General features: G+C 51.1%; 4 protein-coding genes, 1 long non-coding RNA gene, 2 other non-coding genes and 1 pseudogene across 12 annotated transcripts; 7 read left to right on the forward strand and 1 right to left on the reverse strand.

The window, feature by feature from the left end:
• The first annotated feature begins 22684 nt into the window (after positions 1-22684).
• LOC140712607 (uncharacterized) lies at positions 22685-28730 on the forward strand. Its single transcript, XR_012094319.1, has 3 exons — positions 22685-27437; positions 27797-27935; positions 28613-28730. It is a non-coding gene; the product is annotated as an uncharacterized lncRNA (long non-coding RNA).
• A 283-nt stretch (positions 28731-29013) lies between these two features.
• On the forward strand, positions 29014-53207 carry PNKD (PNKD metallo-beta-lactamase domain containing). 2 transcript variants are annotated; one of them, XM_073020073.1, is made up of 10 exons: positions 29014-29288; positions 42863-42985; positions 46197-46312; positions 46432-46544; positions 47166-47224; positions 47974-48066; positions 48424-48587; positions 49925-50011; positions 50873-50988; positions 51226-53207. In XM_073020073.1, exons 1-10 carry the CDS (start codon positions 29125-29127, stop codon positions 51397-51399), a joined length of 1209 nt encoding a protein of 402 aa, XP_072876174.1. In that variant the 5' UTR covers positions 29014-29124; the 3' UTR covers positions 51400-53207. The 2 variants fall into 2 exon arrangements, with proteins under 2 accessions (XP_072876174.1, XP_007964443.1); XM_007966252.3 differs by lacking the exon at positions 42863-42985.
• LOC119625564 (small nucleolar RNA U13) lies at positions 34707-34807 on the forward strand. The gene has a single exon (XR_005241754.1). It is a non-coding gene; the product is annotated as a small nucleolar RNA U13 (small nucleolar RNA).
• A 1700-nt stretch (positions 53208-54907) lies between the features above and the next one.
• Positions 54908-70469, forward strand: LOC103218323 (large ribosomal subunit protein eL19-like; annotated as a pseudogene).
• LOC119625481 (U7 small nuclear RNA) lies at positions 61173-61235 on the reverse strand. The gene has a single exon (XR_005241674.1). It is a non-coding gene; the product is annotated as a U7 small nuclear RNA (small nuclear RNA).
• A 2790-nt stretch (positions 70470-73259) lies between the features above and the next one.
• CATIP (ciliogenesis associated TTC17 interacting protein) lies at positions 73260-86336 on the forward strand. The gene is made up of 10 exons (XM_007966264.3): positions 73260-73284; positions 73455-73547; positions 73926-74126; positions 74429-74484; positions 77229-77315; positions 80466-80633; positions 82333-82457; positions 84766-84842; positions 85132-85220; positions 85426-86336. Exons 1-10 carry the CDS (start codon positions 73260-73262, stop codon positions 85666-85668), a joined length of 1164 nt encoding a protein of 387 aa, XP_007964455.1. The 3' UTR covers positions 85669-86336.
• An 11786-nt stretch (positions 86337-98122) lies between these two features.
• Positions 98123-113884, forward strand: SLC11A1 (solute carrier family 11 member 1). Of its 4 annotated transcripts, none has more exons than XM_038001535.2 (15): positions 98337-98498; positions 99074-99207; positions 100824-100946; positions 102022-102141; positions 103496-103602; positions 104024-104094; positions 104421-104488; positions 104656-104811; positions 106744-106950; positions 108705-108794; positions 108905-109024; positions 110522-110671; positions 112220-112293; positions 112736-112889; positions 113029-113884. In XM_038001535.2, the coding sequence occupies exons 1-15, from the start codon at positions 98492-98494 to the stop codon at positions 113137-113139; spliced, it is 1692 nt and encodes a 563-aa protein (XP_037857463.2). In that variant the 5' UTR covers positions 98337-98491; the 3' UTR covers positions 113140-113884. The 4 variants fall into 4 exon arrangements, with proteins under 4 accessions (XP_072876175.1, XP_037857463.2, XP_037857464.2 ...); XM_038001536.2 differs by having other exon boundaries at positions 98341-98498; positions 106744-106902; XM_038001537.2 differs by lacking the exon at positions 104656-104811 and having other exon boundaries at positions 98341-98498.
• Positions 113885-117789: 3905 nt separating this feature from the next.
• Positions 117790-123972, forward strand: CTDSP1 (CTD small phosphatase 1). Of its 2 annotated transcripts, none has more exons than XM_007966259.3 (7): positions 117790-118207; positions 119613-119761; positions 120159-120263; positions 120397-120453; positions 121075-121167; positions 121272-121457; positions 122335-123972. In XM_007966259.3, the coding sequence occupies exons 1-7, from the start codon at positions 118141-118143 to the stop codon at positions 122461-122463; spliced, it is 786 nt and encodes a 261-aa protein (XP_007964450.1). In that variant the 5' UTR covers positions 117790-118140; the 3' UTR covers positions 122464-123972. The 2 variants fall into 2 exon arrangements, with proteins under 2 accessions (XP_007964450.1, XP_007964451.1); XM_007966260.3 differs by having other exon boundaries at positions 117791-118207; positions 120162-120263.
• Positions 123973-124386: the final 414 nt, after the last annotated feature.

The following is a 124386-nucleotide window of genomic DNA, read 5'->3' on the forward strand; positions in this document are numbered from 1 at the left end:
ATTTTTACATTAGAAATAAATCAGTAATTAAAATCCTTGATAATTCTGTGCTTTTGAGATAAATGCACTTTTCGAGTTTAAAACTGCAAACATGCAAACCTAGAGATGGAACTTAGAATCTCTGTTTGGAATTACTCAACCGGGAAAGCAGGTGTTTTCCTGGAGTCAGAATTCAGAAGTCCTGCATTGAGATGTCGATTACTACTGTTAGGTAGGTCTTAACCCTCAACCCAGTGAAGAATGCAGTAGCAAAGGAGGAAACAGTTTCGGGGAAGTTCTGAAATATTACTGGAGCCTGGACATGGTGACTTATGCCTGTGATCCTAGCACTTTTGGGAGGCCAAGGCCAGAGGATGGCTTGAGCCCAGGAGCTGGAGACCCAGCCTTGGCAACATAGAGAGACCTTGTCTCAATTGAAAAAGAAAGAAACAGTACCGAGGCTTGCCTGAGTTTCCGTGGTTCCAAAGTCCATGTTCTTTCCATGACACCAAGCCTGCCGGTAGTTGACCAACTCTGTTTAAAGTGCTTATCTTGTGTTAATAGCTACAGGTCAGCACCACACAACACCACCACTGAATGTCTTTTTTTTCTCAGGCTGGAGTGCAGTAGTGCCATCTCGGCTCACTGCATCCTCCTCCTCCTGGTTTCAAGTGATTCTCCAGCCTCAGCCTCCTGAGTAGCTGGGATTACAAGTGTGTGCCACTACACCCAGCTAATTTTGTTTGTTTTTGTTTGGTTTGTTTTGTAGAGACAGGTTTTCACCATGTTGCCTAGGCTGGTCTCAAACCCCTGAGCTCAAAGCAATCCGCCCACTTCGGCCACCCAAAGTACTGGGATTATAGACAAGAGCCACCAAGTCCAGCCCCAAAACAGAGATTAAAAAAAAAAAAATTTTTTTTAAACTGCCCCCCATATACACACTATGTGTGTTTATTTATGTAAATATAGTTTAAGTAGGAGTTACTTAGGGGGACTAGTGGCCATTATGGTGGGCTAGCTCCCCCAGACACCCCAACCCTTCAATGTAATTCCAATGAGGGCCAAGAACCTCATTTTAGAAAGTCCCCACCCAAGGTGTGATCTCACCAGAGCAAGTACAGTTCTGCTCAGTTTCTGTTTCCCCCTTGTTCAAGGAGTAACGCCACAGGTGAAATGCATGGCCTGTGGAATCTGGCCAGATCCCCGACATTTTTTCATGCTCTCTACACTTGGGCTGTCTTAGTCCATCTGGGCTGCTACAACAAAAATACCTTAGAGTGGGTAATTTAGAAACAGCAGAAATGTATTGCTCACAGTTCTGGAGGGTGGGAAATCCAACATCAAGGCACCAGCAGGTCAGGTGTCTGATGAAGGCTCCCTCTGCTTCACAGATGATGTCGTTTAACTGAGTCTTCATATGGCCAAGGAAGAAACAGACACCCTCCAACCAGCGTGTTTTTTGTTTGTTTGTTTGTTTTTGTTGTTTTTTGTTTTTTTGGTGGGTTTTTTTGTTTTTGTTTTTGTTTTTGAGACAGAATCTCACTCTGTGGTCCAGGCTGGAGTGCAATGGCACAATTATGGCTCACTGCAGCCTTGACCTGCCAGGTACAAGCAATCCTTCCAACTCAACCTCCCGAGTAACTGGGGACTACAGGCATGTACCACCACATCCAGCTAATTTTTGTATTTTTTGTAGAGACAGGGTCTCACTATGTTGCCCAGGCTGGTCTTGAACTCCTGGGCTAAAGCAATTTGCCCTCCTCCACCTCCCAAAGTGCTGGGATCACAGGCATGAGCCACTGCACCTGGCCACCAGCTTCTTTTCTAAGAGCATGAATTCCATTCCAGAGGGCTCCGCCTTCATGACCTAATCACCTCCTAAAGGCCCCACCTTCTAATACTATCACATTGAGGATTAAGTTTCAACAAATGAATGGAGCAGGGACAACAACATTCAGACCATAGCAGGCCCCTTCTCCACAAAACACCCTCCACTTTCTAGAACCACCAGGATGGTGAATATCCAAGGAGATTCCATTTCCAGCCAGCAATCACCAGCGACTCACATCTGCCCGACTGGGGGAGGAGTGGAACATGGGGCACACGAGGCAAGCCCACACAAGCCTTGCTGCGTGCTTTTTCTCCAGAGCCCTTTTTCTGACTATAGGGTCAAAAGTAACACCTGAAGCAGCTGGCCCAGAGCAGCAGTGCTTCGCTGGCAATAGGCATTCAATAAATGATGTTTTTTCTCTTGGGCCTTATCTGCAAAATTATTAAGTAAGCTCTTTTTGTCTGCCAACCAGACAGGAATTTCCGGTTCTAGAAGTGAGAAGTTTGACAAGTGCCGGCAGATAAAGAAATATTCACTTGGTTTCTCCAGATCCCAGAGAAAGCTGCTAACCCAGCGTGGGGAATGGGGTGAGGGTTCTGGAAAGGACTTCAGAGGAGGTGACAACTGAGTAGTGTGTTAGGAGGTGTTAGGAACCAGCCTAGTCGGAGGAGGGGAGAAGGTTCTCCAGGCAGAGGGAAAGGGGCTTAGGGCCAGTTGCCCCAGCAAGCTAGGATGTGGGGTGGAGGGTGCAATACGGTAGAAGGGGTAGGAAAAAGGGCTGGCCAAGGAGGCAGGGGGCCAGGAATTGAGATTTTACCCTGAAAGCAATGGGGAGCCAGAAAATAACCACCTAGAGGGAGTTTGGGAGGGTTGGGGAGGCTCTGGTGGTGCCCCTGGGGTAGGGTTCCAGTTTTAGTAAATAAAGATGCAAGGCAACCAGTTAAAGTTGAACTTCAGATAAACAACAAACTTTTTTTTTTTTCCGAGACAAGGTCTGGCTCTGCACTCCCAGGCTGGAATACAGTAGTGCGATCTTGGCTTGCGGCAACCTCCACCTCCCAGGCTCAAGCCATCCTCCCACCTCAACCTCTCAAGTAGCTGGGACTACAGATGTGAGCACCACCACGCCTGGCTAATTTTTGTATTTTCTGTAGAGACAGGGTTTTGCCATGTTACCCAGGCTGGTCTCAAACTCATGAGCTCAAGCAATCCACCCACCTCGGCCTCCCAAATTGCTGGGACTACAAGCATGAGCCGCCGCACCCAGCCAAACAATTTTTTTTTCATGTAAGCATATCGCACTGCCCCATATAATATTTGGAAATACTTATACTAAAAAGAGTACTCATTGCTTACCTGAAATTCATATTTAACTGGTCGTTTGTGTTTTTCTGGCAACACTACCTGGGAGGAAAGTGGAGTCAAGTCCACGGCTGCCGGAAGAGGGGTGGGGGAGTGAAAGGGATTAGGCTGATGTTTATTTTAGGACTGGAGTAGCTAAAGCTTAGTGATTGGTGGGAGGGGGTGGTGGCAGCCTGGAAGGGGTGGGCCCAGGTGGAACCTGAAGGGCATGGGTAGGGAAAACTTAATTGGAGTGGTGGATCCAGAGAACTTTCTCTGTTGCCACCCTCCAGCCCAGCTCCAGGGCTCTACTGATTGGTCCTCCAAACCCTTCTCATAGCTGTCTGGTTACCTAGCATTTAATGTGTTACTCTGCCCATGCATTGATCACTAACTTTCTGAAAGAAGTTGCCTTTTTTCTGTTTTTCTTTTTCTTTCTTTCTTTTTTTTGGGGGGGTGGAGTCTCACTCACTCTGTCATCCCGGCTGGAGTGCAGTGGCATGATCTCGGCTCCCTGCAACCTCCGCCTCTTGGGTTCAAGTGATTCTCCTGCTCTGCTCGGCCTCCTGAATAGCTAGGATTACAGGCACCCACCACAACCCCCAGCTAATTTTTGTATTTTTAGTAGAAACAGGGTTTTGCCATGTTGGCCAGGCTGGTCTTGAAGTCTTGGCCTCAGGTGATTACAGGCGTGAGCCACTGTGCCAGGCCCAAAGTTGCTTTTTTTCAGAGGACGTATTTACTGAATTGAGGCATTGAACCCAGCCCAAGGTGAAAGTGCCTGTTTCTCCCCACTGGAGGGCAGGGACAATGTCTCGTTCACCCCTAGGCCTGGGCGCGGCCCTGACCCAGCATCTGTTGAATTGAATGCTAATGTTCTAAGGTGGGGTGGAGGGAGCCTCTCAGGCTTGAATGATAGAGACGTTATTGGGGAGGTGGGGGTGGGGTATGGGGGCTCCTCCCCCTTAAAACTGGCCATATTACTCATAAATATTATTTAGCACTTTCCTAAGGAAATAGGGAGTGGAAAGAATGGTGGATTTGGATGTCTCAGAAGTGAGGTTTTGTTCCAGCTTTGGCACTAAAGGCCTGTGAGGCGGGAGGCCCATCTCTCTACTTAGAAATCACGCTGCAGCTGGTCACAGTGGCTCATGCCTATATTCCCAGCACTGTGGAAGGCCAAGGCGGGTGGATCACCTGAGGTTAGGAGTTCGACCCCAGCCTGGCTAACATACAGTGAACCCCTGTCTCTACTAAAAATACAAAAAATTAGCCGAGTGTGGTGGCGCATGCCTGTAGTCCCAGCTACACCAGAGGCTGAGGCAGGAGAATCGCTTGAACCTGGGAGACGGAGGTTGCAGTGAGCCGAGATCACACCACTGCTCTCCAGCCTGGGCAACAGAAAAAAAAAAATCCGTCTCAAAAAAAAAAAAAGAAAAGAAAAGAAATCATACTGCAGTTCTCTACCTCCTGTGACTTCCGGCGCCTTCCTCAGCTGAGGTCATCTAGGTGAAAGGCAGTGAGAAAGGCACATGGCGGATGTTGATGGTGACTGAAACTGCTATAACTGAAAGTGGGTGGTACCATGAGGAAGCTGGGCCACCGAACCAGCCTGGCATCCACGATGCTGCAGGCAGGGCCAGCGAAATGCTTTCCAATCTTCCCTGACCCTCAGAGACACCTGAGCTGCTTGTGAAAACATGCACGTTCCCTTGGGGATACTTCTTTCCAGACCTGTGAATCAGAATCTTCAGTGGAAGCATAAACAAACGCTCCCAGGTAAATCGCCAGCGGCACCAGCAAGCTTTGGTGCTAGACAGACCTGGGTTTGAATCCAAATTCAAATGTCTTTGGTGTCTGTGTGACCTTAGGCATATTACTTAACTGCTGTGAGCCTTGGTGCCGTATCTGTTAAAAGGGTGGTAATAATATAGGGTAGCTGTAAGAATGAAAAATAATAGCAGTCGTCAAATGCTTAGGGCAGAGTTAAAATGTTCATTGTTATTGTTGTTTGTGAGATAGAAGCCCAGTGATTCTCCCAGTGATGAACACAACGTCCTTTCACACTAAGCAGCGCCTGGAGGGATGAACTTGCCTGAGCTGGGAGCTCAGCAGAGCCAGGCTCCAGCTGTGCCCTTACACCCTGCCCTCTCGCCATGGACCTCCACCACCTCTGCCAGTCAGAATACTGGGGGATTCTCAACTTTCGAGCTCCTCTCCTTGTCCATCTTGGGCCTCATTCTCCCACTCTCTTGCCCCCAGTTAGGAAGCTCCTCCTCATAGTCACTTGCTTATGTCTAAACAACTCTACTCCTCAAGAAAAGCCAACAATGATTTCCTCTTATTCCCAACCCAAGATATCCTCCCACCTCAGCCTCCCGAGTAGCTGGGACCACAGGCACACACCACTGCACCTGGCTAATTTTTCTAATTTTTGTAAAGACGGGGTCTCCCTATGTTGCCCAGGCTGGTCTCAAACTCCTGGGCTCAAGTGATCCTCCTGCCTCAGCCTCCCAATGTGCTGGGATTACAGGAGTGAGCCACTCCACCTGACCACCACATCCTCACTTTCCTCCTTGACTAGCTTGGATTCCAATATTATAATTACTCCTTTGCATGCAGTCTCAACTGTACCTTACGGTTCTCAGCAGCAAAATCTCAGCTCTGCACCCACACAGCCGAAAGTGGGGGTAAAAACATGCAATGGTCCTGACTGATCTCTCTTTAAGTTCATGCACACTAACTTGTCTATTCATACTAACACACCCGTCCTAGGCAATTACTCCACACTTTCCACAGTCCCTTCAGAACTCCCACACTCTCTCTGCAGCCTCACTCTCAGCCTCGACTTTGCTTCCTATGTCTCTGAGCAAGCAGAGAATTGCTGCCTATATCACCACTTGGATGTCTAACAGGCAACTGCTTCTCAAACTTTAATGTGCAAATAGATCGCTTGGGGATCATGTTAAAATGCAGATTCTGCTTTGGTAGGTTGAGAGTCCTTCCTTTTCTTTTCTTTTCTTTTCTTTTCTTTTCTTTTCTTTTCTTTTCTTTTCTTTGAGATGGAGTCCCGCTCTATTGCCCAGGCTGGTATGCAATGGCGCAATCTCAGCTCACTGCAACCTCTGTCTCCTGGGTTCAAGAGATTCTCCTGCTTCAGCCTCCCAGGTAGCTGGGATTACAGGCATGCCCCACCACGCCCAGCTAATTTTGTATTTTTAGTAGAGATGGGTTTTCACCATGTTGGTCAGGCTGGTCTTGAACTCCTGACCTCAAATGATCCACCCACCTCTGCCTCCCAAGGTGTTGGGATTATAGGCATGCGCCTCCGTACCCGGCCACAGGTGAATTTTTAATGGAATTTTTAAATGCTAAGTCTTCAAAATCTGGTGTGTATTTAACACTTACCGCATATCTCAATTAGGATGTTACTTTTTCATCAGAAATATCGGATCTGTATTTAGATCAAATCTAAAAACTGTTTGTAAAATATACATACTTGAGTGTTTTCCAATAACTGAAATAAGCATCAAGGTTTATTTTATTATTGTTTTATTTTTAGAGTAAAGCGAAAGCAAGTTTATTAAGGAAGTAGAGGAATAAAGAATGGCTACTCCATAGACAGAGCAGCCAATGTTTAGATTTAAGTTTAAATGAATTAAAATTACATAAAATTAAAAATTCAGTTTTACAGTTTCACTAACCACATTTTATGTGCTCAGTGGCCACAAGTGGCTAGTGGCTACCATATGAAACAGCACAGATCTGGCCAGGTGCGGTGGCTCACGCCTGTAATCCCAACACTTTGGGAGGCCAAGGTGAGCGGATCACCTGAGGTCAGGAGTTTGAGACCAGCCTGACCAACATGGAGAAACGCCATCTCTACTAAAAATACAAAATTAGCCGGGCGTGGTGGCGCATGCCTGTAATCCCAGCTACTCGAGAAGCTGAGACAGAAGAATCGCTTGAACCTGGGAGGCGGAGGTTGCGGTGGGCCGAGATTGTGCCATTGCACTCCAGTCTGGGCAACAAGAGCAAAACTCCATCTCAAAAAGAAAAAAAAGAAAGAAAGAAAAGAAACAGCACAGATCTATATAGCGCTGGTCATTGACTTGAGGGGGAATTCTGGGGGCCAGGGTCTAGGTCATAATTCATCTTGGCCAGATGCCTAGCCCAGGGCCTGCACTCAGTACTTTCTACTGAGTTCCATTTACTTCCAGCAAGTCAAAAACATCTAGGGAGGGGTTGGAACAAGCCACAATCAGTTCCCAGATATGACCACAAGAGGGCAGAATCTGACCAGCACTGTTTGGCTAGAAGACGGGAGCCCTGGCCGGCGCAATGGCTCACACCTGTAATCCTGCATTTTAGCCAAGCCCAGGCCGAAGAATCGCTTGAGCCCAGGAGTTCAAGACTAGCCTGCGCAACATAGTGAGACCCATCTCTTTAAAAAAAATAAAAACATTAGCTGGTCATGCTGGTGCGTGCCTGTAGTCCCAGCTACTTGGAAGGATGAGGTGGAAGGTTGGCTTGACCCCAGGAGGTCAGGGCTGCAGTGAACTGTGATTATGCCACTCCAGCCTGGGCAACAGCCTGAGCTACCATCTATCTCAAACAAACAAAAACGGGAGAAAAGACAGGGGAACCCCTTTTTAATAGCCAGGACTCAACCCCAATACCATTAAGACCAAGCATTATTTAACAAGCATTTATGAGGGGCCTACCGTGTGCCAGACCTGTGGGGATACAGAAGTAAATAAAATGCAGTCCCCGCTCTCTTGGAGTTTACAGTCCAGTGGGGAAGGCAGGACAGATATTAGCAACTCATCTCATAAGCAAAGGTATCTTTACAAACTGATACATGCACTGAAGGAAAGTTGACTCAGTGCCCTAAAAAAGTGGCACCCAAGGCAGGGCGTGGTGGCTCACGCCTGTAATTCCAGCACTTTGGGAGACCGAGGCAGGCAGATCACCAGGTCAGGAGATCGAGACCATCCTGGCTAACACGGTGAAACCCGTCTCTGCTAAAAATACAAAAAAATAGCCAGGCATGGTGGTGCACGCCTATAGTCCCAGCTACTGGGGAGGCTGAGGCAAGAGAATCGCTTGAACCTAGGAGGCAAAGCTTGCAGCGAGCCGAGATCGCGCCACTGCACTCCAACCTGAGCGACAGAGTGAGACTGCGTCTCAGAAAACAAAAACAAAAGAGTGGCACCCAGGCACCTCACTTAGGTTGGCAGAAGGTGGCATGAAAGAGTAGCTACAGAGGGGACAGGCCGTGGGGGGCGGCAGGCAAGGATGCTGTGGCCCTTCTAAGCAGAAGGATCAAGCTATGTGAAGGTGTGGAGACACCCCTGAAGCTGAAAGAGCTTGGAGTGTTCCAGAAACCTCCAGGAGAGCGGTGTGGCTGGAGAGTGGTGGGCACTGGGGCATGGCCCAAGAGGAGACTGGGGAGGTGGCAGGGGCCAGGTCTACAGAGCCTCAGGGCCTCCTTAAGGACTTCAAATTTCACCCTAAAGATGTCAATGAAAACATTCAAACTCTGTAAAATAGTTGAAGAAATTTATTCTGAACCAAATATGAGTGACTGTGGTCCTTGACACAGCCCTCAGGAGACCCTGAGAACACGTGGCCCAAGGTAGTCAGAGTAGGGGGGACAGGGGCACAGAATGTGTGTGTGTGTTGAAGGAAGCTTCCAGGTTATAGGTAGATTTAAAAATTTTCTGATTGGCAATTGATTGAAAGAGTTATTATCTAAAGACTTGGAGGGTTTTTATTTATTTTTTATTTTTTATTTCTTTTATGGAGTCTCACTCTGTTGCTCAGGCTGGAGTACAGTTATGTCATCTTGGCTCACTGCAACTTCTGCCTCCTGGGTTCAAGTGATTCTTCTGCTTCAGCTTCCCAAGTAGCTGGGATTACAGGTGCCCACTACCATGCCTGGCTAATTTTTTTTGTATTTTTAATAGAGGCAGGGTTTCACCATCTTGGCCAGGCTGGTCTTGAACTCCTGGCCTCAAGTGATCTGCTCACCTTGGCCTCCCAAAAGTGTAATCCTTGGGATTACAAGTGTGAGCCACCGGCCCGGCCCTGAAACAGTCTTTCAGGTTAACTTTGGAATGCCCTGGCAGAGGAGGAAGTCCATTCAGATGGTTGGGGGGAGGGGGCATTGAATTTTATTTTTGGTTTACAAAGGAAGCCATTGAGTGATTTTGAGCAGGGCTGGGACATGGGACATGATCTGGGTGGTATTTTAGGAGAATCACCCTGGCTCTGAGTGGTGAATGGGTTGAGGGGCTGGAGCTTGAGAGCAGGAAGTCCTTGAGGAGTCACCTTGGCCACAAGATGAAAGGTGGTGGCACCAGCCTCCACCCTGATGCGTCAACCCTGATGCGTTAATACCCCACCGCCCCCATCCCAGTCCCGCACCTCTTTTTTTTTTTTTTTTTTTTTTTTTTTTGAGACAGAGTCTTGCTCTGTTGCCCAGGCTGGAATGCAGTGGCAGGATCTTGGCTCACTGCAACCTCCACCTCCTGGGTTCAAGCGATTCTCTGCCTCAGCCTCCTGAGTAGCTGGGATTACAGGCGCCTGCCACCATGCCCAGCTAATTTTTGTATTTTTAGTAGAGGTGAGGCTTCACCATCTTGGCCAGGCTAGTATTGAACTCCTGACCTCATGATCCACCCGCCTCGGCCTCCCAAAGTGCTGGGATTACAGGTGTGAGCCACTGCACCCGGCCAGACCCACACTTCTTTGGTCTCATTTGGCTGGTTTCCGTTTGTGCTCCACATCCCCCTCCCTCTTCTCCACCCTGCTTGGAGCTGGTCCTGTGGACACCTCAGTGGCCTCTTGGTCCTCCAGCTATAGCTGAGTTTGGCAGTGGAGCTCTCCGGGAGGAGATGGGAGTGGAGGTGGAGGGTTTGTCTCCTCCCTCCCTCAAGGCTAACCCCAGACCGGCTTATCCCTCAACCAGTGGTCACAGCCCCTATCAGCTGGGCCTGTCCACACAGCTCTGTCTTTGTTTTTTGTTTTTGAGACAGAGTTTCGCTCTTGTTGCCCAGGCTGGAGTGCAGTGGCATGGTCTCAGCTCATTGCAACCTCCCAGTTCAAGCAATTCTCCTACCTCAGCCTCCCAAGTAGCTGGGATTACAGACGCCTGCCACCACGCCTGGCTAATTTTTTGTATTTTTAGCGGAGACGGGGTTTCACCATGTTGACCAGGCTGGTCTGGAACTCCTAACCTCAGGTGATCCGCCTGCCTCGGCCTCCCAAAGTGCTGGGATTACAGGCGTGAGCCACCGCGCCCAACCTGTCTTTATGTTTTATAAGGGCTCCCTTCCTGACCCTTCAGGCCCAGGGTGGCAACAGTGTCTCCAGCCTGAAGAACTGTTTCCAGCACCTGCCAGTAGCCTTGCAGAGCACTAAAACTGAACTTCTGTCAAGCTCTCCTCAGCTTTCCCAGTTTGCCTCTGTCATCTGTTTCAGAGCAGATGCTGACACATACTTTCTACCCAGGCTGGTGATAGAGGATAAGTAGAAACAGCATGGAATTGGGAGTCAAATAAAACCATAATTGAATTTGGGCTTTGTCACCTGTTAGCTCTGTGATGGCATGAGTCATTATTCTCTCCAAGCCTTCGTTTGTTCATCTCTAACGGGGGCGACTGACTGGGCACAGTGGCTCACGCCTATAATCCCAGCACTTTGGGAGGCTGGGGTGGGCGGATCACTTGAGGTCAGGAGTTCGAGACCAGACTGGCCAGCATGGTGAAATCCTGTCTTGGTGAAACACAAAAATTAGCCAGGTGTGGTGGTGGGCACCTGTAGTCCCAGCTACTTAGGAGGCTGAGGCAAGAGAATAACTTGAACCCGGGAGGCAGAGGTTGCAGTGAGCCGAGATCGTGCCACGGCACTCCAGCCTGGGTGACAGAGCAAGACTCCATCTCAAAAATAAATAAATAAATAAAGTGGGGCAACCAACACATTCCTTACAGAGTCGTGACAATGAAATCCCACGTGCAAGGGCCGTGCGCAGGCCTTGCGCTCAGTAGACAGTCTACACTCAGTTGTTCTGTTCTTCCGTCCCACACAACAGAACAAACATCACACTCCATTCGTGCAAGGTGCTGGGGATGCGGGAGAGAAAAACAAGTGGAGGCCGCCATTTTTTGCCTATGGGGAAAGCTCAGTCTTGTTTTTGCTTGTTAGTTAGTTTGTATGTTTGTTTGTTTCTGAGACAAAGTTTTACTCTGTCATTCAGGCTGGAGTGCAGTGGCAAAATCATAGTTCACGCAGCCTCAACCTCTGACCTCAAGCAATCATCTTGCCTCAGCCACTCAAGTAACTGGGACCACAGGTGCATGCCATGTCTGGCCTTTTTTTTTTTTAAATTTTTTGTAGAGGTGGGGTCTCACTGTGTTGCCCAGGCTGGTCTTGAATTTCTAGACAGTTCTCCAATCCATCGTCCTGCCTTGGACTTCCAAAGTGCTGGGATTACAAGCGTGAGCCACCACCCCCAGCCTAGAGATCATAGTCTTGTGAAGGAAAGGCCGTGGCTCCCCCAGGTGTGCCCCCTGGGTGTGCCCCCTCCCGCCCCCACCATAGCCAAACCATTTGTTTCTGTTTGGCTGTGAAATGACATTTTTTCCAGGGTCTGGAGATAGAGTAGTGACCAGGCAATGCAAATAATTGTGGTAATCAGAAAAGTCTTCGAAGAGGAGGTTGAATTTATTTTTAGCCTTAAGGAAACTGTACTCAAAGGAAAGGCATTATCAGCCTCCTTGAAAACCGAACTCACTCTCCTCCCTCCTCCCTCGAGAGCTGCCAGACTCCCCAGATTGAGAATTGGACCTTCATTAGTTATGGTTACTCCTGGGAGGGTATCATATCGCCGGGGGCATGGTAGGGCTGGAAGGTACCTGGTATATTGAGGAAGCTGCCTGAAAGGATTTCTCTGGGTGGCATGGGGCAGAAATCCAGGACAGTGATCGGGGCAGGCTGGCAGACAGGACGCCTGTGGAGGGGAGCAGCAGGAACGCCACACACTAGAGAACTGGGCTGAGACCATGTCGCTAAAACAAGAGATGCAAATTTGATTGTGTAGATACTGGCTTTGAGCAGGGGAACCCCTGCTTGGAACTGATGGCTAGGGGCTGCAGGTACCTGCAATGGGCCAGGCATGAGGACCCAAGGGCCTGATTTGGGATGATGCAATGGGAAATGGAGGCAAAGATCACACCCTCTTATCATTCATTCATAAAATATTTACTTGAGTACCCACCAGGACAGATGCTGATGTTGCAAGAATGAGATCAATAATATCAAGGAACATGTATGGAGTAGCTGAGACGGCCCAGGCAAGGTGTCCTTTCGCTGGGTAATCACGGTTAATCCTCAGAGTAGCTCCGTGCAAATTACCAGTCCCTTGTGGAGAGAAACAGAGTGAGATTTGAGCAGATTAAGAACATGCCCCAAGGTGCAGAGTTCCTAGTGGAGCCAGGGTTCTAAGCTGGTCATTCCAAGTCTAGCACACAACCCCCAACCGCGATTCCACTCCCTCCCCCACAATTCACCCTCCTTACCCATAAGGCACTTGAAGTGTTACAGGGGCTGCCCCAGAAATCACTGCACAGCCTAAGGACTATCACAGAGACATGTGTGCAATGGAGTGGGCAAGTCATTACCTAGGCTTAAGAGATGCCCTCGCCCAGGAACTAGGTCTCAGGATTGGTTCATTTGGTCATTTGACAAACACAGATGCTTCTTAACTTATAGAGGGGTGACATCCCAATAAACTCATCCCACATTGAAAATATCCTAAGTGGAAAATGCATTAAATACACCTAAACCTACCAAACATCATAGCCTAACCTAACCTGTCTTAAACATGCACAGAACAATGACATTCGTTTACAGTTGGGCAAAATCATCTGGCAACACAGATGATGCCATTTGGCAAGTTGGGGGACCTGAAGGAGAGGGTTGGGGTCACATGAGGATGAGGGAGTAGCTTTGGACAAATCAAGTTAAAGATCCAGTGGGGCAGCAGTCCCTAACCTTTTTGGCACAAGAGGACCTGTTTCGTGGAAGACAGTTTTTCCAGGGACTTGGGGAGGGAGGGGATTAGGGGGGTTTGGGATGATTCAAGAGCATTACATTTATTGTGCACTTGATTTCTATTATTACTACATTGTAATATATAATAAAATAATTATACAACTCACCATAATGTACAATCAGGGGGAGCCCTGAGCTTGTTTTCCAGCAGCTAGATGGTCCCATCTGGGGTTGATGGGAGACAGTGACAGATCATCAGGCATTAGATTCTCGTAAGGAGTATGCAACCTACATCCTTCACACGCACAGTTCACGATAGGGCGCGAGCTCCTGTGAGGATCTAATGCTGCTGCTGATCCGACAGGAGGCGGAGCTCAGAGGGTAATGCACGCGATGCAGAGCAGCTGTACATGCAGGTGAAGCTTTGCCCGTCCTCCTGTGGTGTGGCCCAGTTCCTAACAGATCAAGGACTGGTATAGGGTTGGAGGGAAGCAGCTGGGGACCCCTACTGTGGGGCATCCAAGAGAGGCTTTCGTGGACATTTCTCCTTTCAAGTAATGAGTATACAGGTGGTAGCCTGTCAGTGGTGAATTTAGAGCTAGCAGAAGGGGAGCTTGTCAGAGAGGGGAAAGGAGAGCCAGAGAAACTGTGGCAGGAAAGGTAGAGGAAAAAGGCACGCTCCATTGTCATAGCTGCCACGCAGAGGATCAGTGATAAGGGCTGAACAATGACAAATGGGTTTGACTTTCAAGGAGACAGCACCAACTTAGGATGGAGCCGTACAGGCAGGGGCCCAGTTGAGTGGCCTGAGAATGGATGTGAAGTGAAAGGTAGAGACAGCAGAGAGGACTACTTTCTTTGTTTTAATAAAATAACTAATTTAAAAATTAAAATACTAATATGTTTTCATTATAGAAGATGAGAAAATATTTTCAAAGCACACACAAAAAAATAAACAAATGGTACCCCATGAGTCAATCAACCAAAGATTATGACTGGAAGCATTTTAGATTTTTTTTTTTTTTTTTTTTTTTTTTTTTGAGACAGAATCGTGCTCTGTCACCCAGGCTGGAGTGCAGTGGCACGATCTCAGCTCAGCTCACTGAAACCTCTGCCTCTCAGATTCAAGTGATTTTCCTGCCTCAGCCTCCTGAGTAGCTGGGATGATTCAGGCACTTGCCACCACACCCAGCTAATTTCTGTATTTTTAGTAGAGATGGGGTTTCACCATATTGGCCAGGCTGTTCTCAAACTTCTAACCTTGTGATCTGCCCACCTCGGCCTCCCAAAGTGCTGGGATTACAGGCATGAGCCACCACGCCCAGCCTTATATTTTTCTTAATCCATTTTTGTTTACAGAGGTGCAATCATATCAGTTACTCAAAATTTACCCAGTTTTGTGTCCTATTTTTTTCTCCACTACTTTCTTTCTTTCTTTCCTTTTTCTTTTTGAGACAGAGTCTCGCTCTGTCACCCAGGCTGGAGTGCAATGGCACGATCTTGGCTCACTGCAACCTCCGCCTCCTGGGTTCAAGCGATTCTCCTGCCTCAGCCTCGTGAGTAGCTGGGATTACAGGAGCCGCCACCATCCCCAGCTAATTTTTGTATTTTTAGTAGAGACGGGGTTTCACCATGTTGGCCAGGCTGGTCTCAAACTCCTGACCTGAGGGGATCTGCCTGCCTCAACCTCCCAAAGTGCTGGGAATACAGGAATGAGCCACCGTGCCTGGCCTTCTCCACTTCTTTTCTTTTCTTTTTTCTTTTTTTTCTTTTTTTTTTTCTTTCTTTCTCCTTCCTTCCTTCGTTTTTCTGAGACAGAGTACAGTGGCGCAATCATGGCTCACTGCAATCTTGACCTCCAGGATCAAGAGATCATTCGAGATCAGCCTGGGCAATATAGTGAGACCCTGTCTCTATTTAAATAAAAATAAAATAAAATAAAATAATAGATCCTCCCACCACAGCCTCCCAAGTAGCTAGGACTACAGGCATCCACCACCACGTTCAGCTAATTGTCGTATTTTTTGTAGAAATAGGGTTTCACAGCCGGGTGTGGTGGCCAAGACCAGCCCAGCCAACATGATGAAACCTGTTTCTACTAAAAATACAAAAAAAATTAGTCAGGCGTGGTGGTGCATGCCTGTAGTCCCAGCTACTAGGGAGGCTGAGGCAGGAGAATTGCTTGAACCCAGGAGCCAGAGGTTGCAGTGAGCCAAGATCGTGTCACTGCACTCCAGCCTGGGCAACAGAGAGAGGCTGCGTCTCAAAAAAAAAAAAAAAGAAAGAAAGAAAAAAGAAAAAAAGAATGGGGTTTCGCTATGTTGGCCAGGTTGGTCTGGAACTCCTGACCTCAAGTGACCCGCCCCTTTGGCCTCCCAGAGTTACAGGCATGGCCAGCACACCAGCCTCCAGTTTTATGGGAAAATATAAAATTTACCCAAAGTGCTAGTTTGGATGCTCTTGGCTGCAGGTGTCAGAAAACCCAACTGAGGCCAGGCGCAGTGGCTCAGCCTATAATCCCAGCACTTTGGGAGGACAAGGCGGGTGGATCATTTGACATCAGGAGTTTGAGATCAGCCTGGCCAACATGGTGAGACCCCCATCTCTACTAAAAATACAAAAAAATTAGCCGGGCGTGGTGGCGCATGCCTGTAATCCCAGCTACTCAGGAGGCTGGGGCAGGAGAATCGCTTGAACCTGGGAGGCGGAGGTTGTGGTGAGCCAAGGTCGCGACATTGCACTCCAGCCTGGGGACAAAGTGAGACTACATATTAAAAAAAAAAAAAAAAGAAAGAAAGAAAAGTAAAGAAAACCCAACTGAAAGTGGCTTAAATTATAAGTAACAAGAAACCCAGAGCAGAGTAATTCCAGGATTGGCTACTTCAGGGGCTCGGTGAGGTCTCCATCACTTCTGCTGTGCCATCCTCAGGTGCTGGCATATCCTCCTAAACCGCTCCCCAGCAGTCCAAGATGGTGGCTGTGGTTCCAGCATCATAGGCAGGTGACGGCATCTTGAAGCAAGAAAATAGCCCTGTTACAGTCATATGTCACATAACAACATTTTTTGTTGTTTTGTTTTGTTTTTTTGAGACGGAGTCTTGCTCTGTTGCCAGGCTGGAGTGCAGTGGCGGGATCTCAGCTCACTGAAACCTCCACCTCCCGGATTCAAGCAATTCTCCTGCTTCAGCCTCCCAAGTAGCTGGGATTACAGGCATGTGCCACCTGGCTAATTTTTTTGTATGTTTAGTAGAGATGGGGTTTCACCATATTGGCCAGGATGGTCTCAAACTCCTGATCTTGTGGTCCACCTGCCTCGACCTCCCAAAGTGCTGGGGTTACAGGCGTGAGCCACCGCACCCGGCCTACATAACAATGTTTTAATCAGTGGCGGACCACATGTACAACAATGGTCTCATGAGATTATTGCTTTTTTTTTTTTTGATGGGGAGTCTCCCCATGTCGCCCGGGCTGGAGTACAGTGGCGCGATCTCAGCTCAGTGCAACCTCCGCCTCCCGCGTTCAAGCAATCCTCCTGCCTCAGCCTCCTGAGTACCTGGGGTTACAGGTGCGTGCCACCACACCTGGCTAATTTTTGTATTTTTAGTAAAGACGGGGTTTCTCCATGTTGGTCAGGCTGGTCTCCAATTCCTGACCTCAGGTGATCTGCCCGCCTCGGCCTCCCAAAGTGCTGGGATTACAGGCGTGAGCCACCATGTGCCCCATGTTACAGCACCTTTTCTAGATTTAGATGCACAATATTTGCTATTGTGTTATAATTGCCTACAGCATTCAGTACAGTAATGCTGTGCAGGTTTGTGGTCTAGGAGCAACAGGCTAGACAATCAACCTAAGTTTGTGTAAGTACATACTATGATGTTTGCACAACTACAAAATCACCTGACACATTTCTCAGAATGTATCCCTGTCCTTAAGTAACACATGATTGTACATCCCTTTTTAAGAACAAGGAGAACCTTCCTAGAAGGCCTCCAGCCTATTTGCCTCCCCATCTAATCAGCTGTGTGACCTGGAGCCATTGATCTGATCTCGGGACCTCAGGGTTCCTATCTGTGTAATTGAAGGGGACCAGCCCCTCCACACCTGTGGGTATTTCTTGTCAGGTGGGACGAGAGACTGAGAAAAGGAATAAGACACAGAGACAAAGTATGGAGAAAGTACAGTGGGTCCAGGGGACCGGTGCTCAGCATACAGAGGACCCGCACCAGCGCCGGCCTCTGAGTTCCCTCAGTATTTATTGATTATTATTTTTACTATCTTAGCGAGGGGAGTGTAGCAGGCAACAGGTGGGGAAAAGGTCAGCAGGGAAACGTGAGCAAAGGAATCTGTATCATGAGTAAGTTCAAGGAAAGGTACTGCGCCAGGATGTGCATGTAGGCTAGATTTATGTTTCTCTTTACCCAAACTTCTCAGTGTAGCAAAGAGCAACAGAGCAGTATTGCTGCCAGCATATCTCGCCTCTAGCCACAGGGCGGTTTTCTCCTATCTCAGAATAGAACGAATGGGAATGGTCAGTTTTACACCAAGACATTCCATTCCCAAGGACGAGGAGGAGACAGAAACCCTCTTATCTCAACTGCAAAGAGGCCTCCCTCTTTCACTCCTCCTCCTCAGCACAGACCTTAAGGATGTCGTGTTGGGCTGGGAGATTGGGGGATGGTAAGGTCTTTCCTTTCCCATGAGGCCATATCTCAGGCTGTCTGGAGGGGGCGGGGGGAGTGGGGAGGGGGAACCTTGCTTGGACAATACCCAGGCTTTCTTGGGCTGAGGTCCCTGCTTAATCGAGAATGGAGAATGGCGATGACTTTTACCAAGCATACTGCCTGCAAACATGTTGTTAACCAGGCACATCCTGCACAGCCCTAAGTCCATTAAACTTTGATTCATTACAGCACGTTTCTGTGAGCACAGGGTTGGAGCTAAAGTTACAGGTTAACAGAATCTCAAAGCAGAAACAATTTTTCTTAGTACAGATCAAAATGGAGTTTCTTATGTCTTCCTTTTCTACATAGACACAGTAACAATCTGATCTCTCTTTCTTTTTCCCACATGTAATGGCAAATATAATTGCATTTGTTGTGAGAGCTGAGGGTTAATCTATGTAAAGCACTTAGAACAGTGCCTTGCCTGTGATTTGTACTATATAAATATTTGCTATTACTGTCTGATAGCAAGAATTACATTATATTCCTGGGTCTAACTAATAGCTTGGCTGCCAATGTGTGGCATGGACCAAGCAAGATCCACCCATCAGGGCTGGAGAGGAACTCACTTGAAAGCTATGGCTGTTCAGAGGAGAGTGGGCAAAATAGGGGTTAACAAGGAAAAAAGGTGGAGAATGGGTATTGACCAACAGGATCTGCCACACCCATGTTGTTTGGATTAAAAAAAAAAAAAAAAAAAAAAAAACCTGGGCTGGGAGAGATGGTTCACGCCTATAATCCCAGCACTCTGGGAGGCCAAGGTGGGTGGATCACCTGAGCTCAGAAGTTCGAGACCAGCCTTGCCAACATGGTGAAATCTCATCCCTACTAAAATTACAAAAATTAGCCGGGTATGGGGGTGTGCACCTGTAGTCCCAGCTACTTGGGAGGCTGAGGCACAAGAATTGCTTGAACCCGGGAGGCAGAAGTTGTAGTGAGCCTAGATCTTACCACTGCACTCCAGCCTGGGTGACAGAGTGAGACTCCACCTTAAAAAAAACAAACAAAAAAAACAACAACAAAAACCCCCTATCAATGTATAAGCATTATTCTCTTCGTGTGTGTTCCATTTTTTTTTAACTTTTTTTTTAGGTAATTTCAGATTTACAAAGTATTTGTGAAAATGTATAAAGAGATCTCATACCTGCCCCCTAGCTTCCCCAAATATCAGCTACCAGGAAATTAACCTTGATACAAATGTTCACATATTACTTAACTACCAGGAAATTAACCTTCATACAATTTTTTTTTTTTTTTTTTGAGACAGAGTTTCACTCTGTCGCCCAGGCTGCAGGCTGGAGTGCAGTGGCGTGATCTTGGCTCACTGCAACCTCCATCTCCCAGGTTCAAGTAACTCTCCTGTCTCAGCCTCCCAAGTAGCTGGGACTACAGGTGCACACCACCACGCCCGGCTAATTTTTGTATTTTTAGTAGAGACGTGGTTTCACCATATCGGTCAGGCTTGTCTCAGGTGATCCAACTGCCTCAGCCTCCCAAAGTACTGGGAGTACAGGCGTGAGCCACCGAGCCCAGCGTTGATGCAATTCTAATAACTAATAACCTACTTATAGTCTTTATTGATATTGATATTGACAGTTGTTCCCCAGTGTCTTTTTTTCTAGTCCAGGATCCAATTCAGGATCACGCACTGCATTGATATCTAATTTAAACACCATTTAAAAGGAACACCGAGTTCCACAGAACCTAACTTTTGTTGCAGGACTTCTAGGTTGTTTGTAGAGTTGCATCATTACCAGTAACCCTGGAGTACATTTCAGATTCTATCTTTTGGGCTGATTCCTAGAACAGAATTACTAAGTAAACAGATATGAACATTTTTAAGGCCTTGATGCATATTGGTAATTGCTTTCCAGAAAATTATACAAATTTGATGCCCCCACAAACAATGTATGAATACTCACCTTCCCATATTCTTAGAACTTCAGGATTTTATTCTTGTTTTTAATATTGGCGTTTTGGTTAAGTGAAAATCAAATCTCATTGTTTAACTGCAGTTTCTTTTTTTTTTTTTTGAGATGGAGTTTCACTCTCGTTGCTGGAGTTTTGCTCTTGAGACTGGGGTGCAATGGCGCAATCTCAGCTCACCGCAACCTCCACCTCCCGGGTTCAAGCGATTCTCCTACCTCAGCCTCCTGAGTAGCTGGGATTACAGTCATGTGCCACCACGCCCGGCTAATTTTTTGTATTTTTAGTAGAGACAGAGTTTCTCCATGTTCGTCAGGCTGGTCTCAAACTCCCAACCTCAGGTGATCCTCCTACCTCTGCCTCCCAAAGTGCTGGGATTATAGGCATGAGTCACAGCGCCCAGCTTTTTTTTTTTTTTTTTTTTGAGACAGAGTCTCTGTCTCCCAGGCTGGAGTGCAGTGGCATGATCACAGCTTGCTGCAGCCTGTACCTACCAGGCCCAAGAGATCTTCCTACCTCAGCCTCCTGAGCAGCTGGAAGCACAGGCGTGTACCACCAAGCCTGGCTGATTTTTTAATTTTTTGTAGAGATGAGGTCTCCCTATGTTGCCCAAGCTGGTCTGGAACTCCTGGGCTCAAGCGATCCTCCCACCTCAGCCTCCCAAAGTGCTGGGGTTACTTGTACTTTGGGTGCAAGTTAGCCACCATGCCTGGCTATACTTGGATTATCTTGATTCTTTTGAGTTTTCACATTTTTTCATATTTATTAGCCATTTATCCATTTATTAATTGAGGTCATTGTGTTTGTCACATTTATTTAAGGTCTGTAATCACTCCTTGGCCTTTTGGCTAAGATCAAGTATATTTAAGTTCCTTTTTTTTTTTCTTTTTGAGAGAGTCTCACTCTGTCGCCCAGGCTGGAGTGCTACAGGGTGATCTTGGCTCACTGGAACCTCTACCTCCTGGGTTCAAGCGATTCTTGTGCCTCAGTGCCTGAGTAGCTAGGATTACAGACGCCTGCCACCATGCCCAGTTGATTTTTGTATTTTTAGTAGAGACGGGATTTCACCACTTTGGACAGGCTGGCCTTGAACTCCTGGCCTCAAGTGATCCACCTGCCTCAGCCTCCCAGAGTGCTGGGATTCCAGGCATGAGCCACTATGCCCAGCCAAGGTTTTCTTTCTTTTTTTTTTTTTTTTTTTTTTTTTTTTGAGATGATGTCTGACTCTGTCATCAGGCTGGAGTGCAGTGGCATGATCTCAGCTCACTGCGACTTCTGCCTCCTGGGTTCAAGCAATTCTCCTGCCCCAGCCAGCTAATTTTTGTATTTTTATTAGAGACGGGGTTTCACCATGTTGGCCAGGATTGTCTCGATCTCTGACCTCAGGTGATCTGCCCGCCTCGACCTCCCAAAGTGCTGGGATTCCAGGCGTGAGCCACAGTGCCCGGCCAAGGTTTTTGATTTCAAGTAACTAAAACAGTAATTATTTCCCTTGTTAGGTCTTCTGTTGCTTTTTTCTGAATAATGTATGCCCTTAAGGAATAATAGGAATAATAATGCCTTTAAGAATAATATATGCCTATTAAGGAAAATTAGATGATGCGTTTGCTATTTTTAGCTTTAGAAAATCCTCTGCGATCCAGATTGAACATGTCTTTCATTTTCTTCTAATTTTCTGTGGTTTAATTTTATATCCTTAACCCTTTAATTCAGGTAGAATTTATTTTGGTAGATTCCGTGAGGCACAAGTATAAATTGCTCTTTTGTAAATAGTTAATCACTCATCCATCATGTCTTTCCAGCATCATTAATATTCTGTTTCCCTCTGTCACTGTTAACTATTATTGCACTAATGCTGCATAAGAAGCCAATTCAAAACTGAGAAGCCTACAACCATAAGCATGTATCTTGCTCATGCATCTGTGGGCAGGCTGAGCTTCAGCTGATCTAGCTTGGGCTCTGCTGGGCTGGGTTGACTTCCAAGCTGTGAGTGGGATCCAGGTGGCTCCACGTGCCTTTCATCTCCCTTAGACCAGCAACATCAGTGGCGTGGGAAAATATACCTCGCCTCCATTGAAGTGGTGCACAGTCACGGGGTGAACGGTGTATTTATAGCAAGAGATGAAGAACTCAAAACTGAAATGCCGTCTACCACACCTTTGGAGACAGCCTTTCAGGAAACTGGATTGTGTTGAGATAAAGGCAGAACGGAGTCTAGAAAATGGTACAAGGTCAAGGGAAGTTTTTTTCTTGTTTTTTTTCTTTTTCTTTTCTTTTTTTTTTTTTTTTTTTTTGAGACAGAGTCTCGCTCTGTCACCCAGGCTGGAGTGCAGTGGCACAATCTCGGCTCACTGCAACCTCCGCCTCCCAGGTTCAAGCGATTCTCCTGCCTCAGCTTCCCGAGTAGCTGGGATTACAGGTGCCCGCCACCACACCCAGCTAATTTTTTGTATTTTTAGTAGAGACAGGGTTTCACCTTGTTGCCCAGGCTGGTTTCGAACTCCTAAGCTCAGGCAATCCGCCTGCCTTGGCCTCCCAAAGTGCTGGGATTACAGGCGTGAGCCACTGTGCCCGGCCGGGAAGTTTTTAAGGCAAGGAGATACTGGAATTTGCTCTTAGGCTGAGGAAAATTGCAAAATTTGTAGAGGGGTAGGTAGTCACAGAAATTGTTTTCTCTAAGAAGGATATTTGCTGAAAGTAAAGGAAATGACGCTGGGGCTTGAGGTTTGGAATAACAACTGCAGATGAGATGCGGCCTCAGCAAAATAGAACTGCCAAGCATTGGTGTCAGGGGCTTGGGATGGCCTGAACCATAGCAGCCCTGAGCCATGTGGTACAGCAGCTTTCTTCAGCCCTGTCCGTGAGGTAGGAGACTGTCAGGTTGGTTCAGGTAGGTCTGAAGGTTGGTAGGCTAAGGCTGGGGGGGCAAGGGGGTCAGAGGGTCAGGAAGCTGACAGGTGGTAAGTAGTTCAAGGGATTGAGCCTAAGTTCAAATATGGGTGCAAGAGGAGCTGAAGGGCTGGAAGAAAACAAACTGCCTGAGGGGCTGGAACTGGAGGCCCATGTGTACTGGGGATGAGAGGGGATCGGGGGAAAAGGACATTGGAATTTAGGTTCTCAGAGGCAGAGAAGTTCCAGGTGAGTGCAGGGTGTGGCCATGTGAGCAAGCTGCTGAATTATGTTGAAGGCATTGGAATTGAAGTCAGGAACTGAGGTCAAGGCAGAGTTCAGAATCACCCATGCGAAATGCACACTCTTGGGCCCCAGCCAAACCTACTAAGTCGGAATCTCTGGGGGAGGGACCCAGCATTCTGTACTTTGACGAGCTCCCTTAGTGGTTCTTAGGCTCCCTAACACTTGAAAACTGCCGCGCTATGATGTTGAGTGAGCCATGCTTGTTGGAATTACCTGATGGCAGGAATTAGGCAGGAAAACTAAAAACAGGTGTTGAAATCCTTAGAGAGCCTGGGCGGGATCAGTGTATGGGACTGATGAGGAGGGGTGGAAATAAGTTTGTACATGAGTCAGGGAGAGCAATGGTCTTGGCCTGGACTATTACTAGTGCATCCCTTTCCAACCTGGTGACAATGTGAGACTAAAGGTTTCCACTGCAGAAGGCAGGGCAGTTAGAGAGAAGGGAGGGAATAGAAGACAGGGATCATATTCAGTCCAGACAGGCTAGGAGCTCTGTGAGAAGGCAGAGGACGTTGGGGGAGGATTTGTTTCCCAACAAACCAGAGTTCCGCAGAGTACAGCAGAATGGTTCAGAGGGGAGTCCATGAGAAAATGGTACACAAGGGAAACTGAGCTTTGGTTGGGGATAACAGATGAGGGAATGGACTGGGCTAAGCAGAGAGGCCAGATTATCCCAGTCACCACTTCTGCTTTGGGTTCACTTTTCTAAACTGAACTAATTTCTCCACCCAGGTCCAACAAGACGTCTATTTTCTCTAACATTTAAGCAGCTCCAACCATCTCAGCATCTTCATGATTGTTTCGTCATCATCACCGTCGTCGTTGTCATCATCATCATCATCATCATCAGTGATTTCCTGAATGCCAGCCAAGCACCAGTCATCAAGCTTGAGCCACGGTGCAAAGATGGAGGCAGGCTGTCCATTCTAAGGGAACTTCCCAGGCCAGTAGGGAAGGCAAGATTCAGACACCAGGGACAGGCAGCCCCGGATGACAGGTGGAACAAGGAGGAGAATAAGAACCCCCACCCCAACCCAGGAACCCACATCACAGGCCAGACCTGCATGACTGCCAGGCACCCGACTCGGGTTATGAAGGTGTCTCTCCTAAGAGAGTGGCAGAGGCAAACTTTAGCCTCGGCAGTGTCCCCCAAGCTGCTCAGGGGAGGGGTCACAGCCCAAGCCCTGGAGTGCATGGGTTCTTCAGCCGTGGCTCTCCTGCAGCTTCCTCTAATATTATGAAGAGCCTGCCACCACCGGGCTTGTTCTGACTCCTTTACATGATCCACCCTTCTGAGTGGGGTTTGGCTTCTGTACAGCTCTCCTGTGGGCCCTGAGCACACTAGTCAGAACAAGAGGGCTCCAGTCTCCTGACAGTCACAGTGCTTGGTGGCAAAACATGAATTGTCATTCATCCATGCCTTGTTTCTATCATTCACTCATTCATTCAGCAGATACTTAACTGAACACCTGCTCTGGGCCAGGTATTATTCACACCACTGGGAATACAGTGATGCCAACACAGGTCCCTCCATGGGGCTTCATGGGGCTAACATTCCAGTGGGAGTAACAGAACAGATCCACAAAATAACATCACATTGTGAAAAGTGCTATGAAAGTGAAGGAGGTAAGCACAGTAATATTAGTAATAGAGTAGAGGGTGAGGAGGTGGTTAGCAAAGGCCTCAGAGAGGGGGTAACATTTTTTCTTTCATTTGATTAACTTGATGTATAACTTATACATGGTAAAGTGCACAGATTTTTTTTTTTTTTTTTTTTGAGACAGAGTCTCGCTCTGTCACCCAGGCTGGAGTGCAATGGTGCGATCTTGGTTCACTGCAACCTCCACCTCCCGGGTTCAAATGACTCTTCTGCCTCAGCCTCCCGAGTAGCTGAGACAACAGGCATGTGCCACCACACTCGGCTAATTTTTGTATTTTCAGTAGAGACGGGGTTTCACTATGTTGGTCAGGCTAGTTTCAAACTCCTGACCTTGTCATCTGCCCTCCTCAGCCTTCCAAAGTGTTGGGATTACAGGCGTGAGCCACTGTGCCCAGCCGTGCACAAATCTTTAATGTACAACTTGGTGACTTTTTCAATTTGTGTATGTCAGAGTTTCTCAACCTCTGTACTGCAGACATTGGGGCCATTTGTCCTGGGGACTGTCTTGTTTTTTTTTTTTTTTTTGAGTCGGAATCTCATTCTGTCATCCAGGCTGGAGTACAGTGACATGATCTTGGCTCACTGCAACCTCTGCCTCCTAGGTTCAAGCGGTTCTCCTGCCTCAGCCTCCTGAGTATCTGCGATTACAGGAACCTGCCCACACCTGGCTCATTTTTGTATTTTTAGTAGAGACAGGGTTTCACTATGTTGGTCAGGCTGGTCTCGAACTCCTGACCTTGTGATCCGCCCACCTCGGCCTCCCAAAGTACTGGGATTACAGGCGTGAGCTATCGTGCCTGGCCCTATCTTGTATATTATAGGATGTTTAGCAGCATCCCTGGCCTCTACCCACTAAATGTCAGTAACACTCCTCCCCACTCAGTTGTGACCATCAAAAATGTTCCCAGACATTGCCATATATCTTCTGGGAGGCAAAATCGCCCCTGTTGAAAGCCACTGTCATAGGCCATGTAGCCAGCACTCAGCTCAAGATACAGTTATTTCCACATGGAGGGGTTGGCGTTTGTGCTGACACCCAACAGCTAAGAAGCTGCCTCCAATTCAGAGAACTGGGGAAGGAGTGTTCTAAGGGGAGGGAGCATGGGCAAAGGCCCTGAGGTGGGAATGACAGTGGCACATTTGAGGAAGTGTGACTGGTCCGTGGTGACAAGGGAAAGGCATCTGAGGAGGTTGAAGAGACAGGCTGGGCCCTATCAAGCAGAGGCTTTGTGGGATATGGTTAGGAGTTTTACATTTTCAAAGAACGTTTGTGAGTATTTAATATGTACCTGGCACCATGCCAGACACTGGAAAGTAATAAATTAAATCCTTGGCCCTACTCTTTTTTGCTTTTATTACTATTTTTAATTGACGCATAATAGTTGTACGTATTTATGGAGCACAGTGTGATAGTTTGATACATGTATATAATGCATAATGATCAAATCAAGGTAATTAGCATATCCATCACCCCAAACATTGATCATTTCTTTGTGCTGGGAACATTCAAAGTCTGCTCTTCTAGTTATTTGAAAATATACAGGCCAGTGCCCCTGGCTCATGCCTGGTGTTCCAACTACCCAGGAGGCTGAAGCGGTAGGATTGTTTGAGCCCTGGAGTTTGAGGCTGCAGTGAGCTATGATCGTGCCACTGCACTCCAGCCTGAGTGACAGAGTGAGACCCTGTCTCTATTTTTTTAAAAATGTATGAATATGACCCAGAGTTGGCACAAAAGGGGACATGCTTAAGCCCATGAAGGAGCTAGGAGGGTTCAAGAAGAGATTTCTTGGAGAGACCACACCCAATCCGAGTCTTTGGGGAACAAAGGATAAATGGCACTCCACGCAGAAGGCACGGCATGTGCAAAGGCATGGGGGTGTGAAACAATATGGTAGGTCCAGGCAACTACAAGTAGTTAGGTATTCTAGGGTATAAAGTGCAGGAGAGGGGTAATAATAAGGCATTAGCCTGGATGGGATAGAAGATTCTTATGGCAGAGGAGGTGAAACTAAAGCCAACTTGCAGCAGACATTGGAAGTCTTCCAGAACAGTCTAATGGTGGGGTTATGGCTCCCTGGGCCTGCATGAGTCCCCTAAAACACACACCCTCACTCCTTATCCCAGTCCCGCCTTGACTCCATATACTTCATCAAACGTATCTTGGATTTATTGTCTATAATCTTGTTAATTGTGTGGCTTGAGATTTAGAATTTGGTCATCTCTCTGTTCTCTGCAAGCTCATGCTTGAGCATGCATTTCCTGTTTCAGATTACAGGACTGCATTTTAATTTCTCGACAGAATACCTGGCACAGCCTTACTTGGCACAGCCTTACCTGCAGAAAGGTGTGTGCACAATCACGTTTGATGATGCCCCATGATCCTTCACTTTGCATGTACAGACACAGACTTGGTGACGCAAACTCCTGCATCTTACAAGGGCCATCTGCAAATTGGCTTATCAGTTTTCTCTCTCCTCTGCCTCCTCTGCGGTACCAGCCCTTTATATGCCAGGCACTGAGAAGCAGCCTAATTACAGGCAAGGAGACAGGGAGGGAGCAGGCCGTAGGCTCTGTCCCTCAAGATGTACCCACTTAGGAGAAACTCCATGTCTGACTGGGTTTTCTGGATTAAACCTAGATTCAGGTGTTGGAATTACAATTCACTTTGAAGATAATTTAACATATTCCTCACCAATCTCCCTCCAAGCACCTCCCAGCAGCATCAGAGGTAAGCTTGACTTGTTTTGTTTGTTTGTTTGTTTTTGAGCCGGGTCTCGCCCCGTCACCTAGGCTGGAGTGCAGTGGCACTATCTTGGCTTACTGCAACCTCCGCCTCCCAGGTTCAAGCGATTCTCCTGCCTCAGCCTCCCAAGTAGCTGGGACTACAGGCGCCCGCCACCATGCCAGGCTAATTTTTTGTATTTTTAGTAGAGACAGGGTTTCACCGTGTTAGCCAGGATGGTCTCAATCTCCTGACCTAGCGAAACGCCTGCCTCAGCCTCCCAAAGTGCTGGCATTAAAGGCGTGAGCCACCACTCCCGGCCGACCTTGACTCTTTTTTTTTATTTTTATTTTTTTTTGAGCCAGAGTCTTGCTCTTGTTGCCCAGGCTAGAGTGCCATGTCACGATCTCGACTCACTGCAACTTCTGCCTCCTGGGTTCAAGCGATTCTCCTGCCTCAGCCTCCCGAGTAGCTAGGATTACAGGCAAGCACCACCATGCCCAGGTAATTTTGTATTTTTAGTAAAGACGGGGTTTCTCCATGTTGGTCAAGCTGGTCTCGAACTCCCGACCTCAGGTGATCCGCACCCCCACCCTTGGCCTCCCAAAGTGCTGGGATTACAGGCGTGAGCCACCGAGCCTGGCTGAGCTTGACTCTTTAGAGCATTTCCTTCCCTTCCTGTCCTGGGACAGAGCTAGAGCTGGAGCCAAAACGAGCCCAGCCCTGGCTCCTGTGCCTAAATTTGTAGATTTCACCACCACCACGCATGCCCTCACACCTACTTGCATTCCAGGGACCTTAACAACTTCTAGAATCCATCAGGAGGGCAGCAGTGAGGGAGCTGGGCACGGTGATGTGGAAATCGCCCTGGGTTTGGGAGTGGGAATGCCCCAGCCCTAGGCCCCCCTGTGCCACCCATGGCTACATATCCTAGGTCATGTTGCTCCCCCAGAGCTTGTGTGGCCTCTTCCTATCCTTCAGGGCAGGACTTAAATGTCATCTGCCGGGGAGGCCCTCCCCATCTAAGCTGGCCCTCTCTGTGCTCCATATCATTGCCCCCTCCTTGACTTCCTTTCACAATTTATCACGCGCATATGTATGTATGTGCATAAACAGATAAAATTTTGTTTGCTTGCTTATTTGGTTCGTCTCCTCACTGGATTCCGGACTGTGGGCTCCAGGAATGCAGACGCTGTGCCTTTGACCCTTGCATCCTCCTCAGAGTCTGGCAGAGTGCCAAGTACATAGGAGAAGCTAGAAAAGTAATTCGGCGAATGAATAAAACCATGAATGGCAGCTGACCCAGATGATCTCTCAGGTTTCTGCCAGCTGAGAAACTGTAGCAGTGCCCTGGACGGGGAGGCGGGCGGGGCGAACTACGAGCTCCGACCCCCTCCCAGGGTTCAGGCGACTGGGGACCCCGATCAGCGCAGGCTCGCGACCCGCTGTGGCCCCGCCTCCTGGCCGCCAGCCGGGGGAGGAGCCAGGCCGCCCCCCAAGCCGGTGGCCTTCGGGGTTCTCGCCGCGCTGGAGGTGGTGAGGGGGCGGGTCCAAAGCAGAGGTCAATGGGCGGGGCGGGGCCACAACGCCCCCACGCCCCCAGCCTGCCGGCAGGTTCCCCGCGGGGGGCCGGGGCCGGGCCGTTGGCTAGCAACGCCCAGCCCCGCCCGGCTGGCGCGCGCCTGCCCCCAGCATGGCTTGGCAGGGCTGGCCCGCGCCGTGGCAGTGGGTCGCCGGCTGCTGGCTCCTCCTCGTCCTTGTCCTCGTCCTACTTGTGAGCCCCCGCGGCTGCCGAGTGCGGCGGGGCCTCCGCGGCCTGCTCATGGCGCACAGCCAGCGGCTGCTCTTCCGAATCGGGTTAGTGCCCGGGGTCCGAAGCGTGCGGGCTCGGGAGGCGGGTGCGCTGGGAGAGGGGACTGGGAGGCGCGGGCCGGAGCTGGGGGTGGGCGTGGCGGTTTGGAAGGGGCTTGGTCTGAGGGAAGAGGGATCGAGGAGACGGATTGGAGATGCCACTGAGTTGGGGGGTCTGAGGGAGTTGGGGGGCTGGAGAATTGGGATAAGCTGGGGAAGGAGGATCGGAGAGGCGGGCCAGGGTGGCCACGTAAGGAGGCGTGAGAGAACATCTGGAAAAAGTGCCACAGAAGGGGCTGGAGACCAGGAAGCTGGACAGGAGGATAGTGCAGTAGCCAGGGCTGGGAAGACCGTCCCTGTCCAGGGGTAAGGTCAGCAGATGCCCGGGCTCCGATGGCAAGTGCCGGAGAGAAGGAATGCTTCCCACCGTCTGACATTTAAAACCGCCAACTCCTTCCGTATGTCCTTGTCCCACTCCCCAGCACCCAACTTCTCACCAGTCAAGTTAGGTTCTTCTGTCCCAAGCAAGGGTCTCAACCCTGTTGGATTCCAGCATGTCCCTTTCCTTCTAACCACAGCCTGGCCCTAGTGGAAGCCCCAGGCTGTGAAATCTGACCCAACTGACTCTGCCCACTTTTCCAGTGATTTGTCTCCATGGACCCTCCCCCACTCACTCTGCCCTCCTGCCTCCCTCTACCCCTTCCTTCCTGGCCCCAGGGGAGGGTGGTGATAGCAAGCACTGTTCAGACCCAGGGTCACTGAGAGGCAGGGGAGAAGGCAGGGGAGAAGGGCCCCTGTCCCCTTCCTACTACCAGCCTGGCCATGGGTCAGGACCTCAAGTCCCAGTTTAGGGACAGTAATGTTGGGGATGGGAATTGTGAGAGCCCTGGCCACAGGCCAGGTTGTGGGGAGAGCCTAAGCCTGGGAATTTCCTGAGCTTCCGAGCAGACATTGTGCAACTCACCCTCTCCTCCCCAGACCACCCACACACCCAGAAGCTTTAGGCCCAGGATTCCACTCACAGTCTAAGAAGTGGAGATATAAAGGCTTCAGTGGACGGGAAAACTGGAAAAACATGGTGCTGGAGGGTGGGGTGGGGATCTTGTGTTTGTGCCTTTTGGAGCATTCACATCTCTAATATCCTAAACTTTGGTCACCATTTAGATAATGCGCCAAGTAAGTTACCATTGCTCTGCATATTGCATTAAAATAATGAGACTGAAAAATATCTAGGCCAGCCGTGGTGGCTCACGCCTGTAATCCCAACACTTTGGGAGGCTGAGGTGGGTGGCTGGCTCACCTGAGGTCAGGAGTTCGAGACCAGCCTGGCCAACATGGTGAAACCCCATCTCTACTAAAAATACAAACATTATCTGGGCATGGTGGTGAGCACCTGTAATCCCAGCTACTCAGGAGGCTGAGGCAGAAGAATCGCTTAAAGCTGGGAGGCAGAGGTTGCAGTGAGCCAAGATCGTGCCATTTCACTCAGACCCGGGCAACAGAGCGAGACTCCGTCTCCAAAAAAAAAAAAAAGAAAAAGAAAAAGAAAATCCCCAAATATGAAGGTATCTAAATAATCTTCTTTTTTTTCTTTTTTTGAGATGGAGTTTCACTCTGTTGCCCAGGCTGGAATGCAATGGCGTGATCTTGGCATGGTGAAACGGGGTTTCACCATGTTGGTCAGGCTGGTTGCGAACTCCTGACCTCATGATCTGCCCGCCTCGGCCTCCCAAAGTGCTGGGATTACAGGCATGAGCCACCACACCTGGTCTTTTTTTTTTTTTTTTTTTGAGACGGACTCTTGCTCTGTACCCTAGGCTGGAGTGGTGTAGTGGCACAATCTCAGCTCCCCGCAACCTCCACCTCCCGGGTTCAAGCAATTCTCCTGCCTCAGCCTACTGAGTAGCTGGGACTACAGGCACTCGCCACCACACCTGGCTAATTTTTGTATTTTCGGTAGAGATGCGGTTTCACCATGTTGGTCAGGCTGGTCTTGAACTCCCGACCTCATGATCTGCCCACCTCGGCCTCCCAAAGTGCTGGGATTACAGGCAGGAGCCACTTTACCTAGCCCATATTTGGGATTTTTAATGGAAACATTTTCTCCCCATAAAATTTCTGGGAATTTTACAGTCTTATCTGGGGAAAGATATTTAAATCTACTTCTAGCTTTCAAAATTAGTAAGTTTGAGGTCATACAAATGGCCTGAGGAAGTGGAAAATAGAAGTTTCCATAAGGAACTGGAATCAGAATTCCTGAGATCAGAATGCCAGAATCACTATCTCAGAATCTTGAGGGTATGGGTATGCCTGGAAATTGGGACTTGGGATTTTACAGATCTCCAAAACTAGAATCATTGGAGAGCTTCTTCAAAATGCAGTATTTCTACAGGCTTTTCTGTGTCTGGATTTCAAGGTTGCTTTGGAATCCACTCCTCAAATTTACAGATTTGAAGGGTGTGCCTGGAGTCGGATTTCCAGACCCTGCTTCTCATAGTCTGGGAAACAATCAGTCCAGTCCCCAGGGGGAGAGGCTGCTGGCTGCTGGGAGGGAAAGGGGATATTTGCAGGAAACTCTAGGGTAGAAATGGGCAGGTGTTGGTGCTAGGGGTGTCTCCAGGAAGGATGGGGAGGGAGGGGGAACGGGATGGGAGAGGACATGGTGGGGAGGGGGAGGGCACATACGCTTCCAACCTGAAGGTGTGGCTGGGAGGATCACAAATAGAGGATTCTACTGGGGGTGGAAAGGAAATGATGGAAACACCAGGCTCACCGGGAGGAGAGCTGTTGGCCATATTATCATTAATAATCAGCATCCCTGGTGTCTGGCAATTTTATAAAAGGCTTTCCTTAACCATAACTACAATTGTGTTAGGATGAGGATAACTGAGCACAGTGGCCACAGGCGAACCTGATGTGAGACACATGCATTTGGGGCTCTGTGGCGCCTGGGAGACAGTGTGGATAGTAGCTAAGCACATAGCATGTGGGGTCGAACAAATCTGCTTTTGCATCCTATCTTTGTTGCTTAGTAGCCATGTGACCTTGGACAAGTAACTTCTCTGTGCCTTGGTTGTCTGCATCTATAAAATGGGGTTGGGGATGCCTACCTCATAGGGCTCCTATGCGGATCAAATGAAACCGCACCTAAAATACACAGGGCCTGGCTCAAAGAGAGTGTTCAGGAAATGTTAGCAAGTGTTCCTGCTGTGACCTGGAGTTGGGTGGGAGAGGATCCATGGCCCTGTGTCCTTCCGGAGCTTCCTTACATAACTCCACCCCTGTCTTCCAAGCCTGTCCTAGTCACCACCCAGCAGGAAACTCCACATCCCTTCATTCAGCCAGGGAACACCCAGCTGCCCTGGGTAAGGACTGTGGGGTCCCAGATATGAACAGGTTCTGATCACTGTTCTGCAGGGAAGGAGAAAGCACATGCGAACACATATAAACAAGGGCCCGGCCAGGTGCAGTGACTCAAGCCTGTAATTCCAGCACTTTGGGAGGCCAAGGTGGGTGGATCACGAGGTCAGGAGGTCTCCCCGTCTCTACTAAAAATACAGAAAATTAGCCGGTCCTGGTGGCAGGCACCTGTAGTCCCAGCTACTTGGGAGGCTGAGGCAGGAGAATGGTGTGAACCTGGAAGGCGGAGCTTGCAGTGAGCTGAGATTGCACCACTGCACTCCAGCCCGGGCGACAGAGCAAGACTCCATCTCAAAAAAAAAAAAAAAAAAAGGAGGGGCCCAAACCCAGGAGGAGGCAGGGCACGGCAAGCTCCCCAGAAGCAGCACGATACACCTGGGGAGTCGGATCAGGAATGTGGGACTCGCCCGTGTGTGCCCCCTGCTTCATGCCTCAGTTGTCCTTTTGCCTTCTTAGGGGTAGTTGTGGGGATTTTGCAGAACAGAGTCTTGAGGAAAGCCTCTGTCTGCAGAGGGGAGACGGATAGGACACAAGCAGGTCTGCGAGTGTCTTGCAGAGCCAAGGAGGTGGGTAGCAGCTGGCCTGTGGGGAAAGCCAGTCCTAGTGACAGCCTTCCCTCCTAGACCAAGCCCCCCTCCATTCCGAGGCGTAGAAGGTCCTTCCTGACCCTTGCAACCCTCCCTGGGATGGACCCAGCTTGCTCTGCTTCTGCAAGAGGAAAGCCCTTATCTGGGGCCAATGAGTCCCACTGGCTTGATTTCAAGAGTGGCAGGAGCCTGATGGGAGGGACCTTGAGTGAATCCTCCCAGCTGCCGAATGAGGCCAGGTAGATGAGCTGGGCTATCCACGTCGCAGCCTGGCAGGAGGGGAGCAGGATCCTTTTCTCTTCTGGGGCCTGTGGGACCTTGGAGAGCTATGGCCAGAGCACCCACAGCAGCCTCATGCCTCCGTGCTGCTCTCTGCTCTCCCCACTGACACAGCTTCCCCCTGCTGCCTGGTTAGTTTTCAGAGTGTGGCTCTGAGCAAGTGTCCACTTCTGCAAGCCACATTGCCAACATAATGGAGCCACACCCCTCACCCAGGCCTTTGCAGCCCTCCCACACTCCCTACAGACTTGCCCAGTTTCATCTCCCCCAGGCCTGAGCTGTTCCTGCACTTCCGTCTGACCTGTTCTGCCTTCCTTCCTCCCTACGTCTCTACTGTCAAATTCTGTTGCATCTTCAAAACTCACCTTCAAAGGTACCCAGAATCTGAACACTTCTCCCTGCCTCCACTGCCACCACCCTGGGCCAGCCAGGAGAATCGCTTGAATGAACCCAGGAGGCAGAGGCTGCAGTGACCCGAGATTGCACTATTGCACTCCAGCCTGGGTGATAAGAGTGAAACTCCATCTCAAAAAAAAAAAAAAGAAACTGTTATTTAAGTCAGGAATGGATTACTTCTCTGCTCAAACTCCTCCAGCGATTTCCCATCTCTCTCATGAGGTCCAAGTCTGTTCGAAGAATGGCTTCAAGGCCCTCTGTGACCTGCCCATCCCTACCACATCTTTTAGCGCCCTTCAGCCTGCTCCTCTGCCTCAGCCACAGCTGGTGGCCTCTCCACGGTGCTTCAGTCCTAGTGGAGAGGTCTGGGCTAATTCTGTCTCTGCCTGTTGTAATCCCAGGCCTCAAATACACCAAGACACCCCTCCATTCAGGCCTTTCTGTGACTCCGCATGGCTTGCTGCCTCACTTCCTTCAGTTCTCTGCTCAAATTTTGCCTTATATGAGAGCCCTGCCCTGACCACCCCACATAAAAATAGCACCACCCCCACCCCTGCACCCTGTCCCCTCTCTGGCTTTACGTTCCCCTAGTTCACATCACCATGGGACACACTACCTGTGTCCTTCTTCTCCCCCAACCAGAATGTGACTACACAGGGGGAGAAGCTTTGTTCAAGACTGTATCCCAGATTCCAGAACAGTGCCTGGCACCTAGGTGGCCCTTACTAAATGCCTCTGAATGATCCTTTTTTAATTCCTAAGTATGATTGGGTTTTCACACGCATAGGTAACATGCGCATCCCTCAAACCTTGTGGTGATGTCAGCACGGTATCCGTCTGATGTGAAAGAAAAAAAAGTTTCTGAATGAATGCATGCATGTATGAATAAATGAATGAAAAGCTTGGCTCAGGTGCCCTTTTCTCCATGAAGCCTTCCCAGCCTCCTCAGTCAAAATGAACCTCTTGTCTCCAGACTGCCCCCGGCACTATCTTCCTTCTTCGAGCTTCCCGTGCGCATTCTTGCTTGTACTGGAGTTAGGTGTTCATGGATCGGACTTCCTGGCTGCTTTCTGTGTTCCTAAGGGGCCTTGGGGCCGGGTGTAGTGGCTCACGCCTGTAATCCCAGCACTTTGGCAGGCCAAGGCGAGCGGATTCTTGAGGCCAAGAGTTTGAGACCAGACTGGCCAACATGGCAAAACCCCATCTCTACTAAAAGATATAAAAATTAACTGGGCATAGTCGCGCACCCCTGTAATCCCAGCTACTCGGGAGGCTGAGGCAGGAGAATCACTTCAACCCGGGAGGCGGAGCTTGCAGTGAGCGGAGATCACACCACTGCACTCCATCCTGGATGACAGAGCGAGACTCTGTGTCAAAACAATCAAACAAAAACTAAGGGGCCTTGGAGCAGACCCCGGCTCCACTAGAACCCTGTGTCCTTGGTGGCCCTCTGGGACCCTCAGGCCTAGCCCAGGGAGCAGGATTGAATCAGGAAAGCCTGGGATTGGGATGAGTGAGGAGAGAAGGAGAAAGTCACAAGAAACAAACCAAAACTAAACAAAGCCCAGAGCCCTTGGTGGGCAGGTGGCCTGGGATTACACCCATGGAGAGAGAACTAGCTAAGGCCTCGCAGCCAGGGCTGAGACACCATGGAGGGGCCACCAGCTCTTACTGTGCTTCTGGTTCTAGCCAAGAGCCCCTTTCATCAGTGACAGATGGGTGTCCTCTGGAGAGGGCTGTGAAGTCTGGGGAAGAACCCATCCAGGGATGGGTAGGACAATGGCAGACCCTGACCCGGGGATCTCCTGTTTTGACCGCAGAGCAGCCCTGTCCCTCTCCTGGGCGTGAGGAAGTCCCCCCGCCCCCAGGCATGCTGGCAGCTTCAGGAAACCGTCACCCTCAAGGGCCTTTTAGCTGTCTCGTTATCTTCTTCCGTTTCCTCAGTTTTGAGAATGCACAAAACATGGAGTTGCTCTCTGCATTCCTGAGGGGCCTTGCACAGACCTTGGGTCCCATAGAACCCTGTGTCCTGGTGGCCCTCCAGGTCCCTCAGCTCTCAGACAGGCACTTTCAGTTCCGTTTCATTAGGAGTGCCCTGTCGGTGGTAAGATGCAGAGCCTGGGCAGTCTGGGTCCTGAGGACACGAAGGGAGAAGCCAGAACAGTCCCCAGCCAGAGGCCCCACCAGCCTGAGCTTGTCCTTTGGGTCCCAGTGGAGTCTGGGGCCCTGTGGGATCGGGGTGCCATTTAGCAGATACAGGAGGAAGGGAGGAGCCAAGGCAGGTGACCCTGGCAATAAGGGCCTTCCAGGTCATTCTGTGGGAGGCAGAGCCCCCTTTATGCTGCTCCCCTGCCCTCCACCCTCCCTCCTACTCCCCCTGGCCTGAGGCCAGCCCTAGGCCCAGCTGGGACAGAGGCTTGAAAACCTCAGGATTCTCTCAGGGCTGCCCAGGATGGTGAAATGGCCCTATGGAGGAGAGAAGAAGAGCTTCATTGTGTGTTTTCCACTGTGTGTCAGAGGGAGGGGCATCTGGGGGGGGCAGTGGCTCACTGTCCCCAGCTGTCACACATGGCCTCCCATGGGGCTGGAGGCTCACATTCAGATACCAGAGACACCAACTGCTGGCTCACTGAGGCAAGGAGTGGAAGGTGCACTTTGACCCTACACTGGAGGTGCTGGCACTGTCTGTAGCTGTAACCCCACAAGGAGGGTCCCTCGGGGCAGCTGCCACTTACCCAGGCTGGCTGCTCCCCACCTTGCAGAATGGCTTTTCTGCCTCCCACCTAAGTCCTAGAGGACCAATTAGGAAACTTTATCTTCTTTTTGGTGAGGTGATGATGGGTAGTTCCTGGCCCCAGAACTGCTGAATCAAAATCTAGGAAGAGGGAGGGAGAGAAGAGGTCAGAATCTTCTTGTTTAACCAGCACCCCTAGGTCATTCTAATATAGATGGGCCAAGGCCCATCTTAGAGAAGCACTGTCCTAGATCCCAGCTTGCTGACCGTGCCTGGGAACGCCATGCAGAGAGTGTGTACCCACATCTGGGCCTGGGGCATCAGTATTTTCTTGTGAGTCACATAAACTTACTGGTCCAGGCTGCAGGGGAGCACTCAATTTTACAGAAAGGGAAACTGAGGTTAGGGGAGTGAGTTCCTGCTTCTTGCCTCCAGCAAAAGAAGAAGCCGTATCTCTGGTAATGGCTTAGGAAACCGGGGGCCATAACATGGGGCAGTGACATCCTGGGAAGGTGGAGCAGGGGATAGAAGACAGAAGGGCACAGGTTCTGGCTGGGCATGGTGGCTCATGCCTGTAAGCTCAGCACTTTGGGAGGCCGAGGTGGGTGGATCACTTGAGGTCATGAGTTCGAGACTAGACTGGCCAACATAGTGAAACCCGTCTCTACTAAAAATACAAAAAAATCAGCTGGGTATGGTGGCAGGCACTTGTAATCCCAGTTACTTTGGGAGGCTGAGGCAGGAGAATCACTTGAACCCAGGAGGCACAGGTTGCAGTGAACCGAGATCGTGCCATTGCACTCCAGCCTGGGCAACAAGAGCGAAGCTCTGTCTCAAAAAAAAAAAAAAAAAAACCCAAAAAATATACATGATTGATTTGCATGCTTTTTTTTTTTTTTTTTTTTGAGGGAGTCTCACTCTGTCACCCGGGCTGGAGTGCAGTGGCACGATCTTGGCTCACTGCAACCTCTGCCTGCCAGGTTCACGCAGTTCTCCTGCCTCAGCCTCTGAAGTAGCTGGAATTACAGGCATGCGCCACCATGCCCGGCTAATTTTTGTGTTTTTACTAGAGACGGGATTTCACCATATTAGTCAGGCTGGTCTCCAGCTCCTGACCTCAGGTGATCCACTTGCCTCGGCCTCCCAAAGCGCTGGGATTACGGGTGTGAGCCACCGCACCCAGCCATGCTTTTGTATTTTTAATGAATATTGTCATATTGTTTTCTCTGCAGTATGTCTCAGCATAACAATGCGTGCTAGAGCTTTGTGAATGTTGAAACCTGTTGCTCTAGATCATGTGTTTCCCTTGCTGTGCAGTTTTCCAAGGTCTGAATATGCTGGAATTTATTTGTACATTTCGCTGGTGGCAGTCATTTAGGGGGTTTCTGTCCTTTCATTCTTGGGAGCACGGGATTATCCTTGGGCAGTACAGGAAGGGAGGGGGCAACGACTCCCGTGGTCTCAGTTTCCAGAAGGCCTGACTGGAAGTTGGACATTTGTTCATAAGAGTGAGGAGCCACCGAAGACTTTCGAGCAGGTGCAAGCCTCAGCAAAATGCTGCGCTTTAGGAACTTCTTTTTGCCTGTGGTTTGCAGTTTGGGTCGGAGGTAGAGAGACCCTAGGTGAGTTTCCAGGGCCTCTTCCCACAGGTGAGGCTGCGATGGGGGGCAGTGGATAGCAAAATTGAGAGGGATCCTGTTTTGGTTACATATGCCAGGGAGAGGGCTAAATGCAACTGCAAGGACAGGGGCCCTTTCCCAAAAAGAGAAGGAGCAGGATGGGGAGCTGACCGTGGGGATTGTCACTCGCCAACTCTGCAGGCAGATGGAGGACGAGCCTGAGCTAAGTGGCTTAGAGAGTCCTGTGGAAGCCCTTGGCAGGGCGGGGCACAGGGCTGGGGAGAGCCACTAGGTCCTCAGGCTGTTCTCCCCTTCCCTTCCTCCTTCCCCACCTCAGCCCTGCCTTCTCCTGCTTTGCCCAAAGATCAAGACCTCAGGCCAGCAAGGACTGCAACCTGTCCCTAGCCCACATCCAAGCCAGGCACAGATCTCCCATCCCTCTGCCACCCTACCCTCTCCACCTCCAGCACCCTCTCTAGTCCAGACCCCTGTCTCTCTCCCACCTGGATGACTCGGTACCTCCTGCCCCTTTTCTCCACCCAGCAGCCCAGTGAGCTCTCAGAAAGGGAGTCTGATCCTGTGCACCCTGTTCTAACGCCCACCAGCCATTTTCCACTCTCTTCACAGCCTGGCTCCTGCCCACCTCACTGACCCCTTCTCCAGCACTGTTGGTCCCTCCAGCCCTGCCTAGAGACTCCGAGGCCTCCTGGCAATTCCTAAAATTCCACACTCCTCCTGCCTTGGTGCCACATCACCCAGAACCGTCCATGCCGCTGGCTCGGTCTTGCAGTTTCCAGCACGAATGTCACCCTCTGGGGACGAGGCCTTCCCTGGGCACCCTGTCTACAGTAGGGCCTCTTCCCTTCCGGCCACTCTTTTCCACCCCCAGCCATAGTTAACTGGCAGTTTGCTGACTAATCCAGTTTCTGGTTTAATGTCTGTTGGCCCTCCCTTTCCCCACGTTACAAGCTCCCCGAAGGCAGGGCCCCTTCTGCCGTGTTTCTGCTGTCTCCACTGTGTCCATCTTGCACAGTATTTGCCAAATACAGTGAGTGACAGGGAGGGGCCTTGTTTACTGCAGCTTCTTGGTGCACAGTCCCTGCCCCCACAGATCTTGTCCTTTGTTAGGGACAGAACCTGGGCACATGTAGTCAGCATTTAGTAAGCGGAGGTGGGGAGCTTATCACCCCTCCCAGATGTGCATGACCCTGCTTCAGCAGCTGGGAGGACTGCCTGGCTGAATTTGGGAAGGAAACAATTGCTAAACATCTTCCACCCGCGAGGCTCTCGGCTGAGTGCTTTACATTAGTTTTCTTATTTTAGGCACTTAATCTTCGCACAGTCCTTCAGGGGTAAGTCACAGCATTGCCATGTTATCGATGAGGAACCTCATCTGTGAAACTCATGACTTGCCCAAAGTCACAGAGTCAACAGGGGCCAGGCTATGATGGGAGCCCGGATCTTTCTGTTGCCAGAGCCTCTGCTCTTTCTATAAGCCCATGTAGCGAGAAATAAAGACAGGAACGGGACTCAGGCATTGGTGCAAGGTAGTGTCTGTCAGAGGAAAGGGTGATTTTATTTAATTTTATTTTTTAACTTTTCATTTTGGGCCAGGCACTGTGGCTCACACCAATAATCCCTACACTTTGGGAGGCCAAGGCAAGAGGATCACCAGCCTGGCCAACATGGTGAAACCCTGTCTCTACTAAAAATATAAAAATTAGCTGGCCATGGTGGCAGGCACCTGTAATCCCAGCTTCTAGGGAGGCTGAGGCAGGAGAATTGCTTAAACCTGGGAGATGGAGGTTGCAGTGAGCCAAGATCATGCCACTGCATTCCCCCGCCCGGGTGACAGAGCAAGATTCAGTTTAAAAACAAACAAACACAACTTTTCATTTTGAAATGATTTCAGACTTGTCAAAATACTACATAGCATTCCCATTTGCCTCTCGCCCCTGAATACTACCATCTTTCATAATCGCACTATAGTCATCAAAACCAAGAAATTAACATAAATACTAGCCTATGAACTACTCTCAGAGCTTACTCAAATCCACCATTTTTCCCTGCTGTTGCCCTTTCTCTGATCTGCAATCCAGTCCAGGATCCCACTTTGCATTTATCTCCTGGTCTCCTCCAGTCTGGGACAGATTCTCAGTCTATCTTTTTTCTTGTCCATACATTTGAAGAGTAGAGCCTGGGCAACATAGTGAGACCTCATCTCTACTAAAAATGTAAAAAATTAACTGGCACGCACCTGTAGTCCCAACTACTCAGGAGGCTGAGGTGGGAGGATTGCTTGAGCCCAGGAGATTAAGGCTGCAGTGAGCTATGGATCATAACACCGCACTCTGACTTGGGCGACAGAGCAAGTCCCAAAAAAGAATTAGAGATTTGCATTTTTGGCACAAATACCACAGAAGTGATCTTGTGCCCTCCTTGGTACATCATACCAAGAGGCAAATGATGTCTATATATTGTTACTGGTGAGATTAACTTTGATCACTGGCTTAAGGTGGAGTCAGCCAGGTTTCTATGGTCTTTATAATTAGTGGTTATTTTGTGAAGCAGATACTTTGAGATTATGCAAATATCCTCTTTCACTCTTTCTCATCGTACTTGGGTGATTTGACTAGGGTCTCCAGGTGTTAGAACGTGCTCTTGTGTATTAGAAACTCTCAGTGTTAGCCTGGAAGCGAATCAAGACATCTTCTCTTCAAAAAAAAATAATAAAAATAATTAGCTGGGTATGTCTGCTCATGCCTGTAGTCCCAGCTACTCGGGATACTGAGGTGGAAGAATCACTTGAACCCCAGCATTTCAACCTTCAGTGAGCTGTGACTGAGCCACCACACTCCAGCCTGGCTGACAGAGCAAGATCCCATCTCTTTAAAAAAAAAAAAAAAAAGGCTGGACGCAGTGGCTTATGCCAGTAATCCCAGCACTTTGGGAGGCCAAGGCAGGCGGATCACCTGAGGTTGGGAGCTCGAGACCAGCCTGATCAACATGAAGAAACCCCATCTCTACTAAAAATACAAAAATAGCCAGGTATGCTGTCGCATGCCTGTAATCCCAGCTACTTGGGAGGCTGAGGCAGGAGAATTGCTTGAACCTGGGAGGCGGAGGTTGCGGTGAGCCAAGATCACGCCATTGCACTCCAGCCTGGGCAACAAGAGTGAAGCTCCATTTGAAAAAAAAAAAAAAAAAAAATGTTAATCGTGCTGTCTGTCCTACTAGATAGAATCTTCACAAAGACAGTGAGTTTGCCTTGCTCAGTGTGTGTTCAGTGCCTGGCCGATAGCAAGGATTCAGTAAATATTGTTGAAGAAATAAAAGTGTAACTTGGCCAAATCTAATTTAGAAATAAAACCAAAAAAAAGAAGGCCTATGAAAAAGGAACATAAAGACAAATAAAGGTTGGCAAAGCCTTTCAATCATGTGCCCAGACTGCCAGTCAATATAAACCCATGGGTACATAGAGCAGACAGTGCAGTGATTAAACTTTACCTAAATCATTTCTACAAATTGCCATGGAAACCTGCTTGGTTTTCACCCAACTGCTTGCGGAAATCAGCTAGCTCTTCCCTAAGGGGTCTGAAGAGCGGCTGCACCTGCTCCCACATACACAGTCAATCCTTGTAGAGACTTAGGGTCAGCCGGGCGCAATGGCTCACGCCTGTAATCCCAGCACTTTTGAGGCCAAGGCGGGTGGATCACGAGGTCAAGAGATCGAGACCATCCTGGCCAACATGGTGAAACTCTGTCTCTACTTAAAAAAAAAAAAAAAGCCAAGCGTGGTGGCAGGTGCCTGTAGTCCCAGCTACTCGGGAGGCTGAGGCAGGAGAATGGCATGAACCTGGGAGGCAGCGCTTGCAGTGAGCCAAGATCGCACCACCACACTCCAGCCTGGGCAACAGAGTGAAACTCTGTCTCAAAAAAAAAAAAAAAAAAAAAAAAAAGTTGGGAAAAAATAGTCATTAAAAATACTAAAATATGAAGCTTTTTTTCTTCTACAATCTGTTTTGACCTGTTATGTTTTTAATTTGCTATTGAATGTAATTCTAAGTAAGAAGCATTTAAATTATTAGCAGGAATTTTACCATTTGCTTAATACTGTGCAATGCTTGTTTTAAATACAAATATAAGAACATTTAACTCCTGTAGAATCACAGAAACTACATAATTAATATTTCTTAGCTTATACATGGATATATATATTTAGTTCTTACCAGGACAGGGTCTCCTCTGTCACTCAGAGTGGAGTGAAGTGGTACAAACATGGCTCACTGCAGCCTTGACCTCCTGGGCTCAAGTGATCCTCCCACCTAAGCCTCCCAAGTAGCTAGGACCACAGGTGCGTGCCACCATGCCTGGTTAATTTTTGCATTTGTAGTAGAGATGGGGTCTCACCATGTTGCCCAGTCTGGTCTCAAACTCCTGGGCTCAAGCACTTCTCCTGTCACCGCCTCCCAAAGTGCTGGGATTACAGGTGTGAGTCACCACACCTGGCCTTCAGTTCGTTGTTTTTTGTTTTTTTTTTTTCAGATGGAGTTTCACTGTTGTTGCCCAGGCTGGAGTGCAATGGCGTGATCTTGGCTCACCGCAACCTCCACCTCCCAGGTTCAAACGATTCTCCTGCCTCAGCCTCCTGAGTAGCTGGGATTACAGGTGCCCACTACCACTCCCTGTTAATTTTTGTACTTTTAATAGAGATGGGGTTTCACCATGTTGGCCAGGCTGGTCTCCAATTCCTGACCTCAAGTAATCTACCAGCCTCTGCCTTCCAAAGAGCTGGGATTACAGGCATGTGCCACTGCGCCCGGCCTTCAATTCTTTTTTTTTTTTTTTTGAGATGGAGTCTCACTCTGTCACCCAGACTGGAGTGCAGTGGCGCAATCTCGGCTCACTGCAACCTCAGCCTCCCGAGTAGCTAGGATCACAGGTACCTGCCACCACGCCCAACTAATTTTTGTAGTTTTAGTTGAGATGGGGTTTCACCATCTTGGCCAGGCTGGTCTTGAACTCCTGACCTCGTGATCCACCTGCCTCGGCCTCCCAAAGTTCTGAGATTACAGGCATGAGCCACCGCGCCTGGCTTTCAATTCTTAATATGTGCACATTCTGCCAGCACTGTTGGCTTGCCAGTTAATAAGGAAGGATGGAAAGGAAAAGGATGGATTGGTTACCCTATCTTCCCCTTCCTTTCTGTATCGCTATTTGCAGCATAAGTGTGTGGATAACACAAAAGCAAGAAAGGACGCAGCAGAATTCCTTGGTCATTTGTGTTTCTTAGAACACTTCTGTCTTCTTTGTGCACTTGAAGCACATTCTAGTTTGAACTGAAAGCTTGGCCTCTTGGATCAGTCATAGGTGTGCACTCACCTTGTACTCGCTTTGAGTCTTGTTGAACTCCCATGCATTGTGGGTCCCCCAGATCTGTGTGCTCACAGGCATTGCAGACTCTGTACAGGTATGGTAAGCGAGGAAGGGAGCACACTCACTGTATGTGTCTCCTGCTCCCTGCATGTCACACTGTCCTATCAGGCTCCACTTACAAGACACAAGGTCAGACCCGGCGCGGTGGCTCAAGCCTGTAATCCCAGCACTTTGGGAGGCCGAGACAGGCGGATCACGAGGTCAGGAGGTCGAGACCATCCTGGCTAACACAGTGAAACCCCGTCTCTACTAAAAAATACAAAAAACTAGCCGGGCGAGGTGGCGGGCGCCTGTAGTCCCAGCTACTCGGGAGGCTGAGGCAGGAGAATGGTGTGAACCCAGGAGGCGGAGCTTGCAGTGAGCTGAGATCTGGCCACTGCACTCCAGCCTGGGCAAGAGAGTGAGACTCAGCCTCAAAAAAAAAACAAGACACAAGGTCAAAGATAAAATCATTAAGAATTTCAAGGTCTGGCCGGGTGCGGTGGCTCAAGCCTGTAATCTCAGCACTTTGGGAGGCTGAGACGGTGGATCACGAGGTCAGGAGACCGAGACTATCCTGGCTAACAGGGTGAAACCCTGTCTCTACTAAAAAATACAAAAAACTAGCCGGGCGTAGTGATGGGCGCCTGTAGTCCCAGCTACTCGGGAGGCTGAGGCAGGAGAATGGCGTGAACCCAGAAGGCGGAGCTTGCAGTGAGGTGAGATCCGGCCACTGCACTCCGGCCTGGGCGACAGAGTGAGACTCCCTCTCAAAAAAAAAAAAAAAAAAAAAAAAAAAAAAGAATTTCAGGCTCAGCCAGGCGCAGTGGCTTACACCTGTAATCCCAGCACTTTGAGAGGCCGAGGCAGGTGGATCACCCAAGGTCAGGAGTTCGAGACCAGCCTGGCCAACATGGCAAAACCCTGTCTCTACTAAAAATACAAAAAATTAGCCGGGCATGGTGGTGTGCGCCTGTAATCCCAGCTACTCGGGAGGCTGAGGCAGGAAAATCGCTTGAACCTGGGAGGCAGAGGTTGCAGTGAGCCGAGACTGTGCCATTGCACTCCAGTCTGGGCAACAGAGTGAGACTCTGTCTCAAAAAAAAAAAAAAGAGAATTTCGGGCTGGACATGGTGGCTCACACCTGTGATCCCAACACTTTGGAAGGCCAAGGCAAGGGGATTAGTTGAGCCCAGGAGTTTGAGACCAGCCTAGGCAACAAATTGAGACCCCATCTGTACATCTACAAAAAAGATAATTGGGATTACAGGCATGCACCACCATCACACCCAGCTAATTTTTGTATTTTTAGTACAGATGGGGTTTCACCATGTTGGTCAGGCTGGTCTCGAACTCCTGACCTCAGGTGATCCGCCTGCCTCGGCCACACAAAGTGCTGGGATTACAGGCGTGAGATACTGCACCCAGCCTCAGATGATTTTTTTTTTTTTTTTTTTTTTTTTTGAGATGGGATCTTGTTTTGTCACCCAGGCTAGAATGCAGTGGTGCAATCATGGCTTACTGCAGGTTCGACTTCCTGGGCTCAAGCAATCCTCCTGCTTCAGCTACCTGAGTAGCTGGGACCACAGGCATGTGCTACCACACCCAGCTATTCTTTTTTTTTTTTGTAGAGACCCTATAGGGTACAATGTTGCCCAGGCTGGTCTCGAACTTCTGGGCTCAAGTGATCCTCTCTCCTTCCCTCCCAAGGTGCTGGAATTACAGGCGTGAGCCACTTCAGCCAACCTTCCTCAGATGATTAGGATGCATGCTAAAGTTTGACCACCACTGCTCTTTCTGAAATATTTTTCCTACCTCATTTCAGCCTCCTAATTCCTACTCCCTCTTCCCTGCAAAGGTTACTTCATCAGAGGTGCTAGACCCTGGGCTACATTAAAAAAGACATAACAAAGAGATCCAAGTCTCTCTTTTTTTTAGATGGAGTCTCGCTCTTCACCCGCTGGAGTGCAGTGATGTGATCTTGGCTCACTGCAACCTCTGCCTCTGAGGTTCAGCAATTCTCCTGCCTCAGACTCCTGAGTAGCTAGGACTACAGGTGTGCGCCACCACAGCCGGCTACTTTTTATATTTTTAGTAGAGATGGAGTTTTCCCATGTTGGCCAGGCTGATCTCAAACTCCTGACCTCAGGTGATCCACCCTCCTCGGCCTCCCAAAGTGCTGGGATTACAGCTGTGAGCCACCGTGCCCAGCCTTTCCAATTCTCTTCTGTGAGTTCCTCAGTTCACATCTCCCTGATAGATTGCAAGTTCTAGGTGTGTCCGTCTCATTCTCCATCTTGTCATGAGTGCTAAGCAGGGCAAACAGTAGGCACATAATAAGTGAGGGTGGAATTGCATTGGCTTACGGGGTGAGGAATGGAGATGTGGGGCCTGCAGGCATCACGAAGGGGTCTAGAGGAGCTAGGGAGAAAGGCTAACCATAGGCCACCCACTCACTCTCTAGGTACAGCCTGTACACCCGCACCTGGCTCGGGTACCTCTTCTACCGACAGCAGCTGCGCAGGGCTCGGAATCGCTACCCTAAAGGCCACTCGAAAACCCAGCCCCGCCTCTTCAATGGTGAGCTCTGATTGCCCCTGGCCAGCATCCCCCATTCTGTGCCCCCACCCTCCTACTCCCCTTCACATACCCTGGGCTCCCTGCCTATTACCCTGCCCACAGCCCATCTCTGTCCCCAGGAGTGAAGGTGCTTCCCATCCCTGTCCTCTCGGACAACTACAGCTACCTCATCATCGACACCCAGGCCCAGCTGGCTGTGGCTGTGGACCCTTCAGACCCTCGCGCTGTGCAGGTGAGGGGAGGGCAGGGAGCAGGGGGTGCCTGGGGTCACCTTGGGGACTGGCAGTTTCCCCTTGCTAGAGAGGGCTGACCCTTGTCTGTCTGCCTGTGAGATATATCCCATATGCTCCATGTTCACACGTGCACATGCACACACATGGCCTGGGGGAGGGAGGTACAGGGCATGGCTGGGCAGAAGGGGAGAGCAGCAGTGGGGGATGCAAGGCCAGAGGACTGGGTGTGTTGGCCCAGGACTGTGGGTCTAGTGAGTTTCCAGGCTGGCTTTCACTCCCTTTGGGCCCCTTCAGACCCCCTTTATTTCTGTTACCTCTGTCTGTCAGTATCTGGGTCTCTCTGTCTTTCCCTCCCATTCCTTATTTCTCTGTGTCTGTCCCTCTGCCTCCATGTGCCCCGCGCTTCACACTCCCGGATCTCTCCCCTCCAGCCCCATCCCCTCCCTCCGCTTCATCTCTCCATCCTCTCCTCTCCTCTCCTCTCCTTTCCTCTCCTCTCCTCTCCTCTCCTCTCCTCTCCTCTCCTCTCCTCTCCACCAGCACCCACACTCCTGGCTCCTGCTGCTTTAAGTGTCCCTTGCATCCTGCTCCCCAGTCTCCAAACCTCCTCTCTCCCGCAGGCTTCCATTGAAAAGGAAGGGGTCACCTTGGTCGCCATTCTCTGTACTCACAAGCACTGGTAAGGGGCTCCCGTCTTCCCTGGCCCACCCTTGTCCAGCTGGGCTTGCCAGGACTGGGCCCAGTGAGGACGGCCAGGGCCGGAAGTCAAGAAGTCAGTACAGGCCGGCACCCACCTTCCTCGTGAAGTCACCTGGACAGCAGCGGGGAGGGAGGAAAAGGGACAGTCTCCCACCACTCCATTCATTGAGCTTCTGAAGCCCCAGAGGAGGGCAGGGCAGTCATTTCTCTTTCATTTCATGGGCATGTATTAGATACCTACTGCACACTGGGCATGGGCAAAAGTTATGACTCTTTCATCAAGGAAATTCTGAGACCAATAGGGGAGATAGCCCTGTATCAAAGTACGTAACAGCGGAGGCAAGAGGGTTGGGAGTTCAAGCCCAACCTGGGCAACATAGTGAGACTTTGTCTTCACAAAAGAAGTATGTAATATTCAGGTAGCAGTTGGCAACAGGGTACAGGGATGGGAGGCCCAGGTACAATGTGATCAGATCCACTTGGAGAATTGAAAGATGATGACCTGAGCTGAGAGTCCAGGAAGATCAGCTGGCATTGGCCAGCTTGAGTTGTTGGGGGCGATGTTCTGAGCAAGGGAACAACTTGAACAAAGGCCTAGAGGTGTGGACAACTTGCTCAGTCCAGAAGCCACAGCCCCAGCACTTAAAGGCCTGGAGATGCTGTGGGAAAGAGGGGGGCTTAGGTACAGTTGCCCCTTGAAGCCCCCTGCCTGTCTCTGCCATCCTGCAGGGACCACAGTGGAGGGAACCGTGACCTCAGCCGGCGGCACCGGGACTGTCGGGTGTACGGGAGCCCTCAGGACGGCATCCCCTACCTCACCCAGTAAGTCCCTGACCTAGGCAAGGTCCTAGGCCCCTTCCATGGGCCCTTTCCCCCACCCCCAGCCTTCAGTGAAGTGTTTCAGGGGTATCAACAGGTGGATCTTTGCCAGTGCCCTTCCTGGCCCAATCCCTGCCTATCTGAAGACTGGCACTGCCCATCCTCCAATTGATCCAGGCTTAGTCCCCAAAAGAGGAAAGGGGGAGCGTTCGGACCTGAGACCCTGGGCATTGGGGTATCTGCTTTTGTATGGGAGCCCACCCTCTTGTGAATCACCCAGCCCCTTGGGCCTGGGATGGGGGCAGGGATCAGCATGGCACAGATCCAGTACCTTCTCTCCCCTACTCCCTTGTTCCCCAGTCCCCTGTGTCATCAAGATGTGGTCAGCGTGGGACGGCTTCAGATCCGGGCCCTGGCTACGCCTGGCCACACACAAGGCCATCTGGTCTACCTACTGGATGGGGAGCCCTACAAGGGTCCCTCCTGCCTCTTCTCAGGGGACCTTCTCTTCCTCTCTGGCTGTGGTGAGTCCCCCTGAAAGAGAGAGGAACTGGGAGAGGAGGGAGAGACAGAAGCCAGGGCAGCCACAGTCCCATGGAGAGCACTGAAGCCTTAGTTTTAGCACAGATGTTGCCGTGGCAGTTACTTCCATCTGTGTTACTCAGACTGGTTTTAATCCTTGAGACTTCCCTTGGGGTGCCTTGGGAGGCTGAGGCAGGAGGATCACTTGAGGCCAGGAGTTGGAGACCAGACTGGGCAAAATAGCAAGACTGTCTCTACAAAAAAATTTTAAAATAGGCCAGGCACAGTGGCTCATGCCTGTAATCCCAGCACTTTGGGAAGCTGAGGTGGGAGGATCACCTGAGGTCAGGAGTTCAAAACCAGCCTGGTCAACATGGTGAAACACCGTCTCTACTAAAAATACAAAAATTAGCCAGGCATGGTGGTACGTGCCTGTAATCCCAGCTACTAGGGAGGCTGAGGGCAGGAGAACTGCTTGAACCTGGGAGGTAGAGGTTGCAGTGAGTTGAGATCGCGCCACTGCACTCCAATCTGGAAGACAGAGCAAGACTCTGTCACCAAAAAAAAAAAAAAAAAAATTAAATAGTATAAATACTATAGGCCAGGAGCAGTGACTCAGGCCTGTAATCTCAGAACTCTGGGAGGCCAAAGCAGGTGGATTGCTTGAGCCCAGGAGTTCAAGACCAGCTTGGGCAATGAGGTGAAACCCTGTCTCTACAAAAAATACAAAAATTAGCCAGGTTTGGTGGTGAGCCCAGGAATTTAAGGTTGCAGCGAACTGTGATTGTGCCACTGCACTGCAGCCTGGGCAACCATGAGACTCTGTCTCAAAAATAAAAAAGACTGCTCCAGCTGTTGGACAGAATGAGAGAATGCAGGGAATTGGTTTCCCGTGGGTGAAGCCTGGTTCTCTGATACAGTGACTGGCAGGACTAGGTTATGAAAAGTTTAGAACCGCTAGGTGAGGGGGTGGGTGAGGATCACAAGTCCCAGGCTGCATGGAATGCCAAAGGGCAGCCTAGGTGAAGAAGTGTTCTGCAGGAAAGCAGCCCTGCGTCTCCCAAGCCTGGGGCCTGCAACCTGAAGGTTCTGCAACCCCTCCCTTCAGGTGTCACTGTGTGCAACGGAGGCCTCAGATGGGCTTGGTTAGGGGTGACCAGTTGGGCCCAGTTCCCAGTGAGAAGGAAGGAATAGATGCCTGGGGTGGGCCTGGCAAGGGCACGGTCAGGGCTGGTGGCCAACCAGAGCATTACAAGCTGGTTCCCACCTGTCTGGGTGTGCCTTATGCCATATCGTGTTATCCTGGCGCCTTGTGACATACCCTCCAACCTCCACCCAGGACGGACCTTTGAGGGCAACGCAGAGACCATGCTGAGCTCACTGGACACTGTGCTGGGGCTAGGGGATGACACCCTGCTGTGGCCTGGTGAGACACCCCTTTACTACTCCCTATCCCAAGGGTCTTCCCAGCCCCTCACTCCCCTAGAAAGCAGGCCAGCCCAGTTCCTGGCCCAGAAGCGACATAGCTCCACCTGCAGGGGTAGGGGCAGAGTTCTGGCCTCCCTTCCTCCTGGAGTGCTGGCTCCATAACACCTCTGCTTCTCACACTACCTTCCCCTGCCAGCCAGCCTTCAGCCTCTTGGGAGCCCTGCAGGCCCCAGGGCATTCCAGAGAGATGTCTAATTGTTCACAGCCCAAGCCCAGAACAGAAAATAGCCTTTTTTTAATCTGGGGAGAAGTCAGTAAATGCACTCTGCATGTAACCATTGCCTTGTAGTACATGAAAACATTCACAGATATCTGTTAATCCTCAGAACATATATTCATTCATTCATTCATTCATTCATTCATACATTCAACAAGTGCTTTCTGTGCACCTAACACATACCACGCTCTGTTCTAGGCACCAGGAACACAGCAGGTACATCTGTGTCTGGTGGCACCAGTGTTCTCTCCACTTGCCAAATGAGAAAATGGTGCCTCAGAGAGGTGCCATGACTAGACCGAGGTCACACACTAGGCAGTGGCAGAGTCAGGGCGAGATGCAGGCCTGCCAGCTCCAGGTCTAGTGGTTTTTCCCCCAGAACCGTTGCCACTTTTCCACCCGTGGCTGACTTGTGCCCACAGTTAGAGAAGCAGCTCCTGGAGATTGGGGTTTTCTTGGAAGTGCTGCCCTTGTCCCTGGTGGTCGGGTACCCATCGGCCTGGACCTGGGGCAGGGAAGACTGTTCTGACCGTCCCACCAATCTCTCTCTGCTCTGCGTCTCACCCCCGTGGCTGTCGGTAGGTCATGAGTATGCGGAGGAGAACCTGGGCTTTGCAGGCGTGGTGGAGCCCGAGAACCTGGCCCGGGAGAGGAAGATGCAGTGGGTGCAGCGGCAGCGGCTGGAGCGCAAGGGCACGGTGAGGGACTCGGGGTCCAGGAGGAGCTGTGTGGGCAGGCACTCAGCCCCAACGGGAACCCATCCATGCTGACCCCAGGCCTGCGAGCACCTCCCCAAAGCTCTGACCTGTTTGGTCCATGGGCCCTCAAGTCAGAACTCCTGAACTCCAGGATGGGGCAGGGGTCGGGTCAGGCTTCTCTGTACTGGGTCCGTTTCCCAGCTTCTCTCCACCAAACCTGGTTCCTCTCACCCACAGTGCCCGTCTACCCTGGGAGAGGAGCGCTCCTACAACCCATTCCTGAGGACCCACTGCCTGGCACTACAGGAGGCTCTGGGGCCAGGGCCGGGCCCCACTGGGGATGATGACTGCTCCCGGGCCCAGCTGCTGGAAGAGCTCCGCCGGCTGAAGGACATGCACAAGAGCAAGTGATGCCCCCAGCACCTCCAGCCCAGCCACCCACACCTCACCATCCTTCTCATCGCTAACAACCACCACCTCCATCAGCGCCCAAGTGGGCATCATCCCCCACACTGCTCAGGGGAGGGGAGGCACCAGGCGATGAGACTGTGAAGCCGAGAGAAGGGGGCCGGTCGGAGGCTGGGAACCCCGCAGCACGAGGCTGCCTCATCAACGGCAAGAGGAAAGGAGGGGTCTCGGGACATCTCCAGACCCTACCAACTGGGAGGGTCCCCTCCTTCCCTACTCCTGGGATGGCAGCAAGGACGTGGGGGCTACTGTTAGCTTCTCCGTTGGGAGGCCTCATCTCACTGTAGCCCTGGAACCCAGGGCAGAGGCCCCACACAGGTTGAGTCCATCTTGCCCTTCCCCAATCCAGGGTTGGGAAAGAAGCTCAGCCCCTCACAGTGGCCTCAAGTGTGATGCCTTGCAAAAGCACCACTCAGAGGGGCAGCTGGACTCTGGTGTCCTGAGACTCTGCCCTCCTCCCACAGCCTCCCTGCCCCACTCATCCCTGCAAAGTCATTTTTCAGACAGAACCATTCCTGAGAACACTGAAGGACTGGAAGGCTGGCTGGCCACTCTCTGCCTCAGTGGCCTCCCTACAGCCTGGAAGAAGGAGGGTCCTGGTTGCCAAGGAAACCTCCTCATTGAGCTAAGAAGACACTGGAGTCTGGAGTGTGGAGCTCCACAGTCTTGCAGGTCACACGCTCTCCTTGCACATCTGGCCTGGTCATTCCCGCTGGCCTCTGCCCCTGCCCTGGGCCAAAAGGGCCCCTCCTTGCCAGGGGAGAGACAGCCACGGTCCTCTTTGGCAGCTGTGGTTTTCTCACTTTGGCCCATGTTCTTAGGCGCGTCTGCCTGCCTTCCTCCATCTAACTAATCTCTCCTGCTTTATCCGCAGCCGTTTTCTTCTTTGAGTTAGTAAAGATCTATTCTGTAACCTGACGCTCATCTGGCCCTTTGCGGTTTGCCGGCCACATTCCCATGTGATTTCCCACTGGCCCCCACCCGGCTGGGAGGAGGGGGCTCTGACGTGCAGATTGGAAATCAGAAGGCTGTGAGCAGAGCACGGGAGTGCATGGCAGCTCTGGGCCCCAGGCCTGGCCCGGCCCCTCTGCTTACTCCACCTCCAGCTCTGCTATTCCTCTACTCTTAGGTCCAGATCCCTTTGGAGCCACAGCGAGGAACCCTGTGGTCCTCAGGCAGGTGTACCTTGGGTCAGCCAGGAGTCCTCTTTTCCTGTTTTAAAGCCTGCTCTTGGGCTCTGCTCACCTCTGGTGACCCTCCAAGATGCCCCTGCCCTCAGTTTCCCCTCATGATCCAGCCTCTGCCCGCCTCTCCAGCCGCAGCCTCTAGTGCACTTTAGCAATACCACCAGACTAGTTAGAGTTCCCCATTCACCAAGCAAGACATGCAGTTTCATGCCTCTGTGCCTTCGCTCATGCTGTTTGTTCCGACTGGAATGCCTTCCCCTGCTCCTCCTGCCTTGTCTGCCTGGCAAGTACCTGTTCATCTCTCATGATCCCCTCAAAGGCCCCCTCCTCCAGGAAGGCAACCCCTGTGCCCCTCCCCTCCAGGCTACCTCTGCACTTTGTCAATGCTTCTCCTGTGGCACTTATCACACTGTATTTTACTTGTTTACATGTTTGTCTCCCCTTCTAGACTGTGAATCCTTAAGGGCATGGACTGTATCTTATGCATCTCTGTATTTCTGCGCCTAGCACGGTGCATAGCACACAGTAGGCGCTCAATAAATGTTGAATGAGTGAATGATTTAACCAAGACTTGATCATCCAACAGCTTGTCTTTGTGGCTACATGAGTGAAAACAGCAGAGAACTTTCTCGCAGTTTTCCCATCTCAGCCCCAGGCCTGCTAACTTGCAGTTAGGCATTTCAAGAGTTTTGTGGCTGGGCGCGGTGGCTCAAGCCTGTAATCCCAGCACTTTGGGAGGCCGAGACGGGCGGATCACGAGGTCAGGAGATCGAGACCATCCTGGCTAACACGGTGAAACCCCGTCTTTACTAAAAAAAATACAAAAAACTAGCCGGGCGAGGTGGCGGGCGCCTGTAGTCCCAGCTACTCGGGAGGCTGAGGCAGGAGAATGGCGTAAACCTGGGAGGCGGAGCTTGCAGTGAGCTGAGATCCAGCCACCGCACTCCAGTCTGGGCGACAGAGCAAGACTCCGTCTCAAAAAAAAAAAAAAAAAAGAGTTTTGTTCAGAAATGATGCCCAAAGGCTGGGCGTGGGGGCTCACGCCTGTAATCCCAGCTGTTTGGGAGGCCGAGGTGGGCGGATCACAAGGTCAGGAGTTAGAGACCAGTCTGGCCAAAATAGTGAAACCCTATCTCTACTAAAAATACAAAAAAGTAGCCAGGCGTGGTGGCGGGAGCCTATAATCCCAGCTACTCAAGAGGCTGAGGCAGCAGAATGGCGTGAACCCAGGAGGTGGAGGTTGCAGTGAGTCGAGATCGCGCCACTGCACTCCAGCCTGGGCAACAGGGTGAGACTCTGTCTCAAAAAAAAAAAAAAGAAAACAACTTAAAAAAAAGAAAAGAGAAATTACGCCTAAAATATGTCCCTCCCAAGGCCCATGGGCATTTGTTCAGAGTTTACAATTGGCTTATCTCAGTGTTTCTCAAAGCTTGAGATACACAAGTATACCACTGGCTGAAGTAGGGTGGCTGTACGTGGCCACAGCACAGCAATCAATCAGACTTCAAGGACACGGCCTTGGCACTAGTGTGTCTTTAATGCCTTTGGAAAGAAAGACCCGGGATCCAGATTCATACTTTAGTTGGGCAGGTGTCTCTAGTTAAGCTTTAACAACATTTTGTTTTCATTGTATTTATCTTTGGGGTCAGTATTTATTTTTGACAAGTGACACTGGTTTTCAGTTCATAAAAATGATTAAAAGGGCGGGCGTGGTGACTTATGCCTGTAATCCCAGCACTTTGGGAGGCCGAGGCAGGCAAATCACAAGGTCAGGAGATTGAGACCATCCTGGCCAACATGGTGAAACCCCATCTCTACTAAAAATATAAAAATTAGCCGGGCAGGGTAGCATGTGCCTGTAGTCCCAACTACTCAGGAGGCTGAGGCAAGAGAATCGCTTGAATTTGGGAGGCAGAGGCTGCAGTGAGCTGAGATTGCGCCAGTGCACTCCAGCCTGGGCGACAGAGTGAGACTCTGTCTCAAAAAAAAAAAGAAAGATTAAAGATATTTATTGAAATAGAAGAATAAGATTCTCCTATTTCACTTGGCTATAGCAAAGCTCCTGAAGGTAGCCTTGGAATGGCTGATGACCAGGAAGCGCTGGCTCAGCTCCACACTTCCTTGGGGCCAGCCAAAGGCACAGAGGTCCCACCCTGGCCACAGTTCAGCCTCCCCGCTTAGGTGCCCTTCACCCCAGGCCAACAACCTTGGCACTGGGCCCAGCTGTCTTGGATTGGGGCTGCACCTGAACTGGGGTTGGAGCCATGGACTGTGTCTTCACCTTCCTGAAGAAGGTGGTTCTATGTGCTCTGATGTGTTTGAGTCACTGCTATATTGGGCAGACAAACCACAGGGCCAGGCCCTGGAGTATGCAGGTCACTCTGGGTATGCCCAGCTTTGAGGGGCACCTGCTGATGGTTCTCTGGGGCTGGGGGCATCCTCCCGCTGGGCCATCTGTACTGAATGATGGGCACCTGCCTCTCCTGGAGTGGCACTGAGCAGTAACAACCAGACCACATGCTTCTTGCCAAACAGCAGGTGTCACTGGCCTTACAGACCTGGACTCCAGTTCCAGCTCTGTCATTCAGTAGCCAAGTGACCTTGAGAAAGTCATTTCCCTGACCTCAGTTTCTTCACCTTCCAATGGAGAGGACAATGAGGCAGAACCTTTTAGGTGCAAGAGATGAATACTCAAAACAAAGTAGCTGAAACCAAAAGGAGAATTTACCAGCTCATGAAATTAAGAAGTGTGGGATGATGTCGTGGTGGCGTCAGGCATGGCTGAATCCAGGGACTCAATGGGAATATCTGTTCAGCTCTGCTTTCTTCAGCATTGGTATCATTCTCTGTCAGGCTTTCTCCCTGAAGTAGAAAGATGGTCTCTAGAAGTTCCAGCTTTCTAGGTTGCAACTTCATCAAAACTAGTGGAGCCTCCAATAGTTCTAAGACTTGAGTTTCACTGATCCAGCTGGGGTCGTGTGCCCAACCCTGAACCAGTCCTAGGAGTTAGGGGAATGGGCTTCTCTGACTGGCCAGGCTAGGTCTCATTTGACCACACTCAGAAGGCAAGTGTCAGATCCAGCTGAACTATGGTGGACCGAAAGTGGGGAGGGAGAGGTCAGGCGTGGTGGCTCACACCTGTAATCCCAATACTTTGAGAGGCCAAGGTGGTCGGATCACTTTCAGGTCAAGAGTCTGAGACCAGTCTGGCCAACGTGGGGAAATCCCGTCTCTACTACAAATACAAAAATTAGCTGGGTGTGGTGGTGCACACCTGTAATCTCAGCTACTCAGGAAGCTGAGACAGGAGAATCACTTGAACTCAGGAGGCAGAGGTTGCAGTGAGCTGAGATGGCACCACTGCACACACCAGCCTGGGTGACAGAGTGAGACCCTGTCTCAAAAAGAAAAAAAAAGGGGGCCAGGCGTGGTGGCTCACACCGGTAATCCCAGCACTTTGGGAGTCCGAGGTGGGCAGATCACAAGGTCAGGAGTTTGAGACCAGCCTAGCCAACATGGTGAAACCCCATCTCTACTAAAAGTACAAAAATTAGCTGGGCATGGTGGTGCGCGCCTGTAATCCCAGCTACTCAGGAGGCTGAGGCAGGAGAATTGCTCGAACCCGGGAGGCAGAGGTTGCAGTGAGCCAAGACCGTACCATTGCACTCCAGTCTGGTGGCAGAGCGAAACTCCATCTCAAAAAAAAAAAAAAAAAAAAAAAATTATGTGTCAGGTTTCCAGCTCTATGATTAATTACAGAGGGAAATGGAGGTAGACACATGACCTCAAAGGTGTTTGAATAATATGTAGTTTTAAAAATAACCAGCAAGTAGTTCGTTTGTAAATTTTTTTTTCCTGGATCCCAGACTAGCTCTCTTTGCTAGAAGAAAAGGAGAAAGAGGGGGGATAACTGGCCAGGCTTAGGTGGTCCAGGGAAGAAGTTGAAGAAACGAACGTGAAAACCCTGTGTGTGCATGAACATGTGTGTGTCGGGGGGCGGTTTTACTCCTCCAAAGCCCTGCCCACAGGTGGAGCCTTTGAAAAAAGTGGGAACCTCACACCAGTGGTCCATAAACACTAGGCTTGGGCCAAATGCTGGACAAGGTGGTAGAAACAGAGCACTTGAAATTGGACTGATCAAGATACAAACACAGGTTCTGCTCTAATTGGCTGTGTGTAACACTGGACGGGTGACTCAGGATCACTGAGCCTCCTTGTAGAGAACTAAATGAGATGCACAGAGGTGTTAACAGCAGCCTCTCCTTCTTTTTACTGTTATCGATAAACTTAGGGTTAGTCTGCCAGGAGCAGTTGAATAAACAGATTAAGAACCTGTACTCTTGGCCAGGCGCGGTGGCTCACACCTGTAATCCCAGCACTTTGGGAGGCCGAAGTGGGTGGATCACAAGGTCAGGAGATCGAGACCATCCTGGTCAACATGGTGAAACACCGTCTCTACTAAAAATTAGCTGGGCATGGTGGTGCATGCCTATAATCCCAGCTACTTGGGAAGCTGAGGCAGGAGAATCGCTTGAACCGGGGAGTTGGAGGCTGCAGTGAGCTGAGATCACACCACTGCACTCCGGCCTGGCAACAGCGTGAGACTTCGTCTGAAAAAAACAAAACAAAACAAAACAAAACATGGACTCTGGAGGCAGCCCATCTGGTTTGAAGTCCACACTTGCCATGAATAACTTGGGCAAGTTACTTAACCGTTCTGTGCCTTGGTTTCTCATCTGTCAAATGGGGTGATACTACTGAGCTTATTGAAACCTACCGAGCTTTCGAAGCTTATTGTATTTTTTTTTTTCCGAGACGGAGTCTCGCTCTGTCGCCCAGGCTGGAGTGCAGTGGCTGGATCTCAGCTCACTGCAAGCTCCGCCTCCCGGGTTCACATCATTCTCCTATCTCAGCCTCCCGAGTAGCTGGGACTACAGGCACCCACCACCTCGCCCGGCTAGTTTTTTGTATTTTTTTTAGTAGAGACAGAGTTTCACCGTGTTAGCCAGGATGGTCTCGATCTCCTGACCTCGTGATCTGCCCGTCTCGGCCTCCCAAAGTGCTGGGATTACAGGCTTGAGCCACCACGCCCGGCCTCGAAGCTTATTGTGAAGATTAATGAGTTACTACCTACAGAGCTCGGCACAGAGCCAACCCGCTCCAGGTTAGGAGTTGTTCAGCAGATACTGATCCAAGCGGCCAGGCACATGTCTACCTCACAGGCTCAGAGAGGGCAACCTACCCCGCGCCACACAGCAGGTATGTCATCCTGCTCCAGAGTGTTCCTACACTGGCCTAAAGCGCATTACAATGCTTTTTTACTTTTAGAGATAGGGTCTCCCTCCGTCCAGGCTGGAGTGCAGTAACGCAATCACTGCTCACTGCAGCCTTGAACTACTGGGCTCAAGAGATCCTTCCACTTCAGCCACTGAGTACCTGGGACTATAGGCACATGCCACCATGCCCAGATAATTTTTTAATTTTAATTTATGTATGTATTTACTGAGACTGAGTCTCACTCTGTCACCCAGGCTGGAACTCAGTGGCCAGATCTCAGCTCACTGCAACCTCTGCCTCCTGAGTTCAAGTGATTCTCATGCCTCAGCCTCCCAAGTAGCTGGAATTACAGGCACCTGCTACTGCTCCTGGCTAAGTTTTGTATTTTTAGTGGAGATGGGGTTTCACCATATTGGCCAGGCTAGTCTCAAACTCCTGACCTCAAATGATCCACCCCCATCAGCCTCCCAAAGTGCTGAGATTACAGGTGTGAGGCACCGCACCCAGCCCAGATAATTTTTAAAAAATTTTCTGTAGAGACAGGGTCTTGCTGTGTGCTCAGGCTGGTCTCCAACTCCTGGGCTCAAACAATCCTCCTGCCTCAGCCTCCCAAAATGTTGTGATTACAGGCTTGAGCCACTGTGCCAGGCCAACACCATTTCTAAATAGATCTCTTGCCAAGAGTTAAAAAGCAGACAACAAACTGGCCATTAGTCCTGCAATCTACTTTGCCAAACTGTTTCACCCCTAGCCACTGGCAGAAGACAGCCAGCACCGAGAGGATGGAATTGGTGGCAGAGGGGTGTGCAAAGAGAGTTGAGAACATGAGTTCCCACGAGGTGGGAAGGCTTTGAGGACAGGCAGGCAGGAGCCTCATGCAGCTAGCGGGGGACCTAACCAAGGAGCAGTGAGGGTCTGGCATGGTGGTACAAGCATGTATTCTCAGATACTTGGGAGACAGGCAGGAGGATTGCTTCAGGCCTGGTGGTCAAGGCTACAGTGAGCTATGATCGTGCCTCTGCATGTTTTACAAACTGCTTTATTGAGATATAATTCACATAACACAAAATTCACCCATTAAAATGTACAGTTCAGGCTGGGCACGATGGCTCACGCCTGTAATCCCAACACTTTGGAAGGCCGAGGCGGGCGGATCACAAGGTCATAAGTTCAAGACCAGCCTGACCAATATGGTGAAACCCTGTCTCTACTAAAAATACAAAAATTAGCTGGCCATGGTGGCACATGCCTATAGTCCCAGCTACTCAGAGGCTGAGGCAGGAGAATTGCCTGAACCCAGGAGGCAGAGGTTGCAGTGAGCCAAGATCGCACCACAGCACTCCAGCCCTCCAGCTAAGGTGACTGAGTGAGACTCCATCTCAAAAAAAAAAAAAAAGAGTTCAAGACTAGCTTGGACAACATGGCAAAACCCCATCTCTACTAAAAATACAAAAATTAGCCAGCTATGATGGTGCATGCCCGTGATCCCAGCTACTCGGGAGGCTGAGGCAAGAGAATCGTTGAACCTGGGAGGCAGAGGTTGCAGTGAGCCGAGATCGTGCCACTGCACTCCAGCCTGGGCAAAAGAGCAAGACTCCATCTCAGAAAAAGTATAATTCAGTGTTTTTTAGTATATACAGCTTTGCGACCATCACCACAAAATAATTTTAGAACATTTCATCATCCCAAAAAGAAACCACATGCCCATTTAATATCACTCCCTGCCTTCACCACTCCACCCTATACCAACACTATGCATCCACTAATCTACTTTCTGTTTCTGTAGCTTAGCATATTTTGGACATTTCACATAATGAAGTCATACATTCTGTGGTCTTTTGTGATTGGCTTCCTTTGCTCAACATGTTTTTTTTTTTTTTTTTTTTTTTTTTGAGGCGGAGTCTTCACTCTGTCGCCCAGGCTGGAGTGCAGTGGCACCATCTCGGCTCACTGCAAGCTCCGCCTCCCGGGTTCGCGCTATTCTCCTGCCTCAGCCTCCGGAGTAGCTGGGACTACAGGCGCCCGCCACCGCGCCGGCTAATTTTTTGTATTTTAGTAGAGACGGTGTTTCACCATGTTAGCCAGGATGGTCTCGATCTCCTGACCTCGTGATCCGCCCGCCTCGGCCTCCCAAAGTGCAGGGATTACAGGCGTGAGCCACCGCGCCCGGCTCAACATGTTTTTAAGGTTCATCCATGTTGGATACGTGTCAGTACCTCGTTGTATAGCTGGATAATATTATTTTCTTTTCTTTTTTTTTTTTTTTTTTTTTTTTTGCGAGACAGGTTCTCACTCTGTTACCCAGGCGGGAGTGCAATGGCTTGGCTCACTTCATCTTCCACCTTCGGACTGAAACAAATCTCCCACCTCAGCCTCCCAAGTAGCTGACATTACAGGTGCATGCCACCACACCTAGCTAATTGTTGTATTTTTTGTAGAGATGGGGTTTCATCATGTTCCCCAGGCTGTTCTCGAACTTTTGGGCTCAAGAGATTTGCCTGCCTCAGCTTCTCAAATGCAGGCATGAGCCACCGCCCCCAGCCACGATAATATTCCATAGTGTGAATATTCCACATTTTGTTTATCCATTTGGCAGCTGTTGGACAATTGGGTTGTTTCCATTTTTTGTCTATTACGAACAATGCTATGAACATTAATGCACAAGTTTTTGTGTAGACATGTATTTTCATTTCTTTTTTTTTTTTTTTTTGAGACGGAGTCTTGCTCTGTCGCCCAGGCTGGAGTGCAGTGGCGCGATCTCGGCTCACTGCAAGCTCCGCCGCCTCCCGGGTTCACGCCATTCTCCTGCCTCAGCCTCCCTAGAAGCTGGGACTACAGGCGCCCACCACCACGCCTGGCTAATTTTTTTTTATTTTTAGTAGAGATGGGGTTTCACCGTGTTCACCAGGATGGTCTTGATCTCCTGACCTCGTGATCCGCCCGCCTCAGCCTCCCAAAGTGCTGGGATTACAGGCGTGAGCCACCGCGCCTGGCCTCTTTTTTTAATATACTTTCAGTTCTGGGATACATGTGCAGAATGTGCAGGTTTGTGACATAGGTATACACGTGCCATGGTGGTTTGCTGCACCCATCAATCCATCATCTACATTAGGTATTTCTCCTAATGCTATCCCTCCCCTAGCCCCGTTTTCAATTCGTTTGGGTATATACCTAGGAGTGGAATTGCTAAGACATAGTAACTCCATATTTAGCTTTTTGTTTTTTGTTATGTTTTATTTTGCTTTTTTACTTAGGGGACTTTCCAACAAAAACCAAAAGCCCCACTAGACAAATTCTAAAAGAGCTGTAACACTACATTTAGCTTTTTGGGGAACTTCCAAACTGCTTTCCAAAGCAGCTATGAGTTTTCTTGGGTTTTTTTTTTTTGTTTTTTTTTTTTTGTTTTTTTTGAGACAGAGTCTCACTCTGTCACCCAGGCTGGAGTGCGGTGGCTCGATTATAGCTCACTACAGCCTCAACCTCCCAGGCTCAAACAATCCTCTCATCTCAGCCTCCTAAGCAAGTAAGACTACAGGCACGTGACACCACGCCCAGCTAATTATTTGATTTTTTGTAGAGATGGAGTCTTACTTTGTATCCCAGGCTGGTCTTGAACTCCTGGGCTCAAGGAATCCTCCTGCCTCAGCCTCCTAAAGTGCTGGGATTACAGGCATGAGCCACCATGCCTGGCCACATAGTTTTCTTGATGCCACTGATGGTAGCTTATGTGTAGAGGAAAGGTTATTTAGAATTGACTTTGGCTTTTAAAAATGAATATTCAATTTTTTTTCTCAATTCTTAATATACAAATTTTATTTTATTTTATTTTAACCAATTTTTTTTTTAAGATGGAGTCTCACACTGTGGCCTGGGCTGGTGTGCACTGGCGTGATCTCGGCTCGCTGCAACCTCCGCCTCCCGGGCTCAAGTGATTCTCCTGCCTCAGCCTCCCAAGTAGCTAGGATTACAGGTGCCCACCACCAGGCCCAGCTAATTTTTTGTATTTTTAGTACAGACAGGGTTTCAGTAAGTTGGCCAGGCTGGTCTCGAACTCCTGACCTCGTGATCCGCCTGCTTTGGCCTCCCAAAATGCTGGGATTACAGGCGTGAGCCACCACGTCTGTCCTTTTTACCTTTTAAATTCAGGGGTACATGTGCAGGATGTGCAGGTTTGTTACACAGGTAAACGTGTGTCATGGACGTTTGTTGTACAAATTATTTCATCACTGAGGTATTAAGCCTACTACACATTAGTTATTTTTCCTGATCCTCTCCCTCCTCCCACCCTCCACCCTCCAATAGGCCCCAGTGTGTGTTCACCTCTATGCATCCATGTGTTCTCATTATTTAGCTCCCACTTATTTTTTTATTTATTTATTTGAGACGGAGTCTCGCCTGTCGCCCAGGCTGGAGTGCAGTGGCACAATCTCGGCTCACTGCAACTTCCATCTCCCGGGTTCATGCCATTCTCCTGCCTCAGCCTCCCAAGTAGCTGGGACTACAGGCACCTGCCACCACGCCCGGCTAATTTTTTGTATTTTTAGTAGAGACGGGGGTTTCACTGTGTTGACCAGGATGGTCTCGATCTCCTGACCTCGTGATCTGCCCACCTCGGCCTCCCAACGTGCTGGGATTACAGGCGTGAGCCACTGCACCTGGCCTTATCTCCCACTTATAAGTAAGAACATGCAGTATTTGGTTTTCCATTCCTGCGTTAGTTTGCTGAGGATAATAGCCTCTGGCTCCACCCATGTCCCTGCAAAGAATATGATCTCATTTTTTTATGGCTGCATAGTATTCCATGGTATATATGTACCATATTTTCTTTATCCAGTCTATCACTGATGGGCATTTAGGTTGATTCCATGTCTTTGCTATTGTGAATAATGCTGCAATGAACATACATGTCCATGTATCTTTATATGTATTAGTCTGTTTTCACACTACTATAAAGTCATACCCCAGACTGGGTAATTTATAAAGAAAAGAGGTTTAATTGATTCACAGTTCTGCATGGGGGGGAGGCCTCAGCAAACTTACAATCATGGTGGAAGGGGAAGAGATACATCTTACACAGCAGTAGGCAAGACAGACTGAACAAAGCTAAGGGGGAAGAGCTCCTTATAAAACCATCAGATCTCGTGAGAACTCACTCACTATCATAAGAACAGGATGGGGGAAACTGCCTCCATAATCCAATCACTTCCCAGCAGATTTCTCCCTCAACATCTGGTGATTACAATTCAACATGAAATTTGGGGCCAGGCGCAGCGGCTCACGCCTGTAATCCCAGCACTTTGGGAGACCAAAGTGGGCAGATCACCTGAGGTCAGGAGTTCGAGACCAGCCTGGCCAATATGGTGAAACCCCATCTCTACTAAAAATACAAAACTTAGCAAGGCACGGTGGTGAGCGCCTGTAATCCCAGCTACTCAGGAGACTGGGGCAAGAGAATCTCTTGAATCCAGGAGGCAGAGGTTGAAGTGGGCCAAGATCACACCACTGTACTCCAGCCTGGGCAACAGAGTGAGATTCCGTCTCAAAAAAAAAAAAAAAGATGAAATTTGGATGGGGGCACAAAGCTACGCCATATCCTTATAATAGAACAATTTATATTCCTTTGCGTATATAACCAGTAATGGGATTGCTGGGTTGAATGGTAGTTCTGTCTTTAGGTCTTTGAGGAATCACCGCACTGTCTTCCACATTGGTTGAACAAATTTATACTCCCACCAACAATGTATAAGCGTTCCTTTTTCTCTACAACCTTTCCAGCATCTGTTATTTTTTGACTTTTTAATAACAGCCATTCTGACTGGTATGAGACGGTATCTCATTGTGGTTTTGATTTGCATTTCTCTAATGATGAGTGATGTTGAGCTTTTATCCATGTGTTTGTTGCTCACATGTATGTCTTCTTCTTCTTTTTTTTTTTTTTTTTTTTTTGAGATGGAGCCTTGCTCTGTTGCCAGGCTGGAGTGCAGTGGCACGATCTCAGCTCACTGCAACCTCCGCTTCCTGGGTTCAAGTGATTCTCCTGCCTCAGCCTCCCGAGTAGCTGGGACTACAAGAGGGTGCCACCACACCCAGCTAATTTTTGTATTTTTTTTTTTTTTTTTTTGAGACGGAGTCTCGGTCTGTCGCCCAGGCTGGAGTGCAGTGGCGCGATCCCGGCTCACTGCAAGCTCCGCCTCCCAGGTTCACGCCATTCTCCTGCCTCAGCCTCCCGAGTAGCTGGGACTACAGGCGCCTGCCACCTCGCCCGGCTAGTTTTTTTTTGTATTTTTCAGTAGAGACGGGGTTTCACCGTGTTAGCCAGGATGGTCTCGATCTCCTGACCTCATGATCCGCCCGTCTCGGCCTCCCAAAGTGCTGGGATTACAGGCTTGAGCCACCACGCCCGGCCTAATTTTTGTATTTTTAGTAGACAGAGTTTCACCATGTTGGCCAGAATGGTTTCGATCTCTTGACCTCGTGATCTGCTCACCTCGGTATCCCAAAGTGTTGGGATTACAGGCATGAGCCACTGTGCCCAGCCTATGTCTTCTTTCAAGAAGTGTCTTTTCATGTCCTTTGCCCACTTTTTTTTTTCCTCAAGACGAGTCTCGCTCTGTCGCCCAGGCTGGAATGCAGTGGTGCAATCTCGGCTCACTGCAACCTCCACCTCCCGAGTTCAAGCAATTCTCCTGCCTCAGCCTTCCAAGTAGCTGGGATTACAGGCACCGACCACCATGCCCGACTAATTTTTGTATTTTTAGTAGAGACAGGGTTTCACCATGCTGGCCAGGCTGGTCTGGAACTCCTGACCTCAGGTGATCCGCCCACCTTGGCCTCCCAAAGTGCTAGGATTACAGACCCGAGCCACCACACCTGGTCGTCCTTTGCCTACTTTTTAATGGGGTTGTTTTTTTCTTATACTTTTTTTTTTTTTTTTTTTAAGATAGGGTCTCGCTCTGTTGCCCAGGCCGGAGTGCAGTGGCCGGATCTCAGCTCACTGCAAGCTCTGCCTCCCGGGTTCACACCATTCTCCTGCCTCAGCCTCCTGAGTAGCTGGGACTACAGGCGCCCGCCACCTCGCCCTGCTAGTTTTTTGTATTTTTTAGTAGAGACAGAGTTTCACTGTGTTAGCCAGGATGGTCTCGATCTCCTGACCTCATGATCCGCCCGTCTCAGCCTCCCAAAGTGCTGGGATTACAGGCTTGAGCCACCATGCCTGGCCTTCTTATACATTTCTTTAAGTTCCTTATAGATACTGGATATTAGACCTTCGTCAGATGCATAGTTTGCAAGAGTTTTCTCCCATTCTGTAGGTTGTCTTTTTACTCTGTTGGTAGTTTCTTTTGCCGTGCAGAAGCTCTTTAGTCTTAATTAGATCCCATTTGCCAATTTTTGTTTTTGGTGCAATTGCTTTTGGCGTATTCATCATGAAATATTTGCCCGTGCCTATGTCCGGAATGGTATTTCCTAGGTTGTCTTCCAGGAATTTTATGGTTTTAGGTTTTACATTTAAGCCTTTAATCCATCTTGAGTTAATTTTTGTATATGGTGTAAGGAAGTGGTCTAGTTTAAATTTTCTGCATATGGCTAGCCAGTACTCCCAGCTTATTGAATAAGCAATCCTTTCCCCATTGCTTGTTTTTGTCAGGTTTTGTCAAAGATCAGACAGTTATAAGTGTGCGGTCTTATTTCTGGGTTCTCTATTCTGTTCCATTTTTATGTGTCTGTTGTTTTTTATTATTATTATTGGTTTTAAGGAGTGGAACATTTAATAGGCAAGAAGGGGCAAGAAGGAAGGAAGACAGAAGGAAGAAGCTCCCTCTACAGAGACAGAGAGAGGAAGGCTCTCCAAAGCCGAAAGAGGAGGTTCTCAAGTGTGGTGGACACCAGCCAGCTATATATGCAGAGGCTGGAGGAGGTGATGTCTGATTTGCATAGGGCTCAGGGGACTGGATTGACCAGGCATGTCATTCACGAAACCTGCGAAAAAGCTGTCCCTCCCACCCTAGCCTTTTCAATATGCAGGCTGTAATCACCTCTGTAATCCCAGCACTTTAGGAGGCCGAGGCGGGCAGATCACAAGGTCAGGAGATCGAGACAATCCTAGCTAACACAGTTAAACCCCGTCTCTACTAAATAAATACAAAAAATTAGCCGGGTGCGGTGGCAGGCGCCTGTGGTCCCAGCTACTCGGAGGCTGAGGCAGGAGAATGGCCTGAACTCAGAAGGCAGAGCTTGTAGTGAGCCAAGATTGTGCCATTGCACTCCAGCCTGGGTGACAGAGCGAGACTCCTTCTCCGCCCCCCTCCCCCCAAAAAATCCTAGCTGACTTTGTGATAGTAAAACTTATATGCTTCCTTTTTGTCAGTAACTGTTATCCCGGTTATAAGGATAATAATTAAGCAAAATACAACAGCAATGCAAACTGTCCAATATTTTAGTTAGAAGGTGCTACTGTGTATAACACTATTGTAAATAGTAGAGTGAAGACAGCAATTCCCACAAGTGTGGTGTGGCAGATAATTTCCATCTAAAATTTTACTTGCAAGCTGGGCGTGGTGGCTCAGGCTTGTAATCCCAGCACTTTGGGAGGCCAAGGCAAGCAGATCACCTAAGGTTGGGAGTTCAAGACTAGACTGACCAACATGGAGAAACTCCGTCTCTACCAAAAATACAAAAACTTAATGAGGTATGGTGGCGTATGCCTGTAATCCCAGCTACTCAGAAGGCTGAGGCAGGAGAATTGCTTGAACCCGGGGAGGCAGAGGTTGCAGTGAGCCAAGATTGTTCCATTGTCCTCCAGCCTGGGCAACAAGAGCAAAACTCTGTCTCAAAAAAAGAAATTTTACTTGCCAAGATATACAATTCCCCTTTGAGGGTCTATGAAGTTCCTTGGTTTTATTTTCTCAAGCAAAGAAACCTCCAGGTTATGAGCACCTTACTCACTTTCTTTACCTGGCAAAATCTGAAAGATAATTGCCCAGAGCTAGCATATTGATTCACCTTTTTACCTTACCCATCCCTTTTTTTTGTTTTTTCCCCAAGCTGCGGAAGATCACCTCTTGATTCACAGGAATAAGCAGGGTGATTCTAAAATGTAGGCAAAAAGCTTAAAAACAATGAATGAAACTAGGATTTAATGACAAATGTATGATAAGTTTTGGATCAAAATTTTTCTCTTCCGTCCTCATTTTTGGCAAGCACTAATTATGAATAAACTTTAGTCCTGTTAGAAATAAATTTTCAGTGCTGCAAAAGGAAGAGCACTCAAGGCCGGGCTCGGTGGCTCACACCTGTAATCCTAGCAATTTGGGAGGCCAAGGTGGGTGGATCACGAGGTCAGGAGATCAAGGCCATCCTGGCTAACACAGTGAAACCCCATCTCTACTAAAAACACAAAAAATTAGCCAGGTGTGGTGGCAGGCACCTGTAGTCCCAGCTACTTGGGAGGCTGAGGCAGGAGAATGGAGTGAACCAGGGAGGCGGAGTTTGCACTGAGCTGAGATCACGCCACTGCACTCCAGCCTGGGCAACAGAGCAAGACTCCATCTCAAAAACGAATAACAAAAAAAGAAATAGCACTGGCACATAAATTTAATTTTCTCAGCAAAACAATTTTACTTCTATAGAAGGGTGTGTCTCACAGATGGAGCAATGGCAAGAGCAGACCTGAACAAGGGAGGGGAAGGGGTTCTTATCCTAACACAGCTAGTCCCTACTGCTGTGTCTTTCCCCTATTGGCTAGGGTTGGACTACACAGTCTAAGCTAATTCCGATTGGCTATTTTAAAGAGAGTAGGGGTATGAGCCGGAGTGGCAGGATAGGTAGTTTGACAGGAAGGATGGTTACAGAACAGGTGACTCAGGATGACTAAAAACAGAGCAGGTGGCCAAGGGTGACTAAGGTCATAGCAGGTGACAGAGGCTAGGACGGGGTTGTTTACTATAACTAGGGGCAAGGAACTATAAAGAATGAGAAACTTTAAAATGAAGAACAAAGAACAGTAGAGCTGAACATAATGATACATTGGTTCTTTGAAGAGGATCTCAGAACTCATTGTACTTAACAATTTACAGGCTAAAACCTTTGAAGAGGAATTTATTATATCCTATAATCTTATACTTGGCCTGATTATCTGCATGAAGTGCAGCAAGAATGGTTATTTTTACTTACATAGGACTTTTGGATTGGCTTTAATGAAACTCTGTTTCACAAGGAATTTCAGATAAGACTTTTAAAGCCGAGCCCAGCCATGGGTTTGCATCCTCTAACACCTGTGAATTGGGTGATCCTCTGCTCTTGAGGTCCCAAGATAAACTCAGAGCTTCCAGACCTGTTAGAAAGTTATGTGTCTGTTCTTTTACCAGTACCATGCTGTTTGGTTACTGTGGCCCTGTAGTGTAATTTGAAGTCAGGTAGCGTGATGCATGCAGCTTTATTCTTTTTGCTTGGGATTGCCTTAGTTATTTGGGTTCTTTTTTCATTCTGTATGAATTTTAACATAGTTTTTTCTAGTTCTGTGAAGAATGACAATTGTAGTTTAACGGGGATAGCACTGAATCTATAAATTGCTTTGACTAGCATGGCCATTTTACGATATTGATTCTTCCTATCCATGAGCATGGAATGTTTTTCCATTTGTTTATGTCATCTCTGAGTTCTCTGTGCACCGGTTTGTAGTTCTCCCTGCAGAGATCTTTCACTTCCCTTGTTAGCTCTGTTCCTAGGTGGTTTATTCTTTTTGTGGCAATAGTGAATGGGAGTTCGTTCATGAATTGGCTCTCTGCTTGCCTGTTGTTGGTATATAGGAATGCTAGCAATTTTTGCACATTGATTTTGTATCCTGAGACTTTGCTGAAGTTGCTAATCAGCTTAAGAAGCTTTTGGGCTGAGATGATGGGGTTTTCTAGATATAAGATCACATCATCTTCAAACAGGGATAGTTTGACTTCCTCTCTTCTTATCTGAATGCCCTTTTTTTCTTTCTCTTGACTGATTGCTCTGGCCAGAACTTCCAATACTATGTTGAATAGGAAAAATATAAATTTTAAAACATAAGTATTTTTAAAACTTTTAAGTTCAACTTACCAGTCATATAATTCTCATCATAAACCTGGTGAATGCTAACATTTTTTAGAAACAAGGTCTGACTATGTTGCCCAGGCTGGTCTTCAACTCCTGGCTTCAAATGATCCACCCACCTCGGCCTCCCAAAGTGCTGGGATTACAGGTGTAAGCCCCTGCACCCAGCCAAGGGGCTTTAATTAATAATTGGTTGATCTTCTTTTCAAAATTAAAACTGCTTTAGGCAGCTTATACTGCAGTTGTTCATCCAATATATTTTATTTCTTTTTTTAAAGCGATTGATTGATAAACCAGCCTCCTTAATACCCTTACTGCAAACTAATAAAAGTAAACATATAAATACAGTAAATCTTAATTTCTTTTTTTTTTTTTTGAGATGGAGTCTCACTCTGTCACCGAGGCCAGAGTGCAGTGGCCGGATCTCAGCTCACTGCAAGCTCTGCCTCCCGGGTTCACACCATTCTCCTGCCTCAGCCTCCTGAGTAGCTGAGACTACAGGTGCCCGCCACCACGTCTGGCTAATTTTTTGTATTTTTAGTAGAGACAAGGTTTCACCATGTTAGCCAGGATGGTCTCGATCTCCTGGCCTTGTGATCCGCCTGCCTCGGCCTCCCAAAGTGCTGGGATTACAGGCGTGAACCACCACACCTGGCTTTATTTCATTATTTTTTTAATGTTCTGGTTCTACCTGCAATCTCAATAAGAAACTTTAAAATTCTAAATCAGTTATTCAGTGACCTAATTTAAACTCAAATCTGCAGACATATCTTTTAAGCACTCTAATATGCCAATTTTTAACATTTTAAGAACCCGAAAGAACACAGCTCTTTCCTTTCGCTGCTGCAGCCACAGCCATAATTACGCTCAGGCTTTAGAAGAGGTTCGCTTCTAGTGTCCTCCGCTGTGGCAAGAAGAAGGTCTGGTTGGACCCCAATGAGACCAGTGAGATCGCCAATGCCAGCTCCCATCAGCAGATCCAAAAGCTAATCAAAGATGGGCTGATCATCTGCAAGCCTGTGATGGTCCGTTCCCCAGCTCCACGTCAGAAAAACACCTTGGCAGGCCGGAAGGGCAGGCACAGGGGGACAGGTAAGCGGGAGGGCACAACCAACGTCCGAATGCCAGAGGTCACGTGGATAAGGAGAATGAGGATTCTGCTGGCTACTCAGAAGATACCGTGAATCTAAGAAGATTGGTCGCCACATGTATCACAGCCTGTACCTGAAGGTGAAGGGGAATGTGTTCAAACACAAGCGGATTCTCCTGGAACACATCCACAAGCTGAAGGCAGACAAGGCCTGCAAGAAGCTCCTGGCTGACCAGGCTGAGGCCCGCAGGTCTAAGACCAAGGAATTGTGGGTGGAGGATTACCCAGGTGCTGAGGCAAGAGACTCAAGGCACAGACTGTTTCAGTATAATAAAGAAAATAGTTAGAATAAGAATAGTCAGAATACAAATTAGATATAGAGATGATCATGGATAATTATCAATCATTACTAATAATTAGCTTTTAATATTACTCTTTGTTGCATTACTAATAAAACCTAGGAATAACCGGCAGGTATAGGGTGAGGTGCTGAAGGGACATTGTGAGAAGTGACCTAGAAGGCAAGAGGTGAGCCCTCTGTCACGCCCACATAAGGTCCGCTTGAGGGCTCCTTGGTCATGCGGTAATGCCAGTGTCTGGGAAGACGCCCATTACTTATCTGACCGCAAAAGGGAGTCTCCTTTCCCTGGAGGAGTCAGGGAACACTCTGCTCCACCAGCTTCTTGTGGGAGGCTGGATATGATCCAGGCCTGCCTGCAGTCATCCAGAGGCCTAAACCCCTCCCTGTGGTGCTTGTCCACTTTCATGTTCCTCCCGTACTCCTGGTTCCTCTTTGAAGTTTGTGGTAGATAACAGTAGAAGTAACAGTGAAAGTCTTAAAGTCGGCCGGGCGCGGTGGCTCAAGCCTGTAATCCCAGCACTTTGGGAGGCTGAGACGGGCGGATCACGAGGTCAAGAGATCGAGACCATCCTGGTTAACACGGTGAAACCCCGTCTCTACTAAAAAATACAAAAAACTAGCCGGGCGAGGAGGCGGGCGCCTGTAGTCCCAGCTACTCGGGAGGCTGAGGCCGGAGAATGGCGTGAACTCGGGAGGCGGAGCTTGCAGTGAGCTGAGATCCAGCCACTGCACTCCAGCCTGGGCGACAGAGCTACACTCCGCCTCAAAAAAAAAAAAAAAAAAAAAAAAAGAAAGTCTTAAAGTCTTTGATCTTTCTTTTTTTTTTTTTTTTGAGATGGAGTCTTGCTCTGTGGCCCAGGCTGGAGTGCAGTGGTGCGATCGAGGCTCACTGCAAGCTCCGCCTCCCAGGTTCATGCCATTCTCCTGCCTCAGCCTCCCAAGTAGCGGACTATAGGCGCCGGCCACCAGGCCCAGCTAATTTTTTTTGTATTTTTAGTAGCGACGGAGTTTCACCGTGTTAGCCAGGATGGTCTCGATCTCCTGACCTTGTGATCCACCCGCCTCGGCCTCCCAAAGTGATGGGATTACAGGCGTGAGCCACCGCTCCCAGCCTGATCTTTCTTATAGGTGCATAGAAGAAAATGCTGATGTATTCTCTCTCTCTGCTTCGGCTACCTAAGAGGGAAGGGCACCCTGTCCTGTGATCACGTGACTTGCTTCACCTTGTCAATCACTTAGAAGAGTCACCCTTCTTACCCTGCCCCCTTGTCTTGTATGCAATAAATATCAGCGCTCCCAGCCGTTCGGGGCCACTACCGGTCTCCAAGTCTTGATGGTAGTGGTCCCCCAGGCCCAGCTGTTTTCTCTTTATCTCTTTGTCGTGTGTCTTTATTTATTACAATCTCTCATCTCCACACACAGGGAGAACACCCGCTAAGCCCTGTAGGTCTGGACCCTACAGGTGGATCACTTGAGGTCAGGAGTTCAAGACCAGGCTGGCCAACATGGTGAAACCCTGTCTCTACTAAAAATACAAAAATTAGCTAGGTGTGGTTGCGGGTGCCTATAGTCCCAGTTACTTGGGAGACTGAGGCAAGAGAATCACTTGAACCTGGCAGGAAGAGGTTGCAGCTGAGATCATGCCACTGCATTCTAGCCTAGGTGACAGAGTGAGACTCCATCTCAAAAATAATTAAAAAACAAACAAACAAATAAATAAGAATAATAAAAATAAAAATACAAGAATTAGCCAGGCTTGGTGGCACACTCCTGTAGTTCCAGATACTCAGGAGGCTGAGGCAGGAGAATCACTTGAACTCAGGAGGCAGAGATCGCAGTGAGTCAAGGTGGTGCCACTGCACTCCAGGCTGGTGACAGAGCAAGACTTTGTCTTTAAAAAAAAAAAAAAAGTGCCTCACCAGGAGCAAGTTCAGTGGAAGAGTTTGCTATGATTGTCATTGTTGTTATCATTATTGTTACATGTACTAGAACTGTAACTTGCAGAGATATTCACGTAGCATCTAATTGGATTGTGTGCATGTGAGGCTCTGTCTGACTTTGGGTCATATCTTCTAAGGTCATTTTTTTTTTTTTTTGAGACAGATTACAGGCATGTGCCACCACTCCCTGGTAATTTTTTTATTTTTAGTAGAGATGGGTTTCACCATGTTGCCCAGGCTGGATCTCAAACTCCTGGCCTCAAGTGATCCACTCGCCTGGGACTCCTAAAGTGCTGGGATTGCAGGCATGAGCCACTTCGCCTGGCCTCTTCTAAGGTCATTCTAATGATTCATTTCTTCACTCTGCCTCTTAAGAATATCAAATGTGGGCCGGGCACAGTGGCTCACACCTGTAGTCCCAGCACTCTGGGAGGCTGAGGCAGTCAGATCACAAGCTCAGGAATTCAAGACCAGCCTGGCCAATATGGTGAAACCCTGTCTCTACTAAAAGTACAAAAATTAGCTGGGTGTGGTGGCACGCGCCTGTAGTTCTAGCTACTCAGGAGGCTGAGGCCTCAAGAAGAATTGCTTGAACCTGGGAGGCAGAGGTTGCAGTGAGCTGAGATTGCGCCACTGCACTCCAGCCTGGGTGACAGAGCGAGATTGCATCTCAAAAACAAAAACAAAAATATATCAAATGCTCCCTCTGCTGGACAACACCTCAAGCTTGTGCTGAGCCTCAAACCTGCAACGTCAGTTCCCTCCAAGGTCTAGGTGTAGTAAAGTGGGTTGATGGCCCTTTAAGAGGCACTAGCCAGCTCTGGTTGCCATGGAGACAGCTGGACACAGACCCGGTAGAGGCCCACAGCATGTCCTCCAAAGTTTACTCCACAGGTGGGAAGAGGACTGCTGGGGCTGGAGGCGGGGATCCTCTTCTTTCTCCCAATCCACCCTCGGGGTAGTCTTAGAGGATTCTGTTCTTGGGTGCTGGGGCTGGGACTGAGGTACCCTGCCCCTGCCCTTCTCCCCAGGGTCTGCCATCTTAGCCTCTCCTCCCTCTGTAGGCTCCAGAGCCAAGGACCACCAGCCCTCGGGTGTGGAGTGTCTGCCACTCCCAGAGGCCAACGCTGAAGCCATCGACTTCCTCAGCTCCCTCCGTGAGCTCAGACAGTGTTGGGGTTGGGGTTGCGGGAGGGGTGCAAGTCTGGAGAGGAGGGAAGAGAGAAGGTCCAGGCTCTCTCTCTCTCTCTCTCTCTCTCTCTCTCTCTCTCTCTCTCTCTCTCTCTCTTTCTTCCTCGATTCTCCTGGGACTCAGAAAAGGCCTGAGGCCTGTTTGCTGACATTCTTCAAGGGAAGGTCCCCCGGGGACATGGGGACTTGGGGCAGAAGTCTTCACCTGTCCGTGCCAGTGAGGAAGGCTGTGGGATGAGGAGGCAGCTGGGGACTGTGGGGACACTGGTGGTCACGGGGTCAGAGGATTGGATTGGGGCCCAGGAGCAGGGGCTTTATCTGTTCCCACGGGCCCCTCACCCCAGATGAAGAGGAGCTACAGATGCTGTTCTTCTCTGAGACGCTGGCCATGGTCTCAGACACTGGAGAGCCTCAGGGAGAGCTGACCATTGAGGTGCAGAGAGGGAAATACCAGGAAAAACTCGGCGTGCTGACATCCTGCCTTTTCGTGCATGCCTTCAGCAGAGGCTTCTTGGATAAAATGCTCTGCGGAAATTCCCTCCTGGGTAGCGTTCCTGCCGCCTGCTGCCTGTCACCCTCCCCTTCCTCCACCCCTGCCCTCCACCATTCCTAGAATCTTTTCTCAGGACCAAGCCCTTGGCTTTGCCTTGGACCAGGACAAGGCACAGGGTCAGGGAGGGACCAGTGAGTTCCTCATGGACTCGGGATGAGGGCAGCTCTTACCCATCCTGTAGTTTTTCTGGGACCATATTACACCTGGTCCTCCAGCCTGGGCCACCACCTTCCCTTCCTTCGGCCTCTGACCCACATCTCCTGTGACGTCAATGCCTGTGTCCCTGCACCCCAGGCTATCTCTCAGAGAAGCTGGAGCTCATGGAACAGCACAGCCAAGACTTCATCAAGGTACTTCCCAGGGCCCCAGCCTTGACCCAATCCAGGGGAGAGAAGAGAGATTTTGACTTAAAAAACAGCAGCAACAACAAACCAAAAAACCTATTTCATACACAGTGAAGCTGAAGAATAGCAGTCGTGTTATGATGCAATATAAAGCTCAAAAGCAATGCACTTCAGAACACCGATTTTAAAAGACGGGGGTGGGCTGGGCACAGTGGCTCACGCCTGTAATCCCAGCACTCTGGGAGGCAGAGGTGGGCAGATCACCCTGAGGTGAGGAGTTCGAGACCAGCCTGGCCAACATAGTGAAACCCCATCTCTACAAAAATTAGCCAGGCGTAGTGGCATGCGCCTGTAGTCCCAGCTACTCAGAAGGCTGAGGCAGGAGAATTGCTTGAACCCAGGAGGCGGAGGTTGCCGTGAGCTGAGATCGCGCCACTGCACTCCAGCCTGGGTGACAGAGCAAGACTCCATCTCAAGAAAAAAAATAAAAAAATGACAAGGGTGGGCCAGGCACAATGGCTCAAGCCTATAATCCCAGCACTTCGAGAGGCCAAGGTGGGAGGATCCCTTGAGCCCAGGAGTTTTAGCCCGGGCAACATGGCAACACCCACCAAAAATGTTTACAATTTTTGTACAAAAAATACAAAAAGTAGCGGCTGGGCGTGGTGGCTCATGCCTGTAATCCCAGCACTACGGGAGGCGGAGGCAGGCGGAACACGAGATCATGACCATCCTGGCCAACATGGTGAAACCCTGTCTCTACTAAAGTACAAAAAAAAATTAGCCAGGCGTGGTGGCACGCGCCTGTAGTCCCAGCTACTCAGGAGGCTGAGGCAAGAGAATTGCTTGAACCTGGGAGGCAGAGGTTGCTGTGAGCCGAGATCATTAGGCTGCACTCCAGCCTAGCGACAGAGTGAGTCTCCGTCGCAAAAAAAAAAAAAAAAAAAAATACAAAAAGTAGCTGGGTGTGGTGATGTGTGTCTGTAGTCTCAGCTACTTGGGAGACTGAGGTGGAAGGTTCAGTGGAGCCCAGGAGGTCGAGGTTGCAGCAAGCAGTGTGCGCACCACTGTACTCCAGCCTGGGTGACAGAACAACAACAACAACAAAAAGATGGAGGTTGTGCGCAATGGCTCATGCCTGTAATCCCAGCACTTTGGGAAGCTGAGGTGGGCAGATCACAGGAGGTCGGGAGTTCAAGACCAGCCTTACCAACATGGAGAAACCCTTTCTCTACCAAAAATACAAAATTAGCCAGGCACAGTGGCTCATGCCTGTAATCTCAACACTTTGGGAGGCCGAGGCAGGTGGATCACGAGGTCAGGAGTTCAAAACCAGCTTGGCCAAGATGGTGAAACCCCACCTCTACTAAAAAGGCAAAAAAAAATTATCCGGGCATGGTGGTGGGCACCTGTAATCCCAGCTACTTGGGAGGCCGAGACAGGAGAATTGCTTGAACCCAGGAAGTGAAGGTTGCAGTAAGCTGGGATGGCACCACTGCACTCCAGCCTGGGCAACAAGAGTGAAACTCTGACTCAAAAAAAAGATGGGAATGGTTTCTGTGGGAACGTTTTTAGACTCGAGTAGTTTCCAGTGTATAAACAGGTCATGTTCACATTCCACAAGTTAAGTAAGTGGCAGGGGCTGGGTGTGAGGGGCACAAAGCTGGGGGACTTGGAGGCCAGGTGCAACAGGCCCCCAGGGAAGGCTAGGCTCTGGGAAAGGCCAGCCCACCAGGCCTTCAGGGAGGCACTGGGCTCTCAGGCTGGAGGAGGACTGGTGTGGGCTGGGCTCAGAGTTTGGGTATCAGGAGAACTTATCAGTGGCAACCTGCTGTCCCTGCTCCTGGCCCACCCCCATCTTTTAAAACCAGTGTTCTGAAGTGCATTGTTTTGAACTTTATATTCATCATAACATGACTGCTATTCTTCAGCTCCACTGTGTATGAAAGGTATTTTTTGGGTTTTGTTGCAGCTGTTTTTTATTTTGTAATTTTTTATTATTATTATTATCATTATTATTATTATTGAGACAGAGTCTTGCTCTTATCACCCAGGCTGGAGTGCAGTGGTGCAATCTCAGCTCACTGCAACCTTCACCTTCTGGGTTCAAGCAATTCTCCTGCCTCAGCCTCCCAAGTAGCTGGGAATTACAGATGTGCACCACCATGCCTGGGTAATTTTTGTATTTTTAATAGACATAGGGTTTTGCCATGTTGGCCAGGCTGGTCTTGAACTCCTGACCTCAAGTGATCTGCCCACCTGGGTTTCCCAAAGTGCTGGGATTACAGGTATGAGCCACAACACCCGGCTCTGCTGCTTGTTTTTGTTTTGTTTTGTTTTATTTTTGAGATGGAGTCTCGCTCTGTTGCCCAGGCTGGAGTGTAGTGGCGTGATCTTGACTCACTGCAACTTCTGCCTCCCGGGTTCAAGCAATTCTCCTGCCTCAGCCTCCCGAGTAGCTGGGATTACAGGCATGTGCCACCATGCCCAGTTTAATTTTTGTATTTTTAGTAGACACGGGGTTTCACCATGTTAGCCAGGATGGTCTTGATCTCCTGACCTCATGATCTGCCCGCTTTGGCCTCCCACAGTGCTGGGATTACAGGCGTGAACCACCGCGCCTGACCCAGTTGCTGTTTTTTTAAGTCACAATCTTTAAACCTCAGTTTTCTCATTAATGGAGAAGGGTCAGGTGACCTCTGGGGAACCCAGGGAGTCCCTGATCCTCCCTGGCATGCTCTGGCCCTCAGTTCCTCATCCTCCCCATGGAACGGAAGATGAGTTTGCTGAAGCAAGATGATCAGCTGACTGTGACCAGAAGCATCAAGGAGGGTGAGGTAAGGATGAGAGGCAGATGGGAGTTGCACTCCACACTGTGAACCCAGAATATCTGAGACAGGTCCCAATCAATTTAGAGACTTTGTTTTGCCAAGGTTAAGGATGCATCCATGACACAGCCTCAGGAGGTCCTGAGAACATGTGCCCAAAGTGGTTGGGGCACAGCTTGTTTTTATTTTTGTTTGGTTTTTTTTTTTTTTTTTGAAACAGAGTTTCACTCTTGTTGCCCAGGCTGGAGTGCACTGGTGCCATCTCGGCTCACTGCAACCTCCGCCTACCAGGTTCAAGTGATTCTCCTGCCTCAGCCTCCCGAGTAGCTGGGATTACAGGTATGAGCCACCACGCCTGGCTAATTTTGTATTTTTAGTAGAGAGGGAGGTTTTCCATGTTGGCCAGGCTGGTCTCAAACTCCCCACCCCAGGTGATCCGCCCACCTTGGCCTCCCAAAGTGCTGGGATTACAGGCGGGAGCCACCACGCCCAGCCCACAGCTTGGTTTTATACATTTTAAGGACACATGAAACATCAATCAACACGTGTAAGATGTACATTGGTTCACCGGGTGCAGTGGTTCACGCCTGTAATCCCAGCACTTCGGGAGGCCGAGGTGGGCAGATCACGAGGTCAGGAGATCGAGACCATCCTGGCTGACATGGTGAAACCCCGTCTCTACTAAAAATACAAAAAAGTAGCCAGGTGTGGTGGCGGGTGCCTGTAGTCCCAGCTACTTGGGAGGCTGAGGCAGGAGAATGGCGTGAACCTGGGAGGCGGAGCTTGCAGTGAGCCGAGATCATGCCACTGCACTCCAGCCTGGGTGACAGAGCAAGACTCCATCTCAAAAAAAAAAAAAAAATGTACATCGGTTTGTTGGGAAAGGCAGGACAACTCGAGGCAGGGAGAGGGCTTCCAAGTTATAGGTAGATAAGAGACATGCTTTTAAGTTTCTGATTAGCCTTTCACTGAATACACAATTTACATGTGATGGGGGTAGAAAAGTAGTCACTTATGCTTTAGCCTGGCTTAGTGAAACAATAGAGCAGAGAAAGCCATCAGATATGCACTTACCCACGTGAGCAGAGGGATGACTTTGAGTTCTGTCTGTCCTTTGTCCACAAGCAATTTCCTTGTGGGCAAATAGTGAGGGAGGTATGTAGCTCTTTTTTTCTCTTAGTAGCTACCTTATTTAGGAATAAAATGGGAGGCAGCTTGGCCTGAAGCAGTTCCCAGCTTAACTTCCCTTTGGCTCAGTGATTTGGGGTCCCAAGATTTATTTTTCTTTCACAATGTCCTCTTCAGAACCCTGAGAAGGGACTAGATTAGATGAAACCAGGAGTCCATATCAGGGGAAACCCCACCCCCGATATTCAACGTGGGTTCTTTTCTATTTCCCTAAGCATTGGCTGGTCTGAGAAAGGGAAAGAGTACAAAAGAGATAAATTTTAAAGCTGGGTGTCTGGGGGAGACATCACATGTAGGCAGGTTCCGTGATGCTCCCTGAGCCATAAAGCCAGCAAGTTTTTATTAGTAATTTTCAAAAGGGGAGGAACTTACCAATAGGGTGTGGGTCACAGAGATCACATGCTTCACAAGGTAATAAAATATCACAAAGCAAATGGAGGCAGGGCGAAATCACAGGACCACAGGACGGGGTGAAATTAAAATTGCTAATTAAGTTACAGGCACACATTGTCATTGATAACATCTTATCAGGAGACAGGGTTTGAGAGCAGACAATTGGTCTGACCAAAATTTATTAGGTGGGAATTTCCTCATCCTAATAAGCCTGGGAGCGCTACAGGAGACCAGGGCTTACTTCATCCCTTTGTCTTCGACCATAAAAGACAGCTGCCCCCAAAGCGGTCATTTTAGGGGCCTACCCTCAGGGGCACGTTCTCTTTCTCAGGGATGTTCCTTGCTGAGAAAAAGAATTCAGCGATATTTCTCCTATTTGCTTTTGAAAGATGAGAAATATGGCTCTGTTCCGCCCGGCTCACCAGCAGTCAGAGTTTAAGGTTATCTCCCTTGTTCCCTGAACATTGCTGTTATCTTGTTCTTTTTTCAAGGTGCCCAGATTTCATATTATTCAAGCACACATGCTCTACAAACAATTTGTGCAGTTAACGCAATCATAACAGGGTCCTGAGGCGACATACATCCTCCTCAGCTTAAGAAGATGACAGGATTAAGAGATTAAAGTAAAGACAGGCATAGGAAATCACAAGGGTATTGATTGGGGAAGTGATAAGTGTCCATGAAATCTTCACAATTTATGCCCAGAGATTGCAGTAAAGACAGGCGTAAGAAATTATAAAAGTATTAATTTGGGGAATTAAAAATGTTCATGAAATCTTCACAATTTATGTTCTGCTGTGGCTTCAGCCGGTCCCTCTGTTCAGGGTCCCTGACTTCCCACAAGTCTGGACTGAGGATTCATTAAAAACCATATGCCCAGCTGAAAGCCAGGTGCACAGTGGCTCTCACCTGTAATTTCAGCACTTTGGGAGGCCGAGGCGGGCGGATCACTTGAGGTCAGGAGGTGGAGACCAGCATGGCCAATATGGTGAAGTCCTATCTCTCATAAAAACACAAAAATTAGCCAGGTGTAGTGTCATGCGCCTGTTATCCCAGCTACTCGGGAGGCTGACAGGAGAATCACTTGAACCCGGGAGCTGGAGGTTGCAGTGAGCCGAGATTGCACCACTTCACTCCAGTCCGGGCAACAGAGCAAGACCCTGTCTCAACAAAAAAAAAAAAAAAAAAAAAAGGCCAGGCACAGTGGCTCGCACCTGTAATCCCAGCACTTTAGGAGGCCAAAGCGGGCAGATCATCTCAGGTCAGGAGTTCGAGACCAGCCTGGCCAACATGGTGAAACCCAGTCTCTACTAAAATTACAAAAATTAGTCAGGCATGGTGGCCTGTAATCCCAGCTAGTTGAGAGGCTGAGGCAGAAGATCGTTTGAACCCAGGAGGCGGAGGTTACAGTGAGCTGAGACCATTCCATTGTACTCCAGCCTAGGTGACAAAAAGCAAAACTCCATCTAAAAACAAAACAAACAAACAAAAAACATATGCCCATCACCCGGCTTGCCCACCCTTTGTCCCCTGCCCCTTCCTGGTTCCAGGTCCCTGACCCAGATCTGTTCTGAACAGGAAGTGAAGACTGGAGTGACTTCTTTCCCGTGGAGCTCAATCAAGGGCTTCGTCTCAGAGGCTGCCAACCTGGTGCTGCTCAGGGTGATGGCCTGGCGGCGGATGGTGCCCAGCAACGGCCGCTTCCTGGCCTTGGACACCGAGGGCAAACTCTGCTATTTGACCTATGTGAGGGGTCTCCCTGGGCAGGGGACTTGGCTTGGGAGCAAACTAGAAAGGGATTGAAAAGCACTGAGATCGGGAACAGCTGTGGAGTAGAAAAGGGAGGCAGGTGGGGAGAAAACAGCATAGGTGGGAATGGGGCTTTCAAGGGCAGGAAAGCATGTTTGGGAGTGTGGGGCAGATGAATTGAGAGCGACTGAGAGGTGGGAACAGTTCAGAGAAGCAACCCTTCCGCACAGAAGTCAGTCCAGGAAAAATAAATACAGTGCAGGGCTGATTTAAAAAATACATCATTTTTGCCAGGCACAGTGACTCATGCCTGTAATCCTAGCACTTTGGGAGGCAAAGGTGGGCAGATCACTTGAAGTTAGGAGGTCAAGATCAGCCTGGCCAATATGGTGAAACCCTGTCTCTACTAAAAATTCAAAAATTAGCTGGGCATAGTGGTGGGCGCCTATAATCCCAGCTACTCGGGAGGCTGAGGCAGGAGAATCATCACTTGAACCCAGGAGGCAAAGGTTGCAGTGAGGCGAGATGGCACAACTGCACTCCAGCCTGGGCAACAGAGGGAGACTCTGTCTCAAAAAAATCAATAAATAAAAATAAATCATTTTTTAACTTTAGGAAGTATAATTGTCCAATTTTACTGAAATATTCCTTTATTATTTCATTTGTTTGCTTGTTTGTTTGAGACGGAGTCTCGCTCTGTTGCCAGGCTGGAGCGCAGTGGCGCAGTCTTGGCTCACTGCAACCTCCGCCTCCTGACTTCAAGCTATTTTCCTGCCTCAGTCTCCCAAGTAGCTGGGAATACAGACATGTGCCACCACACCTGGCTAATTTTTGTATTTTTAGTAGAGATGGGGTTTCACCATGTTGGCCAGGCTGGTCTTGAACTCCTGACCTTGTGATCTGCCTGCCTCAGCCTCCCAGAGTGCTAGGATTACAGGCGTGAGCCACTGTGCCCGGCCCTTCCTTTATTATTTCTTAACCCCAGAGGGTGTTCCGTTTCTGTTTTATTTTTTCTTTTTAACTAAAATTTCATGATCGCATGCCTAGGACTTGCTGCAATAGGTGATTTTAGAGCCGTGTCACTGAACACACAATTTCCAGTGAGACACTTTGGGGGCTGATTTGTGTTTCTTTGACCATCTTTGTAAATTACATTCCAGGCTTGTCTACCAAAACACCCCAAGCAGCAATGCATTTGACATGAACAAGCACAATCCATTCCCCTCCGTGTTCTTTGAAACATGTGTTTAACATTAGCACTTTTCTCTCCATAGCCGCAGCTATAACAGGGGTTTAAGTTTTAATTACAACAGGGACAGCCTGCCAGCAGCAGCACAGGTCTGAGGTGGCCACAAATCTGGTCTCACACCTCTGAGCCTCACTTTACCTCCACCCACTGGCCCTAGTAGCTCATCCTCCCTCTCCACTCCCACACCCCTCCCCATACTGCTTCTCATCCCTGTAACAGAATTTGCCAACTAGAAGCACTTAGTCAGCGAGATGACATGGGAAGGGTCAGGGCACGGGCAACCTGGAGCTAGCTCCCTGTGAGGGGTCGCCAACTGAGCTTGGAGGTTTGGAGATGCAACCTCAAATGTTGGGAGGTTGTTATGAGATACAGAAAAGGCTGAGATGATGGGGAGCCCTTGGCGGGCATCCACCTTACCTCCCACCCCCCAATTTTGGCTGTTGCCAGCAAGACCTGGGCTTCCAGACCATCCAGGTAGACCATCAGCAAGTCAAAGTCTTCATCGTGGAGCAGACTGTCCACTCAGAGGAGGGCATTCCCATGTCCTGCCAGTACTACCTGCTCTCCGATGGGTGAGCTGCTGATGGTGGGCCCAGAGGGGTGGTGCTGAGCTTGTAGGTGCTCAAGGAGACCAGCTGCTTCTGGGGATAGCACCAGGAAGAGCTGGCATTGAGATAGGAGTGTCCCTCCGCTTTATCCGTATCATTCACTCTTTCTTCATTTATTTGCTCATCCTCTTAACCCTCACAGTGCCTCCCAAACTTCACTGCACACCACAGGCCTGAGGTGTAACTAGTGATCCACCACTGCATAAGGGGTAATATTGAAAACCACCAAGGTTTGAATGACTGCACACCTGATGAAATCACTGTGCTGGAAGAGTTGCCTGTGGCAGGCTGCCATGCAGTCTCCAGCAAAGCACTGGCTTCAAATCATAAGAAAATTCAGGGCCAGGAGTGGTGGCTCACGCCTGTAATCCCAGCACTTTGGGAGGCCGAGGCGGGCGGATCACAAGGTCAGGAGATTGAGACCATCCTGGCTAACACGGTGAAACCCCGTCTCTACTAAAAATACAAAAAATTAGCCAGGCATGGTGGCGGGCACCTGTAGTCCCAGCTACTCGGGAGGCTGAGGCAGGAGAATGGTGTGAACCCAGGAGTCAGAGCTTGCAGTGAGCTGAGATCATGCCACTGCACTCCAGCCTAGGGGACAGCAAAGAAAATGCAGGTGGAAGAAAGAGGTTTTTTGTTTCTTTTTGAGATAAGAGTCCAGCCGAGTTTATTTCTTAAAAATTCAGAATAGGTATTGACATGACCGCTACACTGGGGAAAAGGTAATCAAAACATTGTTGGCATTATCTCATAACTTAGTATGTTTTTGGTTTTGGTGCGCTCATAGCCCACTGCAGCCTCCAACTCCTGGGCTCAAGCAATCCCCTGCTTCAGCCTTCCTAGTAGCTGCGACTACAGGTATGCACCACAGCTCCAGGCCAACCTTTCTATTTTGAATGCCACATAGCAGGAGATTCCATAATTTTTCTTTTCTTTCTTTCTTTATCTGTCTCTCTCTCCTTCCTTCCTTCCTTCCCTTCTTCCCTCCCTTCCTCCCTCCCTCCTTCCTTCCTTCTTTCCTCCCCTCCTTCCCTCCCTTCCTCCTTCCTTCCTTCCTCTCTCCGTCTCTGTTTCTTGATGGAGTCTCGCTCTGTTGCCTAGACTGGAATGCCATGGCATGATCTTAGCTAACTGCAACCTCTGCCTTCCAGGTTCAAGTGATCCCCTTGCTTCAGCCTCCCAAGTCGCTGGGACTACAGGTGCCTGCCACCATGCCTGGCTAATTTTTGTATTTTTAGTAGAAACGGGGTTTCACCATGTTGGCCAGGCTGGTCTCGAACACCTGACCTCAAGTGATCCACTCATCTTGGCCTCCTAAAGTGCTGGAATTACAGGCATGAGCCACTGCAACAAGCATAAGCCACTGTGACAGGCCTCTTTCTCTTTTTGAGACAGTCTTGCTCTGTTGCCCAGACTGGAGTACAGTGATGCAATCTTGGTTCACTACAACCTCCACCTCCCAGGTTCAAGTGATTCTCATGCCTTAGCCACCAAAATAGCTGTGATTACAGGCGCCTGCCATGTCTGCCCGGTTTTTTGTATTTTTAGTACAGACGGCATTTCGCTATGTTGGCCAGGATGGTCTCAAACTCCTGACCTCAACTGATCCACCCATATCAGCCTCCCAAAGTGCTAGGATTACAGGCATGAGCCATCGTGCCTGGCCAAGAGGCTCCAGGATTTACTAGTGCTGTACCTCTAAAGATCCTTTTTGTTTGTTTTTTAAACGGGGAGCCTAATACTTGCCAAGCCCTGTGTGTTATGTGCAGATCCAGAAATGACCATCACCCAGGAACTCAAAAAACGAGAGAGGGAGGCAGAAGTAAAGAGGCCCAGGACAGGTCTCTCGAGGGGCACTGTCATGTATGAGTCAGCTTAGGCTGCCGTAACAAAATACCACAGGCTGGGTGGCTTCAAGAGAAACGTATTTGCAGGAAGGCTGGAAGTCCAAGATCATGGTGCCATCAGGGTTGCTTTCTGGTGAGGGCTCTCTTCCTAGCTTGCAGATGGCTGCCTTCTCAATGTATCTTCACATGGCCTTTCTTCTGTGCATGAGTGAAGAGAAAGCTCTCTGGCATCTCTTCCTTTTCTTATAAGAGGACCAATCCTATCTGATTAGGGCCCCACCCTTATGACTGCATGTAACATAATGACCTCCCCAAAGGCCCTACCTCCAAATACCACCACACTGGGGGGTTAGAACAACAATTCAGTCCATAGCAGGCTGCCTGGGAAGATTCTCACTCTCACATGTTGTGTTGCACTCCAGGCACCTGGCCAAGAGAACACAGGTGGGCTCCCCAGGATGCTGCATCATCACCAAGATGCCCATCTTGAGGGAAGAGGGTGAGTGAAGCCCAGGCCTTGGGCAGCCAGGGAGAGTGAAGAGGAGTGGGGAAACCTGGGCCTTCCAGGATGCAGGGGGCTCAGCTGGAGAACATCTGCCCTCCAGCCCGACCCCAAGCAGTAAGAGGAGGATCTTTCTTACTGGAAGTCCCTTCCTGCAACTCTGCCCATGTGTGCAGAATCCTGGGGTTTCACCTGAGCCTTCTGTTTGGGTGTTCTCGGGATCCCGCTGTGTATCCAGGGAAGGTTCTGGGGTGGGGACGCCCAGCCTTCTTTGTTCCCCACCCAGATGAGATTGAGCCACGCCCAGTGTTTGAGAAGAAGCCCCCGGTGTGGGAGGAGGATATGGAGCTCTATTCGAAGTTCCTGGACCGTAAGGTGAGGGGAGGCTCCACCAGCCTGGGGTTCCCATTCCCCCATGGGCCTTAAATTCATTACTGATCTCTCTGCCCCTGATTGAAATGCACACCCATAGGGGCTAGAAGTCTCCAGTGCCCCTTAGCTCTCCTTGGAGCGAGTGGGTGGGGGCTTCTGGGGCGCGGGGATCCCGTCCGGCTGAGGCTCGGGCTCTGTCCCCCGCCAGGAGGAGCTCCGGCTCGGCCACGCCAGCTATCTGCGGCAGCACCCCGAAGCCCACGCGCTGATCTCCGACTTCCTGCTCTTCCTGCTGCTGCGGCAGCCGGAGGACGTGGTCACCTTCGCCGCCGAGTTCTTCGGCCCCTTCGACCCGCGGCGTCCGTCGTCACCGGCCTTGGGCTCCTCCCACCGGCCCAACCCTTTCCGCTCCCTGGAGCCGGAGGGAGACGCCCGCTCCGGGGCGGGCTAGGCTGGGCCCAGGCCGGGACAGGGCAGGAAACCAGGAGTCGGGCTGGGACGCGGGCGGGACGCGCCGGGGCGGGGGCGCTTTCCGGGCTGTGGTTTTGGGGGAATAAACGGGGCCCTCCCGCGGCTCTGTAGCGCCCGCCGACAGCTTCCCTGGCTAGCGTCTCGTGTCTCGGGCTAGAAATAGGAACCATTACCGTTGTACCTCGAGCGGATTTCAGATGCTGTTTTCTTGGTTATCTCCATTCTGCAGATAAGAACACAGAGGCACACGAAAGTTTAACTTTTGGAGTTGGCAGGTGGGGAGGCAGAATTTGAACCTGAACGTTGGACTTGAAAGCCCACACTCGGCCAGGCGCGGTGGCTTAAACATGTATTCCCAGCACTTTGCGAGGCCGAGGCGGGCGGATCACCAGGTCAGGAGATCGAGACCAGCCTGGGCAACATGGTGAAACCCCATCTTTACTAAAAATACAAAAAATAGTCGGGCGTGGTGGCGCGCGCCTGTAATCCCAGCTACTCAGGAGGCTGAGGCAGGAGGATCGCTTGAACCCGGGAGGCGGAGGTTGCAGTGAGCCGAGATCGCACCATTGCACTCCAGCCTGGGCGACAGAGCGAGACTCCGTCTCAAAAAAAAAAGAAAAAAGAAAAAAGAAAAAGAAAAAGCCCACATGCTTACTAGGTTAGCACGGAGGGGCGGGGCGCCTGGCACTCAGATCTTACCGTCCGGGTCGCCGCAGAGCATAATTGCCCAACCCACCGCCCAAAGAAAAAGAACATGCGGCGGGGACTGGGGAGGGAGGAGGGCCGACGCAGAGCACCGCTGGCTTAGCTCAAAACCCCTGAAATCTCGCAAACGCAGCTAGCACTCATGCTCAGCTCCTCCTAGTTCCCACTGACACACAGGGACCCCCAAACTCCGGAGGTGGGGGGTCCAAGAGTAAAAATAATGGGCAGATGATCGTCACATCCTCTGGGCTCATCGTGGAACGTCAGTGCTGGCCAGTGGCTTCTGTCCGGATGCTCAGTAGCAAACTTTAGGCAAGCTCCCCTGAGGAAGTGGTGGGGGTACAGGCTCCCTCCCTCCCCTGTTCGTTCATCAGACCTGCTGGTGCAGACCCCAGAGACACTTTGCTCTCTAGTGGACAGTATGACCAGACACCTACAAGGCTGGGTGGGATCCGGGGCGGGGGAGGACCCGAGAATCACGGAAAAAAGGCTTCATGGAGGACCATCACTTGAGTTGAGCCTTGAAGATTTAAAAAAATATATCTCTTATTGTCTCTCTCCCTTATTTCAAAAGAAATACATGTTCATAAGATAAAACTTGGGAACGGGAGATAAACCAAAAGAAGAGAACGAAATCATTTTAATCTCTCTGCCTAGAAGCACCTGCTCAAAGTTTCGGCAAAAATCTCCTCTACTCTCCTATGCATAAAAGCAGCTGATGTTTGTTCAGTGCTCACTCTGTCAAGCCCTTTTCTAGACTGTTTGATCTGGTCTTTATAATTCAGGGGACTTTATTTATTTATTTTTGACTGGGTCTTGCTCTGTCACCCAGACTGAAGTGCTGTGGCACAATCACTGCTCACTGCAGCCTTGACTTCCTGAGCTCAAGGGATCCTTCCACCTCAGCCTGAGTGGCTGAGACTGCAGGCTTGCACCACCATACTGGGCTAAATTTTTTTTTTCTTTTTTTTAAGAGATGAGGGTCTCACTATGTTGCTCAGGCTGGTCTCAAACTCCTAGCCTCAACTGACTCTTCCACCTTGGTCCCCCAAAGTTCTGGGATTACAGGCATGAACCACTGCATCCAGCCTCAACTCAATTTCTTTTTCCTTTCTTTCTTTTTTTTTTTTTTTTTTTTTTGAGACGGAGTCTCGCTTTGTCACCCAGGCTGGAGTGCAGTGGCGCGATCTCAGCTCACTGAAAGCTCTGCCTCCCAAGTTCACGCCATTCTCCTGCCTCAGCCTCCCGAGTAACTGGGACTACAGGCACCCAGCACTACGCCCGGCTAATATTTTGTATTATTTTAATAGAGACAGGGTTTCACTGTGTTAGCCAGGATGGTCTGTATCTCCTGACCTCGTGATTCGCCCGCCTCGGCCTCCCAGAGTCCTGGGATTACAGGCGTGAGCCCGCACCCAGCCTCTTTTTTCTTTTTTTTTCAGAGACCAGTCTCCCTGTGTTGCCCAGGCTGCTCTCAAACTGCTGGGCTCAAGCAATCCACCTCCCTCAGCCTCCCAATGTGTTGAGGTTACAGGCATGAGCCACTGCACACAGCCTCTATTTTTGCTATTGTAAACAGTGTTGCACTGAACATCCTTGTAGCTAAATCTTTGCATATATCAACAGTTATTTCCTTAAGGATACATTCTGACAAGTGGCATTGCTGAACTAATTTTAAGACTTTTAACATATTGCCAAATTCTACATGAGTTGGATTTCTATTAAGGTCAGGTAAAGCATTCCAGGCAAAGCAAATAACATGAGCAAAGGACAGAAGTAGGAAAATGTAACGCATGTCTATGGTCAAGAGCAGTGGTACCCAATAGAACTTTCTGCAATGATGGAGAGTTGAGGGTAGGGACTTCAGGGAAGGCCTCTCTAGGGTCTCAGTTGAGCTGGGACCTAAATGATAAGGAATCAGACTTGTGAAGAGCTGAGGGAAAAGCCATCTAGGCAGAAGGAACAGCAAGTGCAAAGGCTGTGAGCGTGGCACTTTGGGAACAGACCATCGAGGCTGGAGCATGACAGGACAGGAGAAAAGCATGCAGTAACTGCAAGATGGGCAGGGCTGGATCACAGAGGGTCGCCCAGGCCCTGGCAAGTTCTCTTCATCTGTGGAGAACTGAAACAGGCTGATCCAACCCCACGCACCCAGAACATTCCCAGAAAGATCCACAGAGCTCCCTTTAGTCCCAGAAACCCTGCAGCGCTTGGAGGAAGCCAAGGCAGCAGCTTGCAACCTACCCAGGTTCATCTTTTACTGAGCTCTTACATCAGGCGCCTGCAATAGGGAGGAGGAGTTGAGCCACTTCTCTGTCTCCTCTGTGACGTCTATTTCAAAACTGGTTTATTTTAAAATCTTAGTATTTGTTCCCAGAACCACCATGACTCTGTCCTCTTGCTCCATAATACTGACGTACATTTCTCAGCTGGCCACAGTGGCTCATGCCTGTAATTCCAACACTTTGGGGAGGCCCAGGCAGCAGATACTTGAGTCTAGGAGTTTGAGACCAGTCTGGATAACACAGCGAGACCCTGTCTCTACAAAAAATACAAAAAATCAGCTGGGCATGGTGACACAAGGCTGTAGTCTCAGCTACTCAGGAAGTTGAGGGGGGAGGATTGCTTGAGCCCAGGTGCTCAAGGCTGCAGTGAGCTGTGATTGCGCCACTGTACTCCAGCCTGGGCGACAAAGACAGACTCTGTCTCTAAAAAAAAAAGTTTAAAAAAAAAAAAAAAACAGAGATGCATTTCTCGGCATAGAGAAAAAACATGTTGAGCAATTCTGAAGTGTCAGGCACTGGATCTAGGAATGCTGTGGCCAGCAAACAGGCCAGGCGCCACTTGCATGGCCCATAGTCAGCCTACAGAGGAAGTGACAGCCCTCATTAATCCCATGGGGGATATAAAAGTATAGGGCACGGGAAGGGCTAAGAAGGGAATCTAGACATGCAGTGAGAGTGCCTAATGTAGCCTTGTCCTAGTATGGGGCTCCAGGGAGGAGGAAAGAAATAAATAGTAATAATAGCCTGGACTCAGTGGCTCACGCCTGTAATCCCAGCACTTTGGGAGGCCGGGCCGGATGACTGCTTGAGGCCAGGAGTAGGAGACTGGGCTACGTAGTGAGGCCTTGTCTCTACAGCAAAACTTATTTATTTATTTAGAGGCAGAGCCTTGCATTGTCACCCAGGCTGGAGTGCAGTGGCGCCATCTTCACTTACTGCAACTTCCGCCTCTCAGGTTCAAGCGATTCTCCTGCCTCAGCCGCCTGAGTAGCTAAGACTACAGGCATGGGCCACCATACCCAGCTAATTTTTGTATTTTTAGTAGAGAAGGGATTTCACCATGTTGGCCAGGCTGGTCTCGAACTCCTGATCTCAAGTGATCCACCCACCTAGGTCTCTCAAAGAGCTGAGATTACAGGCGTGAGCCACTGCGCCCCGCCAACAAGATTTTTTTGAATTAACCACCCATGGCGGCAGGTACCTGTTGTAGTCCCAGCTTCTCAGGATGCTGAGAAAATAAGATACCTTGAGTCCTCAAGTCCAAGGGTACGGTAAGTTATGATCTTGTTACTGCACTCCAGCCTGGGCAACAGAGTGAGACCCTGTCTCTAAAACACAAAATAAAATAAAAAAGCTTTTTAAAAATAGTAACAATATTAAGAGGAAACCCATAATACAAGTGATTCTCACTATATCCCTATGAGGTAGTTTCTATTACTATTTCCATATTACAGATGAGGAAGAGGTCAAGGCTCATGGCCACACGCTGGTTAGTGTCAGAGCCAGAATTTGGACTCAGAGAGTCTGGCTCCAGAGCCCATGTGCCAATCCACTCTCCTAAACAGATCAAATGTAACTCTCTGGAGACAGATCCCAGAACAGAGAAGAGTCACCTTCCTGCTTTAATACATCCAGAGTAGACTTGACTTTACACTGTCTTTCTCCTTCCCCAGTCACCCAGAAACTAGTGCATTGTTTCTTTTTTCTTTTTTTGAGATGGAGTTTGGCTCTTGTTGCCCAGGCTGGAGTGCAATTATTTGATCTTGGCTCACTGCAACCTTCACCTCCCGGGTTCAAGTGATTCTCCTGCCTGAGCCTCCTGAGTAGCTTAGCTGGGATTACAGGCATGTGCCACCATACCCAGCTAATTTTGTATTTTTTGTGGCGATGATGTTTCTCCATGTTGGTCAGGCTGGTCTCAAACTCCCAACCTCAGGTGATCCTCCCACCTCAGCCTCCCAAAGTGCTGGGATTATAGACATGAGCCACTGCACCCGACCTCAGTGCATTGTTCCTTAGTGCATTGTCACCATTGGCAGCCTCACTGCTATGGCTTGCGTGGGTAGAAGAGGAGGGCATTGTGCTAAGGGAGCACATCGCCTGACCTGGGAGAAATCAAGGATGGCTTCCTGGAGGAGGTCACGGCAGAACTGCATCCTGAAGGACAAAAAGTTATTCACCAGGCCAAGGGTATAGAGGCTGTTTCAGGAAGAAGCAGCATATGCAAAGGCCTAGAGGTGAGAGGGAGGGAGCACTGAGGGAAGCAGTCCGAGCTACTGCAAGGAACACGGAGAAGATAGTGAAGAGTGTGGGAGCCCAACTATAGCATTGCCTGCCGCCCCAGCAACTGAGAAACTCTGGAAGTGGGTTAGGCAAATGCCCAAATGCCTACCTGTATTTGTGTTGTTGTTTTTTGTCCCCTCCCACAAAAAGCCTTAATGAGAGCAGATAAGCTAAGAGCAGTGCTACAGATGGAGTCCTACAAGAAGAGTCTAGGCCAGGCGCGGTGGCTCACGCCTGTAATCCCAGGACTCTGGGAGGCCGAGGCGGGCAGATCACGAGGTCAGGAGATCGAGACCATCCTGGCTAACACAGTGAAACCCCGTCTCTACTAAAAAAAAATACAAAAAATTAGCCGGGCATGGTGGTGGGCACCTGTAGTCCCAGCTACTCGGGAGGCTGAGGCAGGAGAACGGCGTGAACCCAGGAGGCAGAGCTTGCAGTGAGCCAAGATCACACCACTGCGCTCCAGCCTGGGCGACAGAGCGAGACTCCATCTCAAAAAAAAAAAAAAAAAAAAAAAAAGAGTCTAGGCCAGGTGAGGTGGCTCACGCCTGTAATCCCAGCACTTTGAGAGGCCAAGGTGGGTGGATCACTTGAGATCAGGAGTTCGAGACCAGCCTGGCCAACATGGCGAAACCCCGTCTCTACTAAAAATACAAAAATTAGCTGGGCATGATAGCACACGCCTTTAATCCCAGCTACCTGGGGTGCTGAGGCAGGAGAATCACTTGAACCCAGGAGGTGGAAGTTGCAGCGAGCCGAGATCGTGCCATTGCACTCCAGCCTGGGTGACAAGAACAAGACTCAAAAAAGAAAAAAGAAAAAAAAAGCAAAAAACACCAAAATACAAGAAAAGTCTAGCATTTTGACATCCAGCTAGATAAAATGAAAAGCCAGGGCTGGAGTGTCCCTGGAAGGTGCAGGCCTAGCCTATTAAATCTGTCAGGCTCTTCCTTTAATAATCTGCTGTGCCAACACCAGCATCTTAAAATCCGTTCTTGTTCAGTTGGATGGTTTTCCCATTTTGTTTTATGATATGCCATCTTGTCTCACTTAATGACAGGGATATTGTCTAAGGAATGTGTCATTAGGAGATTTTGCCATCATAGAGTGTTTATATACACAAACCTAGATGGTATAGCCTACTACACACCTAGGCCGTATGGTATAGCCCACTGCTCCTAGGCTAAAAATGTGTATAGTATGCTTTTGTACTGAATACTGTAGGCAATTGTAACACAATGGTATTTGTGTATCTAAACATATCTAAGCATAGAAAAGGTACAGTGAAAATACATAAGCCGGCCTGGTGTGGTGGCTCACACCTGTAATCCCAGCACTTGGGGAGGCCGAAGTGGGCAGATCACAAGGTCAGGAGTTTGAGATCAACCTGACCAACATGGTGAAACCCCGTCTCTACTAAAAATACAAAACTTAGTCGGGAGTGGTGACGCACAGCTGTAATCCCAGCTACTTGGAAGGCTGAGGCAGGAGAATTGCTTGAACCTGGGAGGCAAAGGTTGCAGTTAGCCCGCCTCAGCCTTCCATAGTGCTGGGATTACAGGTGTGAGCCACTGTGTCTGGCCCACATTTTTTTTTTTTAACTGTGATTTTTAATTGTTGGTTTTTGGTTGTTTTTTGAGGGAGGTCTTGCTCTGTCACCCAGGCTGGGTACAGTGGTGCAATCACGGCTCACTGCACTTTTCATCTCCCAGGCTCGTGCGCTCCTCCCACCACAGCCTCCAGGGTAGCTAGGACTACAGGTGCATGCCACTATGCCCAGATAATCTTTGTATTTTTTGTAGAGATGGGGGTCTCATTCTGCTGCCCAGGCTGGTCTCAAACTCCTGGGCTCAAGCAATCTACCTGCCTTGGCCTCCCAAAGTGCTGGGATTATAGGCGAGAGCCACTGTACCTGGCAATTTTTTTTTTTTTTTTTTTTTTTTTTTTTTTTTGAGACGGAGTCTCGCTCTGTCACCCAGGCTGGAGTGCAGTGGCCGGATCTCAGCTCACTGCAAGCTCCGCCTCCCGGGTTCACACCATTCTCCTGCCTCAGCCTCCTGAGTAGCTGGGACTACAGGCGCCCGCCACCTTGCCTGGCTAGTTTTTTGTATTTTTTAGTAGAGAAGGGGTTTCACCGTGTTAGCCAGGATGATCTCAATCTCCTGACCTCGTGATCCGCCCGTCTCGGCCTCCCAAAGTGCTGGGATTACAGGCTTGAGCCACCGTGCCTGGCTGTACCTGGCTTTATGTACAGGTTTTTCTGGGAACATAAGTTTTAATTTCTCTGGGATAAATGCCCAGGAGTGTATTCTGTGGGATAGATGGACCATAGTTTGACTAACCATTCCTCTGTTGAAGGACATCTGGGTAGTTTCCAGTTTTGGCTATTATGAATAAAGATGCTATAAAAATTTGTACACAGATTTTCGTGTGAACATAAATCTTCATTTCTCTGGGAAATATGCCAAGGAATGCAATTGCTAAGTCGTATTGTAGTTGCATGTTTAGTTTTTAAGAAATTTACAGGGGCTGCATGTGGTGGCTCATTACTGTAATCCTGGCACTTTGAAAGGATGAGGTAGGAGGATCACTTGAGCCCAGGAGTTCAAGACCAGCCTGGGTAACATAGCAAGATCCTGTCTCTACAATAAATAAGTAAGCTCAGTATGGTGGCAGATTCCTGTAGTCCTGGCTACTTGGGAGGCTGAAGTTGGAAGATCACTTGAGCCCGGGAGTTTGAGGTTGCAGTGAACTATGACTGTGCCACTGTACTCCAACCTGGACAATAGAACAAGACCCTGTCGCTAAAAAATACAATAAAATAATAATTAAAAATTAAATTAAAAATTTTAGGCCGGGCATGGTGGCTCACACCTGTAATCCCGGCACTTTGGGAGGCTAAGGCGGGTGGATCACCTGAAGTCAGGAGTTCAAGACCAGCCCAACCAATATGGTGAAACCCCATCTCTACTAAAAGTACAAAATTTGCCAGGCATGGTGTTACACACCTGTAGTCCCAGCTACTCGGGAGGCTGAGGGAGGAGAATCGCTGGAACCCAGGAGGCAGAGGTTGCAGTGAGCCGAGATTATGCCATTGCACTCCAGCCTGGGCCATAGAGCAAGACTCTGTCTCAAAAACAAACAAACAAACAACAACAAAAAAAAAAAACTTTTAAAATAAATTTACAAACTTTTTTCAGACTGACTACCATTTTACAGTCTCACAAGCAACATATGAGTCATCTAGTTTCTCCATATCCTTGCTAACATTTGGTGTCATCATTATTTTTTATTTTAGCCATTCTGATAGTTGAATAGCAGAATCTTGTTATGATTTTAATTTGAAATTTTTTCTAATGGCTAATGATGTTGAAAATACTTCTGTGTGTTTATATGCCATTCGTACATCATCTTTGGTGAAATATCTGTTCGTTATTTTTGCCTATTTCTCATTACTCATTGTTGTGGGGGGGGGTTTGTTTGTTTTGGTTTTTTGTTTTCGAGACAGAGTCTCACTCTGTCACCCAGGCTGGAGTGCAGTGAGGAGATCTCGGCTCACTGCAACCTCCACCTCCCGGGTTCTAGCAATTCTCCTGCCTCAGCCTCCTTAGTAGGTGGGATTACAGGCTGTGCCACCACGCCCAGCTGATTTTTTGTATTTTTAGTAGAGATGGAGTTTCACCGTGTTAGCCAGGATGGTCTCGATTTCCTGACCTCATGATCCACCCACTTTGTCCTCCCAAAGTTCTGGGATTACAGGCATGAGCCACCACGCTTAGCTGTTGTATTATTACATATTTTTTTTTGAGATGGAGTCCCACTCTGTTGCCCAGGCTGGAGGGCAGTGGCGTGATCCCGGCTCACTGCAACCTCTTCCGCCCAGGTTCAAATGATTCTCCTGCCTCAGCCTCCTGAGTAGCTGGGATTACAGGTGCACGCCACCATGCCCAGCAAATTTTTTGTATCTTTAGTAGAGACAGGGTCTCACCATCTTGGCCAGGCTGGTCTTAAACTCCTGACCTTGTGATCCACCCTCCCCGGCCTCCCAACGTGCTAGCATTACAGGCGTGAGCCACGGCACCCAGCCTATTTTTTTTAACTATTGAGTTTTTTTTGTTTTTTTGTTTGTTTTGAGACAGAGTCTCACTCTGTTGCCCAGGCTGGAGTGCAGTGGCTCGATCTTGGATCACTGCAACCTCTGACTCCTGGGTTCAAGCAATCCTTCAGCCTCAGCCTCCCGAATAGCTGAGATTACAGGCATGCGCCAATCCACCTGGCTAATTTTTGTATTTTTAGTACAGATAGGGTTTCGCCATGTTGGCCAGGCTAGTCTTGAACTCCTGACCTCAGGTGATCCACCCGCCTCGGCCTCCCAAAGTGCTGGGATTACAGGCATGAGCCACCACACCCAGCCTAACTGTTGAGTTTTAAAAGATTATTATATTTCTAGATACTAGACCTTTGTCAGATATGTAATTTGCAAATATGTCATCCAAGTCTATATCCTGTCTTTTCATCTTCATAGCAGATACTTTCACCAAGCAAAAGCTTTTAATTTTTTTTTTTTTTTGAAACTGAGTTTTACTCTTGCTGCCTGGGCTGGAGTTCTATGTCGCCATCTTGGTTCACCACAACCTCCCCTCTCTTTGTATTGTTAGTAGAGTTGGGGTTTCTTCATTTTGGTCAGGCTGGTCTTGAACTCCCGACCTCAGGTGATCTGCCCACGTCAGCCTCCCAAAGTGCTGGGATTATAGGCATGAGCCACTGCGCCTGGCCTTTACTTAGTTTTTAATTTTGATGAGGTCCAATTTATCAAATTTTCCCTTTATGGATCATGGTTTTCATATCAAATCTATGAAGTCTTTGTCTAGCCCTAGATTCTAAATATTTTCTCCTAGGTTTTTTCCTAAACATTCTATAGCTTTATATTTAGCTATATATGGAATTTTGAGTGAATTAGACTTCATGAACTATCACCCCACCCATGCAAGGTTTAGTATTCAGCAACAGCTCCAGACCCAAGGAGATGCCCTTGTAGATTTCTGTAACTCTTCACGTAGCTTCCTGCTCTCTGATACGTAGCCTAGGACCTCTGTTCTTAACTATTACACTATATTGCCTCTTAAGTTAGAGGTTGTGCAGCGTATTAATCAATGGCTAATCAATGAACACTTACTGAGTTTCTAACTACAGGAAAGATCCCACAAAATATGCAAAAAGGAAGACATCCCAGCCTCAACCCTAGTCATCCCCACACAAGCCCAAAGCAGTGATTAGGAAATACGTGCAAACCTCTGAGGCAAGGGATGGTGACAGTACCGTGGGCAATAGGATTGCACAGTGAATGACAAACCACAATGCAGCTGTCTCCTCTCTGGACCCATCATTCATCCCTCCTCCCACACCTCTCTAGTTCCTCCAGCCTCTTCCATCAATGAGGAGCCAGAAAATTGACTGCCTCTCCCACCCTAGCCTCCCAAACTTCATCTAAGTTTTTGACTGGGTCAGGCACGGTGGCTCAAGCCTGTAATCCCAGCACTTTGGGAGGCTGAGGCAGGCAGATCACTTGAGCCCAGGAGTTTGAGACCAGCGTAGGCAACATGGCAAAAACCTGCCTCTACAAAAATACAAAAATTAGCCAGGCTTGGTGGCATGCACCTGTGGTTCCAGCTACTCGGGAGGCTGAGCCCGGGAGTTCAAGGCTACCGTGAGCCATTATCATGCCACTGCACTCCAGACTGGATGACAGAGTGAGCCTGGGAGTTCAAGGCTACCGTGAGCCATTATCATGCCACTGCACTCCAGACTGGATGACAGAGTGAGACTCTATCTCAAAAAAAAAAAAAAGAAAAGAAAAGAAAAGAAAGGCTGGGCCGTAGCTCACGCCTGTAATCCCAGCACTTTGGAAGGCTGAGGTGGGCAGATCATGAGGTCAGGAGTTTGAGACCAGCCTGGCCAACGTGGTGAAACCCCGTCTCTACTAAAAAATACAAAAATTGGCTGGGTGTGGTTGGCCAGTGCCTGTAATCCCAGCTACTCAGGAGGCTGAGGCAGGAGAATTGCTTGAAGCCAAGAGGCAGAGGTTGCGGTGAGCCAAGGTTGTGCCATTGCACTCCAGCCTGCGTGACAGAGTAAGACTCCCTCTCGAAATAAATAAATAAATAAATAGATACATACATACAAAAAGTAGCCGGGTATGGTGGCACATGCCTGTAGTCCCAGCTATTCAGGAGACTGAGGCAGGAGAATTGCTTAAACATGGAGGGCAGAGGTTGCACTGAGCTGACATTATGCCACTGCACTCCAGTCTGGGCGACAGAGTGAGGCTCTCTCGAAGAAAAAAAAAAAAAAAAAAAAGGCCAGCATGGTAGCTCACGCCTGTAATTCCAGCACTTTGGGAGGCCAAGGTGGGTGGATCACGAGGTCAGGAGATTGAGACCATCCTGCCTAACATGGTGAAACCCCATGTCTACTAATAATACAAAAAATTAGCCGGGCGTAGTGGTGGTTGCCTGTAGTCCCAGCTACTCGGGAGGCTGAGGCAGGAGAATGGTGTGAACCCGGCAGGTAGAGCTTTTAGTGAGTCGAGATTGTGCCACTGCACTCCAGCCTGGGCAACAGAGCGAGACTCTGTCTCAAAAAAAAAAAAAAAAAAAAGAGTTTGAGGTTGCAGTGAACTATGATGGCACCACTGCACTTCACACTTCACTCTAGCCTGAGTGACAGAGCGAGACTTTGTCTCTAAAAAAATCAAAAAAAAAAAAAAAAAGGGAAGGGCGCAGAATAGAATAAACAACTCTGAGAGGGGACATGATCTGGTGACAATCTCAAGTGAATCAGTGGTTGAACCAGGACCAGATCCCAGTGCCCTATCTTCTGGGGACATCCTGGGCCTGAATCTTTAATTCATGTCCCTTCTGCAGTGCCTTTCCTCTGAGGCCCTCAAAGGGAAACTGAGGCCTTTGAGGACATGAAGACTCGCATTAGGCCAATGAACCTTGGAACTCCAGATCGAAGAGGAGAAGAAAGACCTGACTCTGTGTGTATGTGTGTGTGCATGTGTGTGTGTATGTGTGTGTGCATGTGTGTGCGTGTGTGTGTGTGGCAGAAGGGGGTGTGGTCATGGGGTATTGCCATGAACACACAAGGGGCAAGAAGCGTCTGAAATCAGAGCTAACTTGGGAGGCACAGAACACAGGGTGCCTGGAAGGGAAATAGATGTATTGTGGGGCACAGGGCAGGCTGGGAGGGGAACAAAGGTCCACTCCATGGGTAACCAGACCCTTCCGCCAGGGCTGGCCACTTCTGCCTTTGGAAAATGTTTCACAACGCCCCATGTTATGTGTGTGTGTGAATCGGCCGGTGCGAAGCGAATGTTGATGTAAGAGGCAGGGCGCTCAGCTGCGGATGGGTAACAGGGCGTGGGCTCACACACTCGCTTGCACCAGTGCCCAGAGACGGGGTGCAGGCTGAGGAGCTGCCCAGAGCACTGCTCACACTCCCAGAGTACCTGAATTCGGCATTCCAATGACAGGTGAGTAGTGGCCCCTAGGGACAGAGCCTGATTTGGGGGTGGAGTGGAGGTCACTAGGCTGGTGGAGACTTAAGGAAGCAAGAAAGCCCTTGGTCCCCTGTGGAAGCCTCTGGTCTCCTGTGAGAGTCCTGGTCTAGAACACAGTTCTGGACATCAGACTCAATCTCACTGGGTTGGGGTCCTTCACACCTAAGGGGTCTACTTTTCCTTTATCTGAAGTCTGTGGATCAAAGCCCCTGGAGCTTTCTGGGCTGCCGGAGAAAGTGAGGGGCCAAGGGGCAGACATGTGGCCTGAGCTTGCCCTGCTTTGAGCCTAGGGTCTCTCTGCATTGTCTGTGGCAGGAGATCTGCCTCTGGGCATCTGTCCTCACATGAAAGGACAGTAATTCTGAAGCTGCCACATCCCACACGTCTGGAATGTTTGGTTGAGAGGTGGAGGTGATAGACCCAAGATGGGGGCCAGGGACCTTAGTTTCTCCACTTTTCCGGGAGGAGGAAGCAAGGGAACAGGTGGGTTTAACTCTGGGCCACCAGAAAGAGGCAGGACACTCACCATGCTTCATGTGCCCCAACAGGTGACAAGGGTCCCCAAAGGCTGAGCAGGTCCAGCTATGGCTCCATCTCCAGCCCGACCAGCCCAGGGCCACAGCACGCGCCTCCCAGAGAGACCTACCTGAGTGAGAAGATCCCCATCCCAGACACAAAGCCGGTGGGATGCTAGAAACTTCCTGGGGGCTTGCAAGATTGACAGGATCCTATGGGATCCCATGGGCTGGAGAATAGGGTCTCCTTATGATCATGGGTGACAAGTCCCTTCCAGTTCTGAGCAGCAGTGGTGGACAGTGGCAACTGCCCCTTCCTGCTTCCGTCCCCAGGGCTTAGCTGGGGTGCTTCAGTATTTGTCTAAAATTTCTCAATTAACCTCAGCTTTCCTATGAAGGAAAAGAGGCCTGGGGGGAATTGGGATTGGAGCCTTGAGGACATGTTTTAGCACTTAGGAAAGGACATAGGGAGAAGTGAAGGAGGCTGCAGGCTGGCATCTAGCATCTAGGATGTTGTCACCTGCATTTCCAGTATCTTCTCTTTTTTTGGAGATGGAGTCTTGCTCTGTAGCCCAGGCTGCAGTGCAGTTGCATGCTCTCAGCTCACTGCAACCTCCGCCTCCTGAGTTTAAGCGATTCTCCTGCCTCAGCCTCCCGAGTAGCTGGGATTACAGGCATGCACCACCATGCCAGGCTAATTTTTGTATTTTTAGTAGAGACAGGTTTTCACCATGTTGGCCAGGCTGGTCTCAAACTCCTGAGTTCAAGTAATCCGCCCACCTTGGCCTTCCAAAGTGCTGGGATTACAGGCGCTAACCATTGCTCCCAGCCTCCAATATCTTTAGCAGATTTCTAAGCTGATAGGCCATGCCCTGGAACAAGGTGGGGGATCATAACCACAGTGGACCACAAAGAGGAGGCCCTGTGGTGGGAAAAGGGGCTGGGGAGGGAGGAGCTGGGTCAGGGAGGCTTGGCCCCCTCACCCCCTTAGACAGCCCCCTGTGGGGTCTCTGAGGACCTGACAAGTCAGGGCTTGAGAGGGGCAGGCAGTTCAGGTGCAAGCCGGCTGCTGAGCTTAGCAGATCCAGAAAGCAGATCCTCTGTGACTCATCAGAGCATGCTGCTTCCTCCACCCATGCCCTCCCCATCCCCTGGGTGGCAGACCCAGGAACGGGCCATGGAGGGCAGGGCTGGGCTCACGAGCCTGTTGGGGCTCCTCTAGCGGATGGCCAAGGTGAGCTGCCACCATCCCTATACCCAGGACCCCCTCACTCTACTCCTCCCACCTCCCACAGGGCACCTTCAGCCTGCGGAAGCTATGGGACCCCCTCACTCTACTCCTCCCACCCCCCACAGGGCACCTTCAGCCTGCGGAAGCTATGGGACCCCCTCACTCTACTCCTCCCACCCCCCACAGGGCACCTTCAGCCTGCGGAAGCTATGGGACCCCCTCACTCTACTCCTCCCACCCCCCACAGGGCACCTTCAGCCTGCGGAAGCTATGGGACCCCCTCACTCTACTCCTCCCACCCCCAACAGGGCACCTTCAGCCTGCGGAAGCTATGGGACCCCCTCACTCTACTCCTCCCACCCCCCACAGGGCACCTTCAGCCTACGGAAGCTATGGGACCCCCTCACTCTATTCCTCCCACCCCCCACAGGGCACCTTCAGCCTGCGGAAGCTATGGGACCCCCTCACTCTACTCCTCCCACCCCCCACAGGGCACCTTCAGCCTACGGAAGCTATGGGACCCCCTCACTCTATTCCTCCCACCCCCCACAGGGCACCTTCAGCCTGCGGAAGCTATGGGCCTTCACGGGGCCTGGTTTCCTCATGAGCATTGCTTTCCTGGACCCAGGAAACATCGAGTCAGATCTTCAGGCTGGCGCCGTGGCGGGATTCAAAGTAACTAAGTCGGGACCTGAGTGGGGACACGTTCGAGAGGGAGGTGACCAGGCTAAGTGTTGAAGGCCCCTGCTGGCCATGTTTCTCCAGTGTGGTCTGGGAGCTGGTGTTAAGTTCAAATGGGTCCGAAAAGGGTCCCCAGGGCAACCCTGCCAGAAGGTGGGGCATTTGTGTGGTGGGTAGGGGACTGGGCTCCTCTCTTTAAAAAAAAAAAAAAAGGCCGGGCGCGGTGGCTCAAGCCTGTAATCCCAGCACTTTGGGAGGCCGAGACGGGTGGATCACGAGGTCAGGAGATCGAGACCATCCTGGCTAACCCGGTGAAACCCCGTCTCTACTAAAAAATACAAAAAACTAGCCGGGCGAGGTGGCGGGCGCCTGTAGTCCCAGCTACTCGGGAGGCTGAGGCAGGAGAATGGCGTAAACCCGGGAGGCGGAGCTTGCAGTGAGCTGAGATCCGGCCACTGCACTCCAGCCTGGGCGACAGAGCAAGACTCCGTCTCAAAAAAAAAAAAAAAAAAAAAAACTATTTACTTATTTAATTTTATTTTTTTGAGATGGAGTCTCACTCTGTCGCCCAGGCTGGAGTGCAGTGGCACAATCTTGGCTCACTGCAACCTCTGCCTCCCGGGTTCAAGTGATTCTCCTGCCTCAGCCTCCCAAGTAGTGCCCGCCACCACGCCTGGCTAATTTTTGTATTTTTAGTAGAGACGGGGTTTCACTATGTGGGCCAGACTGGTCTTGAACTCCTGACCTCAAGTGATCCACCCATCTCCCAAAGTGCTAGGATTACAGGTGTGAGTCACCTCGCCTGGCGTAATTTATTTATTTATTTAGAGATGGGGGTCTCACTATGTTGCTCAGGCTGGTCTTGAACTCCTGGACTCAAGCAATCTTCCCACCTTAGCCTTTTAAAGTGCTGGGATTACAGGCGTGAACTACCAGCACCCTGCCAGGATGGGACTCCATCTCTCCCACCCCCTCCCTAAGGAGTGTCCTTGGTTGGAGGGTACCACGAACTCAGGGGCTTTCTGAGGCTGGCCACTCTGGTTGAAGGCCTCTCCCTGCCTCCTCACAGCTTCTCTGGGTGCTGCTCTGGGCCACGTTGTTGGGCTTGCTCTGCCAGCGACTGGCTGCACGTCTGGGTGTGGTGACAGGCAAGGACTTGGGTGAAGTCTGCCATCTCTACTACCCTAAGGTGAGCTTGGGGGGCCTGGACAGGGAGAACCACTGGCCCCAAACCGCAAACAGCCATTTCCAGCTTCCACGATCAAATAAGCACATCATCTCACATGGGGCGTCCCAAGTCTATTTGTTTTTTGTTGTTGTTGTTGTTTGTTTGTTTTTCAGTTGGAGTCTTGCTCCGTCGCCCAGTCAGGAGTGCAGTGATGGGATCTCAACTCACTGCAACCTCTACCTCCCAGGTTCAAGCGACTCTCCTGCCTCAGCCTCTCGAGTAGCTGGGATTACAGGCACCCACCACCATGATCAGCTAATTTTTGTAATTTTAGTAGAAACAGGGTTTCACCATGTTGGCCAGGCTGGTCTCAAACTCCTGACCTCAGATGATCCACCCACCTCAGTCTCCCAAAGTGCTGGGATTACAGGCATGAGCCACCGCACCCGGCCCCAATTCCATTTGATAGATGAAAAAACTGAGGCTCAAACTGACAGCACACAGTCTAGAGAGACATGAGAGGCACGCCATTTCACAGAAGGGGCAATTAAAATTTGGGAAAGTGACTTGCCCAAGACAAAAAATGGGAGGCATCAGCTCAGGAATGGTCATTGGCTGGGGTAGACCCTGGGGACTTGGCTGTTGTGAGTGTCCAGTTTGGAAAACACAAATTACAGCACTAGACATTTCAAAGGTATTGAATGCAGGGATTGAAAGATTTGGGAGGGCTTGGGGGGCAAGGGAAGAGGGTGTTACCCAAAGATCAAAAAGCTGCTACACCCCTGGCACAAGCCCCAGAGCCATCCTTTGCTGCTGAGCTCCTGGAAGCATTACTGACGTTGATGAAATGGCCACTAGTGCTGCCAGAGCCCAGGTTGCCTGGTGCCACTGCCAGAAATACCACAAGAAGCAGGGGAAAAAGTGGTTTATCTCAGCCAGGGGAGGTGGCTCACGCCTGTAATCCCAGCACTTTGGGAGGCCGAGGCAGGTGGATCACCTGAGGTCGGGAGTTCGAGACCAGCCTGACCAACATGGAGAAATCCCGTCTCTACTAAAAATACAAAACTAGCTGGGCATGGTGGTGCATGCCTGTAATCCCAGCTACTCGGGAGGCTGAGGCAGGAGAATCGCTTGAACCTGAGAGGGGGAGAGTATGATGAGCTGAGATTGTGCCATTGCACTCCAGGCTGGGCAACAAGAGCGAAATTCCATCTCAAAAAAAAAAAAAAAAAGTTTATTTCTGCCTTTCCATCTCCTGTAAGCTCTTCCTACATAATATAGGAAGCCAATTGGCAAGACTGTCTTGTAAATGTAGTCTGAGACAACAGACAAATAAGCGGCCCACCCCTAATGCAGGATTATCTCCTCCCCATAGGTGCCCCGCACAGTCCTCTGGCTGACCATCGAACTAGCCATTGTGGGCTCCGACATGCAGGAAGTCATAGGCACGGCCATTGCATTCAATCTGCTCTCAGCTGGACGGTACTGCCCCAGTGTACCCCAACTCTTCAGGCCAGGCCGAGAACAGCTGCTGCTACTTCTCGTCCCCTCCCCTCAATGAGTCCCTCCCAGAGTTTATCCTGCTGTCCCCTCTGAAGCAGGGCTGCTGCCCTATTTTCCAGAAATGTAAAGTGATTTGTCTAAAGTAACACAGATGTGAGTCATGCAGGACTTTGGGATTGCAGCCCCAAACTCCCTGCTGCGCCGGGTGCCAGGTCTCTCCTCTAGCTCTGCCCAGCCTCGACTGTTCTATGCCACACTCCCACTCCCCTTGCCCTAGCTGTCTGGGGGCACTTAGGGTCCTGCTCCCAGGAGGCCAGATTCCTGTCTCCAGCCCTGAGGCTACGTAGGAGTTACAGACCCCTGGACCAGGCTGGGCTGACGCGGGTCACTCTGGTTTCAGAATCCCACTCTGGGGTGGCGTCCTCATCACCATCGTGGACACCTTCTTCTTCCTCTTCCTCGATAACTATGGTGGGTGCACACCCCATCTCATAGGGGAGTGGTGGTGGTGAGGGTGCTGTACTGGGAGAAGGGCTCTGACATCAAACTGCCTGAGCGCACCTGAGCTCCCTCACTCCCTGGGTGGCCTCTAGCAAGTTACTTGGACATCCCTTTCTTCACCTGTAACGTGGGGAAATAATAGCACAGACATCAGAGGGTGGTTGTGAAGACTGAGTGAGGTAACAAATGTTAAGCACTTGGCACTGTGCCTGAAAGCGCTCGTAGTATTAGCCATTACGAATTGTTGATGTTACAGATTTTTTTCGTTGGTTTGTTTGGTTTGTTCTGCTCTGTAGGGTTGCGGAAGCTAGAAGCTTTTTTTGGACTCCTTATAACCATTATGGCCTTGACCTTTGGCTATGAGGTAGGAAGCCAGTGCTGCAACCCCCCTGCGGACCCCCCAAGATTATTCCTCTCCCTTCCCTCTGACCGCTAGCTGCGTGGGGGTGGGGTGGGATGGAGGCTGAGAAATGATGACCGCGGCGTGGTTGCGAGGGGCGGGGCTTGTCCTGACCAGGCTCCTCCCTGCAGTATGTGGTGGCGCGTCCTGACCAGGGAGCGCTTCTTCGGGGCCTGCTCCTGCCCTCGTGCCCGGGCTGCGGCCACCCCGAGCTGCTGCAGGCGGTGGGCATTGTTGGCGCCATCATCATGCCCCACAACATCTACCTGCACTCGGCCCTGGTCAGGGTGAGCAGCGGGGAGGGCAAAGGAGACCCCCACTCAGTCGGAGCCATGCTGGCCCCGCCTCCAAGCCTGGAGCCCCTCCCCTTCCTTCCGTCAGGATTTTCGGAGCCTGTAATAATTGAGGGTCAGGCGGGACGCGGTGGCTCATGCCTGTAATCCCAGCACTTTAGGAGGCCGAGGCGGGCGGATCACGAGGTCAAGAGATCGAGACCATCCTGGCCAACATGGCGAAACCCCGTCTCTACTAAAAATACAAAAACTAGCTAGGCGTGGTGGCGCGCGCCTGTAGTCCCAGCGACTCGGGAGGCTGAGGCAGGAGAATCGCCTGAACCGGGAGGCAGAGGTTGCGATGAGCCGAGATCGCGCCACTGCACCGCCACTGCACCTCCCCAACCTGGCGACAGAGCAAGACTGTCTCAAAAAAAAAAAAAAAGTGTCTACTGTGCGCTGGGAGGAACAGGCAGTCAAGGCCCCTGCCCTTCTAGAGTTTCCGTGCTAGTAGGGTAGACGGACAACAAGCAAGTAAACAAACAAAGGAAAGAATTATAGGCCGGGCGCGGTGGTTCACGCCTGTAATCCCAGCCTTCGGGAGGCCGAGGCGGGCGGATCACGAGGTCAGGAGTTTGAGCAGGTGGATCGCTTGAGCCCAGGAGTTTGAGACCAGCCTGGCCAACATGGTGAAATCCTGTCTCTACTAAAAATATAAAAAATTAGCCGGGAGTGGCGGCGCGTGCCTGTAATCTCAGCTACTGGGGAGGCTGAGGCAGGAGAATTGCTTGAAGCCAGTATGCGGAAGTTGCAGTGAGGGGAGATCGTGCCATTGCACTCCAGCCTGAGTGACAGAGCTAGACTCCCATCTCAAAAAAAAAAAAAAAAGAAAGAAAGAAAAGAAAAAAGAGAAAAAGAACTGTAGAGCTGGGCGAGGTGGCTGACCTCTGTAATCCCAACACTTTGGGAAGCAGGTGGATCGCTTGAGCCCAGGAGTTTTGAGACCAGCCTGGGCAACATGGTGAAACCCTGTCTCTACCAACAAAAAATAAAAAATAAAAAAAATAAATTAGTTGGGTGTTGTGCACGCCTGTAGTCCTAGTTAGTCAGGAGGTTGAGGCTTGAGTCCCAGAGGTCAAGGCTGCAGTGAGCTGAGATCCCACCACTGCACTTCAACCTGAGTGACACAGCGAGACCCTCTCAAAAAAAATAATAATAATAATAATAATAATTGTGAAAGGGACTCTGAAGTAAACAAAACAGAGAAATACGATAGAGAATGACTGAAAGTTGGGGAAGCATATCAGGGAAAAGATATTACAAGCAGAGGGAAAGCAAGTGCAAAGGCCATGGGCAGAAATGAACAAGGCTTGGGTCCCTAACAGCCTAACAGTGGCTCACACCTGTAATCTCAGCACTCGAGGAGGCCAAGACAGGAGAATGCTTGAGCCCAGTAGTTCAAGACTAGCCTCAGCAAGACCCTGTCTCTACAGAAAATTTAAAAATTAGCGGGTTGTGGTGATGTGTGTCTGTGGTCCCAGCTACTCAGGAGGCTGGGGCAGGAGGATCACTTGGGCCCGTGCATTGCACCACGGCACTCCAGCCTGGGTGACAGAACAAGACCTGTCTCTAAAAAATAAAATAAAGTAAACCGGACATGTCTGAGGATGGAAAAAGGTGAGTGAAGGAGAGTGTCAGGACCTGAGGTAGCCAGGGACCTCAAAGGCCAGCCTTGCTTCACCCACAAAGTGGCTCGCAGTGGTCAGGCCGCTGTGGCAAGAACAGAGATGTAGGAGTCCATCGGCTGACCTGAGCCTGTCCCAAACTGCCACGAAGGGGACTTGAAAAGGTATTGGGCTTTGGGGAGAACACAGAAGTGTGAGGGTGGGGGACACTGTGGTGACTCTGAGGGACTTTGGCACTTCCCTCTCCCTTTGACTTTTGTAGTCTCGAGAGATAGACCGAGCCCGCCGAGTGGACATCAGAGAAGCCAACATGTACTTCCTGATTGAGGCCACCATCGCCCTGTCCGTCTCCTTTATCATCAACCTCTTTGTCATGGCTGTCTTTGGGCAGGCCTTCTACCAGCAAACCAACCAGGCTGCGGTGAGACACACTCCCCTGCACCTGAGGCCACACGCGTACTTATGTCCTGTAAGCCTTGCCGAGGACCCTAGGCAATGCAGCTGAGCCCTTCTGAGTCTCTGCCCTGATAATCTTCCCTGTTGGCAGATGTCATTCATTCAGCAAATAATCATCGAGCATTTGTTTGTTTGTTTGTTTTTGAGATGGAACCTTGCACTGTTGCCCAGGCTGGAGTGCAGTGGCACGATCTCGGCTCACTGCAAGCTTCACCTCCTGAGTTCACACCATTCTCCTGCTTCAGCCTCTCAAGTAGCTGAGACTACAGACGCCCACCACCATGCCCAGCTGATTTTTTGTACTTTTAGTAGAGACGGGGTTTCGCCGTGTTAGCCTGGATGGTCTCGATTTCCTGACCTTGTGATCTGCCTGCCTTGGCCTCCCAAAGTGCTGGGATTACAGGTGTGAGCCACCATGCCCGGCTGAGCATTTGTTATGTACCAAGCACATCCTAGACTCTGGGGATACAGCAGTCAATGCTACAAAGACCCAGTTCTCTGCAGCTTAAATGGGGAGCGAGGTGAGCAGACAGGAATGAATCCCGAAGGATAGTGCAGAGTGGGAAGAAATAAAGGGGGTGAAGAAGCATAGTTGGGGGTATGGGAGTGGGGTCTGCATTAGCAGAAAAGGCTCTTGGAAGAGGTGACATTTGTGCTAATACTGGAAAAGGAGCTAGGCGATTCCTCCCTGACTCTCTGGGATCTGGGACCTGTGTCTGCCTCCCCTTCTGAGTGGATCTCAGTCATGAGGCTCTAACAACTGCAGCCAGGGTTGGGGGCTTCCTGAATGCTAAGCCCTGTGGGAGAAGGTGTGGCCAGGCCTCCAGGGACCTGGGCACTGCCACTGCCTTGCTCTGTGACCTTGGGAGGTCACACTCCTCCCTGGGTCTCACTCTGTTCCTTGGTACAAGGAGGGAGATCAACATCAGGATTGCAAACCTTGTCTTCAAGATCAGGTAGGCGCAGAGCTGTGGGAAGTGGACAGTGTGAGGAGGGCATGGCAGCCAGCTGTCTCTGTGCTGATGCCAGCTCTTACGAACATAAAAGAAGCTGGAAACAGGCCGGGGGCGGGGTGGCTCATGCCTGCAATCCCAGCACTTTGGGAGGCCGAGGCGGACGGATCACCTGAGGTCGGGAGTTCAAGACCAGCCTGACCAACATGGAGAAACCCTGTCTCTACTAAAAAAAATACAAACTTAGCTGGGGTGGTGGCGCATGCCTGTAATCCCAGCTACTCGGGGAGGTTGAGGCAGGAGAATCGCTTGAACCCAGGAGGCGGAGGTTGCGGTGAGCTGAGATTGCACCATTGCACTCCAGCCTGGGCAACAAGAGTGAAGCTATGTCTCAAAACAAACACAAAAACAAAAACAAAACAAACAAAAAAGAAGCTGGAAACTGGGTTCTCATGCCAGGCCTTCTCAATTTTAAATGTTGGCAACAAATCCATATTAAAGAAAAAAAAAAAACCTGCCGGGCGCGGTGGCTCATGCCTGTAATCCCAGCACTTTGGGAGGCTGAGGCAGGTGGCTCGCTTGAGCCTGGGGGTTCAAGACCAGCCTGGGCAACATGACAAGACCCCCATCGCTACAAAACATAAAAGCAAAACAAAACAAAACCCGACTTATTTTGTTAGTCAAACAAAATATGTCTGGCCACATTCAGCCTTGGGCCACCAGTTTTTGGAACCCTAGTCAAGGCTAGGCAGTCCAGTTTCCCAAGGCTAAGCGTGCTCCTCACATCTTCCTTCTACTGCCCTGGTACCCGCAGTTCAACATCTGTGCCAACAGCAGCCTCCACGACTACGCCAAGATCTTCCCCATGAACAACGCCACCGTGGCCGTGGACATTTACCAGGGGGTGAGCGAGGGTGGGCGGGGAGGGTGAGGCCCAGAGAGGCGCCCGCCCCGCCCACCGAGGGGCGGGACCTAGGGCGGGGCCACCGGTCCGACCACACTCCGTCCCTGCAGGGCGTGATTCTGGGCTGCCTGTTCGGCCCCGCGGCCCTCTACATCTGGGCCATAGGTCTCCTGGCGGCCGGGCAGAGCTCCACCATGACGGGCACCTACGCGGGACAGTTCGTGATGGAGGTGGGGCAGGGGGCGGTCCCGGGCGGGCAAAGGGTCCAAGGACACTTTGGACACTCCAGCAGGCACACTACTGGAGGCTAGGGCTCCGGGCCGGGCCTTGTGGTTCCTTTTTCTTTTCTTTCTTTTCTGTTTTCTTTTGTTTTCTTCCTTCTTCTCTTTTTTTTTTTTTTTTTTTTTTTTTTTTTTTTTTTTTTTTTTTTGTCGTTGTTGTTGTTGAGACGGAGTCTCGCTCTTGTCTCCCAGGCTGGAGTGCAGTGGTGCGATCTCGGCTCACTGCAACCTCCCCCTCCCAGGTTCAAGCTTCTCCTGCCTCAGCCTCCTTAGTAGCTGGGATTTCAGGCACTTGCCACCACGCCTGGCTAATTTTTGTATTGTTAGTAGAGACGGAGTTTCACTGTATTGGCCAGGCTGGTTTCAAGCTCTTGACCTCGTGATCCGCCTGCCTTGGCCTCCCAAAGTGCTGGGATTACAGGTGTGAGCCACTGAGCCTGGCCTTTTCTTTTTTTCTTTTCTTTTCTTTTTTTCTTTTTCTTTTTCTTTTTCTTTGAGATAGGATCTCACTCTGTCACCCAGACTGGAGTGCAGTGGCTCAATCTAGGCTCACTGCAACCTCTGCCTCCCAGGCTCAAGCCATTCTCCTGCTCTCCTGCCTCAGCCTCCCGTGTAGCTGGGATTATAGGCATGCGCCACCACGCCCGGCTAATTTTTGTATTTTTAGTAGAGCCGGGGTTTCACCATGTTGGCCAAGCTGGTCTTGAACTCCTGACCTCAAATGATCCATCTGCCTCGGCTTCCCAAAGTACTGGGATTACAGACGTGAGCCACTGCTCCTGGCCTTTTCTTTTCTTTCTTTCTTTCTCCCCCCTCCCCGCACTTCTTTCTTTCTTTTTTGAGACAGGATTTCACTCTGTTGCTCAGGCTGGAGTGCAATGGTGCCATCAGAGCTCGCTGCAGCCTCATCCTCAGTCTCCCAAGTCGCTGGGACCACAGGATCATGCTACCACACCGGGCTAATTTTTAAAGTTATTTGTAGAGATGTGGTCTTCCTATGTTTCCCAGGCTGGTCTTGAACTCCTGGGCTCAAGTGATCTTCCTGCCTTGGCTTCCCAAAGTGCTGGGATTACAGACGTAAGCCACTCCACCCAGCTTTTGTTTCTTTCACGTAGCCCAGAGGGCGACACTATAAGCCCCATTTTACAGATGAGAAAACTGAGATCCCGACAGATGAGGCGACTTGCCGGAAGCTGCAGACCCAGGACTAACAGAAGCCTTTTTCCCCAAACTGTTTAGTCTTCAGCAGCCAGCTATGGGATGGGAGCCCCCCATTTCTCCCCACCCACCCCCTCTTGCTGCCTAGGGACAGAGCTGCCCCCAATTCAACAGTGGAAAAACAGAGCATGCCCCCAGGGATAAATCAGTTGAGGGACTACAAAGGATCTCTCCTCTGGAATCCCCAGTCCTGTCTACTCCCCACCAAGGAACTCACCCCCACCCCAGGGATTCCTCAGGCTGCGGTGGTCACGCTTCGCCCGCGTCCTCCTCACCCGCTCCTGCGCCATCCTGCCCACCGTGCTTGTGGCTGTCTTCCGGGACCTGAGGGACTTGTCCGGCCTCAATGATCTGCTCAACGTGCTGCAGAGCCTGCTGGTGAGATGCACGAAACCCACCAGCCCTGCCCGCTGCTGAGCTAAACAGGACCTCCAGCAACCCGCATGCTGAGCCTCGCCTGGGCCTGCCAGGCCCTGTCCTAGGCACACCTTGCCTACAAGGCTTCCATTGTCCCCACAGCCACCCTGGGGGCAGGAGGGTAGGAATCACTATTATCCTTCCCCTCTCCCCCGGCCCCAGATGGTCTCCCTCTGTTACCCAGGCTGGAGTGCAGTGGTTCAATCATGGCTCACTGCAGCTTGCCCTCCCAGGCTCTAGCAATCTTCCCACCTCCGGCTCCTGAGTACCAGGGACTACAGGTGCACACCATCACACCCAGCTAATTTTTTTTTTTTTTTTTTTTTTGAGATGGAGTTTCACTCTTGTTACCCAGGCTGGATTGCAGTGGTGAGATCTCGGCTCACTGCAACCTCTGCCTCCCAGGTTCAAGTGATTCTTCTGCCTCAGCCTCCTAAGTAACTGAGATTACAAGCGCCCACCATCACACCCAGCTAATTTTTTGTATTTTTAGTAGAGACAGGGTTTCATCATGTTGGCCAGGATGGTCTCAAACTCCTGACCTCAGGTGATCCACCTGCCTCGACCTCCCAAAGTGCAGGGATTACAGGCGCGAGCCACCGTGGCAGGTCTAATTTTTTTTTTTTTTTTTGAGACAGAGTTTCGCTCTGTAGCTGAGGCTGGAGTGCAGTGGCACGATCTCAGCTCACTGCAAGCTCCGCCTCCCGGAATCACGCCATTCTCCTGCGTCAGCCTCCCGAGTAGCTGGGACTACAGGCGCCCACCACCACGCCCGGCTAATTTTTTTTTTTTTTTTTTGAGACGGAGTCTCACTTTGTCGCCCAGGCTGGAATGCAGTGGCGCGATCTCGGCTCACTGCAAGCTCCGCCTCCCGGGTTCACAGCCATTCTCCTGCCTCAGCCTCCGGAGTAGCTGGGACTACAGGCGCCCGCCACCTCTCCCGGCTAATTTTTTGTATTTTTAGTAGAGACGGGGTTTCACCGTGTTAGCCAGTATGGTCTCGATCTCCCGACCTCGTAATCCACCCGCCTCGGCCTCCCAAAGTGCTGGGATTACAGGTGTGAGCCACCGCGCCTGGCCACCAGGATGGTCTTGATCTCCTGACCTTGTGATCCGCCCGCCTGGGCCTCTCAAAGTGCTGGGATTACAGGCGTGAGCCACCGCACCCGGCCTTTTTTTTTTTTAAAGTAGAGACAAAAGCTCATTGTGTATGTTGCCCAGGCTCATTATCCCATTTTACAGATGGGAAAACTGATGCACTCAGTTAAGTTACTAGTGGCAGAGCTGGGATTCAAACTGAAGCAACCTGATGCCAGAGCCCCCAAACACTTTCTCCTGCCTGGGAGCCCACAACCTGAGAAGGCAGGAGACGGGGAAGTAGGCTCACTGTGGTTAGGGCAGTTGAGCTTACACCCACCCAGAGGGTGACAAGCCACGCCCATCTTGTCCCCACCCTTGCCATATTCTGAGGCAGGATTCCTCAGCCTAGGCTCCTGCTGCTCTCCCCAGCTCCCATTCGCCGTGCTGCCCATCCTCACGTTCACCAGCATGCCCGCCCTCATGCAGGAGTTTGCCAATGGCCCGTGAGTACCCCCCTTCCCAAGTGCTGGATTGCATCACCACATTTCATCCTCACAGCCACCCAGAGGTACAAGCTACAATTCTCCCCATTATGCCAGTGAAGCCACAGAGGCTCAGAGAGGCTAAGGAACTTGCCCAGGGTCACACAGCTAGCAAGTTGGGGAACCAAGATTGGAATCCAGGGCGGAGGCCTGTTTCTAGAGCCTGAGCTCCTCACTCTCACCTCAGACTCAGCTCTTGCCAAATCCCGCCAGTGTGTAGCCTGGAGGGCCCAGGAGGCAGGAGGTGGGGAGGTGGTCTACCTGCTCCAGGTCCCACAGCCCAGAGAAGCGGCCTTTGTGTATCCACCCCCACCCCCAGTGTGGGCACTGGGAGATGAAGAGAAGTAGATGCAGGTGGTCCAGCTGCAGCCAGCCAGTCCTGAGCCTCTCTCGTGTCCCCCAGGCTGAGCAAGGTCGTCACCTCCTCCATCATGGTGCTAGTCTGCGCCATCAACCTCTACTTCGTGGTCAGCTACCTGCCCAGCCTGCCCCACCCTGCCTACTTCGGCCTTGCAGCCCTGCTGGCCGCAGCCTACCTGGGTCTCAGCACCTACCTGGTATAGTAGAGCCAGGGGATGCCTTGGGAATGGGTGAGGCGAGGACGGGAGGCAACCAATGGGGAGGGTCTGTGGGGACACATTGGGCCTTCCCCAGAGGTCTTGGCCTCTCCCCAACTCATGGTCGCCCCTCCGCCAGGTCTGGACCTGTTGCCTTGCCCACGGAGCCACCTTTCTGGCCCACAGCTCCCACCACCACTTCCTGTATGGGCTCCTTGAAGAGGACCAGAAAGGGGAGACCTCTGGCTAGGCCCACACCCAGGGCCTGGCTGGGAGTGGCATGCGTGGCGTGACTGGCCTGCTGGATGTGGAGGGGACGCGTGGAGGGGACGCATGCAGGGAGCAGGATGGAGTGGGACAGTTCCTGAGACCTGCCTTTAGGGCTTTAGGGGCTTTAGCGATCTGCTATTTCCTAGCACAGCCATGTGATTAACCTCTGGGTCTCAGTGTCCTCATCTGTAAAATGGAGACAACACCACCCTTGCTATGGAGGTTGAGCACTTTAACACAGTGCCTGGCACTGGGGACAAAAACAAACAAAACAAACAAAAAACATTTCAAAACGTATTTACTGAGCACCTTCAGGCGTGACCTGCCAGCCCAAGGACGGGTGGGGTAAGGACTTGGGGACTTGGGCGAGACACAGGCTCCAAACTGGAGCTTGAAATAGTGTCTGATGAATGTTTGTTTGTTTGAGACAGGGAAAGGGTCTCCCTCTGTGTCCCAGGCTGGATTGCAGTGGCGTAATCTTCACTCATTGCAACCTCCGCCTTCTGGGTTCCATTGATTCTCGTGCTTCAGCCCCGGGAGTGGCGCGCACCACCACGCCCAGCTAATTTTCGTATTTTTAGTAGAGACGGGGTTTGCCATGCTGGCCAGACTGGTCTCGAACTGCTGGATTCAAGTGATCCCGCCCCCACCTCCGCCTCCCAAAGTGCTGGGAATTAGAGGCTTGAGCCACCGCACCCGGCCTGATTAAAGTTACATAAATACTAGTTCCCTTCTCGTCCAAAGGAGCAGGGAATGGGAAGCGGGAAGGCACGGAGTCTCTAAAACATCTAGAAGACCCCTACGCCAGGGTCTGGTCCGCTCCTATTCGCCGCAGCCTTTCTGTTCCGCCTGCAACCCATTTTCCAGACAGTAAAACGGAGGCGCGCTTCTTTCTCCGTCAGGCACCAGGTCATAAGGAACCCAAGGGCCCGTGCCTCTGAGGCTGTTTTCCTCAAGGGACCCGGCGGCCGCGACTCCCACGCCGCGCCGTTAGCGCTCCCTCTCCGCTGACTGCTCCCCCTAGGGGCAGAGACAGTCCCGACGCCGGCCCTCCCGCCCCCTCCCCGCCAGGCGGAACGACTGGGGGAGGCTGGCGCTCGGGGCTCGCGCCCTGGGGCCCCAGAATCCTCTGGGGAGAGTGGGTCGGGGGAAGCTGTGTGGGCGGGGAGTCCCCTCTGCCTTAGGGAGCGACTGAGCACCCCTTCGCCCCATTCAGGGGCTGCACTTTACAGACGCTCCCTAGGCTGTTTCTAGGCTCCCCCAAGTCCCTCCTCCAGCCTCCTCGGGTCCCTCGGACCCCAGCCCAGGACCTGCGGAGAGCCGCAGCGAGGAGACACTAACGGGCCTTTCCCGAGAGTTGAACGTGGGCCGGGTGTTGCACCTGAAAGAACCCCCGATTTCCCGGGGACCCAGCAGGGCGGGCGGCCTGGCTCCGCGCTCAAGTCGGGACGCTTGTTTATGAGAAGAATTTCCTCTTTCTTAAAAGGGCAACGATGCAAGTGGGTCCCTCAAAGAGAAAAGAGATGGGACCGGGCTTGTGCGACCTGGGCAAGTGCTGCAGAGGGTACCTGGGCAAGAGGGCCGCCCGCCTCCTCTAGGGTTGGCACTGGAGATGAGTCCATGCCAGCTGAAAAAGATGGGGGGGCGTGGAGCGAAGAAAGCCATCTCCCAGATCCTTTAGCCTCCTGGAAGTGCCCCAGTTGTACCCCCTACACACCCCTCTCGTGAATTCACTTAGCATTGAGTGCCAGTCCTGTGCCAGGCCCTGTGTTACAAGTGGGGGAGGGAGGCAAAGTTCCGAATTAAAGATGTCAGCTCTCAAGGGCCCCACACTCCAGTGGCGGGAGACAGCTGTGCAAGCAAGTCTCTGGGGCAGGATGCGGTGAAGGAGGCCGGCCTGGGAAGGGGACTGAATCTTGCTGAAGGGGGGTCAGGGGTAGGGGGCAGTGCTGACAGGACAGTCCAGGAGGAATGAGAGTGCCAGGAGCATGGGGACACGTCTGTGCACATCTGCCAAGACATGAAGCCTTCTGGGGACGTCTTAGATCTTATGGGGCAGGAATGGGGGGACGGCAGAGGAATGGGCAGGTTGGTCAAGAAGACACGGAGGGTCGGCTAAGGGGCTACCCAGGGCCTGGGCAAAGGGCTAGTGATGAGGTCGCGCCAAGGTCAGTCGTTTGGAGACTGGAAGGCGTCTACTTAGAGCTGCCCCTATTCCACCCATTGTAGCTCTGGTTCTCCCAGCCCCGGCTCAAATCGACCCTCCAGGAAGAGGGGTGCAGAGTTGCTCTTCTGGAAGCTCCCTTTAGGCCTCTCAGGGAGGGCGTGGTCGCATTCGGCACTCCCCAGGAGCCTGCTGAGCGCACCCCGACTTTCTGCACCGCTCCCCCCATCCCCCTGGCATGGGCTTTTACCAGCACCGTTTGGCAGATGGGGAAGCTGAGGGACTGGGTTGGGAGGGACGCTTCCAAATCCACAGGTGCCAGACAGCATCTTGCTGAATCCCGTTCCTGCCCCTCCCCGTTTCTGATTTGTGGCCTCTGTGATTTTATTTTTCCTGGGGTGCGAATCGATAAAACAGACAAAAAATAGAGTGCATAAAGCGAGTTCTACCTGTAGAGATAGAGAGCAGCTGGGTGTAGACAATCCCCTGAGGGAGGACACCCGAAGGACCCCCTCCCCCCACGCAATTCTGGCCTCTCGAGTCACTCCGTAACTACCTGCCCCGAGGCGTGGGGAGAGAAGTCCAGGGCTCCAGGCAGAAGGCGCGGCTGCCTCTGCTGCCTTGGGAGCATGGGAGGAGGAGTTAGGTCTCCCTGGGAAAAGATCGGCACGGGCAAAGACTTGAAGTGGCGATAGGTTGGGGTGGAGGAGTTGGGGCATTCCTGAGGAATTCCGTGAGCCCAGGATGGCCCGTCTGGGAATGGTGGGTGGGGGGACAGCCGGCCAGGTTCCAGCCCCCTTCACAGAGGGAGAGGAAGGCGCGCCACCCAACCCAGGCCAAGGGCGAGGCCACGACTCCACTCGGTCCCTCGCCACACGCTTCCTTTTGGGGTCATGAGGGCCCCGCATCCGGAGATAAAGCTGAGGCCCCACCCAGGGGGCCGGACCGCAGGGGAGACAGATGTCCCGCTCCCAGGCTGGAATCCCGCCTTTGCCCTCGCCGGTAGACCCGGGGAACGTCGCTTCCTTTCTTGAAGCTCAGTTTCCTCATCTGTGAAATGGGATGAGGCGGCCGTTCTAAGGGGTAAATGAGGTTAGGGGGCGCAGCCAGAGCAGGCCTGGGAGAGCGCCAGCAGCGCGTAGCGATCACGGTGACGCGCAATGGTGGCCGCCCCGTGGGCTACCCAGGAGCAGGAGGAGGTCCGAGGGAACCAGCCCCGGGGCCGGGGTATCAGTCCCCGACAGTCCCCTCCCGCCCCTGCTCCCAGCCTCAGGGCACGAAGCCGCCGCGCCTAATGGCAGGCGCCGCTCCCCTCCCTTGCCCTCCCGGCCCCCGCGCGGGGCCTCCCCTCCCCGGCTCCCCCTCGGCAGGGCCTGGCGGACGTGCGCCGCGTCGCACCCGGAGGCCGAACGGGACAGGACGCGCCCGCCCCGCCCCGCCACGGAGGCCCGCGGGAGAGCGGGGAGGGGAGGAAGTGCCGAGGCGTGTTTGTCGGGCTTGGCGTTATTAGTTTTTAAATGGTGAACTTACAAAATAGTAATGACAAGTGAAAAGACCAACCCGCAGACCCACGGCGCGCACCACGGAGGGGCTTCCCGGGAGAAGGCAGGGACCTTCGTTCCCAAGTGCCTAGCACTGCGCCACAGGTCGGGTGGAACGAACCTTGAGGGCCTCTGGTTTGAGGTCCCCCACGGTCAGGCTTTGGGCCCACCGCGTGCGGCGCCGTGCTGGGCTCCTGGGATCGGCAGCGAGTCCAGTGACCCCCACCGCACCCCCAGTAATCACAGGGCGGCCGGCGAACGCAGGCAGGGGAGGGGACCTGGGAAGGCCCCTGGAGAAGGTGGCATTTCCTCGAGGTCGGTGGAATTTGGCTACGCGGAGAGAACAGCGCATACGAAAACTTCTCCAGGCGGGAATGCGTGGTGGCCTGTGCGCGGCGGGTGGACGTGCGGGGCCCCGGGTGGGGCCGTGGGGAGAGGTCGGCAGGGGACTTCCCAGGGCAGGGAATTGAAATTTCACGCCCTACAGACCAGGGGCACCTTGCCCAGGGGCTGCGGGGGGCGGCGACCGTCCTATTCAAGACCGTGATTCTGAGGTTTGCACAGCTGTTTCAAGCCAGCTCATGACGCTGGCTCATGACGCCCTTGCGAAGTGACCTTTGCGATCACCAGACAGGAGAGAAGACCCATTTTACAGATGAGGTAGCGCTATCCCCAAGTTCTCAACGAGGTAACCAAGAAGCCTCTAGTCCCGGGTCCTCAGAAAACGCAGAGGTGGAGCCGCGCCGCACTCGTGCACTCCCGGGCGTGGGCGCTCCGCGCGGGCGGGCCTTGGCCCAGGGCGCTCGGCGGCCTGGAACGGTGAGCCGGGTGCCGAGCCTGCCACGCAGCCGCAGAGGCTCAGCCCCGCCGGCGGGCGGCAGGAAGGGAGGCGACGCCCCCTGGAGCGCGGCAGGAACCCGGCCCGGCCCGCCTCCCAGTCCGCTTAGCCGCGTCGGTCCCAGAAGTGGCGAAAGCCGCAGCCGAGTCCAGGTCACGCCGAAGCCGTTGCCCTTTTAAGGGGGAGCCTTGAAACGGCGCCTGGGTTCCATGTTTGCATCCGCCTCGCGGGGAGGAAACTCCATGTTGTAACAAAGTTTCCTCCGCGCCCCCTCCCTCCCCCTCCCCCCTAGAACCTGGCTCCCCTCCCCTCCGAAGCTCGCGGGGATCCCTCCCTCCCACCCCTCCCCTCCCCCCCGCGCCCCGATTCCGGCCCCAGCCGGGGGGGAGGCCGGGCGCCCGGGCCAGAGTCCGGCCGGAGCGGAGCGCGCCCGGCCCCATGGACAGCTCGGCCGTCATTACTCAGATCAGCAAGGAGGAGGCTCGGGGCCCGCTGCGGGGCAAAGGTACCGGGGCTTCGGGGAGGGGGCCGAAGTCGGGGCGCCGTGGGAGGAGAGGAGTGGTTGGGATCTTCCCCAGAGGAGCCGCCGCCGCCGCCCCAGGCGGCCGCCTCAGCCGTGCCCGAAGCTCCCAGCCCGAGAGGGAGCGGGGAGAGAGTTTGAACTCAAAGGAGGCTCAGAGACGCGGGGCGGGGCCTGGCGCCTTTGGGGCGCTCCCGTCCGCTCGAGGTGAGGAAACTGAGGCAGGAGTAGAGAAGGAACTCCTTCGGGGGCTTCCTGGCTGGCATTGCGTGGTGCATGGGCGCCCCCCCCCCATTGGCGCCAATGGGGCTGGGAGATGGGGGAGCTAAGGAGGGTGCCTAAGGGCCACCCGCTGAGACTCCGCCCCACCCCCCTCCCTTGGCTGCGGTTCTGTAGGGTCTTGGGAGGGGGCGCCGAGGTGACAGCGGACTAGGGAGGCTTGGAGGGATCTCCCGCCAACACACAGCCACGTTCCCACAAACTTCGCGTCACGCGTGGAGGCGCCGAGCCCCTCGGAGACACAGAGAGGACGGTCAGCACTTCCAAGAGCTGCCTGGCGCCCGCGGGGAGAGTCGTGCGCCTAGTGGGCACGCACCACCCCGCGAAGCCTAGCTGCTGCGCGCTCCCCCCGCCTCGCGGGTGGCTGGGCCGGGGTGGGGGTCTGCCCGTCCTCTTCCCCGTGTGGATCTCAGGACCTGGACGCTGCCCCCAGGTCTGCCCACCCTCGCCTGGGCCTGGCTGCCCTGGAGCTGAGGGCAAGGTGGAAAGGCTAGTTGCAGGGGGCCGAAGGGGGATGGGGTGGGAGGGGTGTCTGTTAATCGGGCTGCCGCTCCTGGGCTCCAGGTCGGAGGTTTGGGCAGGGTGGGGCAAACAGATGGCCACTGGACATTGGCCCTAGGCCGCAGGACTGCACCCCTGCCTCTGGGCCCAGCCGCAGTGAGGACTTTGTACCAATGGGGGTGGAGAGGATGGAGAGAGGGCAGGGGCAGACTGCCGTGGGTCCCAGGCCCTGGCTGTCCTGGGCAGGGGTGCTCAGGTAAGGTGGGGTCAGGAGGCACCCCAGTGGGGCTGATCATCAGCAGTCATGGAGGCTGTGAGAGGCAGGGAGAGAGCACCCCAGGACCCCCTTCTCCAGGCCACGCACTGCCTATGTGGGCGCCTTAATATCTGAGAGGTCTCTATTTGTCAGGGAGCTGCAGGAGCCTTGAAGCAGATTGTGGGGCCTTGACAGGGGCATTTCAGAGGAAGTCAGGATCTGCCTTCGTGTGTCTCCCTTGATGAAGGGGCCACGGCAAGATCCTCCCAGCTCAGGGGTTCATGCCTGGGCACACATGCAGGATTCTGCAGGCCAGTGTGCACCGAGCCCCCAACTTGGGCCTCCCTACTTCAGGTGACCAGAAGTCAGCAGCTTCCCAGAAGCCCCGAAGCCGGGGCATCCTCCACTCACTCTTCTGCTGTGTCTGCCGGGATGATGGGGAGGCTCTGCCCGCCCACAGCGGGGCGCCCCTGCTTGTGGAGGAGAATGGCGCCATCCCCAAGGTGCGTGGGGGCCAGGTGGGGCCGCGTGAGCACCTGTACTAAGTATTAAGGGTTTTAGGGGAAGGGGCTCCTAACTGAGCTTTTCAGGATGGACTTGCAGACCTGCAAGGTGAAGAGCAGGTGGGTGGCAACCTCCCCTGCCAGGCCCTGCCTACTGTGGGGAAACTGAATTCTCCCTTATAAGTGGAAGCTATTTCCTACCTTGGTTTTCAGAGAGGTCTCAGAGAACCAGGAGGCCTACCCAAGCCCCAGAGCTGGCAGGGGCAAAGCTGGGAAGGGGGAAATATCTGTCCCCTGGGCCCGGGGTTTCTCTGGAGAGGGCTAGGGGGAGAAGCCTACATGGGAGGAAGGATGGGCCTGGAGAGAGGCACCCCAGCCAGCCTCGCCCTCCCTATAGCAGACCCCAGTCCAATACCTGCTCCCTGAGGCCAAGGCCCAGGACTCAGACAAGATCTGCGTGGTCATCGACCTGGACGAGACCCTGGTGCACAGCTCCTTCAAGGTGGGCCCTGCTCAACGGTCCTCAGCCTGGGTCTTGGAGGGGTCCCCCACCCTGGCCTGGGAGGGAGGTGTGTGCTGGGCCCCATGCCCTGGGGCTCCTCCTCTTAACTCCAGCAGCTCTTTTCCCCCCACAGCCAGTGAACAACGCGGACTTCATCATCCCTGTGGAGATTGATGGGGTGGTCCACCAGGTGAGGGCCAGGAAGAGGCAGTGGTGGGCTTGGCATCTGCCTCCCAGACCCTAGGTTCTTCCTACCAATCTGGAGCGCCTCGGATGGGAATTGCATACATGTGGAATGTCAGAGACCCAGAGAGGGCGTGAGACTTGCCCCAAAGTCACACAGAACCTCAGGGGCTTGTGCTGACTCCAGGCCTGCCGAGTGGGCTCCTCCTCTAGGCTCCCTCATGCTGTGCCCCCTCGCCCCACCCTGCCCGGGACCCAGTTCAAGTAATTCAGGATAGGTTGTGTGCTGTCCAGCCTGTTCTCCATTACTTGGCTCGGGGACCGGTGCCCTGCAGCCTTGGGGTGAGGGGGCTGCCCCTGGACTCCTACACTAGGCTGAGGCAGGGGAAGGGACTGGGAATTAGTGACCTCATGAGGTAGGACTGGCCAGTGGAGTAGAAGTTTTGATCGTTTTTGGGGTAGGGGTGGCAGTTTCCCCAGCAGTGGTCAGGGTAACTGGCCAAGTGGAGCCTGCAGGCCCAGCCTCCTTCCTGTGCGCCTCTGCCTCCCTGGCCCATGCCCTCCCAGCCCTTGGCCACCCCCACACTGCCCCACTGGCCCGCAGCCGCCTCACTGGCCCGCCCCCCAGGTCTACGTGTTGAAGCGGCCTCACGTGGATGAGTTCCTGCAGCGAATGGGCGAGCTCTTTGAATGTGTGCTATTCACCGCCAGCCTCGCCAAGGTGAGCCCCACAGGGGTCCTGGGGCAACCGTACTCTCCCACCCACCTCCCACATGCAGCCCAATGAACCTGCAGGCCCCAGGATGACCCACCTCTTGCTCCCAGTATGCAGACCCAGTAGCTGACCTGCTGGACAAATGGGGAGCCTTCCGGGCCCGGCTGTTTCGAGAGTCCTGCGTCTTCCACCGGGGGAATTATGTGAAGGACCTGAGCCGGTTGGGCCGAGACCTGCGGCGGGTGCTCATCCTGGACAACTCGCCCGCCTCCTATGTCTTCCATCCGGACAATGCCGTGAGTGCGGGCTGGACTGGGACTGGGACAGGAGCTGAGGCCCAGGAAGGGGTCAGTCCATTCAGGCCACCTTGGCCTCCCGGATTCCCATTTGGGGGGTGGGTGCCCTCCCAGTCCTTCCTGCATTCAGTTGCCTGTGCCTGCTGCCCACTACCCTCGTCCACCTGCCCTGCAGCCATGTGGTCCTTTCCCCTCACACACAGCAGAGCGTCTGCCATGCACAGGGGCCCCCAAAGGGCAACCGAGTTTGGAAAGTTTTAACTTTTCCAACTGCCAGTTGTGACCTACTGATGGCTCACATAATTAATTTAGTGGGTCCTGATCGGGAATTTTAATAAAATGAAATCGAATAGAAAATATCCCGTGGGTGCAGTGGCTCATGCCTGTAATCCCAGCACTTTGGGAAGCTGAGGTGAGCAGGTAGCTGAGCCCAGCAGTTCAAGACCAGCCTCGGCAACATGGTGAAACCTTATGTCTACAAAAATTACAAAAACTAGCCAGGCGTGGTGGTGCATGCCTGGAGTCCTAGCTATGCAGAAGGCTGAGGTAGGAGTATCACTTGAGCCCTGGAGGCAGAGGCTGTGGTGAACTAAGATTGCACCACTGAACTCCAGCCTGGGCAACAGAGCAAGACCCTGCCTCAAAAAAAAAAAGTATCCGAGTGCTTTGCACAAATAAGGTTAAGAATCGTGAAACTTTTGCATTGTTAGGTTTATAAATGTGTTTTTCTGGGGGTTGCTGTCAAAAAAGTTTGAACACTGTGGGTGAGGGGTTTTCAGAAATTGCATGATCTGAGTAGTAGCTACATAGGGCTGGCCTGGAAATTCTGCACTCAGGACCACCTGCCCCCCTCACCTTCCTACACCCACTTCCCCAGGTACCGGTGGCCTCGTGGTTTGACAACATGAGTGACACAGAGCTCCACGACCTCCTCCCCTTCTTCGAGCAACTCAGCCGCGTGGACGACGTGTACTCAGTGCTCAGGCAGCCACGGCCAGGGAGCTAGTGAGGGTGATGGGGCCAGGACCTGCCCCTGACCAATGACACCCACACCTCCTCCCAGGAAGACTGCCCAGGCATTTGTTAGGAAAACCCACGGGCCACCGCCACACTCAGTGCCATGGGGAAGCGGGCGTCTCCCCCACCAGCCTTGCCAGGCGGTGTAGGGGCAGCAGGCTGCACTGAGGACTGTGAGCCCCAGGCCCCGTGTCAGTGCCTTCGAACCTCCTCCCCCATTCTCGGGGACCTGAGAGGCCCTGCCTGCTGCTCCCTTTTTCTGTCTCTGTCCATGCTGCCATGTTTCTCTGCTGCCAAATCGGGCCCCTTGGCCCCTTCCAGTTCTGCTTCCTGGAGGCAGGGTTCCTGCCTTGGACCCCCAGTCTGGGAACGGTGAACATCAAGTGCCTTGCATAGAGCCCCCTCTTCCCCGCCCAGCTTTCCCAGGGGCACAGCTCTAGGCTGGGAGGGGAGAACCAGCCCCTCCCCCTGCCCCACCTCCTCTCTTGGGACTGAGAGGGCCCCTACTAACCTCTGCCTCTGCCTTGGAGGGAGGGGAGAAGGTCTGTTACCACTGGGGAAGGCAGCAGGAGTCTGTCCTTCAGGCCCCACAGTACAGCTTCTCCAGGGCCAACAGCTGAGGGCTGCTCCCTGCATCATCCAAGCAACGACCTCAGACTTTTGCCTTAACCAGCCCTGGGACTTGGCTCCCCCAGCTCTGAGTGTGGGGGCATAGGCAAGACCCCCCTTGTGGTGCCATATAAATATGTACATGTGTATATAGATTTTTAGGGGAAGGAGAGAGGGAAGGGTCAGGGTAGAGACACCCCTCCCTTGCCCCTTTCCTGGGCCCAGACGTTGGGGGGAGGGAGGGAAAGGATTTTTACATTTTTTAAACTATTTTCTGAATGGAACAAGCTGGGCCAAGGGGCCCCAGGCCCTGTCCTCTGTCCCTCACATCCCTTTGCTCCGTTCATTCATTCAAAAAAGCATTTCTTGAGCACCTTCTGTGCCCAGCATTATGCTAGGCACACCAGCTAAGTGTGTGTGTGTGGGGGTCTCTACGCCAGCTCATCAGTGCCTCCTCACCCACCCGACTTCACCGGTGCCTTTGCGGGATCTGTAGGAGGTGGGACCTTTTGTGGGGTTTGGGGATCTCCAGGGAGCCCGACCAAGCTGTCCCCCTCCCCTGTGCCAACCCATCCCCTACAGCCCCCTGCTGGCTGGGGGCAGCTCCCAGGATATCCTGCCTTCCGACTCTTGTTTCTGAAGCCCCTCCTCCTAACATGGCAATTCCAGAGGCCAAGGCCTTGGGCTCTCCCCAGGGTCTAACGGTTAAGGGGACCCACATACCAGTGCCAAGGGGGATGTCAAATGGCGATGTCGTTGTGCCCCCTTACCCCAGAGCAGGTGGGGGGGCGAATATGGTTGGCCTGCATCACGTGGCCTTCCCATTTAAGTGCCTTCTCTTTGACAGAGCCCCAGTGTAATGAGAACTAAAGAAAAAGCCAGACCCCCATCTTGTTTCTGTGGTTTTTGCGGGGTACTTGGGGTGTGGGCCTTGCACCTGCCGTGGGACCCCCGCTTCAGCACACCTGGAGGGGCTGCCCGTCCCTCGACACTTCAGGTGGGAATGGGCAGCGTCAGAGCACAAATTTGAGCCTCCAGGCTGTGTTCTTCTACCTCTCCCCCCCTCGGGGATGTGGTCTGCAAAATGGAGATGTACCCTCTTGGCAGGACTAATTAAATGCCTGGACACACAACGGGATACTGCTAGCTGGAAAGCAAAATTCGAAGGCCTGGGGAGGGGCAGCCCTGGAATGCGGCGGGGAAGGGGGCGCGGCCTCTGCCCTGGAGCTGCAGGGGCAGGGCTTGTGCAGCCCCGAAGGCAGAGGCGGGGAGCGGGGCGAGGCTCGGGGTGGAAGCTCCAGCG

This window comes from Chlorocebus sabaeus, chromosome 10, assembly GCF_047675955.1.
Source record: "Chlorocebus sabaeus isolate Y175 chromosome 10, mChlSab1.0.hap1, whole genome shotgun sequence".
NCBI lineage: Eukaryota > Metazoa > Chordata > Mammalia > Primates > Cercopithecidae > Chlorocebus > Chlorocebus sabaeus.

Excerpts from the sequence above, each read along its gene's own strand:
- PNKD (XM_073020073.1), top strand. The coding sequence starts at position 29,125 with ATGGCTTGGCAGGGCTGGCCCGCGCCGTGGCAGTGGGTCGCCGGCTGC. Across the intron at positions 47,225-47,973 it reads CTCTGTACTCACAAGCACTG|GGACCACAGTGGAGGGAACC; the intron begins GTAAGGGGCTCC and ends GCCATCCTGCAG. Across the intron at positions 48,588-49,924 it reads TCTCTTCCTCTCTGGCTGTG|GACGGACCTTTGAGGGCAAC; the intron begins GTGAGTCCCCCT and ends ACCTCCACCCAG.
- CATIP (XM_007966264.3), top strand. The coding sequence starts at position 73,260 with ATGTCCTCCAAAGTTTACTCCACAG. Across the intron at positions 74,127-74,428 it reads CTGCGGAAATTCCCTCCTGG|GCTATCTCTCAGAGAAGCTG; the intron begins GTAGCGTTCCTG and ends CCTGCACCCCAG. Across the intron at positions 82,458-84,765 it reads TACTACCTGCTCTCCGATGG|GCACCTGGCCAAGAGAACAC; the intron begins GTGAGCTGCTGA and ends GTTGCACTCCAG.
- SLC11A1 (XM_038001535.2), top strand. Across the intron at positions 102,142-103,495 it reads GCCATCTCTACTACCCTAAG|GTGCCCCGCACAGTCCTCTG; the intron begins GTGAGCTTGGGG and ends TCCTCCCCATAG. Across the intron at positions 104,489-104,655 it reads CCTTGACCTTTGGCTATGAG|TATGTGGTGGCGCGTCCTGA; the intron begins GTAGGAAGCCAG and ends TCCTCCCTGCAG.
- CTDSP1 (XM_007966259.3), top strand. The coding sequence starts at position 118,141 with ATGGACAGCTCGGCCGTCATTACTCAGATCAGCAAGGAGGAGGCTCGG. Across the intron at positions 120,264-120,396 it reads TGGTGCACAGCTCCTTCAAG|CCAGTGAACAACGCGGACTT; the intron begins GTGGGCCCTGCT and ends TTCCCCCCACAG. Across the intron at positions 121,168-121,271 it reads TCACCGCCAGCCTCGCCAAG|TATGCAGACCCAGTAGCTGA; the intron begins GTGAGCCCCACA and ends TCTTGCTCCCAG.